At 50.2% G+C, this 126698-nt stretch overlaps 6 protein-coding genes across 38 annotated transcripts; 5 read left to right on the forward strand and 1 right to left on the reverse strand.

Moving 5' to 3' along the window:
• Positions 1-6599: 6599 nt before the first annotated feature.
• Positions 6600-7986, forward strand: LRRC61 (leucine rich repeat containing 61). Its single transcript, XM_049095053.1, has one exon. The coding sequence runs from the start codon at positions 6600-6602 to the stop codon at positions 7380-7382; it is 783 nt and encodes a 260-aa protein (XP_048951010.1). The 3' UTR covers positions 7383-7986.
• A 205-nt stretch (positions 7987-8191) lies between these two features.
• RARRES2 (retinoic acid receptor responder 2) lies at positions 8192-12153 on the reverse strand. Of its 2 annotated transcripts, none has more exons than XM_035699634.2 (7): positions 12111-12153; positions 11558-11628; positions 10531-10727; positions 10191-10295; positions 9163-9258; positions 8494-8620; positions 8192-8309 (listed from the first exon to the last, which is right to left on the reverse strand). In XM_035699634.2, exons 3-6 carry the CDS (start codon positions 10702-10704, stop codon positions 8504-8506), a joined length of 492 nt encoding a protein of 163 aa, XP_035555527.2. In that variant the 5' UTR covers positions 10705-10727; positions 11558-11628; positions 12111-12153; the 3' UTR covers positions 8192-8309; positions 8494-8503. The 2 variants fall into 2 exon arrangements, with proteins under 2 accessions (XP_035555527.2, XP_025309168.3); XM_025453383.3 differs by lacking the exon at positions 12111-12153 and adding an exon at positions 11744-11897.
• A 9629-nt stretch (positions 12154-21782) lies between these two features.
• Positions 21783-27780, forward strand: REPIN1 (replication initiator 1). Of its 11 annotated transcripts, none has more exons than XM_035699628.2 (3): positions 21783-21915; positions 23403-23588; positions 24982-27780. In XM_035699628.2, exons 2-3 carry the CDS (start codon positions 23444-23446, stop codon positions 26706-26708), a joined length of 1872 nt encoding a protein of 623 aa, XP_035555521.2. In that variant the 5' UTR covers positions 21783-21915; positions 23403-23443; the 3' UTR covers positions 26709-27780. The 11 variants fall into 11 exon arrangements, with proteins under 11 accessions (XP_035555521.2, XP_035555522.2, XP_025309132.1 ...); XM_035699629.2 differs by having other exon boundaries at positions 24985-27780; XM_025453347.3 differs by lacking the exon at positions 21783-21915 and adding an exon at positions 21964-22059.
• ZNF775 (zinc finger protein 775) lies at positions 21787-48752 on the forward strand. Of its 11 annotated transcripts, none has more exons than XM_025453088.3 (4): positions 31113-31267; positions 31614-31706; positions 44803-44837; positions 47111-48752. In XM_025453088.3, the coding sequence occupies exons 1-4, from the start codon at positions 31137-31139 to the stop codon at positions 48712-48714; spliced, it is 1863 nt and encodes a 620-aa protein (XP_025308873.3). In that variant the 5' UTR covers positions 31113-31136; the 3' UTR covers positions 48715-48752. The 11 variants fall into 11 exon arrangements, with proteins under 11 accessions (XP_035555524.2, XP_025308873.3, XP_025308884.3 ...); XM_025453109.3 differs by lacking the exon at positions 31614-31706 and adding an exon at positions 34942-35008 and having other exon boundaries at positions 31139-31267; XM_025453119.3 differs by lacking the exon at positions 31113-31267 and adding an exon at positions 34942-35008 and having other exon boundaries at positions 31618-31706.
• LOC112664020 (zinc finger and SCAN domain-containing protein 2) lies at positions 48747-77530 on the forward strand. Of its 12 annotated transcripts, XM_049095064.1 has the most exons (4): positions 51083-51778; positions 58111-59005; positions 76956-77167; positions 77276-77530. In XM_049095064.1, exon 2 carries the CDS (start codon positions 58139-58141, stop codon positions 58748-58750), a length of 612 nt encoding a protein of 203 aa, XP_048951021.1. In that variant the 5' UTR covers positions 51083-51778; positions 58111-58138; the 3' UTR covers positions 58751-59005; positions 76956-77167; positions 77276-77530. The 12 variants fall into 12 exon arrangements, with proteins under 12 accessions (XP_048951018.1, XP_048951021.1, XP_048951011.1 ...); XM_049095061.1 differs by lacking the exons at positions 51083-51778; positions 76956-77167; positions 77276-77530 and adding exons at positions 48747-50543; positions 60809-63047; XM_049095054.1 differs by lacking the exons at positions 76956-77167; positions 77276-77530 and adding an exon at positions 60809-63047.
• Positions 77531-83053: 5523 nt separating this feature from the next.
• Positions 83054-101839, forward strand: GIMAP8 (GTPase, IMAP family member 8). The gene is given in 6 exon segments (XM_025453073.3): positions 83054-83210; positions 90147-90807; positions 94873-94918; positions 97010-97636; positions 99587-99657; positions 99659-101839. Coding segments are annotated over 6 exon segments (2052 nt in total). The 5' UTR covers positions 83054-83175; the 3' UTR covers positions 100271-101839.
• Positions 101840-126698: the final 24859 nt, after the last annotated feature.

Consider the following 126698-nt stretch of genomic DNA (forward strand, 5'->3'; position numbering starts at 1 on the left):
CATCTGCAGCCATTTCCAAGGCTCCTCAGGGGCCCGGCAGCTCCTCAGCCAGCTGCAGCAGCAGTGTGGCCTCCCAGCCCACCAGCCCTTTTGGGAGCTCTCAGACCACTGGGTTTCTGCCTACCGCTTGATGGAGTGGCTGGTGGAGCATCGGCAGCCACTGCAGGAGTATGAGGAGAAATACCAGCTGGGCAAGGCCGGGACGGCCCTGTCGGCTACCTTCTGGAGCCTGATGAACAGTCTGGTCATGCTCCTGCAGCCCTTCCACATGGTGGTCCAGGAGGCGAGCACTGCATGGGCTACTCTAAGCCAGGTGCTGCCCCAGCTACGCTACCTGCATATCATCCTGGAGCAGATCCACGAGCACTTTAAGGAGCAGGGTGGTTCAGAGGTGAGCGCAGCCATCAGGCTGGCCAAGGGCTTGGCCCTGCAGGTCTCCACAGACTGCCAACTCAATGAGCTCTTCCACCGGAAGGAGTTTGTGCTGGCGACCCTGCTTGACCCCCGCTTCAAGGGCAAGATTGAGGCCATCCTGCCCATGGGGGCTGACATTGACCATTGGAAGCAAGTTCTCGTGTACAAGGTGAAGGAGATCATGGTGTCCGACTGCTCCTTGCCTCCCTCCCCTTCCCCGCACAGCCCCAAGACCATGTGTATGGGCGCCACCATGAGCAGCAGGATGGTCAAGGGCCTTGGGGCTGAGGGGAAGGATGGGACAGAGCCGGGGTGGTGCAGAGGCAGCTCCAGATCTCTGCTGCTGGGCCAGAGGGAGCGGAGCTTGCTGGAGCAGCTGGAAAGTGCGGGGCTGCTGGCGTCTGAGAGAAGTGGAGCTTCGCTTTCTACCAAGAGCCACCTGGCCAGCATCATTGTCAAGAAGTACCTACGCGATAACGAGACGATTGGTGCACAAGAGGACCCGCTGGTTTACTGGGAGAAGAGGCAGGAGGTCTGGCCAGTTCTGGCAACACTGGCTACTGTCTATTTGTCCTGTCCCCCGACAGGGGCCTTCTGTGAAAGTGTCTATACGTCTCTGGACAGCCCTGCCATCCTGGAACACAGCACCCCTCTCCCAGTGGAGACCGTGGAGCGTCTCCTCTTCCTGAAGACCAACTTGGAGAATTTCCCCAACTACACCATCCCTTCCCTCCTCTTCCTCAGTGGGGACCTGGCTGAGGGGGAGCAGACCAGCACGGCAGACCTCCAACAGACTCCCTGAACATCTGCCTGTGGACACACCACCTGGGCTCAGGGGCGAGCAGAATGTGCACCCTAGGGTGTTGGATGGGGCTGCCCAGAGTCCTAAACCTCTTTGGAAGGAATAGGGACAATTTCTCAATCCTTGACAGATTGCCTTCTCCCAGGAGATACCGTTTTCCATCCATCCATTGTTTTATTTCTTTCTAGTGGTTTATGCATAGAAAAGATCGAGTCAAAAAAAAAAAAAAAAAAGAAGATCCAAGTGACTATGAGTTGTGCTGCACAGTTCTATAAACTGCAGTGTTGGTGGCTAGTAAGGGCCCTCCATGCAACTTGTCTGTGCATGTCCAGGGATACATGCCCTTAAGAGCCCTGCTTTCTCAAAAAGCGACTGAGGACAAGGAGAGGCATGGGCACTGGCAAATGGGAAATACATTCAGCCAGCTAGAGCCTGGAAAGCTGTGGAAGCTTTTTCCCAAGTTGCTTTCACTGTAGAAAAAAGAAGCCCTGAGTTAGGGTGGCCATGTTAAGAAAGAAGTATGCATAATAGTTTTCTTGGAGGTCTGTGCTTTGTTGTGGATCCCAGAGTGGCCAGAGAACCCTAGCTGATGGGACTGCCCAGCCAGTGAGGAGGTGTGGATTGAGGACAACTGATGTACCCAGTCCTCAACCTTCTTATCCATGGTTTGTTTCAAGACTCCTGGAGATCCTGGGGTTTCTTTCTACAGTGAAAACAGTCTCTCCAAAAGAGCTTCATGGCCTACCCAGCTTTAGGAAGCTGCCTGTACCTCTCCTTCTCCCTGGTCACTTGTAAAGTGCAGGTCCCCTACCTGGAAGCAAGAAAGGCTGTCCATCAGACCCACTGGTGCCTTCCTTCTGGGCAGGGTGCAAGAGCTGAGTGTGTGAGCCCCAGGAGCCGGTGTATCAGGTGAAAAAAGAAGGCAAAGGAGAGGCCGGAGGACCGGGGCAGGTCTGTCACCCTGCACATGACTCTGCACAAGCCCAGCTCTCCTGAGGTGCTCAGGAGCTGGAAGGGTGGCTCTGAGAGGGAAGGTAGGTAGGCAGAGGTGGGGCAAGGCACTCAAGGTCTAACTTGAGACTGGGCCCTGGCTGTGGGAGTGAGCCTGAGATACCTGTCCCCCTGCCTCCCTTGGAAGGGTTAGCAGTCATGTGTCGCTATAGGATTTTTGGAAATTATTGAAAATGTAAGGAAGCAGGAAAAACTACCCATCATCTTTCACTCAGGCAGCCTTGTTAATACTTGGGACATATGTCTTTCTCTTTTTTTAACCTCGGGATCATAGCCTTTGTCCTGTTTAGTATGTAGTATTTTCATAATTGCATCTTCTTTCTTAAATAAAGGTTTGTGAAGATCACATTTAATGGTTGGAGTAGCATGATTTCAAGTCTGGCCTCCATATTGCTTAGATCACATCCCCCCCCCCCCCAACCTCCCCAGCCATTATAGGCTCCCTGGTGATGGGAGGCGAGGCTCCTAGGGAGAGGAGCCCAGGCTATGACTGTACCTCTTAGCACCTCCAACTCTAACTCAAGTGCAGTTGGGTGGTAAGGTCAGAGCATGGCCCCAAGCCTCTCCCTGCTGCTTTTCCTTGACATATATGTGTGGCTCTTAGACACTTGGGTATCCCAGACCTCCCTCCCAAATTCTGACTCAGTAGGTAGGGTGAGAGGCAGGAATTTGGGGTGCCCCCAAGTCACCCTGTGTGAGGGAGATGTTGCTCTGCACTGCTTTTCCCTAAGCTGTTCTTGCTGCTCGGTGTCACTGAACTGGCTCTCCAGCATTGGCAGGCCAGGAGGCATAGGCAGCAGCGTTGGGAGCATGTGGGAGTGGGGGGAGTAGAGGAATGTGGCAGAGAAGCCTGCTGGTCCCAAGGAGTGGCTCTGGGAGGGTGGGTGGATGCAGTTTTGTCCCTCAGGAGACATTTGTCAGTGTTTGGAGACATTTGTCACAGCTTGATGGTGGGATTGCTACTATCCTCTTGTGGGTGGCAAACAGGGATGCTGGTAAGTGTCCAACGTCCAGGATAACCTCCAGGACAAAGACTTCTCCACCCTCCAGTGGCAGAGGTGCTGAGGTAAAGAACCCTGATCTTCATTGTGGATGGGGGCGGGCGGTGGGGAATGGGCCGGCAGAAGGATCTCCAGGGTCCCTGGAGCAGCCAAGTGACTGTTCACTGAGGCTGCTCTGCGTTAACCATTTCTTCTGAAGACAGAGCTCCCGCCTGCTCTGGCTGGCTCATGGGCCTTATTTTCTGGCCCACTTACTAGGTAGGTAAACTGAGATTCAGCAAAGGTAGTCCTGAACAAGGGAAGACAGGCCTCCTGTAGGAAAGCCAGGTGTCGACTGTGCTGAGTGTCGTCATAGTCTCATCTACGTAACCAAGCCCCATTTACAGATACACGTTGGACCAGGAGCTTCTGAGCACTACTTCCCACAGCAGGACCAGGATAGGAGGACTCTGGTTCTTTATTGAGGAACATGGAAGCACTTGGGTGTGGATGAACCATTCCATCGTGTGGGGCCTGTCCTGTGCTGCTGGCTTGAGTGTGAGTCAGGTTCACACTGATGGGAGGGCACTTGGTCGAGCCCACACCCTCCTGGTTGAGGTGTGCAGATTTTGGGTAAGATAGGCCCGGGAGCAGAGCAGAGTTTCATCCCCTGGAGAATTAGAGTTCTACCTTGGTGACTATGCAGTACTGGCACTGGCGAGGGTATGGGGCCCAGGGTGGGAGGTGGAGGGCCGGAAGGCCACATCACCTGCCAGGCAGGGCTTTGGGGCATGGAATTCCCGGTTTCCGGGGAATGTGTTCTTTGCTCCTGTTTCCTCTTCTGCAAAAAGTGTTCCTCCCAGCTTTGTTGTGGGGAGTACATGCAGTTCCCTCCCTCCCCCCACCCCCTTCTGGTCCCCTCGTCCTTTCCTGCCCCGTCCCTCCAGATGTCATTGAGGTCACTGAACTGGTTCCTCAGGGCATCACTCCCTAACCCATCACGCTGGGCTGTGGCTGGTGCTCCTCCACCCAGTGGCCTCCTCTCTGAGTCCAGTGGGCCTTTTAACACAGTGTCCCTTCCGTGTCCTTGTACGCCTGCCACTGGCTGCTCATCAGTGCCCTCCATTCAGCCTCATAAATGCTGGTGTTCTCTTGACTGCAGCCCATAACTGCGCCTTTTCACTGGACGCCAGGGCCTCCTGACCACTTTCACCCCCAAAATAGTGTGTGGCTAGGGAGCTGGGGAAGCTCTGCATCATCCTGGAGGGAAGCCTGCAAATACTTAAAGAGGTCTGTGTCCGCCCAAAGGCTGGCCCATGAGCCACACCTTCCCACTGGGTACCTCTGCAAATGACGCTTGAATCCCTTCAGCCTAGAGCCTCAACTGCCTCCTAAGCCCGATGCACATGGTCACCTCAAACTGGAAGTCTTCTTGACCCCCAGCTTGTCCTGTGTGTCCCATGTTGAGAAGGGAGCCCCTGCATCCAGTAACGCCCTAGCTAGATCCTTGGTAGTCTTTCTAGGCTCTGTCCTCTGCAGCGCTTACTACCTTCGTGAAGCCCATGTCTCCCTAGTGCTTTGTGGCAGGCTTCTGGTGCCTGGTGCTCCTCTTGCACCCTTCACCCCTGTGGGCAGCACTTTTAACCAGATGCAAAGTTGACTGTGTCTCTCTCTCCCTTACAATCCCTGGTAGATCCTGCTTGAAGAGTGACCCCGACTCAGTGGGTGCCTTGAATCGCTTCTGGAAAGAAATGAAACAGAAATGAAGGGGTATTGCAGACTAGAGGGTTGCTAGGTAAAGGCATGAGGACCCACTTCTCAGAGGTGGGGAGAGAGGCAAGGGGGAGGGGGAGGAACCCTAGGCCTGGTTTCCTTGGAGAGGGAAATAGAAAGTGATGTGGATTATGTAAACGCAGACTTGGGACTCTGGGGTACTCTGGATCCCAGTTTTTATAAACAGCAGGAGTGAATAGTCCCATGGTACTTCACAGGCGTCACTCTGCCTGGTCTGGGCCTGGCTAGAGTCTGCAGGGTTGGGAGGCTGCCACTTGGAGCAGAGGTCCCTTCTTGTTTTCCTCTCTGCTGCAACCTTGACCCCTCCGTGGGCGGCATTGCCAGTATTCTTCCCTCAGGCCTCCCCCTTCCACTCGCACTGGCACCTGGCCTTATGCCGGCCCACATCCCCTGGTGCCTGGAAAGGCCCGCCTTCCCCTGCCTTTTTGGAACTGAGGTGCTAGCCAGGTCCTTCCCTCCAGCATGGCTTCTTTGCCTGGCCTTCTGCCCCACTTGCCTTCTCTGGCTAACCCTCATCCACGCTGCATGGCATACAGGGATTAATCCCCTTCTACTGGGGATCCCTGGGTGGCTCAGCAGTTTAGCACCTGCCTTCGGCCCAGGGCATGATCCTGGGGTCCCGGGATCAAGTCCTGCATCGGGCTCCCTGCATGGAGCCTGCTTCTGCCTGTGTCTCTGCCTCTCTCTGTGTCTCTCATGAATAAATAAATAAAACCTTTTTTAAAAACTTAAAAATGCCCTTCTACGGACTCCAGAGTGAAGAGCTAGTTGGGGGAGCCGTGGGTGGTGGAGCTGTGGGCAGGTGACCGTGGCCTCAGGGCTGCCAATGCCACTCCAGTGGCCTGAGCTGAGCCTCCAGGCCCCATGGTCACAAGCAGGGGTTACAGTGGACCCACACAATCTGGAAACCATTTTGAATTTGTTGCTAATGTTTAAAAAAAAAAACAAAAACACTGAGTCACGAACATTTTTGGGAGAACGAAGTAAGGCCCAGTGTGCTGTCATTTGTGGCTGCATATGGAAGGGAACAGAAGAGATGGTGGTGACCTGTTAGCTATTCAAGAATTAATTGGAATGGCTAAAAAGAAACACCTCAAAATTATGAAGGATGGATCGTGAGCAGTTTCCGACAAAGGAAAGTGAAGAGATTTTGTCTCCAGGTACAGATATGGAAAATGGGAATTCGGTCACATGGCACCTGAATTCCATCTGGTATAGCCATAACTGCTGGAGCAGTGTCGGGGCCCCTGTAGGTGCGGGCCTGAGCCTGGCCCACCTCCCTCAGGGGGCTCTGTGTCTTCGGGTCTGGCTGGGCTGGCTGGATCTCTGTCACCGTGGAAGAGACCGGGCAGTGCCTCATGCTGCCATTAGGTCAGAAAGTGCCCAGGATATCCAGAGAGGCCCACTCACTGTGTGATTCTCTCTCTGTAGGAACCTGTCAGCCCTCAAGGAGGGCTGTTGCAAACGGGCCTCTGGCACTGGCCCAGACACAATCGATGGTGCCTTTTTCGGGGTGAGCAGTCCCCCGACCCCCAGTGGTGGCCGCGTCCCTGTGCCAGGACCACCGGGGCCCAGGCCTCCCAGACTGCCTTCATCAGATGGAGCCCCAGGGTGAGAAGCCGGGAGAGGCGGACGGGGTGTGCATCACGCCCCAGCTGCTCAAGTCTCGCTCGGGTGAGTTCGCCCTGGAGTCCATCCTGCTGCTGAAGCTTCGGGGTCTGGGGCTGGTGGACCTGGGCTGCCTGGGGGAGTGCCTGGGGCTCGAGTGGCTGGACCTGTCCAGCAACGCGCTCACCCAACTAGGCCCGCTGGCGGCCCTGCGCCAGCTTGTGGTGCTCAACGTAGCCAACAATCGGCTGACGGGGCTGGAGCCGCTGGCCGCCTGCGAGAACCTGCAGAGTCTCAATGCCGCGGGCAACCTGCTAGCCACCCCTGATCAGCTGCAGTGTCTGGCTGGCCTGAGGGGCCTGGAGTACCTGCGGCTCCGTGACCCGTTGGCCCGGCTCAGCAACCCATTGTGCACCAGTCCCTCCTACTGGGCTGCGGTCCGGGAGCTGCTTCCTGGCCTGAAGGTTATCGATGGTGAGCGCGTGACTGGGCGTGGCAGTGAGTTCTACCAGCTGTGTCGGGACCTGGACAGCTCCCTGCGCCCTGGCTCCAGCCTTGGCCCCCGGGCCGCTGAGGCCCAGCCCTGGGTAGAGCCAGGGTACTGGGAGTCATGGCCCACCCGGAGCAACTCCATCCTGGAGGAGGCCTGCCGGCAGTTCCAGGACACCCTGCAGGAATGCCACGACCTGGACCGCCAGGCCAACGACAGCCTGGCCAAGGCTGAGCAAGCACTCAGCCCTGCGGGCACTGCCTCATCATCCTTTGTGTTTTGAGTGTGCCCGTGGCCAGTGACAGCTGGGCAACTGGCCCTGGGATGGGTACACAGCAGCCTGGCTGCCTGTATCTGCGCGCCCGCTTTGGTGCGTGTCATCACAGTTTCGTCACTCTGGCCACTGGGCTTGCAAATCAAGCTCTTTGCTTATCCGTGTTCCTGAGAGCAGCCCCCTCCCTCACACCCCTCCCTCATACCAAGGACACACCTGCCCAGCTGTCTCCAGGAGGTGTAAGGGCCCTCTTCAGGCCGGTGGCAGGGTGTGAGGTCCTCCTGCCTCCTACTCTGCGAACCTGGAGAGGAGGCCCTGTGTGGAGCCATGCCCACAGCAGCTGCCACCCCTGGCTGCTCAGGTCTGAGGCTTTAGTGGAAGAGCGCTGCATCTTCCCAGGGCTGAAGGTGAGAAAGGCAGGGAGGGTGTGTGTGTCGCCCCAGCCAGTCCTGGGAGAGGAGGGGCCAGAGCCTGGAAGCTGTGGTCACCCACCTTCCAGAGTTGCCTATCCACATGACCCTCTGCTAGGTGCTCCCGTCCCATGTCACACAGAGCCCTCACTGCCCGTTCTCACCCACCTGATCCCTATTAAATCTTCCTGTTCTAAGCATCACTGCCTGTCCATTTTTGTGGGTGACCTTTGTTTTCCCAAGCACGAGCGCCTGAAGGCAAGACGATGTCCCTGGGGCCCTGTTCTCTCCTGTTTTCTGAGCATTGGACAGGAAGTCTCCTGCTCCCCCTGGGGCTCTGCTCCTCTTGGAGCACCCTAATCCCACAGTTGAGCTTAGGGGAAGGAGGGCATGCAAGAGGAGAGAACATCTGGGAGAGCACTTTTATTAGCTCGGGGATGATGGGATTGTCCTCCCTGAGCTCAGGGACAGGCGGGGGTCCTTTGCTGGTTACCTCCTGCAGCTGTCCGGGAAGCGGGACCCAACTCTAGAGGAAAGGAAAAGGAAACCTGAGATTGGATGTGAGGGAGGGTGTTGGGGTCAAGTCAAGCTCTCTTCCCTTCCCCAGCCTCCCTTGGCCCCACACCAGCCGAGCTTCTAGCCCAGAACTCACAAGCTCTGTCTCAGCTCCGTGGTGACCTCCCCTGTCCGGGGCACCTACCAGCACCTACCTGTGGGGCCTCAGCTGGGAGGCGGGGCCTTGAAGAAGGCAAATTGTCCTGGGAAGTAGTAACTGTGGGGGTCCTCGCCTGCGCGCTCCACCCTGCTGCACTGAGCCTCCTGGTGCTCCTCAGGCTCCTGCCAGTGCAGGCAGCTGCTCAGGCCAAGGGACAAACAGTGCCCGGGGAGAGTGTCCCCGTGGAGGGTGCTCCCCGGAGAGGGGTGACTGCACATCCCTTAGGGAAGAGTGGGGCCAGGCCCAGAGCCCCTCCTTGCCCCTCACAGCTTCCTCACCCCTTACCTCCTCCCCTCACCTCCACTCTTTTCTCATACCCCCTTGCCCCTCCTCATCCCCTCCTTGCTCCTCACCCTCCACACACCTCAGTCCATGCCTCTGCCTTTTTTTGTCTGTTTGAAGATTTTATTTATTTATTCATGAGAGAGACAGAGAAAGAGGCAGAGACACAGGCAGAGGGAGAAGCAGGCTCCCTGCAGGGAGCCCGACTTGGGACTTGATCCCGGGTCTCCAGGATCATGCCCTGGGCTGAAGGCAGGCGCGAAACCGCTGAGCCACCCGGGCTCTCCCATGCCTCTGCCTCTTATCTCTCCCACAGGCCCAGCTTCTCCACCTTCCCAGCCTCTTCCCCAGCCTCCCCACCTCTTCCTCTGCCCACTCTTACCTGGTGAACCTGTGTGTGGATGGGGCAGTGGACCATCCGGCCTAGAACTTTATCTGCAGAGTTCAGCTTGATGCAGGCCAGGCATTTCCGCTTCCTCTGAGGGAGGGGAACGTGGGGCCGGGACAGGAAAGAGGTCAGGGCAGGCATGCAGCCCCCCCTCCAATCAGGGTAGAAGCTGGGGGTGCTGCGTGCAGTGGGGAGCAGCCCCCCTGGCAGGCCCTAGAGCAGAGGGGCAGGGGTCCTGGGGCCAGCTGGCTTCTGGTGCAGCCCACCTGGGGCCTGGGAGATTTCAGACGTCAGAGCACCCTATGGCTTTCAAACTATGGACCGTGTGTGTGTGTGTGTGTGTGTGTGTGTGTGTGTGTGTGTGTGCGTGCGCGCGCGCAGAACTCCTTCCCCAGATGGGTTCTCCCCACCTGACTTTCACTGGGGCCATTCTGATGAACTGTTCTCAAAAGGTTTGACGTGAACACAGGGGTCCTGACATAAAAGTGTGGAAAATCACTGATACAATCCAGTCCCTCCCTTAACGGATGGAGGGAACAGGCCTTCAAAGAACCTACTGAGTCACAGGCTGAGGCTCGGAACAGCTGGGACATGGGGACTCCCCTGTAGCAGTGGTTATGCCCCCAGGGGGGCTGAATGCAGTCAAGCGCTGCATGAATCAGCCCAGGCTGGGCTGTCTCTATTTGGAGACTCAGAAAGTGGAGAATTCACGCGGCCTGGGCTGGGGGCCAGCTGAACCCCATGCCCGGGGCTTCTTTCACCAGTGGCCTGACGCCTGAGAGAGGAGCCCCGGGGGGAGGAGGACAGGAGGACAACATCAGATCCCCAGTCTCAGACTGAGCCTCTAGAAGTGGGACCACTGCTCCACCCTCAGGGCTTCTTGCTGGATCTCTCCACCTAAACCAAAATTACCAACCCTTATACTGAGCAAATGCCCCATCTCTCTCTCTTTCTCTTTCTCTCTCTCTCTCTCTCTCTCACACACACACACACACACACACACACCCTCGGTCTTCACTCACCCCATTGGGTTTGATTTTGCAGTTGGCTTTTTTCCAGTCCTTCTTCCGGCAGCTCGTCTGCTGGAGTTTAAATTCCAGCCTCACGAAGGTCCCTGCAGGGAAGGGCTGCCCACAGAGAAAGCCAGCAGCTGGCTGAGCATGCAGATCAATTCCTGGATGGGCCGGGTCCCTCCTCCCCCATCCCCCGCTCCTCCCCAAACAGCACATCTGAGAGGGTGGCTGGGGTGTCGGCCTCTCCCTGGAGAACTGGGTGCTTGTCGAGCCCAAGCACGTTTGCACCTGCTTCCTGGGAGCGCACCTGTGGCCTCAACCCCTCCCCTCCCCAGGCCACGCCACTAACCGTGTCCTCGGCTCTGTCCACACTGGTCTCCTTGAAGGCCCACTGAACGGGCGGGTGCTTATGAAATTCTTCCAGGGCCACCTGCAGGCCCCGCTGCTGTGCTGCGGTGAGCTCAGCCCTGCCCAGACCCACCGCGCCCAGCCACAGGGCCAGAGGGATCAGCAGCTGCCACATGGCCTCACTTGGTCGTCGTGGCCCTGCAGAGAGTGCTTAGTCCTCAGCCCTTCATGCCAGCCGCCGAGCTGCCCGCTCCCTGGCCCTGCCGCGGGGCTAGCGCAGGGGGGGCTGCCTGACCCACTCTGGGCCCAGGTTGGAGGGGCGGGAAGTGGCCCTTTTGTCGAGAGAGCCCTGGTATTCCCCTGGTCCCCTGCTCCTCCACCCTGCCCCCCACCAGTCTGGGGCCAGCCCAGCCCTGGTTGGGCCTAGTCCTGGGAAGGTGCTGAGCTGGTTTTTGTCCTCAGGCCAGCAGCGTGGGAAGCCCCCCCGCCCCCCCCCCCCCGTCTACTCCCACCCTCCCCCTTTCCCCTTCCCACTTTCCTGGCCCATTCCTTCTCCCCCGCTGCGGGGTCTCTGGTCCCCTGTCTGCCCGCTGCCCTCAGAGCTCCTCTCGGCTCCCCCATCTCAGCCTCTGGGGTCTGCTGGCTCGCTCCCAGTCCCCGGAACCCTGGCCCCCGCACTCCCTCAGTCCCCCAAGGCTAATTCAAGGGGGAGGGGCAGGATATAGAATGGAGGCCAGCTGGAGGCCAAATATTTCTGGGAGGACGTAAACACAGGGGAGGGGCCCAGAGTAGGGTGGGAATCGGGAGGGTGCTTAACCCTCCCTGTGCTGGGGCTGCCCAGGACCACCAGCCTCCGGCCCTACCCCTGGCCCCACACCCTGGGGTCTCACCTCAGCCCCACCAGGGCTTTCTTCAGGGAGACCCCCTCCTCCTTAACTTCTTTTCTGGGTCTTCCCTGCCACTCCTCTCCCAGCCCTTCTGATCTGCCCCCTAATGCATGACTAGGGTTGCCTGAGGCATGGACTTACCGCTCGAACTCTGTGTGTTCCGGTGGCCTGAGAACAAGAAAGCTACAGATGTGGAGACGGAGGTCCTCTCGCTGAAAGATACCAGGTGTTGCCTTACAACCGGTTGACAGATCTCACCCCTGGAGCTGCTCCTTTGGCCCGTCTCCTTCCATCCAGCTGTCCCCCTGGCCCACTCTCCCCCCTCACCTCTTCTATGCCTCAGGGTCTCTGCTGCCCTTCTCCTGGATGACTCGACATCAGGCTGTTAGCCTCTTCCTGCCCCCCCTTCCTCTGGTCGGCCCCCATCTCCTCCCACTCCCACCCCCTAGGCCCCTCCAGCTTCCAGCCCGCCCAAGGCTCCTCCCCACCCCGTTAGGACCGGCCTCCTGGCAGCCTTCCGAGACCTTCCTCCCATCTACCGGCAGGCCTCTCTGCTGAGATCTTGCCACCAGACCTTGACCCCAACTCTGGCCAAACCACCCTCCCCTCCCCCTGGCCCAGGAGCCCAAGCATTTGGTGGTCTTGCCCCAGCCTCTCCTCCATAGGATATGGGGCTACCCTCCCCACTCCCTACCCACTGTCCTGCCTCTGTAGGGCTGCCCTCTTCTTTGGCCCCAACTGGGTGACCAGTTCCCAGCATCCTCAGACACACATTTCAGGAAATTCTTCCCAGAAATACAGCCATCCTCAAACCCAATGAGACCTTGAGGAGTCATTTGACCCCTCCTCCTGCCTCCCAAGCCCTAGAACCACACGGAGAAGGAAGGCATCTCTGTTAGAGATGAGTCTCGTGTTCAGCAACTTCTATAGGCAGCAAACATGTTCAGTCTTGATCCTGCACATCCCATCCTTAGTGGTGATAGATTCAGGGGTCTCGTGTGGGGCTTGGGGAGCCTGCAGGCGCAGCAGAATGGTACGATGGAATTCATAAGGCTAGTGTGGACTGGGAGGAAAATTGTCCAAACATTGCTCAACTCTCATGCATCCTAAGCAAATAGGAACAAGCTCCGCGACTCGGTGGGTCAGGAACCAGTCCTGCCATTTCTCTGGCTCAACCTATGCTAATTGCCCAAAACAGGGTCTTGTTTACCTTCCCAAATCCCTAGAACTTCTGCTTCCTTCTCTGCAAGGTGGGGATCAGAATCTCCATGCTAAGGGCTTGTTGTGAGGTTTAAATGAGGACCTTCGTGGAAAGTGACTGTTGGCACAGGATTTGGGGCAGATTTCCTCCTCTTCCCTATTCACCTCTGCCATGGATCTGCACAGGGAGCTGACAGCTTCCTCTTCAATGTGCTCTGGGGGCACCAGCAAGACCCTTGACTTGAGTTACCTCAGGCGGTTACCATGGTTCCTTCCCTGCCGTCTTGTAGAACGCGTCAAGTGTCTTGTCCACGGCTATCTCCTCTTCCATCTTCTTTCTCCTTGTGAATTTATACCTTTTTACTCATTTACCATTGTTTTGATGGAGTTTTGGGAGGGAGTAGGGATAAACATGTGTGATCCACCATGTTTAAATCAGAGTCTGTGAGTTATTAAAGAAGAAAATCACTACATATATAAATACATACACACACACACATATATATATCACTACTATAAATATATAATTGTGTTCCCCTAAAATTCATATGTTGAAGTCATAACCCCAAGTACCTCCAGAATGTGACTGTATTTGGAGATTTGGACTTTAAAGAGGTAATTAAGATAAAATGAGGTCAGAAGGTAGGGGAGAGGACCAATCCAATATGACTAGTGTCCTTATGAGAAGAGATTAGGACTTAGAAGGAGGACCATGTGAAGACACAGGGAAAAGACACCCACCTACAAGCCAAGGAGAGGAGCTTCAGAAGAACAAACCCTGCCAGCACCTTGATCTTGGACTTTTGGCCTCAAGAATTGGGAGAATAAGTTTCTATTGTTTAAACAACCCAGTGTATGGACAGTCCTAGCACACACACACACACACACACACACACACACACACACACAGGAAATCCTTGTCTAAGACTTGGTACTGTGTGCCCAACCTGATTATTAGAAAAGTCAAGTTTTTGTCTATGTGGCACAATAATCAGGTGCTTTGTGATCAAAAGAATGAAAATAAAATGGCTAATACCAAGCTGGAAAAAATCAAAATTGCCTTTTTGAGAATAAACATATGAATCTTGTATTTTATCTGGAAAAAAACATAAGAAATCAGGATGCATTTGTAATATTTTAATGTGGCAGGAAAAGAAACTTGGAATTTAATCAGTGGATGTAACTTAACATTAACATACCATTAACATTTTGAAACTTAGAATTACTCTTTCAAGAAAATTCAACAAACTAATAAAAGGATTTTGCATCCTAATGAAGTTCATTTCAGTCAGCTTCATGGATGCAAAAAATATTTTCCTAAATCAAAGTGGTTGAAAGGCAGATAACAGGCTGAATGTCCAACAGATCTCATGGGAGTCCATTAAGCCTCACTCAAGGATGCACCACGAGATGGAGATGGTGAGCGCAAGCTTGGTGCGTCACACTGCCAGTCCTCAGCCAGTTTTTTCAAATAACAGGCTGTGGGATTATTAATTCCACAGGAGGGGCAGAGGGAGATAGAGAATCCTACACGCCCAGCACAGAGCCCAATGGAGGGCTCAATTTCATGACCCTGAGATCATGACCTGAGCTGAAATGAAGAGTTAGAGGCTTTAACTAAGTCACCTAGGCACCCCAGGGATTATTTTTCTTAGATACTTGTGGTAGCCTGTAGTCGTTTTTTGATTCCTGGTTTAACCATAATAACTTTTAACTCCATCTGACCCATAAATCATGCTAATTTGTTGCCATGATTTTATCTACCACGCACACTCTATTAGAACTGTAAAACAGGGCAGGCACAGATAATAAGCAGCGTTTCCACCAGTGGAAGGCACTTAGAGTAGTTTAGATGCTGTGAAACTAAATACTTGCCAAATGTTAATCTTTTGGAATTCATTTTATTTTGTATATTATTTGTCAGATGTAGTAATTTAATGGAATGTTACTATATGGTAGTCAAACATGTCATATTACTGTGATTTCTAGATAACATCCCCAAAATAAACCTAAAATCGTGTTCAACAGGAAACTGTCTTCTCATGTGTTAAGACAGCTGAGGCAAACCACTCCTGAGAACATCTGAGGCCTCATCAGCCAACTGTGAAGGCACCAAATTTAACTGTGACCCAGATTTGGTCTTGGAGCTGCTGAGGAGGCTCTAGGTTGAAACCAAGTTTACATTCTGATTCACCACATGAAGTTATTTGAGAAGGGTCTGGGGAGGATTGAGCCAAGGTTGGAGGTAGCACTTTCGTTATATGGCGAATGTGTATGGATGGGCATTCGTGCATGGCCACATGTGCCACTAGCAAGAATGAAACACTTGAAAATACACCTGCTTCTAAAAAAAAGAAAAAGGAAAAAAAAAAGAAAGAAAGAAAGAAAATACACCTGCTTCTGCTAAATTGCAAAGACCTCACAAAGATTCTGGTTAGAATTTTCTTGTGTCTCCAAATCAAGCTTGGCCTTCAGTAGATTTTAAACCAAGAAGGTTGGGCAGCCCCGGTGGCGCGGCGGTTTAGCGCCACCTGCAGCCCGGGGTGTGATCCTGGAGACTCAGGATCGAGTCCCACATCGGGCTTCCTGTATGGAGCCTGCTTCTCCCTCTGCCTATGTCTCTGCCTCTCTCTCTCTCTGTGTCTCTCATGAATAAATAAATAAAATCTTAAAAAAAAAAAAACCAAGAAGGTTTACACACAGGCTTCTAAATCCATCTTTCGCATTATGTTGAAGAAGACACAACCTGATGCCAGTCTGGAGTAGAAAAAAAGACATAGCATCATAATAATAGACGAAATTTGACCTTGAAAGGGTAAAAATGTAGATCTCTAGGTAAAGTCAAGTATCTTTTCTCTTGGCCAAAATAAGTTTGTTAGCTTTTCCTGGCAATGTAGGGTTCTGAGAGCAAATCATCAAGCAGTGGTAAACATCACCAGAACATCTCCTGCCACTGAGCAGCGGTCCCCCACAGAGCCAGAGGTTCCTCAAAAGTTCTCAAATTCCTGTCATTCTAGAATAATGTTCCAGATAAAAGAATATGTTGAAGGCGCTACTGCCTACAATCAAGAGTTCTTCAAGCAGGAGAGTCACAGTCTCAAGTTTGCCTCTAAATGTCTTCTTTGCCTCACACATACTGACTGGATATTTCTTAAGAGGAAAAGTGGAATTCTTCTCTCCCGGGAAGCTCCGTCAGACTCCCATCATCTGCTTAACAAGCAGGGAAGAGCGTTTGAAATTTGCTGGTAGGTAAGCGATGGTCCAGACCACTCCCTTGGCACCTATGTGGTTGGTGGAATCCAATTTGCTCCCCATTTCCTTATGCATTTGGCCCCGAGGCACTGAGTTCCTGCCACCCTGGACCTGATGCCTTTCTCCAGTCTGGCTGCAGTAGAAAAGACTGGCCAGATTCCTGCTTTCTCAGGTGACATGAGCTTTGGGCAACAGAAAAGCCAGGTAGGGGAGCCAGGAGGGGATGGGGTGGGGGTGGGTGGGCTGATAAGGACCCTAATCCGGGTTGAGAGCCGAACAAAGGATATGAGTCTGTGAATGTTACCTTATATGGCAAAGGGGCCTGCAGATGTGAGTTGGCTAAGAATTTAGAGATGGGGAGATTATGTGGGGGAACTAAAATTAAATACAAAATCTCCTACCGACGCAGGAAAACTCTCTGCAAAGGCAGGAGAGAAAGAAAACAGTTTTATTATCCAATAAGCATTAAAGCAGAAAGAGATGCATGTCCCAGGCAATAGGCTCAGAGATGAGGAAAGCAGGAAGAGACCTCCCCCTGTTACACAGCCCAGCAGACCAGCCCACTACTCACGGGCTCTCCAGGTACAGCCTGACCAGGCATCAGGCAAGAGGACTTCCCTGGTGCCACCGTTGGCCACCCATCATTCATCCACCTGGTGATTGGGGTAGCACCTGTGTTTGCCCATCGCCTTCATCCTAAGGAGGTTTTAGTGTCTTTAAGAAGCCACAGTAGGGGTGCAGTAGTCTCTCCTGTTTTATGGCAGGAGGCAGTTGTGCAGCTCAGAGCCGGGCACCTGCACAAGTCAGGTCTCTGCCCTCTGGTGAGTCACCATCTCCCTTGTAAACACCTCGAGGAGTGCCTCCCCCCCGCCCCGGGGCCTTGGAGAAAGGCCTGGGCTGTGAAGCTGGCGAGAGGCTCCTTTCCCAGTGCATCTCAAAGGGGCAGAGGAAAATTGACAATGACAACTTTCCTCAAGTAATGCTCTGAGGGAAGGAGTTGGAGGAGAAGCTCTATCTTGTTTGCACCAGGGAAAATTAGAACTTATTTTTCTTAGTTTTAATTTGTATTTGCCCTCATGGTTGGCCTGGATCATCTAGGTGGCCCCTACGTGTGATCACAGGTGTCCTCACAGAAGGGAGGCAGGGTGAGCTCTGAGTGCACCTGGGACAGATGTGACAGCTGAGGGGACATGCTGGCTTTGAAGACAGAGGCAGGGGTCCTGAGCCCAGGTGCACAGAATGCAACTCTAGCAGCTGTAAAAGATGAAGGGACCAGCTTTTCCCTGAGAGCCTCCAGAGGGAACACAGCCAGGGATGCCTGGGTGGCTCAGTGGTTAAGCACCTGCCTTTGGCTCAGGTCGTGACCCTGGGGTCCTGGGATCAGGTTCCACATTGGGGCTCCCTACAGGGAGCCTGCTTCTCCCTCTGCCTGCGGTCTCTGCCTCTCTCTATGTGTCTCTCATGAGTAAATAAATAAAATCTTAAAAAAAAAAAAAAAGAAAAGAAAAAGAGGGGCAGCCCAGGTGGCTCAGCGGTTTGGCACCACCTTTGGCCCAGGGTGTGATCCTGGAGACCTGGGATTGAGTCCCATGTCAGGCTCCCTGCATGGAGCCGGCTTCTGCCTGTGTCTGTGCCTCTCTCTCTCTCTCTCTCTGTCTCTCATGAATAAATAAATAAAATCTTAAAAAATAATAAAATAAAAATTAAAAAGAGAGGGAACACAGTCTGGCCAATGCCTCCAATTCTGCACCAACTGCCTTTGGACTCCTGGCCTCCAGAACTGGAAGAGAACGAATGTGTGTTGTCTTAAGCCACCAGGTTTCTGGTAATTTGTCACAGCAGCCACAGGAGACACCTGCCAGTGGGAGGTTCAGGAGGAGACAGGCTTCCTGGGAAACACGTTTTTTGGAGGAGAGGGTACTTGAGCCTGAATCTGAAGAAAATGATGAGTGAACCCTCTAAAGTTCTGCAGGAAGGGTGGAACAGCCACTACAAAGCCCCCTGGGGGGACCGGGCTACTGTGGCTGGGTGGTGCCCAGCAGAGACAAATGTGGTCAGACCTCAGGGAACCTCAGAGGCCTCAGCTATCTGTGGGGTTCTCAAAAGGCCCTCTGCTGTGCTTCAGAGAGTAGGAGAGGCTGCGCAGGGCAGGCCTGGGGGCAGCAGGGGTACAGCTGGAAGGTGCCCAGACACAGGCCTCGCCGTCCTGGAAATCAGATCTCTACTTACCTGGTTTCCTTTGGACCAACCTTGTGCTTTTCCTTTCAGAAAGACAGACTCCTAGAACAACAGCAGGGTGTCTGGTGCAGCACTTTGTTGGGGGGGGGGGTAGCATTTGCTCTCAGTCTGGGGCTGCCCTTATGGGGGGTCTTGGCACACAGGAGGAGGAGCAGCACTGTGATCTTTTCCTGAGGAGTTTTCAGGCAACCTAGCAAGATCCGTTCATGGGAGATGCCACCCTGGGACATTGAGGGCTGCTTCCCCAACCCCCAGGTCTATGCCTGGGGGGCTCTGGATGGAGAGCTGGCAGCACCTGCAAAGGACTAGAGGGCCTGGCCTCCACCCAGCTGAGCGTGGGACCTTTCTACCTCCTCCTCACATGGCCCACAAAGTCCCAGAAGGAGGCTATGAGGGTTTCCCATCTGCCTTCAGGATGCTGTCTGAAGCCAGAGTTAACAATTGTTAGTTGCATCAGAGCGAAGTTCTCTCTTCTCTCTGGCTTCCTACTCTCCGGCTTTCCAACAGTCATCCATTCAAAACTAATCAACAAGTACTTGGTTTTATTTCATGTGAAGCACTACCCGAAGAAAGATTTCCATCGCTAAACCGGGCTTGGAAGTCCTCTCAACGTCCTTTCACGCTGTGGGAAAACAGCATGGACCACTTCTGGGTGGCTCATGATGAGGCCCAGCACATGGCCCAGGGGCAGATGGCAGGCACTGACTCACTGTGTCAGGTGCACGGTGACTCCTGTGTGGAGGACTGGGCCTGTGTATCTGTGAGAAGTGGATGCACTTTGCCCTCTTGCAGATACAGGACTGCTTCTAAGCTGTCCTCGGTCCTCTTCATAGAGGATTTCTGGAGACATTGTTCCCCTCATCCCCTGGTATGCCCACCTACTTTGCCATCTAATCCAGTAGTGGGGGACCAGGCACTGTTGGAGGGAAAGAGGGATCATCCCAGAACTTCTGTCAAGTTTTGCTGTCTGGTGGGTCCTGTACCCTAGATAGAGCAAGCATGCCAGAGCTGAGACAATCTCCATTGGGTTAGGCAGTTTGCCTGGTTGCTGTACCATACCCCCTACATCCTCCTCTAAGGCATATTGAAGGATGGAGTCCCAGGTACCTAACTTACCAAGGCCTAGAATTCCTGGCTGGCATAAAGGTATGGGAACCCCTCACAACTCCTGTGTTCATTTCCCTTCTGCAGAGTGAAAGCCCCATCATTTTCTTTGGCTATGCCAAAAGAGGAAGTTGCAACGGATGGTTAACTCCTGATTGGGTGGGAAGACACTTCTAGTGGGGACCAGAGAGGGAGGGACTTAGGTGAAGAGCCTTTTGGCAAAGAGAGACTGGTTACCAACAGATAAAGATCCTCTAGGGCTCAGGAAGGAGTTCCCCTTTGAGGGTGCTTGTGGGAATGTAGCATTGGATGTGCCACATTTATTCATGAACTGATAGATATCTCACAATTATTCTGTGCTGTGTCCAGCACTTGGTGCTTTTCCCACACATATCAACTTTAGTTAAGAGTAGAGCTGGTTTCTTATCAACCCCTATCTAGCTGTGTGGCCCTGGTCCAATTCCTTAACCTGAGTCTCAGTTGTTTCATTTGTAAAATGAAGACTAGAAGGGTCTGTTTTCTAGGGTTGTTGGGAGAATTGAGATGTGTATGTGAAGGGTTTATCACCATATCTGACACCAGATAAGAACTCCCTACATATTAACTTACTTAGTATTTAGGTAAAAATTAGGATACCTTAGAGGCACCTGGGTGGCTCAGTTGGTCAAGTGTGACTCTTTATTTTTTTATTTTTTAAGTGTGACTTTTTTTTTAAGATTTTATTTATTTATTCACGAGAGACACAGAGAGAGGCAGAGACATAGGCAGAGGGAGAAGCAGGCGCCATGCAGGGAACCTGACGTGGGAGTCGATCCTGGGTCTCCAGGAGCACACGCTGGGCTAAAGGCGGCGCTAAACCGCTGACCCCCCAGCGCTGCCCAAGTGTGACTCTTTAAGAAGAATTTTTTATATTTTTTATGGGACACCTGGGTGGCTCAGTGGTTTAGTGCCTGCCTTTGGCCTAGGGCATCATCCTGGAGTCCCAGGATCGAGTCCCATATCAGGCTACCTGCATGGAGCCTGGTTCTTCCTCTGCCTATGTCTCTGCCTCTCTCTCTCTCTCTCTCTCTCTCTCTCTCTCTGTGTCTCATGAATAAATAAATAAAATCTTTAAAAAAAGAATGTTTAAAAATTATTTTATTCATGAGAGACATAGGCAGAGGTAGAAATAGGCTCCCTGCAGGGAGCCTGATACCAAGACTTGATTCTAGGACCCTGGGATCACAACCTGAGCCAAAGGCAGTTTCTCAACCACTGAGTCACCCAGGTGTCCCCTAAGTGTGACTCTTGATCTCAGCTCACATCTTGATCCTCAGGGTTGTGAGTTCAAGCCCCCGAGCTGGGCTCCATGCTGGGCACGGAACCTACTTAAGAAAAACAAACTAGAGTATCTTCTGAATGCACTGATAGACAAATCCATTTTTCTATAACCATCAAACTTGACATACATTGTGCCATATGCTGTGAACATATCTTCTGAGCACCAAAATTCATGATCTGACAAAAGTTTTCATGTTTGTGAATTTTATATAAAAAGTATAAAACTTATACATTTAATCTACAAATAGAAACCTTGACTGTGAAAGCTAAAGACCTGAACAAATGGAGGGACATGAGTCTTAAATCTCTTCAAACAGATTTTAAAATATTGACAAGAAAACTTTTAAAATAGTTGACAAATTCTAAAGTTTATTTGGAAGACTAAGTAAGTGACTGTAGCCAAGACATTTTTTTTCCTGGGGGGAAAAAAGGAATCTGTGTGCATTGGGAGTACTTACACTAGTAGATATTAAAACTTATTTTCTGTGATAAAAGTACACACGTAAAATTTACTTTGGGGTGTGGTGGCTGCTCTATATAAGACACCAAAGGCAGGAACCATAAAAGCCTTTTACTTTATAAGATATGAACCCACCAAACACTGTGAAATAAAACCAATCTCCCAGCTTTAAAAAATGGACAAAGCGAGCAAAGAGACATAAGTAAATTTACAAAAAGAAAAAAAAAAAAGAAGATACAAACAGGTAATAAATATGTGGGGAAAAAAAAGCCAGCTAACTAGTAATCTAGGAAATGAAATTCAAAACAATGAGAAATAATGACTTTAAATTTGAAAAAAATAGCCTGTGTTGTTAAGGATATGGAAAAATGGGCATTTCTCAAGGTAAAGCTAATAAATTTTCCTGGAAGATAATTCAGAAAAACATTTAAAAACATACACTTTGCCTTTGATCCATCAGTTCCCCTCTCCTCGAATTTTAAAACCAGGCATGTGCAATAAAAGACGGAACTATAATGATACGGAGAAACAAGAAAGTTTACCGGTACATTTATGCAGCCGTTAAGAATCATGTCATAAGAGAATATCTAATAAAATGGGAGGAAATTCACAATATTGTTAGTGAAAAGGGAAGGATACGTTTTCACAACGCATTATGTCAAACATGCAGAGATAAAGCATAGGAAAAAAAACCTGGAGGGGACAGACCAAGATTTGAAATGTAATGGACTCTAGAAGCTCAAAGTACGAGAGATCTTTATTTTCTGTTTCTGATAGGACCGGCGCAACAGATTGAAGTGTTTTAAAAATGATCGCACGATCAACACTGACTTTATTGTAAAGCATAGAAGTACACGACACCGTGCCCGCCTGGAAAGCCCAGGAAGTGTGTGTGGTTTGCAAAGCCCCGGCCACCTGCTCGGCGGTGAGTCACGGGCGCAGGCTCGCACCTGCCTCCGCGCCGCCGACCGGCTGCTGCGCGGCTCCCAGCGCGATGTCCGAGGCGGGGGCGGCCCCCGCGCCAGGCCCCGCGCCGCGGGCCGCGGGCCGCCGGGAACGCCTGCTCTCGGTAATTCCTGGAATCGGGGGCATTCCCTTTCTAAAGTTTGGGCGGTCGGGCTTTTCCTTTCTCCACTTGGGAACAAACCAGAAGCCGGGCTTTCGGGTCAGCGCGCCGCCCCCGGCCGGGGGGCATCTCGGGGCCGCAACGCGGCCAGCGGTCGAGGTGGCCGGGGGGCGGCGAGCGCTCTCTCGGGAGAGGCCGGCGAGGACGGGTCTGGCCACGCGGGCGCGCAGGGACGCGCGTCCTCCGTCGGGACAAAGGGTCGGGAACTTGCGCCCGGCCTGTCCCGGAAAATCCGGGCTGCGGTCGCCATGGCTACGGAGCCGGGCTCCAGGCGGCGGCCCCCAGCCCAGCCCAGCCCGCGAGGGGGCGCTGGGAGGGGGCGGGGGCGGGGGCGGGGGCGGGGGCGGGGGCGGGGGCGGGGGGGACGAGCCCGCCCGCCCCGCCCCGCCCCGCCCCGCCCTCCGGCCGCGGCCGCCGGCCCCAGCCCGTGACTGACCCTCGGCAGCTCCTGTAGTCACGTGGCGCTGGGAACCGGCGGGGGGGCTGGGCCCGGGCCTGGCAGTTGTGAACTCGAACCTGCCGCTGTCGCCGCGCGGGGCGGGGAGCGCGGCCGCCGGCGCCGGCGTTCCGGCCTCATGGACGCGCGACGCGCCTCCGCGCACCCCGCCGGAGAGGTTCGTCCCGGGCAGGGCGCGGGGTTCCACGCGGGCCCGAGGCGGGCGGCCCTACCTGCCGGGCGCGTGACCGTGTGCGCTGTGTGGGGGGGACGGTGGCGGACCGAGTGGGGGGGCGAGCCCGCGCACCTGCGCACAGGCTCCGCGAGGTGCGCTCTGCGTGGGGACCCGAGCGGGCCCACTGGGGGCGCGCGGAGCCGGGTGTCCGCGACGTGAACGGGGGACACGCGCGAAAACAAAAGGGGGGTGTGGGGTCGCCGGGACCCTCTGCCATCCAGAGGGCACAAGGGGATTGTGACCGAGACCTGGCCACACTCGCTCGCCCTGCGCAGCCCCTTGGGAACCGGGCCTGGAATTCCTGTTGGGAGGAGGGTGGGGGAAGGGGAGCCAGCAGGGATTCCAGAGTTTCTGCCATCCGCCGGCCTTTGGCCATCAGCATGGAGAATTCGTGCTGTGACCTTACCGTGGAGGAGATGACCCCCAAGCGCTGTCGTGTACTTCCTTGGCGAAGGGGGCAATATTCATTTATTAATCCAGTATCCATTAAGGTTACTCGGCCGCTCGGGGTGTGGGGCTTGGGTGGGGGAGGGGGCTGTGGCTGGCGAGGACACAAAGATGACTGCCCTAGAGGAGCTCAGAGCCTCATGCATGTTTTCTCTCCCCTCCCCGCAGGTAAGGCTGGCCTCTCTGCACTCAGAGGTCTGAGCTCTGCCATGGGGGTAGGGGTGTCTTTACTGCTGCAGTTTTCTCTGACATCTGGGGGCCACCAGAGTGTGGGCCGAAGCAAGCGCTACAGCCGCAGAAGTATCCCCAGGAGGAGCTGGAAAAAACCTCATCTCCAGCTCCACGGTCTCCAGGGTAGAGTCTGACCTTCTTTGTTGGGTTCCCAAATCATTCCACAGCCCCAGTGCTCAGATCTCATCCTGGAGGAAGGGAGTCACCTGGGGGTGGGGAGGAGGGAAGGATCACTTTCCCAAACCAGTGGTCTTCTCTGTGCTCATTCTGGTCATGGAGAAGGAGGCATGTCTGAGCTGCTCAAGAGGAGTTCGGCTCTAGGGAATTTAGGAGGATGTGCCTGGAGCTTGCAAGCCGGCAGTGAAGGTCCATTAGGAAGCTAATGACCACCTACTCCTCAGGGCCTTCAGGAAGCTCGCCTCGAGGAATCTCGGCTCCCTGGCACTGTGGAAGAGTGGAATGTAGGACAGCCCCTCCTGGGGTTGGCAGGGGACAAGGATTACAGTCTTGTCTTTCTTCCCCTTCTTTTGCCCCAATAGTAATCCCTACCACCCCGAGGGAGGCAGACTGTGGGTGTTCCTTGGACTTGGGAGAGCTTTCCTTCCTGCAGTGTCCTAATCATGTGTGTGTGGGTAGAGGAGGGCAGGCAGGCAGTGTGGGCACAGTCTGGACAGGCAGTGGCCCGGCGTTATGCAGTGCTGCAAGTAGCATCTAGCACTCCCTTCCTGTTTCCCAGAAGCGCTGTTGTCTCTTGCTCTCCAGGCTTCTACCCTGACAGACTGAGGTTAGGGAGGCCAAAATGCTCCCTGTGGTGTGATTAGAGCCCAGGAGAGGGTAAATAGGATAAAGGCTGTAGGAGCTTCTTTCTGTGGGAACTTTACAAACCCAGGTGTTTTAAAGGAAAGAACACTGGCCTGGGACTTAGAAGACCTGTCACCTGGTCTTGGTTCTGCTGTTGGTTTACTGTGGCCCCTTGGGCGAGTCCCCTGTCCTTTTTTATGCCTCAAAATTGCTTCGTCTGTCAAACAGGGAGCTTCATGTTCACTTCTCCAGTCTCTGTGTTTTGTGAAGCTCAAATGTAGCAGCAGGAAATAGTAGAAACGAGCAGAGGGCAGCAGGGAAGCACTTGTAAAAAGCATAGAGCACCATAGGGAGAGGTGACTACATTTTCCAGTGAGTCCTAAGGCAGGAATGTTTGCTCAGCCAACGCTGGAGTGTTTACTTCATGCCAGACACGGGGTGACTGGCATGAGGGGGGATTCCAAGAAGTGTCAGAGTTCCTTCGTTCTGGTAGTTTCCAGGGCCAGTTAAATACTTAGGACAAATACACTCAAAATGGTATCTAGAAGTGCAAGATTGAAATAATGTAGAACATACAAGGAAATAGAAAAATAGTCCAGATTCAAGGGCTCTAGGAGTTCAGAGGGACGAGCTCCTCGAGGGCCTGGGGTCGGCCAGGGAGGAACTGGGGCAGGATAAATTGATCTCCAGAGTGACACTGCTCTTCCACCCTCAGCAGAGGAAGAACCCATGCTGGAACGGCGCTGCAGGGGCCCCTTGGCCATGGGCCCGGCTCAGCCCAAGGTCTCTGGGCCCTCCCAGAAGTTGCCCCAGACCATGGAGAAGGAGCCCCACGGGCTGAGGTTACAAGGCACTTCCGAGGCCCAGTTGGGCAACCAAGCCCCCAGTAAGGCCCATCGATGTGCCCACTGTAGAAGGCACTTCCCAGGCTGGGTGGCCCTGTGGCTTCACACCCGCCACTGCCAAGCCCGGTTGCCCCTGCCCTGTCCTGAATGCGGCCGTCGTTTTCGACACCCTCCCTTCTTGGCACTACACTGCCAGGTCCATGCCGCTGCCACTCCAGATCTGGGCTTTGCCTGCCACCTCTGCAGGCAGAGCTTCAGAGGCTGGGTGGCCCTGGTTCTGCATCTCCGGGCTCACTCAGCCGCAAAGCGGCCCATTGCCTGTCCTGAATGTGAAAGACGTTTCTGGCGACGAAAGCAGCTTCGGGCTCATGTGCGGAGGTGCCACCCCCCAGCCCCGGAGGCCCGGCCCTTCATATGTGGCAACTGTGGCCGGAGCTTTGCCCAGTGGGACCAGTTAGTTGCTCACAAGCGGGTTCATGTAGCTGAGGCCCTGGAGGAGGCAGCAGCCAAGGCTCTCGGGCCTCGGCCTAGGGGCCGCCCTGCGGTGACGGCGCCCCGGCCTGGCGGAGACGCTGTTGATCGCCCATTCCAGTGTGCCTGCTGTGGCAAGCGCTTTCGGCACAAGCCCAACCTGATCGCCCACCGCCGTGTGCACACGGGCGAGCGGCCCCACCAGTGCCCTGAATGCGGGAAGCGCTTCACCAATAAGCCCTACCTAACCTCACATCGGCGCATCCACACCGGGGAGAAGCCCTACCCGTGCACCGAGTGTGGGCGCCGCTTCCGCCACAAGCCCAACCTCCTGTCTCACAGCAAGATCCACAAGCGCTCAGAAGGGTCGGCACAGGGCGCCCCGGGCTCAGGGAGTCCTCAGCTTCCAGCTGGCCCCTTGGAGGCCTCGTCGGAGCTCGCTGCAGACGCCCAGCTGAGACCCAGCCAGGAGCGAGCACCGGAGCCTCCGCTGGAGGCCCCTGGGGCGCCCCTGCAGGACCCGGCGGCTGCGCCCCCATCCCTGTTCACCTGCGATGACTGTGGCCGGAGCTTCCGGCTCGAGCGCTTCCTGCGGGCCCACCAGCGGCAGCACACTGGGGAGCGGCCCTTCACCTGCGCGGAGTGCGGGAAGAACTTCGGTAAGAAGACCCACCTGGTGGCGCATTCCCGGGTGCACTCGGGCGAGCGGCCGTTTGCCTGTGAGGAGTGCGGGCGCCGCTTCTCCCAGGGCAGCCACCTGGCCGCCCACCGGCGCGACCATGCCCCTGAGCGGCCCTTCGTCTGCCCGGACTGTGGCAAGGCTTTCCGCCACAAGCCCTACCTGGCGGCCCATCGACGCATCCACACCGGCGAGAAGCCCTACGTCTGCCCAGACTGCGGCAAAGCATTCAGCCAGAAGTCCAACCTGGTGTCCCATCGGCGCATCCACACAGGCGAGCGCCCCTATGCATGCCCCGACTGCGACCGGAGCTTCAGCCAGAAGTCCAATCTCATCACCCACCGTAAGAGCCACATCCGGGACGGCGCCTTCTGCTGTGCCATCTGTGGCCAGACCTTTGACGACGAGGAGAAGCTCCTGGCCCATCAGAAGAAGCATGATGTCTGAGAGGGCAGGGGCTGCAGAGACCAAGGGAAGGGGGTGGCCTGAGCGTCATTTACAGGCGTGTTGCTGTGGGCCTGTGCTTGGGGGTACCTGTGTTGCTGCTGCTTTAGGAAAGGGGTGGGAGAGCAGCCAGTGAGCTGGGCCCTGTTAAGGAGGGAGGTCTAGTCCCCAGCGGCCAGGGAAGCCTCACTCAGTGCAGGGGGGCTCAGGCCTCCAGCCGGTGTTTGCTAAGGTTCTGCCCTGACCATCCTGTGCCCTGGAAAAGTAGCAATAGCAGCTCTACCTACCCCTTAGAGCCCTCCAGCTGGAGGGGCCACCAGGGGACAGGAAGTCCCTTCCCCTCTGGTGTTGACGCCTTAATGTCCTTGTCTTTTATCATGAGTTCCTTCAGGTCGTTTTTTGGAAGTAGGTGTGGTACAGTCTTAGTAAATGAGCACTTGGGAGGAAAAGTGGACCAGCTGGATACACCTGGGAGAACCTGCTGGCCTTGTTAGACAGTTCCTGGGCCTTTTCCAGCACAGAGGTGAGGCTGCACTGCTCGAACCTGTCCCACTCCGTCCCCTTCTGCCCCTGCCCCTGCATAGGCACCTGGACTCAGACCCATCTACTGTTAGCGCTCAGCTCCACTCCACCTCCCCAAGATCAGTGCACCACCTTCCCGGTGCTTAGAGCATCCCCTGGCTGTCAACAGCTCTGTGTCCAGGCTTTTGTCTGAACACCCCAACCTTCCACTCGTTCCAGAACTCAACGTGGTGGGAAGGACTGCCCCAGTGATAATGGAGGGTCGGCTGACAGCATGAAAGGGACAAGTTTCCTTTTCAACATTTCTAGGTTATGGATGCCCAGCCTCCCCCACCTCCGTCCACCTCCACGCTTAGTTGACAGGGAGTCCCCACCTCCTGAGGCCCTGGTTCTATTGTAGGATAATTCTAATTGTTAGAAATTCTTCCTCATAATGAATGGAATCTGCTTTCCTGTAATTTCTACCTATTGGGCCTCGTTCTGTTCTCTGGAATGAAACAGAACAACCACTTACCCTCCTTTTCAAACTAGAGAATAAAGATTTGGTTTTAGAGCTGGTGGCTGTGTGTTCCTTTCTCCCGAAAAGCCTTGTAATTTGAAAGAGGGGAAGCATGCTGCTCTGGGCTTTGGTTGGGGGGGGGGGGGGGGAGTGAGGTGGGGGATGGGTGTTGCTAACGGGATAAGTGCCTCCACTCTGAGTTCCTTTGCACCTTACCTCCAATGCTTCTCCAAAGGAGGCCAGGCACACCCTGCAGATGGGGCTGGTTCTGCAGGGACTTGGCTTTCTGTGGGGTCAAGTTAGACTTGGCAGGGGCCAGTTATCGGAAGAGTTCTGCTCTGAACCTTCTGCAGTGCCTTCCTGCCTGGCCTGCTGCAGTTCCCCACATATGTGGCTACAGATGCTTCCCTGCACTGGTTGTTTCATACAAATTTGAGTGCTTATTTTTGACAAATATCAGTAGGCCCTTTTCGTGCCAGTTTTAGTAATTTCTGCACAGATCCCGGCACCTAGCACACAGCGCATAAAAACCACAATTTCTGTGAGTGGCATTTTGCAAAGAAGTTCACCTAAATTATCCCACATAATCCTCGTATGGTAGGTACTCTTTTTAGAGATGAAAACATTTGCTCAAGGTCATGTGACTGGCAATCACCAGAGGCGATCGAAAACCCAGGTCTATCTGACTCCCGTAACCTGTGCTCCTGACCACTGCCACAAGTTTATTGGGTGAATGGCGTGTGCTGCTGCTTTGGCAAAGATAATTATTAAATGCCAACTATGCTTATGCTTGATGTGATGGTGACTAGGGGTTTGCCAAGATAAGACTTTGTCCTTACCTCTAAGAGGCCTAAGTCTGGAGAGGAACTGTGTGTGTACAGCTAATGAGCAGAGGGAGATGGATGGGGCTGAGTGGGACTCTGTGTAGGATGGAAACAGATGGCTTCCAAATTTCATATTGGTTAAAGCCACTCCATGACTTCATGGAGCCACTTAAAAACCTGTATAGTTAATGGCGAATTATCTTTCAGAGACTGGAAGCATTGCCTCAAGAATGCCACACATCAATATATCTCTTTAAGGGACCCCAGGGCTTCAAGGGAAAAGGAGCAATGCTTTTTGGGGGCTAGAGGGCAGGAAAGTAGGTCAACGTCTAGGGTTGAGGGCAGGGAGCAGGACACAGGTCCTCAGGTATCTAAGGTTCATAATTGGGGGGTTGGGGAAAAAGATGAGGGCGGGAATCTGACCAGGGCTCCTGACTTTGAAAGATCACTTTTAGAGGAACTGCTCGGGTGTGGGGAAGCCAGCATTGGGTGTCCACTAGTGCTGCACTGCACCTGTTTTGGGGTAGAAATGGTTTGGAGAAGTCCAAAGTTCTGGGAAAGCCACAGAAGTGACTTTGAGGGGGCTGGTAATGCTGGGACGGAGTGATCTTATCCATGGGTCCTTCCTGGGTCCCTTGGAGGACCTGGTGGTTCCCATGTCCTTGCTCAGCATGGCACATGCTGACAGCAGTCTTGAAGGAGGAACTCCACTAGGAGGGGATCATAGTTCTGAGGCAACCCGTTTCCCCCTCTTTTCTTCTACAATTACAAAAATACTAAATTATCTTGTCAAAATTTAATAATGCAGATATATAGTTTTTAAACGTGCAAGTCTTTCATTCCACCAATTCTGTCCTCTTTTTTTTTTTTTTTTTTTTTTGAAGATTTTATTTATTCATGAGAGAGAGAGAGAGGCCGAGACACAGGCAGAGGGAGAAGAGGCTCCATGCCAGAGGAGTGTGACATGGGACCCAATCCCGGGTCTCCAGGATCACGCCCTGGGCTGAAGGTGGCGCTAAACTGCTGAGCCACCCCGGCTGCCCTCTCTTTTTTCTCAATGTAAATAGGATCCCAATGTGCTTCATTCTTTCTATCCTTGAAATACCTTTGGTCAGGAAATGTCAATCTGGGGGAAGTCTTTCACTCTTTAGAGGAGGAAACATGCCCAGAGAGAAGTGGTTTTCTCACTCATAATCAGTGGCAGATCTGGAACTAGAATACTGGAATTCCACAAGCCTTTGGGAAAAACCTCCAGTAGGTGCTCTAAAAGATACAGATGAACAGGATTCTTTAAAAAGCTGACAGCCTAGTGGTGTCTGGCCTCTGTGTGGGGTTTTACACTGTACAAATGCTTCTATAGACCATAGAACCAGTTTGGGTCCTGCAAAAATCCAGAAAAGTAAGTATGTAACTAGGAAATTACTAACTTTTTTATAGATAAGTCAAAGTCCAGAGACAGAAAAGTATCTTTTGTAATAGCTGCAAAGAAGTTAGTGGCAAAACCAATAAATCTCAGTCCAACGGTATCTATTGTTGTGAGGCCAAACAATAGCTGGGCTCAACGCAAATGCTTAGTAGGCGCCTACTGATTAATTAGAATGAGGTCCACCAGCATGAGGGTAGGTTTGTAGGAAGTCTCAGAGAGGCCAGCTTCTGTTTTTATCCACCTTGCGTCCCAAAGGCAGTTTCGAAGCAGCTCCAGAGAGAATCCTGCCAGTGGGAGTTGACCTAGCTGGCTTGAGGTAGCAGTGTGAGGAATCTTATTGGCATAAAGGAGCATTTGCTTTCAATTAGTGTGGGTAGAAGAGAAAATTCTCTTTTCTGAAGATCTCTAGGAGCAGTCAAGACCCTCCTTGGCCGTATGGACCCTGGCCCTAAATCAGCAACCACACTCCGCCTAGGAACGCGACGTCTTCAGACTGCTGTTTCCGGTCGAGAAAGCGAGGGGGTTGGATTTAATGAGGTCTCCGTGTCTCTCTCGTGGAGAACCCCCAGGATCGTTTATCCGGTGCCCACGACCTGCCCGGCGCCGCGCGGGGTGCGGTGTGCGGTGGGCGATTTCTCTCGGGTCGTGCGAGGCAGGTACAGTTTCTCACTCTATAACACTTGGCGGCTGTAGTGCCAAGTACCGCCACTATGTCACCTGCACACGCGAGTGTGAGCATCGGAGTGGGGTTCGCGCGTCCTGTGCCCCGGGATCGCGGCACCAAAGCCGGGCGCGCGCGTCCCTGAGTCGGCCGGAGAGTTGCGGAATGACGGGATCGATCTGAGAGCGCGTCCGCGGGTCCGGAGTCAGAGGGAGAGCCCGGCGGAGGGAAGAAGAGGTGCCGTGGCGCCGTGGGGTCACCGGTCTCCGGCCTCGCCCTCGCTCCTCCTCCCTCGGAGCCCCCGACTGGCTCCCCCGCCGGCGGCCAAAGCGTTAACGCCGCGCGGGGGGCCCGGGAGGCCCCGCGGGCTGCGAGGTCAGCCCGCCCACGCGGGCTATTGGCTCAGGAGAACAAAGGGGCCGCCCCGCGGGCTTCTCCGATAGGGTGGAGCTGGTCATCTGAGCGGCGCAGCCAATCAGGAGGCGGGACGGCCCCGGGGATGGCCAGGCCCGTTAGCCAATCAGGGGGAGGCGCCCGCCCCGCCTGTCCCGGGACTGGCGGGGCCGGGGAGCCCAGTGCCCAAGTCGCCCCGGGGTGGCAGTTCGCGTTAACCTTAACCACAAAGTCAAGGTATTTATTCCCGTCCCCTCCCTCCGAGTCCCTCCGAATCCGGGCGGGAGGGGCGTGTGGAAGGACGGACCGTGCTGTGGGGCCAGCGCCCGGCCCGCTCGTCCCGCGCTGCCTCCACCCAGCCGCGGGCTGGAGGCGGCCTCGGGGGTCTCGGGGTCCCCTGAGCCCCCGGCGCTGCGGCCCCCAACTTTCCCCACCCCCACACAGCCCCTGAGGGAAGGGGCCCGGGTCGTGCGTGGGAGGGGGCTGCAGGCCGGGGCCGGGGCGGGGGGTGGTGAGAGCGGGAGGGACGGGGTGGCGGGCGAGGCGCTGACCCCCTGGTCCCCCTGGGCGCCTTCTGCCCAAGCGCTGGCTCGACGTTCGGGGCTGTGTCGCTGTGTCCGGAAGACGGAGCTTCTGGAGGGCAGGAACCCCAGTGCTCGCCGCACAGTGACACCGAGTAGGTGCTTAATAAGTGATTCAATGAGTGGGCATGAGGATCGGGAGTGCGAACAATGAGAAGGAAGCACCCCCCAGAAATTGGAAGTGTGTGTGTGTGTGTGTGTGTGTGTGTGTGTTGGGGGGGCTCCATTCCAGGAAGATGGGCACCGAGTCAAGACTTCAGTGGGGGTGGGGTAGGAACTGGGGGCTTCTTCCCCTGCAAAGGCGGAGGATGACAGACATGCAGCCTCCTGCAGTCCTTTGGGCCGGGTAGAGCCTGGAGCGCGTCCTGCTCAGCCAGCCTGGGCTTGGGTGTGGTCAGAGCCCAGGAGCCTGAGACTGGCTGATGTCCAGGCTCCACTCTTAGCTGTTCTTTTTGGGTCCCGTGTTCATTTGTAAAATGAAGAGATTAGAGGACATTAGTTTCCCTTCAACTCTAGGTGCCGTGATTCTGTGCTTCTAATCCGTTCTGGAGTAAAATTTCTGTATGGTGTTTCTTTATTAAAATTTTTGTTAATGGTTTTCAGCACACGGGACCTTGGGCTGGATGTTGGGGAGAGAGAAATACACGTTAAGATGTTTACAGTCTTGTTGTGGAGGCATTGGATTGCTATTATGCAACGTATGTGGCATCAGGCTGGGTGGGTGCACAGGCCCCTACAGAGAAGGGCCCCTACCTGAGACTGCCATATCCAAAGGGGCTTCCTGCTCAAAGCGATCCCTGATCTAGGCTGGGAGAAGAAGAGCTGGGCAAGAGTATTCCATGACTGGTCACAGGCCAGCCAAGATGCTGCAAGGTCAGGGAGTCACGTGTTGGGACAATGGGGAGCTGGGAGGCAGGATGAGTGAGCAGAGGCCAGGTTCTCAGTGGTTTTGCCAAGAAAGTTTTAGCTAAACCTGAAAGTGCTGGGGAATATTTTAAGCAAAGTAGTAACAAGTCCTCATTGTGATTTTAGGAGAAATTACTTTGAGTTCTGGGTGATGAATGGATCGGAGGGGCAAGATAAGCTATAAAACTATTAGTGTCTTTGGGCAAGAAGCAGTGAGGCCTGAACTGAGGTGGGGCAGTAGGAGATCTTGGAGGCATTAAAAACAGCACTGGTACAACTTACTGACCTATGCGTTGTGAGAGCTGCACTCTGTGTGGTAGTGAAATGTGGTGGTGGTTTTGAGAGGCCTGATGAAGACCATTGTCCCCACTGGAGAGGCAAGGGCTACCCAGGACAAAGTGCAGAGCTTGGTGGAGTGGTCCAGCCCAGACACCTGTCCCCTGGTGAGGGTTAAGCTGAGGAATCCAAGATTTCCTAGTGCAGCGGTTGCTGGGAGTGAAGAGTGTGGCCAGGGTGTGCAGAAGGAGACCTTAGGCCCAACTCTCCTTGGGGCAAGGGATGTCACCTCTGGGCTTGCTTTTCCCATCCAGCAAAGGGGTGGGGAGCTTCCCACCCTTTCCAAGCTCCTTCGAATGAACCAAGGGGTGGAAAGTATCTATAAATGAAAATGTGACACTTGTCCAAAGTTTTGTTAGCAGTCAGTTTCATCTCTTGCCTTCGGATCGGGTAATGGGGGACCCCAGGCCCTGGAGGGCTCTTGAATCTTGGAGTCAGGGCCGAGGAGTGTGGGTGGTGCTCTCTCCTCTAAAGGGAGATGGTGAACAGGGACTAGGGACATGGATGCCACAGGTGAGGGACAGGCATAGGGGCAGGGAAGTGGGATGGGGCATTCTCACAGAGGGATGACCACTGGACCCAGTGGAGGCAAGGGTCTGGGAAGCAGGTGCCTCTGAGACTGGCCTGGGCTTAAATCATGGACCTCTGGGAGGTGGGCAGCTGCCCCTGCTGTCCGTGGACGTGGTTCCCAGAGGATGCTGGTGGAAGCAACCTGATGTCACTAAATGGAACTCTTCTTACCTGGGCAGCCCTGAGGTACAGGTCTTCTAATGTGGGAGGCAGGCAGGGGGTGAAGGCAATGCGCTGACCTAAAAATAATTTGTCTTGCACTTTGTGAGTGTTTTCCAGAGTCCTTTCACACTGCTCCCCCACCCCTTGTTTGATAGAATAATTCTACACATGGAATAAGTGTTATTATGTTCCAAATAATAATAGTTTCTGTGGAATGATGGCCCACCCTTTCTCCTTGCTCCTCTGACCCCTCTCTGAGGACCGAGGGCCACAGCATCTGGGAGACTGAGGTCTGAAGGCACTGGAGTAGAAAAGGGGGAGTGGGCGGGGCTTGGAAAAAGAGCCACAGTGGGAGGTGCCTGGGACACCTGATCCAGTGCTGAGTGAGATCTGCAGAAGCCAAGAGAAATGAGCGTTCTTGAGGAGCAGGCTGGGTGAGGGGAGAGGAAGGTGGGTGGAGGGCCTGGGGGGGGTGAGGAGGCATGCCTCTGCTGGGGCGAGGGATGGAGGTGGGCCTCTAGGCGGTGGAGGCGGCACCTCCCTAGTCTGAGCTGGGACCTCTGGGCCTGCTTGTCTGTCTGGGCCCTGAGGGCCGTAAAGAATGGGAAGCAGGTCTCCTGGGGCCCTGGCAGCAGCTGCTCTGTGTTTCTGATAACATTTTAAAGCCACTGGTTTATTGTGTCATCCTTGCTCATAAACTGTGGATGAGAGGAAGTTGGGAGGTCTGATGTGTCCAGGGGCTTGATACCTGGAGAGAGCCGACTATACAGAGGCCAACCAGGACAACCCCAGGGAGCAGGCCTTGTACTGGAGTGACATTTGTAGGACTGGCCTTGGGGGAAAACCTGGTGGCTTTGGAACGGGTCCTGGGAGACAGAGGATACACTGCCTCCCTCCCCTTGAGGAAGCTGAGGCTTTGAGGCTCTGGCCAGCAGAAGGATCCAAGGCTTCTAGCCCAGCCCTGCTTTCCTTACCACTGTCTGCTCCTGCCCGGTTAGGCGCCAGCACCCAGCCCAGGGGAGCCTCTCTTCCCCACCAAGCCTTCTCCAGGGCTGTTGAGTGTCTAGTGCCCTGCATACGAGGAGTCATGTACGGCCTTGAGATAGTCCCCACAGAAAAATTTGTGCATACCTATCAAGCCCACTCACATCGGGGAGCAGAGTTTGGGGTGACCATGTAGGCGCTGGGGGTCTCTGGAGATGCTGAAGCAGCTGGAGGAGTAAAGGCTTAGGAAGAGTGAGTAGCCCTGCGAGAGGCCCTTTGGAGAGGGCTGAGGAAATGAGGAGTGGGAGAGAGAGACCCTGCTGGTTTGTAGGCTTCGGGAGGTGCAGTGTGCTGCATATTTGTCTTCTCCAGGGCTCAAGACAAACCTGTGGGGTAGGCCTTTCCAGTCTCCTTCACCTTAGGAACCCGACGCCCAAAGGTAAAGTGACTTGCCAAGGACTGACTAATGGCTTAGAACTCGGGGACCTGATTCCCAGCCTAGGCGCGACCTGGGCCTGATGTGAGGGGCAGCCTTTGGGAGCAGGCTTGGCTGAGGGGCCAGCCCTGTGGGGCTCAGGTTCCCAGGGGAAGGGATCTGCTGCTTCCTCATGGCTAGAGCAGAGCCCAGGTCTCAGTCTGCCCCTGGCTTTCTGCGCCTGGCCACCCTCTGCCCCACCAGCTCCAGCCCTGGCTGGCCTCGAGCCACCCCTCCCCCAGCACAGGGGACCTAACCGGTGACTGGCCCCTACTGGCTTCCTGAGGTCCCGTTCTTGGAGCAGTGGGCAGCTGGGAGCATCGTGAACGTGTGCAGTTACCTGGGTCATGCAGAGATCCACACTTCCACTTCCCTGAGCGCGCTGTATAGTGTTGGTATTTATGTGGTTTGTGCGACACATGCCGGTTTCTGTGGGTTTGTTTGCAGGTGTATCTGGGAGTTTCTAGAGATCTCAGTTTCTTCGTACTTTGCATATAGATTTGCAGCTGTTCTCTTATGTATGAGCATCTCTGTATTTTTGTACTTTTGCACTTAGGTGTGTCAGATGTTGGATACGATTGCTCCTGGATGTGTGCATGAGTGCATTTAGCGTTTACGTCATTTTCTTCTCTGATGCCTGTGATTGCATATTGCGTTCTTTAACTGCAATTGGATTCCCAGGCAGAAAACGGCATCACCTTGTCCCAAGATAGTTGTCATCAGTGATCGAGGACTGGGGCCATAGGAACCCTCTTTTCATGCCTCCATTGATTCATCCATCCATCCGTTCATCCATTCGCTTACTCATTCATTCACTGTACAGGCACACTTTGGAGGTAGTCAGGTTTGTTTCCAGATCCCTGCATTAAAGCAAATATTGCGATAAAGCAAATCAAGTGAAGTGTTTGGTTTCTTGGTGCGTACCAGAGTTACGTTTACACCATACAGTAGTCTACTGTGTGCGCAACAGCAATATGTCTAACACGACAATGTACATGCCTTCATTAAAAAATACTTTAATGCTGAAACATGGCAACTATCATCTGGGCTGTCAGCAAGAGTATTCCAACCTGGCCACGTGTTAGGGCAGGTTGTAATCACTGATCACAGATTACCATAACAAATATAATAATAAAGAAAATGTTTGAAATATCACAAGAATTACCCATTTGTGACATGGACACGAAGTGAGCACATGCTGTTGGAAGAAAATTGTGCAAGTAGACTTGCTCAGCACAGATTGGTCACAAACCTTCAGTTTGTAAAAAAAAAAAGAATAAAAAAAAAATATCTGCAAAGTGAAGAAAGCAAAGTGCACTGTAGGGCAGTGTGCCTGCAACTGAGGCCCTGCTGCTTTCCTCCTGGACCTTACGGTCCAATGCCGCGCCATCCACTGGAGCTTCATTTTTTTTTTTTTATAAATTTTTTTTAATCTTTATTTATTTATGATCGTCACAGAGAGAGAGAGAGAGGCAGAGACACAGGCAGAGGGAGAAGCAGGCTCCATGCACCGGGAGCCTGATGTGGGATTCGATCCCGGGTCTCCAGGATCGCGCCCTGGGCCAAAGGCAGGCGCCAAACCGCTGCGCCACCCAGGGATCCCCCACTGGAGCTTCATTGACAGAGGCATGCTTTCTGCTGTCCTGACAGTAGCTCGAGCTACTTGAGGCTGTTGAGCACTTGAAATGTAGCTAGTGTGATTGAGAAACTGAATTTAAAATTTAATTTATGTAGATTTGAATAATCACATGTGGGTATGGAAGCCAGGTGCCTGAAAATGAAGGATATGGGTAGGGTAGGGGGCTTGGTGAGTCCTGTACTTTCTTCTAGGAGGCAACATGGTCTGTGAGAAGGGCAGGCTGACCTCAGTTTGGTTCTGGCTCTAGGATTCACTAACTGAGTGACTTTGAGCAAATGACTTAACTTCTCAGATCCTAATTGGTTGTGAAGGATGAAATGGGTGATGCCTGCTAAGTGTTGGGTGCGCAGTGGTGCTCAGAGCCAGTGGCTCTCTCCTTGTCCATACTGGAGTCTTGGCCAAGCACCCCTTCTTTCTATGGCTAGATCAACATCAAGATCTCAGGGAACTATAAAAAAAAAAAAAAAGATCTCAGGGAAGTCTCCCAGGCCCCCCAGTAAAATGAGGTTAGGAGAGATATAACCTCTGCCCCTAGGTAGTGCTCTTTGAGAATCCCCCCAGGGTGGAGGCTGGCTGGAGCCTGAGCAGGGCCACCGCCTTGCGAATGCTGTTCTGGCCACCATCTTGGGTCTTCCTTGAGCATCTGACCTGTGTGAGCCAGCATGGTGGGTCAGGGCAAGGACATGAGACATGGTGCCTGCCCCCAGGAAACAGGATCTCCCAGGGAAAGAAAGCTGGGAGTGGGCCAGGCAGGTTGGAGCATGTGGGGCGAGGGAGGCTGGGCAGGTGGGCTGTGCACTGTAAACCAGATGGGGTCAGATGGGGTCAGACCGGCTGAGAGGTGGGAAAGATGTGGTTAATAGAAAGATAGGCCATTCAGGGAGCATGGTAGCCTCGAGATCCTGGCGAAGGGGGTTAGCTTGTGTGGAGGGGGCGCTTTGGGAAGAGGCCCCCCCGGCCCGCAGTTTCCTCTGGGGGCAGGGGCTTGTTGGCCTAGGGGAGCAGTGGTGAGTGGTGAGGAGCTGGGTGTGGCCCTGGTGGGAGCTTACCACTGAGGAGGGCCTGGGAGCTAGGCCTTCACCTGGGGTTTGGGGAGATGCCACCCCTCCAAGCTCCAGCTCCTGGTGTGGCTCATCCCTGCTCCAGCAGTGACAAAGGACGGGTGAGGTGCCATCCATTAGCTCCCCCTTCCCTGCCTGAGGTCTGATCTGTGAAGATGGCTTGGCTGGTGGAGAAGTCCCAGGGGCCTGAGGTTGGGAGGATGTGGAGAGATGGGGGCCATGTCCCTGTGCTGCCCCTCCCATCTATGGCCTTTCTCTTCACCCCAGCTGCTCTCTGTGCCTCTCCCTGCCCCCAGGATTCTGCTGAGAGCAAAGCCCCTTTGTTACCTTCCCCTGCCCCCAAACCTCACCACCTGCTGTAGGGCACAATCCGTGCTTTGTGTGGTCTGGCAGTTGTCATGCAGCTGCCCCCCTACCCCCACCCCCAGAGGCCTCTCATTGAGGGCCCGCCTCCAGCTGCAGCCTGACCCAGTGTGGGCAGGGCCGGGCCCAGAGCCAGGTGCCGGAAGAGGAAGTGACCAGGGCCTTGTCCCCAGACCCATCACTCCATAGAACTTCCTGGGCAGGGAGGGGGCAGGTCACGGAAACCCCTGCATGACAGGTCAGGCAGGTAGCCTTCAGAGAGTACATGTGGGCCTGGAGGTGGATTGGCCCTGTTGGCCTGCAGGCCAGGCCAGGTTGGGTGAGCCACGTGTTAGGGCAGGTGGGTGAGAGGGGGGTAAGAAGGAGCAGACAGAGCAGCAGAGCAGGGCAGAGGCAGAAGAGGAAAGGTTAGAGAAGGTGCGGCTTTCTCAGGGTTTTACCTGCAGGACACCTGCTGGCCCGGTTTTTAGCCATTGCCCCTGAGCACACTGTTGGAGGTGGGCCCTCAGGACATGGGGGTCTGCCCCTCATCCTTTCCCCTGCCCTCTTTTTTCTTACTCCTTCCCCTTGGGCCCATGAGAGCCCCCTGCTTTCCTTTTTTTTTTTTTTTTTTAATTTTTATTTATTCATGAGAGGCACACAGAGAGAGAGGAAGGCAGAGACACAGGCAGAGGGAGAAGCAGGCTCCGTGCCGGGAGCCTGACGTGGGACTCGATCCTGGGTCTCCAGGATCACACTCCGGACTGAAGGCAGTGCTAAACCACTGAGCCACCGGGGCTGCCCAGTCCCCTGCTTTCCCTTCCTACTCCTGTGCTTACCTGGACCACACCTGAACCCTGGCGTGGCTGGGACAAAAGTACCCAGGGACACAGGAGCTGCTCTGGTAGCTCACTAAATTATTCACTGAGAATTGAAGCCTTTCTGCCACCAGAGGTGACTTTTAGGCCCTAATACCCCTTGGAAGACAGAATGGATCCAGTAAGACCTATATGATGGGGCTCAGAGGCCCCTTGCTGTGTTGTGTAGGGGTTTCGTGAATAAGGCCAGGGTCCTACCCAGTGTCCTTGTCCTGAATTGTGGCCTGGGTCTCTGCTCCCTCTGAGTTTTCCCAAAGGCGGCCTCCCCTTCTCCAGTCCTCTGAGCCTCTTTAGGAGGACATTGTATCTCCCATGGGTGACAGGCTTCCCCCTGGTGTGGGACACACAGTCACCTGGAGGGAAGAGGTGGTGCTAAGGCAGGCATCCATCGGACCCTGCCCTGTCCCTACCTCCCCCCCCCCCCCCCCCCCCCCCCCGCCTTCCACCCCCCACCTTCTTCTTCCTGTTTGCTTTATCTCTGCACCACAGTAGGTTTTAGTGTCTTTAAGAAGCCACAGTAGGGGTGCATAGCAGACCCTTGTTGGGGAAAAAGAATTAAAATCTCCTGCCAACTCAGAAAAGCTCCCCACAAAAGGAGGGAGAAAAAGAGAAGTTGTTTTTTTTTTAATCGAATAAGCATTAATGCAGAAAGAGATACACGTCCCAGGCAATCGGCTCAGAAATGAGGAAAGCAGGAAGAGACCTCCCCCTGTTACACAGCCCAGCAGACCAGCCCGCTACTCACGCTACTCACGGGCTCTCCAGGTACAGCCTGACCAGGCATCAGGCAAGAGGACTTCCCTGGTGCCACTGTTGGCCACCCATCATTCATCCTAAATCCACCTGGCGATCAGGTAGCACGAAGAGTCGAGGGGCAAGCAGAGGTCTGGGGGAGAGTGCCCCATGCCCCATACAGAAGGGCAGCCAGTAAAGCCTGGGCCCCCCAGCAGCATCTCCTGTCCCTGACAATGAGCCAGTTAGGAAGTTTCCAAAACCTTGAGCATTAAAAAAAAGAAAGAAGAGACGAGCCCCAGATTGGTGAAGTCTTTTTTTTTTTTTTTTTTCAAAGATTTTATTTATTTATTCATGAGAGACACACAGAGGCAGAGACAGAGGCAGAGAGAGAAGCAGGCTTCCTATAGGGAGCCTGATGCAGGACTCAATCCCAGGACCCCGGGATCACGACCTGAGCCAAAGGCAGACGCTCAACCACTGAGCCACCCAGGTGCCCCCAGTTTGGTGAAGTCCTTAACAGGTACCCTAGCTGATTTATGTGTAGTCTGGCATGGGGCAGGGATGGGAGGGGATTTTGAAGGAGAGGGACCCATGGTGCTGGAGGGCCATTTCTGCCTTCCATGGTGGCTTCATGGCCCCTCAAGGCGGGGGGGTCTCCAGGCTTAGCTGAGTTTCCTGTGTGGCATCTGTCACTCCCCCTGCCACACACACACACTGCTAAGATTGAGCCAGTGGGCCTGAGCCTCTGGTCTGGGAGTCAGGAGACCTGGGGCCGCCCCTGGCGGCCACCATGCAGCCGCCTTGGTGACTTGGGCCACGTTAGGGGCCCTCTCTGGCCTCAGTTTCCTCCTCATAAAATGGGAATAATGCCTGTTTTGCCTGCCTAGTAGCTATGTGTGCAATTTTTAAAAAGCCCTGCACTCTCCACTGAGGTCACAGACAGAGAAGTTCTTGAAAAAGAGGGACCACATTCTGTGAAGTCACAGGAGAGTGGGGAGTCCCATTTGGTCCTTGTCCCAATGGCCAGCTCTCCTTCCTGTGCCCCCTTGCCCGCAGATGGCAGGGCAGGAACAGGTACCCAGGAGGCCTCTGTGGATGGAGCTTGGCCCCACTGGTAGGAGCACAGGTAAGGGAGTGACCGTACAGGTGGGAGCCCACCGCGGCCTCCTCCACCAGGCCGTCTTCCCGCCCTGCCCTGTCCTGCTCAAGTGTGAGCTGCTACGCTCACCCATAGTATATGGGCTGGAGGAGTATTACAGAGCAGGAAGGTCCTCCAAAGAATGCAAAGAACGACCAGGTGAGGGGATGTGCTCACACCCACCCTGTGTGTGAGCTTCCCAGGCAAGAGGGAGGGTGAGGTGTTTGCTGACCGCTGGGGTGCTGGCGGTCACACTGATCTAACATTGAAAACCAGCTCACCGGGTAAGACGATCCCTGCTAGGTTTTGATCAGGAAAGTGCCTTCAGGGCAGCCCTGGTGGCTCAGTGGTTTAGCGCCGCCTGCAGCTCTGGGTATGATCCTGGAGACTCCGGATCGAGTCCCACGTCGGGCTCCCTGCATGGAGCCTGCTTCTCCCTCTGCCTGTGTCTTTGCCCCTCTCTCTGTGTCTCTATGAATGGATAAATAAAATCTTAAAAAAAAAAAAAAAAAAAGGAAAGTGCCTTCCGTTTGGTCCATGAAGACTTCCTGAGGTCACTTAGGGTTCATGGGGCGGCTCGGCAGTCTTGGTGTCTGCTGGGCGGGCGCTGCTGTTAGCGGAAGTCCTGTGCTCTCTGCTGAAGCCCCCCACGGATCCCCGAGCACCCCCAGCCTCCTCACAAGCCCGCGATGCGGTGGGGTGGGGGCGGTTAGCCTCCCTGCTGCAGAATGAACGGCTCTGGTCCTGGGAGACGGGACAGGGCCCATCCCTGGGAACGCTGTCCCTTGGCTCAGCTACTTGGCTCAGCTCAGCTTCTTTGCCTCCCCTCCCCTCCTCGCTTCTCCAGAGGCCTTGCCCCCTGGATCCCAGGGCCCCAACCCTCCCAGGATAATCATCACGATGAACCTAAGATGGAGACAAAAATCAGGCAGTTGGGTAATAAAGGAATGAAGCACCCAGCTCAGATGGGTGGTGTGGTCCACGGACACTGCACATCCTGGGTCCATGCGGACCCCACTTCTGGCCTGGCTCCCCACCACTGCCATGTCACTTTGAAGGCGGGGAGCCCCCAGGGTGTGTGTGTATGTGAGAGAGAGAGAGAGAGAGAGATATGCTGACGTTACCATAATTACAGTAAAACCAAGGTCGAATGGCTCCGGATGTTTTAGCAGAAGGAACCTTTCCCAGGTCAACCTGTAAGGAGGAGCCTAGTTCAGGTATGAGAGGCAGTTGGCCAGGGCCCTCTCCCCACCTCGGGCAGCTTCTCAGGTACCCTGGGATCTTAGGGAAGACCTTACTCCTGGGTCTTAAGAACACTGGCTTTGACCCTGGAGGACGGAGGCACTGGGGGGCTGGGGACAGCTCCGGGCACCCCGTAGGCTCCCAGCACCGGCTGGCCAGGGGTGCAGAGGAACTCTTTCTGGGTGGCAGAACTGTTGAGATAATTAAAGCTTACCTCTTTTAAGCACCCTTTAATTTCTATTTATTTTATGTGTTTTTCTTATTGTGGTGAAATATACATAACAGGAAATATACCATTTCTTTTTTTTTTTTTTGAAAGATTTTATTTATTTATTTGACAGAGAGAGCACAAGCAGGAGGAGTGGCAGGCAGAGACGGAGAGCGGGAGGGAGAAGCAGGGAGCCTGATCCCGATCCTGGGGCTCAATCCTGGGACCCTGGGATCATGACCTGAGCCGAAGGCACTTATACCTGACTGAGCTGCCCAGGCGCCCCCACACCTGAGTAGATTTTAGATTCGCTCCTGACTGCTAGTTTGGACACCTAGTCCCATTACATACTTCAGCTGGCCAACATTTTAGCGCATCCACAGAGACCCTCTAATAGTCAAGTAAACTAGTTACTATTGGGTATTCAATTCCTGCCAATATGCAATTTAAGTCTCCAATTTCATCTTCCAATTATGACTCCTGCTAAAATGATTTCTCATAACCAAGCACCTGGGGGTGGGGTGCTTCCAGGGTTGTTTTGCCAAGAGGAAAACGGGCCCCTCACAGGTACTTTCTGAGTCCCTACCCTCCCACCCCATCCCGTGGTCACCACATCCGTTTCCGTGTCCTCTTAATGGCCATTGAGGCTGTGAGTGAGGCAGGGCTCTTTGGCCCTAGAACCAAAGGCCACCAGATTCTAAGTGAGGTTTTTGTTTAAAAAAAATTAAATGTTTTAGGGCCACCTGCGCAGCTCGGTCCTGGGATTGAGCTCTGTGTCAGGCTCCCTGCTCAGTGGAAAGCCTGCTTCTCCCTTTCCTCCTTGCTCACTATTTCTTTCTCTCAAATAAATAAATACAAATCTTTAAAAAAAATAAAGATTTTTAAGATCCTAATATTTGAATATTGTCATAAAAATTCAAAGAACGCAGATAAAGTGAGGGTCCCCTTTGACTTCTCCCCTCTAGTCCTTGGATTGTCTGCATCATCTATAGGGTGCCCACTGTCATGCTTTGCCCCAGATCCTCCCGGATTGTGCATATTTGTACATAGAGAGGTATAGTTGTAGTTTTCATAAATTGGGTCAGACGACTGACTGATCATTGTTTTTCAATTTGGTTTTTGTTTTATCTTAAAATGTTTTGACAATCTTCACATCAGCATATAGACGGCTCTTAGCTAAGCATTTTTTTAAGTTGCCGCATACTCTTCCATATTCTGAAGGGAGTGATCATTTTGTGTGACTATTACTGACAGGTAATGAGATTGTTCTCCAGCGTTTGCTAATTACCAATAGCTCTGCAGTAAATATTTGTGGACATTCCTCTGTACGCTCCTATGTATTTATTAGGATGAACACCCAGAGTGAAACTGTTGGGTAGAGAAAGTAGAGGTTCTGCTACATTTATAATTTTATTTTTTCTTTTTTTTAATAAATCAACAAATCTTTATTAAACATACATTTATAATTTTAATAAGCATTGTCAAATTGTTCTCCAAGAAGTCTGACTTCCTGCCTCAGCTTGCGCCTGCACACACACACACACACACACACACACACACACAGGTGCATTTGTTCTCCTAGGTAGTTTCCAGGTGCTGCAAACATCTGTGTGCAGGTTTCTGTACAGACAGAAGTTTTCAATCTTTTGGGAAAATACTCAGGGGAGGGAGTGATGATTGGGCCCTAAGAGTACGTTTCATTTTGTTGGAAACTGCCAAACTGTCCTCCAAAGTGGCTGTACTGCTCTGCAGCCCCCACAGCAGTGAATGAGAGTTCCTGGGGCTCCTTGTCCTCACCAGCATTCGGTGTTGGTGGCATTGTGGGTTTTGCTTGTTCTCATAGGTGTGCAGTGCTAGTATTTCAGCTTTCCATTTTGTCTAAGCCAAATTCTTCCTTGCTCATTTTTAGAATTTTCTGGATGATTTATGCACATCAGAAATTTTATAATTCAGTGAATTAGGATTACACTGAATTTAAGCATTGTTTTGGAGTGAAGAGCTTCCTTCCTTCTCATCTAGGAGTATGATGTATCTGCCCTTTTAGTTACATTTTCTTTATCCTTTCAATAACGTTTAATAGTTTCCTTTATATAAGTTTTGTATGTGTATCTGGCCTGTGTATCAAGCCCATTATTTTATTAAAGGTACAAATTTTTATTTGTTTTTGTATCTGGCAAACTTGCTGAAACTTTTTTTTTTAAGATTTATTTATTTGATGGGGAGGGGCAGGGAGGAGGGGCAGAGGGAGTGAGAAAAATCCTGAAGCAGACTCCCTGCTGAGTGCAGAGCCTGATGCAGGGCTCCATCCCTGCACCCTGAGATCATGACCTGAGGCGGAATCAAGAGTAGCAGCTTAACCAACTGAGCCACCCAGGCACCCTGTCGAAACTCTTATTTCTAATATTTTGTCAGTATATTCTCTTGTACATTCTGTGTTAATAGTTATCAGCAAATGACGCTTTTCCCTTCCAATATTTATATATATTTTTCTTTTCTCCCCCTCTGCTTTGGCTAGTTCCTCAAGGACAATGTTGAAGAGTGGCAGTGATGGTGAGCATCATCTTGTTCCTAACCTGAACGGTATTCCAATCCCATGCCTTTGGTTATAAGATAACTGCAGGTTCTAGAATAGCTTCTTTGTCTGCCTAAGAGTATTTCCTATATGCCTGGTTTACCGAGAGCTTCCTTCCCCCTCTCTCCATCCCTTCTTCCTCCTCTCCCTCCAGAAATGATGTTGGACTTTATCATATGAGACTTTTTACATGTATTGAGATTATGTAAGGTTTTTTCCTGTTTAGAAAGTCAGTATTATGAGCTATATTGAGCCATCTTTGCTGGGAAGATCCCAGCAAGGTCATGCTATGTTGTTCTTTTGATGCCGATGAACTTGCTTTGCCAATATTTTTTGCTTGTTTTTGGTGTCTGCTTTCAAACTCTAAACCTATAATTTCCTGCCTGCCCTTGTCTTGTTGACTCTGGATCATGCTAGCTTGTGGGCTGTCTCCCCTCCCAGTCACTGTCATAGTTTATGTAAGCTGCGGACAACCCTTCCCTTGAAATTTTAGTAGAACCTGTTTTTACAGTTGCCCATTTTTGAGGTAGAACGCTAGCTTTCTGTTCTGTCTCTTTTAGGACATTTTTTAAAAATCTTTTGAGTTCGTTTTGTTAATTTATTTTGTCTCACAGAATCATCCATTATATATAGATTTTTCAAAATGATACATTTATGCATTAATTAGGATTTTAGGATTTTCAGAATCCTTTTTATTTCTCTCTGTTCCCTTTACCCTGTGGTCTCTGCTTTTGTCTATTAGTTCCTTCCTCCTACTTCCCTTGGGTTTGTTTATTTATTTTTATTTATTTATTTACTCATGAGAGAGTAAGAGACACAGAGGCAGAGACACAAGCAGAGGGAGAAGCAGGCTCCCTGTGGGGAGCCTGGTGCAGGACTCTATCCCAGGACCCCAGGATCTTGACCTGAGCTAAATGTAGATGCTCAACCACTGAGCCACCCAGGTGCCCCCCTTGGGTTTATTTTGTTGTCTTTTTATTGTCAGAACTTACTTAGAATTTCTCCTTTTTGTTCATAGCTGTTTTATTTCACCTACTTTTTGCTGAATATAAACTTTTGGTTGAAGTATAACACAGAAGTGCACAGATCACAAGTTCTTACAAATTCTTAAAAAGTGAACATATGGGCAGCCCCGGTGGCGCAGCGGTTTAGCGCCGTCTGCAGCCCGGGTTGTGATCCTGGAGATCCGGGATCTAGTCCCACGTCGGGCTTCTTGCATGGAGCCTGCTTCTCCCTCTGCCTGTGTCTCTGCCTCTCTCTGAATGAATAAATAAATAAATCTTTAAAAAAAAAATAAAGTGAACATGTGCATGAAGCCAGCACCCAGATGAAGAGAAAGAACAATGGGGCGCCTGGGTGGCTCTGTCCCTTAAGCTTCCGATTCTTGATTTCACCGGGGTCATGATCTCAGGGTCATAAGATGGAGCCCTGTGTCTGGCTCCGTGGAGCCTACTTAAAATTCTGTCTCTGGCTCTCCCTCTGTCCCCATCCTCCCCCACTCAGGCCTTCTTCCCATCGCAGTGCCTCCATAGGCCAGGAGTTATCCTGCCTTCTAACTCATCCATTAGTTTTGCCAGCTTTTGACCTTCATGTAAGTGGGATCCTACAGTCTGTGTGTAGTGTCTGTAGCAGACTTCTTCCATCATGGCTTCTGTCCATGCACAAGAGGGACCAAGCACTCCTATAGCATACTTTCTTGTTCTTGGTTCTGTTGAAGAAAGGTGAAATTGCCAAACAGCCAAGGTCCAAGAAGGTGAGATGTGCAGGCACCATGGCTGTTGCCACCAAGAGCCTGGTGGTGAAGTGGACCTTGGTCACCCCACCACTGAGGGACTGGGTGTGCACTCACTTAGCAAGCTCCCAGCACATGGCTCCTCTTAGAATGAAACACTTTGAGGCTTGGCCATTTTCTGCTTGTTCCCTGGGTGGGAAGACCTTCGCTGCATCTCTGGGCCTCCAGGTGCAGAAGGCAGGGCAGGAGGGGTGGCCTCCAAACAGCCTCTCTTCCTTTCTTGCACTTCTTCTCCATATCCCAACCTGCCTTTATCTTACTGGCCTTTCTACCTTCCCTGCCCTCCTGCCTCCTGCCTCCAGTCCTCTTACACGCTTCCTTCTGCATCCTTTCCACCTGCCGCGTTTTCTATGCTCTGCCCTCCCAGCATTTCTTCCTCTCCAACTCCCCCCCCCACCCCCCACCCCCGGCCCTGCAGTGAGTGACTCTCCTTGTCCTCTCTCCCTTTGCCTCTGGCAGGAGATGGGCCGGTGATGAAGATCAAGCAAGAGAAGCCAGACTGGCTGCTGCAGACACTGGTGCCTCAGGCTGTGCTTTCCGAGAAGGATAAGGAAAACATTTTCCAGCAGCATCTGGCCCTGGCACCATGCCAGACCATGGGGAAGCCCCGAGCCTTGGGGGGACAGGAGGAGACCGGGGGCCCAAGGTGGGCTCCTCCCACTGAGCCGGCCAGGGGTCTGGCAGGCCGGGCTCTTTCTGCTGGCGAGGGTCACTTTGTATGCCTGGACTGCGGGAAGAGGTTCAGCTGGTGGTCGTCCCTGAAGATCCACCAGCGCACCCACACCGGGGAGAAGCCGTACCTGTGCGGCAAGTGCGGGAAGAGCTTTAGCCAGAAGCCCAACCTGGCGCGCCACCAGCGTCACCACACGGGCGAGCGGCCCTTCTGCTGCCCAGAGTGCGCGAGGCGCTTTAGCCAGAAGCAGCACCTGCTCAAGCATCAGAAGACCCACTCGCGGCCCGCCACCCACTCGTGCCCCGAGTGCGCGCGCTGCTTCCGCCACCAGGTGGGCCTCCGCATCCACCAGCGTGCGCACGCCCGGGACCGCCAGGGCGCCCGCGCTGGGCTGCAGGAGTTGCTGCGGGACGCCGCCACCCGCCGGAGCTGTCGCCTGCGGCCTGGGCCGCCGCGGGGTCGCCCCGAGTGGGCTTGGTTGGGGCTCTGCCAGGGCTGGTGGCGCCAGGCGGGGCCCCGGGCCGCAACCGCTGCCGCCGCGGCCGCCACCACCCCCGCGGGTCCTGGCGAGCAGCGCCAGTTCATCTGCAACGAGTGCGGCAAGAGCTTCACGTGGTGGTCGTCCCTGAACATCCACCAGCGCATCCACACGGGCGAGCGCCCCTACCCGTGCCCCGAGTGCGGCCGCCGCTTCAGCCAGAAGCCGAACCTGACGCGACACCTGCGCAATCACACGGGCGAGCGGCCGCACCCCTGCCTGCACTGCGGCCGCAGCTTCCGCCAGAAGCAGCACCTGCTCAAGCACCAGCGCACGCACTTGCCGGGCGCCCAGGCGGCGCGCTGCCCCAGCTGCGGCCAGAGCTGCTCGAGCCGCGCAGCGCTGCGGGCCCACCAGCGCGCGCACGCCGCCCCCGCCGCCCCCGCCGCCGAGCCCCAGCGCCCCGGGCAGGCCGCGCGAGATGCGGCGCCACGCTCCGAGCCACAGGCCGAGGCACCCCCGGGCCTGTCGGCGCAGCCTCAGGACCCCCAGCCGGCCCGGGGCCTGGGGGGTGTGCCGTGGGGGCGGGCGCGGGCGGGCCTGGGGGGGCCCGGCGAGCCCCGCCAGTTCATCTGCAACGAGTGCGGCAAGAGCTTCTCTTGGTGGTCGGTGCTCACCATCCACCAGCGCATCCACACGGGCGAGCGGCCCTATCCGTGCCCCGAGTGCGGCCGCCGCTTCAGCCAGAAGCCCAACCTGACGCGGCATCGGCGCAACCACACGGGCGAGCGGCCCTACCTGTGCACCGTGTGCGGCCGCGGCTTTAGCCAGAAGCAGCACCTGCTCAAGCACCAGCGTGTGCACCGGGGGGCCCTGGCGCCCACCCCCAGCGCCAAGGACCAGGCGCTTTAGCGTGCCCGACTCCGGGCAGACTCGTGGGGGGGGGGTGGGGCGGGAGGGGATGGTGGGGGTGTGTGTGGCCTGAATGGGGGTTTCTGCAACCCCTGGGGGTCAAACCCTGGGAACAGGTGATATCCCCAAGGCCCCCAAGGCTAGAGAACAGAATTCTAGAAGCCTCCCAAAGGGGACAGGTAAAGGCCCCAGGGTGGGCCAAGGGAGGAGGTAAGATGAAAGAGCCCTCACTCTGGAGCTTGCCTGTGCCCAAGGGGCCTTGGGACCCGGGAGCGCAGTCTTCAGGCCCCGAGTGAGGGGGCTGCCAGGCTCCGGGAGGGGCTTCCCTGTGTGAAGTGGCCCAGGGGCTGGACTGAGCATCTGTGGCAGCAGCCTGTCAGGGGGCAGGCTGCGGGATGGCCAGATAACATACTCAGCCATAGAAGGACAGAAGCCAGCCAGTGGCTGAGGAGGGGCAGGCCTAGTCCCAGAGCCCACACTTATTGGCCCTTCAGTGTGTATCTTTGGAGGGAGTGAACAGTTCCCTGGTCCTTCCCGACGTGACTGCCCCCAAAGCCAGGGGTGCAGTCATGGTGGATGGGGCCTTAGGATTGGTGTGTGTGTGTGGTGGTCTGACTGGGGTACAAGAGGGGTGGTGGCAGCTGAGGTGTGGTAGCTTGGGGAGGGGCCTGCAGCAGGACACAACCACGTGTGCTGCTCCTACTTAGCGGTCCTGGGCATCCCCATGGCCGGCACCAACTTGGGCCTTTATCAATGCCAGTGTCACAGAAGAGAAAAATGAAGGATTGACTGTCTCACGTGGTCTCATTGTCCTTTGTCAGCCGCCCTTTTGGAACTCCAGGTCTGTGTGTGCTCTGGAACATCCAGCTGCTCCTCCACCCCGGGACCAGGATGGAGAGCTTTGGCCACGAGCATAGCAACTCCCCGTGCCTAGTCCTTGCTGGGGCTGGACAGCAGTATTCCCTTGCCCTCTCCAAATCAATATATCTCCCCACTTATCCTCCTCAAACTCTACCCCGTCCCCCAGAGGTCCCTTCCAAAGCAAGGTGCTGGGGCCTTGGCACTGACAGAAGGACCCAGGGCTCCAGCCTGGGCCTGTGGCCTTGGTTGGTGTCCTCCTATAGGAGGGCAGGGAATTGCAGAGAGGTGGGTGTTGGGGTACTAGAGTTGGACAGCTGGAGGTGGGAGCAAAATGAGGGGGGCCTCCTTCTGGGCCTGCTAACTTCTCCAGGAGCTGCCGGATTTCACCTGGCTTCTGGTCACCACTTTCTCAGATTCTGTTGCCTTCCTTTCATCTGGCAGGGGCCCTAATTATTGTAGCATCACAGAAAAACCTATGGAGGTGATCCAGTTTACCTGGGTAACACAGCGCCAGGAATAGTGCTCAGCCATGCTGCCCACCCCTTGTCCAGGTCTTCCATCAGGACCCCTGCTGTGAACTCTCCCACTGGGCAATCTGTGCCCCATTGTTGCCACCTATGGGAGGGTCCAGCGGGGTTTTTCTAGGCCCTAGGTGCTCTCCTACCTTCCTGGAATGCCTGCCCCCTCCCATAACTCCTCTCCCAGGCTGCCCTGCTCACAGAGGCCAAGTGCCCTGGATCTCAGCAAAACCCACTTTGAGCATGGGCCCTTTGCTCATGCCCTTTCCATGTTACCACTTAGCAAAGCCTGAGACCAACTCAAGCAAGCCCGCCTCCTCCAGGAAGACATCCCAGAGTACCACTCCTGCGTTGGAAAGCTGCTGTCTACAAGGGCGGACCTGCCAGACCCTGGGGCCCTGTGGGATCAGATGCCCGAGAGGTGGTACAGGCAAACACAAGATCTGTCAGGTGGGACTTTGTGTTCAATAGAGGGTGTTGTCCACAAATGGCCTCTGTTTAATGATCAAGCCAAATCCAACAGCTGTGTTGGTAGGACTTGGGGTTAATGAGACCTAATCTCTGCTTGCTTCCCCGTGCACATTCATGAGGTTTGTTGGCTAACCCAAGATGACTGATCCTCACGGATGGGTGCTTCGGGTCATGGGGGGACAGGGCCACATCCATTAGAGCGAAGAATTACCGAGAGGTATGCCCCACTGACCAGGTCGGGGGATGGCACACTGGTTCACTAAGCAAGCCTACTGTGTGCCAGGCACTGTACCCAACTTCCAGGATGCTGCAATGAATAAGCCATTGTCTTAGTCAGCTTGGCCATAATAACAAAGTCAACACAGCTTGGGGGCTGGAACAACAGACATTTATTTCTCACAGTCTGGCAGATTCAGTGCCTGGTGAGGGCCTGCTTACTGTCTTGTAGATGACCATCTTCTTTCTGTGCCCCCACATGGCGAGGCAAGGGCGGGGGGGAGGGGTGCCCTCTGGTGTCTTCCTTTTCTTTTAAGGACCCTAATCTCATTGGGAAGATCCCAGTCTCATAACCTCATCTAAACCCTAATTCCCTCCCAAAGGACCCACCTCTGAATGCCAACACGTTGGGGGTCAGGGGCTTCAAAATATGAATTAGGAGGGGGACAAATTCGGCCAATAGCAGTCGCAGTCCCTCTCCTTGAGATCACGAACCTTCCTGGAAAATCACTAATACACATGGAGCTCAGAACAACCTGTCCAGTCGGCTCTCGAGTAAAGTGTCCCAGCCCCAGCTCCCTTACTAAAGCTTTCTTGTTCATTATGTCATTTAGCCTTACTGTGACATCAGCAACCACAGCAGGACAGTGATACAGGGCAGGGGGATGTTGCAGTGGGACTGGCCACTGCATGTTACAAACCAAGGCCCTAGGCCTCCTGTTAGCCAAGCCCTTCACTGCCACAATCAGGCTTCTCCAAGGGTGGCCTTGCATTGTCAACCTCAATTTTTCATCTCCCTTCATTTTAAAATAATAAAAGTAGGCCAGGGAGTACTTAGGAGGAGGTATGCCATACAATCAGACAAGATCGGATCTGTCTTAGTGGTGTGCAATCCCCAATACTCTAGAGCTGCCAAGATAAAAGGGTTTCGCGGGAGAACAGGAGACAGCCATGTGAAAATCAGGATCTTAAAGGACTTCTGTCCTGTCCGCCTCCAGGTAAGTGTAGGTCTGTGGTGGGGACCCATGGCCAAGCTTCTAACAGGCCAGACGAGCTTGGTGGGGCTGAGGTTCCCGGAATGCCCAGGTCATCCTTGTGTTCTTTGTTAGAAGCTGGCTGGGAGTTAAGAAAAATGATCAAGGAACTCAGAAAATGCTGGTTCTTGGGCAAGCAACCTAAGCTTTGAGTGGACCAGCAAGCCGGCAGCCTCCTCGGGAGGGTTGGGCTTCCTGCTTGCCCAGCCCAAGCCCTGAGGAGCCGCCCAATGGAGAACAGGCTGGGAGGCCAGTGGGTAACAACAGAGAGAGCGGGACCAGCAGGGACTTGGCAGGACTGGGGGGGATGCTGCTGAGACCTTTTCCTTTTATTCTCTAAGTAGTTTGGTAGGAAAAAAAAATACATATACATACATATATATGTGTGTGTGTGTATATATATGCCAAATCCATATATAGGCTATATATATATATATATATATATATATATATATATATATATATATACACCTTTTGGCAAGAGGAGTGTTGGAGCCAAAAATAGTACATTCTCACATGTCACTGCTTTTACTGGATCATGGCAGAGAAGAGAATGGTATCCTGTAGGTTGTCCCTGGGGTTAAAAAGAGAGTGGTATCTCCTAGGTTACTCAGATCTGGAGGGGGTGGGTGCCCTAGACAGGCACTGTCCACTAGAACTTTTTGTGATGATGAAAATGTTCTATAACTGAGCCGTCTGATACCATAGCCACCAGCCACATGAGGCTACTGAGTACCTAAAATGTGGCTTGGGAGGCTGAGGAATTGAATTTACAATTTTCTTTTAATAAATTTAAATAGCCATATGTGGCTATTGGACAGAGTAGCTCTAGGAATATGGTCCCATTGAGAAGTAGAAATGTTGTCTCTCTCCCAGCCACCACCCAAATCTAGAAAGAGCTTTCTTTTGTTGGGAGCAGTGAATAGAGTCAGATAGTTCTGGGGCTGAATGTTGGCTTTACCATTAGGCTATGGGACCTTGTGCAAGTAACCTCTGTAAGGCATGTAGTATAGTGGTTGGCACACAGCAAGCACCTGATAAATAGCAGTTACAATCATTATTTTAATAAACTCCATGTTTGTTAAATGCTATGCAAGCAGCATTTTTACCAGTGGAAGTTTACTATGGGAAGAGAAGAACCGGGTTTTCCCCAAACAGAGCTCCATCCCATAAAGAGGAAGTCTCCACCTGTGTTAAATAGGCCAGCTGCAAGTTTAAGGGCGTGGCCAAATAGGTCACATCGTGGGTTTCAATGACAAGGAAAGAGAACTTTGGAGCAGATGAGACCTGGTACCCACAGCCCATCTCCAGCTGGGTGTCAGCAGAGTGTCCCAGCCCTCGGTGCTGGAGCTGGAGCTGTGCCTGCAACCCCTCATTCCTTACATTACATCATATGCTGGCTGTGCGTGGGTCCCTCTCTTCCCTCCATGGCTACCAGGTGTGGCTTAGAGACCTGCATTCATTCATTCATTCATTCATTCAACAGAGGTTGGCTGAGGGGTCATTAGACGCTGTGCACTTGGAATGCAGAGATGCTGAAAACACAGTGCCTCCCTTCAAAGCTCACAACGTGGTGGGAAAAGAAAGGGGCTTCCCAACTTGAAGTCAGCACAAGATGCTTTGGGAGGGGATGTGTAGTGATCGCTGTCCAATTCCAGGAGATGGGGTGACTGTGCATCTAGCATGCACCCGGTATGTGGGAGGGATATGGTGCAAGGCTCCTCTCAGCTGTCCACACCTCTACCCACAGGGGGCCACGAGCCTGCCGTTCTTTGGGACACTTCGGCTGTGAGCAACCTAGGCCTCTGTTAGGGTCCAATGTCCAGCTGTCACATTAGCCTTGTGGAGTGATGGTGGCTGCCATGCCAGCCACTGGCCCCGCCTGTGGGAAGAAGCATGGCTTCATTTGCAGAAAGCCTCCACATCTCCACTCTGTGTGTTCATCACAGCATATGGAACCGTGGGGGGAGATGTGTGAGTGTCGGGGGTGGGGTGGGGGTGCATGTGTACGAAACTAGAGAAATGAAGTGACTCAGCATTGGCAGAGCAGAGAATGGAGGCCTCTGGAAGTCCCTGGCCCTTGGCATTGCCTACTGAGACGGGGTGGGTTTTGGATGGTATTGCTTCCCTCCCACCCCTGTCCCCCAGCTGTGTGCCTTGCCACTTTGGCACAGCTTACTTAGAAAATGCTGCTAAAAATATGGGTGACATCCTCAGGTACATTGTTGGTTTTGCTTCTGAAAAACCTGGTCATTGACTAAGTGTCCCCATTTCTCCTGTAGCCCACAAAAGGGATGAACACTGGTGGCTCTGGCAGGTGGCAACTTCTGCAACAGGAGCTGGAGAGGTGGGAGGTGTGGCTGTTCTGTGAGCAATGCTCCAGCACCTAGGCAGGGTGTGGGTGTAGGTCATCAGGAGTTAGGGGATCCTTCTGTCAATGCCATGGGAACCTCTGTCCTGGTGGATCCATTTCTTTTGGCTTCCCAGAATTCCCTCCCTGGCACCTCAATTTTAAATACCAATCTCCTTGGGATGTCTAACTCAGGAAGTCCCACTTAGCTCAGTGAGTTGACACAGGAGCAGCAAGGATGGGGTGGGGTGGGGTGGGTGGGGGTGGGGTGGGGGTGGGGTGGGGCAGGCCCCGGAGAGGCCAGACGCAGATCTGCTGGGATAGACTGGTCTGTAGAGTGAGATGTGAAAGCAGGCAGGCCTGATCTTCAGGTCTGGTGTTGAGAATAGGGACTGAATTTATTTTCAGGGGGACCCCACCTGGAATTCTACAGTTCCCAGGCCAGGCACACAGAACACCTGTGGAGGGGTGGGAGGGGAGGCGCCTCATGGGGCTGGGAGGCCTGTGTCTCCCAGAGCCCCCTCCTCAGGGGCATGCCACCCCAGCAGCCACATCCACCATCTGTTGTAAGGAGCTCCTCCTGGTCTGCCACCTGGCAGCTAGCAGGCGCCACAGAGGAAAAGGCTACTTCATATTCCTCTAGCACTTTCCCTTCTGGCCTCAGTTTCTGTATCTATGAAGTGTAAAATCAGAGGCATTTTTTTACTCTGGACAAGATTATTTCCTGTCATGATCATCACACCCTTTTTCTGTGTGTGTGTGGGGGGGTCGGCGGTGTCTAGGTACCAGAGGGGTGCCAGGGAGAGTGAGCCAGGTGGTGGGCCTGCCCTTCCCATCTGGGCTGGGCCACTTAGAGCTGCCAGTTTCTGGGGAAGCCGCTCTGTTTCGATTTTATTTTATTTTCCCATCTATAAAATAGGATAATGACACCTATACAACTTAGACGGCACACGGTTATTGGGAGGCTCTCACGAGATAATATGTGGGAAAAAGCTTTGTAAAAAGCCAAGTAATGTGTAGGTAAAGGGTATTATTATTATTATTGAAGGACGTTTGAAAGCTGGAATTCAGTGCAGCCGTGTCCGCAGGGGTGTTAGAGGTGTTATCTTTTATGGCGTATCTTGGGCTTGATCGGCATGGGTCCGGTTTTGAGGAGGCGGGGATGGTAGAAGTGTCCTTTCTTCGTGTCCCCAGCAGTCCTGGTGGCATAAAGCCGGCCAGAGGGTGGGGGGGAGGCCCGGTTAGTTGGGGCAACCCGGATTCTGCCCCTCGGACGGTGGTCTCCCACGCATGACAGCGGCTCAGAGAGGCTTCGCGGCAGGAGCCCCTGCCCGCACCCCCTGCCCTCTGTCGCAGGGAAAGGCTTCTGCGGCCAGCGCCCCCGCACCCTGCTTCCCGGGCTCTGGGGGCAGCCCGTGGGCCTGGCCAGGGTGGCGTGGCTTTAGGGTGAGGAGGTGAGGGAGAGGCTCGAACCGCTGGCTTGGGCCCTCGGAGGATCCCGAAATGGGAATGGCTGGGGCCGGGGGTCTTGGGGGTCCCGCCCGGCGGGGCGTTCGGCGCGCGACCCGGTTCCGTCTCCTGCCTGCGCTCGCAGCCCTCCTTTTTCCGCCAGCCAGGTCGTCGGCGAGTTAGACCTCCCAGCCTCACGGGGCTGCTGTGCGGCTGCGGCGACGCCGGCGACTGCAGCGCTGCGGAGGAGACGGCGGGCTCGGGAGGCGGCGCCACGTGGGTCCCGGGCGGCCGGGGCCGGGGCCCGGCGGGAGATTACCGTATTTACCGAGGCCGGTGCCGGACCCTTGGGGGCGGGTCACTGCGGGCGCTACCGTATTTGCCGGGAGCCGCGCAAGCCCTTTCCGGAGGCGGGGAGCGCCGCGACTTAATTACGTATTTATCCTGGGTTGCGTGGTGCGCCCGGGGGTGCTGCGGGCGCTGGGGGTGGGTTGCATCCACGCCCCGAGGGGGCCGGGGCTCGCCGCGGGGTGAGGTGGGTTGCGGCAGCCGGGTGGGAGGCCTACGTATTTTCGTGGGGGTTGAGGTGGCGACGCAGAGTTTACCATATTTCTCCGGGGTCGCTCCGGCAGCGGGAGTTGACACGGTTGTGCGCGGAGGTCGGGTGGGTGGGGTCAGCTGTTTTGATGAATGCAGCTATTTGGTGAGAACAGCGGTGCGGGAGGCGGGCCGTCTTGATGGGGGCGAGGGGGAAGGGGCGCGGGAGTCGCTGCAGGAGAGTTACCGTATTTGCGCTGGGCAGCGCAGACTCTAGAGGAGAGAGCCACTGCTGGAGACCGGAGGAGCAAGGGCGCAGCCTGGGCTGTGAGTGCGCGAGGGGGTGCAGAAACTTGGGGGAGGCAAAGGGGCCGTCGCTTTAGACCTTCCCCGTAGTCGGAGGCCTTAGTCAGGGAGGTAGCTGGGGAGAGCCAGGAGGCCGCCCGGAGACAAGGCCAGGCTGAGATTGGCCAAGGGGACGGTGATGGTCTGCCTCTGCAAATGTCAATGCCGCCGGCTGGGGAAAGCTTTGTGGGTGGGGTCTATTGCCTGGAGGACGGTCCCCTGCTGGGGGGTGGGAGGCGGTGTGGGTTCCACCCTGGCCCGAGGGTAGGGGGAGACAAAGGGGATGTCTCTGAGATCCCACTCTGCAGATTGATCGACTGAGGTTGTGGTAAGCAGTGATTTCTGAAAGTGTGGAGAAGGCCTGCTTGGAGGTCTAGGTCCCTGATGGGGGTGGAGGACTGCAGGGGAGTGCCAGCTCAGCCAGCTCCGGAGCAGGCCCCCGTGCTCTGCAGGAGCAGGGGCCCTAGGTCTTCTGGGGGGCATGGAGGTAACGGCAGCAGACTCTGCCCTGCAGGAGCCATGGTGCTTTGGGTGTCTATGCCTCTGCGGTGGTCTTGTGTCTGTGTGCATGTGCATTTTGAGGGGCATTTAGTTGGTGAGCAGCTGCTACATTGAGAACAGCTTTTGACAGTGAGTCAGGAAACTTAGGGCCCAGTCCTGGCTCACCTTGTGTGACCTTGGGCAAGTAAGCTGACCTCAGTTACCCCATCTATACTGGAGGGCTCAGTAAGAACTGCTGCTGCTTCCCCAGGGTTGCTGTGAGGACAATGGGAAACAATTTATATGAGGAACACCGTGCCCTGGGGAAGAGGATACTCAGCAGAACCAGCATGAATGGGATGGAGCTGAACTTGGGTGTTTGTTGAGGATCTGGCCAGGCTTTGGTATGTTGGGGATGCCAAGAGGAATCTAGCTGAGACCAGCCCCTGGGAGCTCACACTCCGTTTCAGTGATTTGCAACCATTTACTGGCAAGCCTCATTCTGATAAACAAAGAGCTGCTGCTTTTAATGTTTAATTGAGATTACTTTCAAGTTTACAGGGTTTTTGTTTTGTTTCTTTTCAGCTTTTCAAAAATGTCTTTGAACCACCGGTGACCCCATCCTTCCCTCTAAATTGAGGATACGCCCTCCCCCCCCCTTGAGATTCTGGTGGGAGAGTTAAGACCTATCCAGGCACAGGCTGACTCCCAATACTAGAAACCTCTTTTAGTTGCCCAACAGGATATAGTGATTGCTTTGGCAGGTGCGGTGCTTGGTGTTGGGGCTAAAGGAAGGAGACCACTCTGTCCTTAAGGCATGCCTGGAGGCCCTGGGCACGACCCAGGTGGCATGCATTCAGTGTGATGACTGAGGGCGTGGGGTTGGGCCCCAAGGCTCAGGACGGCTGGAGGAGTCAGGGAAGGCTTTTGGGAGGAGGTGGCACTTGAGAAGGCTGTGATCAAGTGGTAGAAGAGAAGGGCACTCCGGCAGGGAAGCACTGGCTTGTACAAGACTGAGGGGCAGATGAGGAAGTTGCGGGAAGTCCATGCAATGTCCTCCCTGAGGTTGGGGGCCGGTTGATCCTCGGACCCCCCGACCCTCCCCTGACTCCTCTCTCTGCTTCTGCTTCCCCAGGGGCTGGTGACTGCGGCTGGAAGCGCCCATGACAGAGCTGGCGTCCTCGGGGGGCGGGTCCCCTGCGGGGGACGGGGAGGAGGGCCTGGGGGACGAGCGAGGCCTGGTCATCCACCACCCCGCGGAGGAGCAGCCTCACCGCTGCCCACTGTGCGGCCAGACCTTCTCGCAGCAGCCCAGCCTGGTGCGGCACCAGAAGGCGCACGCCGGGGTGGGCCGCGCGGCCTCCTTCGTGTGCCCCGAGTGCGGCAAGGCCTTCAGCGTCAAGCACAACCTCGAGGTGCACCAGCGCACGCACACCGGCGAGCGGCCCTTCCCCTGCCCGGAGTGCGGCCGCTGCTTCAGCCTCAAGCAGAACCTGCTCACGCACCAGCGCATCCACAGCGGCGAGAAGCCGCACCAGTGCGCACAGTGCGGCCGCTGCTTCCGCGAGCCGCGCTTCCTGCTCAACCACCAGCGCACCCACGCGCGCATGCCCGCGCCGCACCCGCGCCGCCCCGGAGTGTTCGGGGAGCGGCGGCCCTACTTCTGTGCGCGCTGCGGCAAGAGCTTCGCGCGCGAGGGCTCGCTCAAGACCCACCAGCGCAGCCATGGCCACGGCCCCGACGGCCAGGCGGCCCATTTAGGCCGCGTGCTATGATGCGCGCCAGGCCTGCCGCCGCAGCCTGTGTCCTGCCCCAGGGCCGCGCCCGGGACTCCTGGAGCCGGCGTGGGGCTGCGGCCCGTGTTCTGGATGCGATCCCCGGAGACCAGGAGGGTGGGCTTGGGGTCTTGAAAGAGTGGGCCGTGGCCCGCCTTGGGCCACCTCCTCCCGAGTCTTCTCCACCCTCCGGCTGGCCACCCACAGCTGCCCTCGCGCTGGTTTTCGTCCTCAGGCTCACCCGGCCTAGAGTAGGTGAGACCCAAGGGCCATCCAGAGCCCCTCTTGGGCCTGGGCAGGGGCTAGGGGGGACAGGCGTGGGAGGTGGGGAGCACTGGGCTCTGGGTCTGTGACTAGCTTCTTCCTAGATCTTCATTCCCAGAATGTCAGAGCGGAGAGCCCCGTGGAGAGGGCCACTCTCCACAATGCCTGGGCCACCTCAGCCCCCAAGGTCTCCTAGCTCCAACGTGTACTATCTGGTGTACTTGAGAAGACACTTCACTTCATGGCTCAGTTTGCTCCTCTGTGAGCTGGGTTTAACAAGGAACTTCTCCTTGGGATATTGTAAGGATTGTAGTTAAACATTACCAGGTAAAAGAGGGTGATGTCACTGGTCCAGAAATATTTATTGAGCACCCTGGTGTGCCAGGCACGGTGCCATGCTCTTGGCAGGAGGCACAGACACAAAGCCTGGTGGGGTGACACTTGGTGCTCACACAAGTAATGCAGACCATCCTAGGGGACATACTATAGAGTGCCCTGGGAGGTATCACCCAAGGCAGTCTGATGGCTTGAACTGGGTTCTGGGGATGAATAGGGGTGCTCTGGGGAGAGCAAAGGTGGAGGGTTTCTGAGGCAGGGGTCAGATAGAGGAGGCTCACATTTGCCATACAGAGGACTTTGTGGCCAGGGGGAAAGGACACCAAGATGTTTAGTGAGAAGAGCACAGTGATCTCAGACATACGGTTCAAAGGGAAATTGAAGCCCTGTGAGGACAGATCAAAATGGGATGAGCAAGGAGCCTGGAGGGTTGTGGGGTCATCTTGGCAAGAGAAAATGAGGCGCCGAACTATGGGGCTTGACCAAGGGGAGAGCCAGGACTGGCCCCCAGACCCCTGATTCCAAGTTGGTGCTCCAGAGCACAGGCTTCTTCAGCCATTTAGCAGATGAAGAAACTGAGGCTCACCTAAGCTTACTCCAAATGTCACTTAATACTTAGTGTTGTTGTTGTTGTTTTTTAAGATGTATTTATTTATTCATGAGAGACACACACAGAGAAGAGAGGCAGAGACATAGGCAGAGTGAAGCAAGCTCCATGCAGGGAGCTTACTGTGGGACTCAACTCCAGGATTCCAGGATCACATCCTGGGTTGAAGGAAGACGTTCAACCGCTGAGCCACCCAGGTGTCCCAGTACTTAGTGTTATAACAGTGCAGGCCTGGCCCCCAAGACCTTTCATCTGTGTGGCACAGCCTGCAAGAATCTCTTACTGGTGGGAATGTGACTAGAGACCAGGTGGTAGGATCCTGGGCAGTGAGGCCTCTGGGTGGCATGGGTGCCTGAGCGGGCCACGGCATCCACAGTAGTGGGTTGGAGGGAGGGAGTTGGGGGCTTGGAGGGGACCTGCACTCACAGAGCCCTGGCACTGCACCCAACCTGTGCCACCACCTTGCTAGGTGCTGGAGACCCGTCTCCACCCGCTGCCCTTCCTTAGAGCTTCGTGGCTCCTTGGGAATCACTGGCCCTCGGCCTGCCACCAGGTGGCTGCTGCTATGTAGACCTACTTCTTAGTGGCAGAGATAAAGAGGTTCAACCAGGACCTGGGACATCTGGAGCTCGAATGTCCTGAACTCAAGTTGTCTTGGTGGTAAATGGGATTGATAATCCTGGTGTGCTGGGTAGGGGGCTGAGAGGACTGGCTCCAGACGCTGGACAAGTGCAGGGTGGCCCAGCTGACCTCTTCCGCCTAGCCCCAGAGTTGGGGGAGCTGAAGGATGGCTGGGCAGGGTCGTGTCACAGCCCCAGACCTGACCCTGGTCTCTTTGTCTCCATGAACAGATGTGGAGTGGGCAGGACCTCTGGGCAGTGTGTAAGGCACATCTGGGCACAGAGACTAGGAATGGGGCCCTACGGGGGCCTGCCCGCTGGCATGAGGACACATCCCCTAAGAAGACCTACCTCGGGAGGTGCCCTGCAGAGGGGACCCGTGCAGCCTGGAATTGGAGGCAGGTTCTGTGCCCTGGTGGAAAATCCCCCCCTTCCCCGACCTGCTGGGAGTCACGGCCGAGAGAAGAGCTCGTCCTGGCTGCCTGGCCATAGACTTCCACTATCATGTGGCAGCGGGGACAATGCCTGTGTGGAGAGCCGGCTTCTCTGCGCCTGCCTGGCCCACCAGAGACAGGAAGTAACTGGCCTAAGAGAACACAGCAAGTTGGTAGCAGACCTGGCTCTAGAGGCAAAGCCTTCTCCCAGGTGTAAACCATACCTACAGGGTTCACTTGCCTTTCAGAGCAATGGTTAATACTTTGGGGGCACGAAGCCCTTTGAAAATCTCACAAACGTTATGAACCTTCTCCCCAGGAAAACATGCATACCCACGTAGACACAAGAATCTACAAGCAATTTCAGAGCTCCTGGACTCCAGGCTGAGGTTCTTGGCCCCAGGACCTAACACGCCACTCTTTCCTTACCTGACCGAGAGCCCAGAGTCTGGGCCACCATACAAGTAGCATTACTCCCTCCCCCCGGCTGAACTTCCTTCCCTCGTTCAGGAATAAAGAATTCTGAGTAGGGGACCCTTCTAGTCACTTTCTTCTCCAGGGCCTAACAGTGCATCAGGCTTCTGGAACCTTTCCTCCCTCCCACAGGCCTTGCCAGAGGCTTTCTGGGTTGGGTTTGCTCTTCTCTGGCTTGGGGTGCTTGCTCTGGTTTTCACCACACAAGCTGTGCTCTGATTTCACTGTGGGGGTGGCAGGGGAAGGCTGGAATTTCCATGGATGTGGGGTGAGCAGGAGCTTGAGCCAAAGGCTACCTGGGGGAGGGATCCTGTGTGGCTGTCTCCTGCCGGACAGGGTGTTCAGCCTGGCAGGATATGATGTCGGCTGGGGAGGAAGACGGAGCCTCGTGCCTGGTGCCTGCCAGCTCTGGGGCTGGCGGAGGAGCTTCTCTGTCCCCAGAGGGTGGATAGTGGGACACCCGGAGGGACGGATGCCAGGCCTGCGACGGGGCAAGGACTTTGGTTTTTACCCTGAGCAGGTCGGCCTGGAGCTTCCTGGCCTCCTCAGAATGAACCACTTGTCTGAAAAGGTGTGGCCGATGAGGGCTGGGCTGGGTTTTTGATGACAACCAGACATTGTGGTGCAGGTTCTATTTAGTGAAACTCTTGGGGGTGGGGAGAGGCCTGTAGCCATGGGATTTAGATCAAATCTAAAGTGGAGCTGGTCTGGAGGGAGGTCCCAGGGCCAAGCTGGGTTTGGTCAGGGTCGTCGAGAGGCCTCCCCAGCTCCTGGCCTGGGACCTTACTTGTCCTGTCTCCCATGCAGTTTGGCACATAGGTTCTTAGGGACCATCTTCCCTATGCCTTGTCCTGGAGTAACAAACCACTCGGGGGGGGGGGGTGTCAGAGGAAGAGGAGGTACTCTGTGCTTCAGAAGCTTCCACTTGCTCTTATCCTTGGCCCTCTTGGATGGGGCCCCCCTTCTCCGCTGCTTGTCAGCTCACCTCCCTTCCTTGTAACTGTGCAGCCCACACCTGCTGTTACCTTCTCTGTCTTCCCTGGGATTTTGCTGAAATGTGTGCCTCCTCTGCCCTGCTGAGCCCTCTTCTCCGCTGGGCCCTCCATCCTCATCCTCTGAACAATCCGGTTTTCTATGCTTGAGTGTCTGCGTGTGCATTGAGTCTCCAGCTAGACTGTGAGCTCCCTGGGGGCAAGGGGCATGCTGTGTCTTCTTGAACCCCAGCAGGGCCCAGTGCAGGCCTGGGCTCAGAACACTCAGGAAATACTTGTCGACTGGCTGATGGGTCAAGTGCTGGAGGCTGTGGGGTGGCTGGTGGTGAGGATGAGGAGAGGGCCCACGAGTTCACACATGGGTGCATTTCACTGGGCCATGAGCTCGCTCCCCTGGGGCAGTCATGGTTCTAGGAGTCCTTAGATCCTTCCCTCCTTGGGGCAGTGGGACAAGAGGGGACCCCTCCCCCCATGCGGCTACACAGGAGCGTGTGTGAAGGTGTCCAGGCTCGATATTTCCGTTGGTCACTGCGGAGCTGACCACGTGGAATAAATGTTCTCTCGACATCAGCGGGTGTGAGCAGTGGTCATTTGGGGCTCAGCCGGGAGCAGGGCAGTGGCCTCTAGCTCTGCCTTCATCATATACCAAGGAGTTATGTTTCATGGTGGCCAAAGGCTATAGAAAGAATAACTCAAACACCACAGCAGCACAGCTATGAATAACTTAGTGGCCCACCCACACCCCCAATCTGGATTATGTCTGCTGTTTGGATTTGGGTAATGGGTATTGGGGCCCCTTCAAGTAGCCTCAACTGCTTGCTCAGGTGAGAGTGAGGCCAGGCCTGCTGAGAACCTGCGTGGTGATCCCCCATCACTACCTGAGAGGTCGGCTGCTGAGAGTACTCCATCCGACAGCCATCGGTGCTCCAGCATCGGCCCCTGCCTGCTGGGGGGCCTTGGCCAGCCCTGTGTCTTCCCCAAGCTTATTCTTATCTGTGACTGTAGTCCTCCTACTGCAGAGTTGTGAGAATCAAGTCAGTATGTGCATAAACCCTGCAAAGCACGACATGGATGCATCCTGTCCTAGCTTGTCACTGTCCTCCCACTGAAGGTAGATTTGGCAGCTGACCACTTGGTTTCAGAGCCCAGGAATCTTCTGGAGCAGAAAGTGCTGGAGGGCAAAGTTATATCAGGTCTGCCACTGGGTAGCTGAGACGTGGGTGAGTGATTTCCCTCCAGTTGTTGGTGAGGCACGGGCCCTGATCTTGGCCAAGGCTCACCCCAGAATCTTCCTTCTGTGTCCTACTCTTTTCTTCTCTCTTTTTAAGATTATTTGAGAGACAAAGACAGAGAGGGAGCATGAGCCGAGGGGAGGGCTAGAGGGAGAGGGAGGGAGACAATCTCAAGCAGACTCCTGCTGAGGATGGAGCTGGTCTCATGATCCCGAGATCATGGCCTGAACTGAAATTGAGAGTTGGAGGCTCAACCGACTGAGCCACCCGGGTGTTCCTGTGTCCTACAACTTGAGTCAGATTTGGGGCTGTACCAATTGTCTCTAACAGCCAAGGAAGGTCCCGAGTGGTAGTAACTCAAAGAAGGAGACTTTGGAATGTGGGTCTGTTGGGGGTTAATCAGGCAGGACCCTTGTTCAACTCAAATTGACTCACGCCAGAATGGGGCATCGTGGGCTCATGGGACGGAAGTGTAGTGACCCGATGCTGACAGCTGAGTCTCAGCCCATCTTTGGTGCTGCCCTCCCTCCCTCTTGGGAGCCTCCTCCCCAGCTCACACACAGGGCAGGAAGGAGCCTTTTGCCTGCTGAGGCTCGGTTCGTCCCCTGGTCTGAACCAGTTGCAGCATTGACTCCATGGTGGAGGGCAGCGATCTGACTGCCAGGCCCGGGCCTGCACTGCCACTGAGGGTCTGCAGCTCGGGGTCTGTGGGCGGGGAAGGGGCAGTTCGCCGGGGGATGGCCAGAAGGAGAAGGCAGTGAGTGGGTTCCAGGTGGGTAGACCAGCACGCCTGCTACCAACCAGCAATACTGAGTCACTGGGGACCTTGTCCTGAATGCCCCACTCCAGAATCGGAGGCAGAAATGGCCTGTTGCTACGATCTTCAGGCAATCGGGTGTGTAGACACTCTGCACCTCCCCAAGGCAGCCCTTTTTACTCAGACATTCGTCCACCCTTCTGTCTGAGAGAGAAGAAGGACACATGGCATTCCTCTGAGGCCTGCTTGTGGGCATAGAGACAAGATGCCTTCTCCACTGGGCACTGGGGCCCCAGCCACGCAGCCCCCACCACATCCTGGGGACTAGAATGTGTGCCAGCAGTGCCTGCCCTGGCCTGGCTTTATAGGAATGTATTTCCAGGAGAGAAAGGCCCAGAAAGTGGCCAGTCCTGGGTGAGGAAGCAGGTGGTTCACAGAGCAGTTCCTCCACGGTGTCTATGCTACCTCTGGATCCCTCGCTCCCCTCCAGCTGAGCGCCTCCCAAACACGGTGAAGCCTCAAGGTCTTCACTGTAATGATGCCCCAGTGACAGGATGTCTGCCACAGATGCTGCTGGTGCCATGCCAGATCCCCTTTCCTGGCTGTTGTCAGTGTTGGCTGCTAATGGGTCATAGCTGGTTACCTGTGGGGCTGCCCCAGCCAACCCCCACTGAGGCCGACGTGGGCAGGGGGGCAGCTCTGAAGTGCAGTGTGTGCTCAGAACTTCCTGAGGGACCAAATGACATTAGTTTCCAGCTGAGATCCCATCACTGGCTCTTTTTGCCACCTGATCTGACTTCCCACTCCCCTTTTCCAGAGAGCACTTGGCAATAGTACTTATTCCCCTTGGACAGAATCCTTGTCTCAGGCTCTGAGTCTAGGGCCCCAAGCCTAGAAATGTCTCTAAGGGATACAGGCTCAAAGCGCTTTGCACAGGCTAGAGATCATGACTAGTATCTTTATTGAGTTCTGTGTGGTGTCGGTTACCTGTAGGTTTTCAGCGAAGCCCGTAGACTCACAGATTGGGGTGGCCATCTCCTTTGTGTGGGGCCAGGCCAGAGGCCCTAAGTGCTGGTATGGCAGCTCCTCTCCAGGAGCTCCAAGGCTCCTCCCAACTGGAGACAAGGTATAAGAATCTAGATCAAGGGTCAGACGTTGGAGTCTAGCATAGCTGTGTGGCTTTGGCCAAGATCCTTACTATTTTTTTTATTAGTTTTTTTTCCATAAAAATATTTATTTATTTTAAAGAGCAAGTGAGACAGAGAGGAGCAGAGGGAGAAGAAAGGAGAAACAGAATCTGGAGCAGACTCCCTACTGAGTACAGAGCCCGACATGGAGCTCAATCCCAAGACCCTGAGATCATGACCTGAGCCAAAACCAGAAGTAGGATGCTCAACCCTCGGAGCCACCCCAGGTGCCCCAAGATCCTTAGCATTCTGAACCAGTTAGTTCTGACCCATGAAATGAGCATTGTAGGCAAGCCACTCCCTGAGGTTTCTTTTAGGGTTGAAATTCCATTGTTGCTCCCTGATTGCTTGTGTGGGTTCTTTTGGGTTGTAAGGAGCAGAGACCACTCTGTGTTGCAAGACCTCCTGAGATGTGAGGGCGCCCGTACAGCTGGGCTCCTCAGGAGGGCATCCCTTCTCTTTGGTCCCAACACTCTTCCTATGAGTCAGTCTTGCTCCTTCCTACAGTTGCCATCACCTCTACTCTGTAACAGATGCTTGTAGAACTAAATTTGTTTTTTCTTGAGGCAAGATGACTGAAGTTTCTAGCAGCAGAGACAGAGAGACACCTTGGAGCAGACCTTCGTTTCTGGAAGGTCATTGACTGGTTAAACTCATGTAAAACAAATTCTCACTGCTGGTCTCAAACTAGCCCTGGACTTGGGCAGCATTTCAAATGCAGATGCTTCAGGACAGCGTGTTAGCGGTTATGTTTAGTAATGATAATCTAAATATCATTTTTAAAAATGATTTATTTATTTGAGAGAAAAAGAACATGTGCACAGAGGGGAGGGACAGAGAGACAATCTTAAACAGAACCCTTGCTAAGTGTGGAGCCTGTCTTGGGGCTCAATATCATGACCCTGAGATCATGACCTGAGCCCAGATCATGAGTCAGATGCTCAACAGCTGAGCCACCCAGGCGCCCCTAAAAATAATCATTTTGAAAAGGCTAGGGGATCCCTGGGTGGCTCAGCAGTTTGGCGCCTGCCTTCAGCCCAGGGCATGATCCTGGAGTCCCAGGATCAAGTCCCACACTGGGCTCCCCGCAGGGAGCCTGCTTCTCCCTCTGCCTGTGTCTCTTCCTCTGTGTGTGTGTGTCTCTCATGAATAAATAAATAAATAAATAAATAAATAAATAAATAAATAAATAAATAATCTTTAAAAAGAAAAGAAAAGTCTGTTTTTAAGCAAAGCCCCTGGGAATGGGGGCCTCTGAAATGTGGCAAGGACCTGAAATTTTTTCATTCGTGAGGGGCTGAGCTGGTCCTTCTCCTGGCACTTGAAAACCTGCTTGAGACGAGCAGTGCCCCAGACATTAGGCTTAAAGCCTGTGAGCTCAGGAGAACCTTTGTTTACAGGAGCAGTGTGAGCTGTGTCCGTGTGCGAGGCTAGAGGGGCTCTGGGGGAAGGGTGGCATGGGGGTGCACATGGGGTCCTGCGAGGTGAGAGAAACAGGCTGGGGGACACAGGGGACAGGATGAGCACACCCAGAAATCACCGGGTGTGTGTGTGGCCTGGGGCTCCCACAGGAAGCGCAGATCACACAGAGTTCTTGGGATCTGGGAGGGCTCGGTCTTGATTTGGACCTAACAAGTGTATTTCAGCTGGTGAAGGGGGACTCGCTGGCCACCTTTCCCACCTCCTGTCTTGTGTCTGCTGTGGCACCTGCTGCCTTGTCGTTGATGCTGCTCTGTGCCACGGCCCTTGGCTTCCTCATGCCCTGCTCTGTGTGTCCTTCTCTTGGTCTCATACACAGAGTCCCCGAGGTGGATTTTGGTGTTACTGGCCACTGTCCCTTTAGGGAGTCCTCGGACATTCCATTCTCCTTGGCACTGTGGACGATGCCAGCGACCTTTGGGATGGTGCCTGTGGCCGCAGACACCCGCCTGGTCCAACAGCCATGGCCAGGGGGGCGGAGGGCCAAAGGATAAATCCTGGGGGCTGATGAGGACATGCCCGAGCACGAGTCCCCAGATGGGGACAAACTGACAGGCAGTGGAATGTCTAGCTTGTGCAGCCAGAACTCTGCTTTCTCACTAAACTTTTACTGTGCAAATCCCTCATTTGGCAGATTATCCCAAATGCCTTGTGCCATTTTTCTCTTAAGACTTAATTTCTCATATTTTTGGCTGATCTCCAATGCTAGCATTTGGACATCACCTGGTGGGCCATTTCCTTGTGTGAGAAGTCCCCAAAGACTTGGGTGAAATTTTTCAGGTCGGGGACTGTGGTGTCGGACACTGGGAGCCCAGAGAACAGGTCTCTGGCCTGGTTGTCTGAATGTTGGCTGCCATCAGATGTGTGCTCTGGGTCTAGTCCTGTCTCTCAAATGAATAAAAGTTGGAGTTGGAACAAAAACATCACTTTGGGAGCTTCTATCAGTTCCTATTGCCTCCTCCCTGGTTGGTATGTATTTATAGTCACTTCTCCTCATTTCCTGAAAAGTGTTATAAAATGGGACTGTTTTCTTGGCCATCATTGGGGCATATTCAGGAAACATTAACAATATGAGAAAATTGAGAAATAGGACCAGTAAATACAACAGTCCCATTTATTAGGCAACTCTCAAAAACCCCCCAAAGATCACTGAAAGGTCATATCCTGTGAACTCAATGCAATAAAATTAGAAATAATAAAAATTTCTGTACGTTCAGGGACTTAAAAACACACGAATAATTTACAGATCACAGAAGAACATGTAATTTCAATATTTGTGAAAGGATGGCTGTGAAAACATTACATTTCAAAACTTGTGCCACACTGGGGTGCCTGGGTGTCTTAGTCCAATGAGCACCTGACTCTTGATTTTGGTTCGGGTCTCAGGGTTGTGGGATCAAGCCCTGCATTGGGTTCTGTGCTCAGCGGGGAGTCTGCTGGAGATTCTTTCTCTGCCTCTCCCTCTGCTCTTCCCTCCACTCATGCACTCTCTCTCTCTCAAATAAATAAATAAATCTTAAAAAAGGCGGGGGGGACTCCTGGGTGGCTCAGTTGGTGAAGCGCCTGCCTTCATCTCAGGTCATGGTCTCAGGTCATGATCTTGAGGTCCTGGGATCCAGTCCCACACTGGGCTCCCGGCTCATCGGGGAGTCTGCTTCTCCTTCTCTCTCTGTCTCTCAAATGAATAAAATCTTAAAAAAACCCCACAGCTTGTGCTGCACAATGCAAGTAGCAATTAGAGGGAAACTAGCCTTAAATGCACTCATTTGAAGAGAAGAAAATTTGAAAATCAAAAAGTGAAGAGCACAACTTAAAATGTTAGAAAACATACAACAGAAAGTACCTGAAGAAGAATATAGATAAAAGTTGATAGGATAGTAAACAAAATACTATTAGAGACTCAATAAAACCCCAACTGATTCTTTGAAAAGACAAATAAAATAGACCCCCAGCTAAAAAGAGAGAAGGCACACATAAATGATGTCAGAAGCAGGAAGGAGGTTGTAGCTATGGGCACAGCAGAGATTTTGAAAAATCACAAAAGAAAAAAAAAAAGATTAAAAGAAAATCACAAAAGAATACCATAGTTTATAACAACTTATGGTCACAAGAAATGCTTACTTTTCTTGAAGAATGTAAATTACCCGAAGAGACTTAAACAATCTGAATATACCTATTGAGTCCAGAGTAACTGAATTAGTTGTCAACTCTAACTGCCCCCCTGAACCCTTCAAATCAAGATGGGAGGCCAAGGTAGCTTTAACTGGGAAGATTGGTCAGCCTTTCATGAAGATATGATCCCTCATCTATAGTCAGTTCCAGAGAATGGGGAGAAACATTTCCAAACTCTTAATGAGGTCAAGCAAAACCTTGGAACTGAAACCAAGCAAGTGCAACACAACGAAGGAAGGTTTTTAGGTCAATGTCACTTAGGAATATAACCACAAAAATCCAAAATAAATATTAGCAAATCAAATCCTGAAATATATTGAAAAATATGGCATGGCCAAGAAGATTTTTATTGAACAAATATGTGGATTGTTCAGCATCAGAAAAATCTGTTAGAAAATATCCTCCTTCGACAGATTAATGGAGATAAAAACAGGATCATCTCCACAGATGAGGAAAAAGCTTTAGTTAAGATTAGATGTATTTGTAATAAAAAACTCAAACCGAGGGATGCCTGGGTGGCTCAGCAGTTGAGTGCCTGCCTTCGGCCCAAGGCGTGATCCTGGAGTCCCAGGAACAAGTCCCACGTCTGGCTCCCTGAGTGGAACCTGCTTCTCCCTCTGCCTGTGTCTCTGCCTCAATCTCTCTGTGTCTCTCATGAATGAATAAATGAAATCTTAAAAAAAAGAAAACAAAAAACCTCAAACCAAAAACAAAACCCAAACACACCTCCCTTTCATAGTTACCTCTGTTGTCTGTTCCTATGACTTGTTTCAAAAGTAATGAGATCTTTTTGAGACTATATTTCAAAGTTAGCGAAGTTGATACATTACTGGTTGTAGACATTTCATTGAAGATTTATTGATTTCGATTTTGCAGATTTCTTTTGGTATTTTGAAATATAAATAGTCTTCAACATCCTTATAATTTTGCACATGTAAGCACTCGGCTTTGTGCCTATGGCTAATGGATAAATGGACCTGTTTGGGGGAATTATATATTCCTATCTTTCCCTCTTTGCCTATGCATCCAATAAATGGAGTTACTTCCTTATTATGGTGCAAGATTCTCCATTTGGCTGACTCTGTAGTTAGGTATCCAGAACCTAAATAAGACAAAGGGGATAAGATTGATGTTGTTTAAGGGTACAAACTTGCAAGGCATAGTAAGTAAGCCACAGCGATCTAACCCACAGGATAGCGAGTTTATTTTATTTTATTTTTTTTTTAATTTTTATTTATTTATTTATGATAGTCACACAGTGAGAGAGAGAGAGGCAGAGACATAGGCAGAGGGAGAGGGAGAAGCAGGCTCCATGCACCGGGAGCCCGATGTGGGATTCGATCCCGGGTCTCCAGGATCGCGCCCTGGGCCAAAGGCAGGCGCCAAACCGCTGCGCCACCCAGGGATCCCTTTTTTTATTTTTTATTTTTTTTTTTAAATTTTATTTATTTATTTATGATAGTCACACAGTGAGAGAGAGAGAGGCAGAGACATAGGCAGAGGGAGAGGGAGAAGCAGGCTCCATGCACCGGGAGCCCGATGTGGGATTCGATCCCGGGTCTCCAGGATCGGGATAGCGAGTTTAGACAGCAATATTGTACTATAATTATGTACTGTGATGGTATAAATAGAACTGCGTCGTATTACAATATAGAAATTTATTGAAGCAACACATTTTACATCGTGGACTTCCACATGTTATACATAAAATGTAAAAGTAAAAAAATAACCCCAAATAGGCTGCATATTCACACCAGACTTTTGTGGCTGGGGCCGATGGGAGAGTGGTGTCCTCTAGTGCCCATTTGGAGAACTGACGTTGAGTACCTTGGACTTTGCTAAGAGGGCTTTTCTTCTTTTCTTTTCTTTTTTTTTTTTCTTTTCTTTTCTTCTCTTCTCTTCTCTTCTTTTCTTTCTTTTCTTTTCTTTTCTTTTCTTTTCTTTTCTTTTCTTTTCTTTTCTCTTCTTTTCTCTCTTCTCTCTTCTTCTCTCCTCTCCTCTCCTCTTTTTTCTCTCCTCTCCTCTTCTCTTCTTTCTCTTCTCTTCTCTTCTCTTCTCTTCTCTTCTCTTCTCTTCTCTTCTCTTCTCTTCTCTTCTCTTCTCTTCTCTTCTCTTTCTCCTCTCCTCTCCTCTCCTCTCCTCTCCTCTCCTCTCCTCTCCTCTCCTCTCCTCTCCTCTCCTCTCCTTTCTCTTTTTTCTTCTTCTCTTCTCTCTCTCTTTAAGATTTTATTTATTTATCCATGAGAGATGCAGAGAGAGGCAGAGACACAGGCAGAGGGAGAAGCAGGCTCCCTGCAGGAAGCTCGATGTGGGACTCGATCCCAGGACCCTGGGATCACTGCCGGAGTGGAAGGCAGACGCTCAACCACTGAGTCACCCAGGTGTCCCAATAAATATTTCTTGAATGAATAGAGCCATGAGGCTTTTCGGAAATCTCCTTGAAAGTGAGTCAGAAAAACCGACTTGTCGAAGTAAGTTGTCCCGTAAGCGATGGCACTGAAGGTGGATGGCTGATAGGGAAAGGAAAATTCGAAGCACAGAAACTTGGTGCGTGTTTCTTTCCAGGGTTTCAAGAGGAAATAAGATGGAAACTAGAGTAACTTTCTGAAGATTGCCAAAAAAAAAGCTAACAATGAAAGCTTGCTCTGAATAGGCTAATATAGGGACGCCTGGGGGGCTCAGTGGTTCAGGTCGTGGTCCCAGGGTCCTGGGATCGAGTCCTGCATCGGGCTCCCCGCAGGGAGCCTGCTTCTCCCTTTTCCTGTGTCTGTCCCTCTTTCTCTGTGTCTCTCATGAATAAATAAAATCTTAGCACACAAAACCAAATAGCCTAATACATCCTAAGAGGGAAGAGCTGTGATGTGGTTGGTGCACCGAGTCCCTGGCTGAGCCCCCCTCAGCACCGGGGGAGGGAAGCTTGCGATAAAAGCAGGGAAAGCAGCGACAAGCTGTGGAGGAGCTGTGGGCTGTTTTCATCTGTAACTAAATCTTCACAATGTGGAGGCTCTGAGGGAAGTTTGAGCACTTGCTGGATGTTCAATAATACAGTTTATTAGTTTCCCCTTAGTTATAACTAGGTTACTGCATTTACGTTAATAAAAGATCTGTAATTTCAGAGATTCATATGGAATGAAATGCTGTCTGGGATTTGCTTCGACCAGCCCTGGGGGATGGGGAGGAGAGGCGGGAGTCGGGGTAGGGCACAGGGACTACGTGTTGAGAATTTAAAGTCGGGTGGCAAGTAACTCATTCTATCACTGTCCTGTGTTAGAAAGTTTCCTAATAACAACTTAAGGTGTGCTTGTACCCAATCTTTCTCGCCTTTTGAAATTTCCCTTCTTAATACTGCTAGCAAAGCTAGTGCTGGTGGGGGAGACGAAATGGTTGCGATCAGTCCCTGCCCACCCCTTGGAAGGAAGGCTCTGGAAGGCTCCCCGGGGCATCCTTATAAAGAGCAACTGTAAAGAAACCAGCATGCACAGCTTGCAGTCTGTTTAAAATGGTAATTTCCTGGGGAAGGTCCAAGTAGCAGGGTGCACATTCCAGTGCTGCGCCTTCATCAGGCTCTGCGAAGCCTTCCCTAAAGGCTGGCGGTTCAGGGGAGCATCTGATCCCTGCCCGGCTTGGCCTGGAGGCTGTCCCCTGGCGCTCCAGGTGACCTGCCCCTTGGAGCCTGGAGCTGATGTTTCCACTGGCGGGAGGCGTTAAGAGATCTTCAGTCAAACGAGAGACATGCTCAGAGAGGACTACGATGGGATGGGAGGGCGGCTCCCTCTCTCTGCTCCTCCCTTTGCCTTCACTTGCTTTTGTGGGGTACCAGAGACCCACTCCTAAAATTCGAGGCTCGCATACTTTGCCAGCTCCTCTGTGCCTGCTGGGCACTCCCAGGGCTTAGGTTACAATCTGAGTTACTATTTATTAGGGACCCCTCACCCCACGGGATGGGCCCTTTCTCATTTACAAGCATGGTCTCATTCAGTGGTCCCACTGCGAGTCTCTGAAGTGTGTTCCACTTTCTCCATTTTATTTTATTAAAGATTTTATTTATTTGAGAGAGAAAGAGAGAGAGCACAAGATGGGGGGAGGGTCAGAGGGAGAAGTAGACTCTCTGATGAGCAGGGTAACAGATGAGGGGCTCAATCTGGGGACACCGGGATCATGCCCGGAGCCGAAGGCAGACCCTCAACCACTGAGCCACCCAAGTGCCCCTCATTAATTGATTTTATGATGTCAAACCAACCTTGCACTCCTGGAATAAATCCCACTTTTTCATGGTCTATAATTCTTTTCATATATTTATGGATTTAGAATGCTAGTATTTTGCTGAGGATTTGTGTAGCTGTGTTCATAAGAAAAGTTGATCTATGTTACATTGGTATAATTGGTATATGTTGATATGTATACACATGGATAGATAGATATCGTGTGTGAGTGTGTGTGTGTGTGTGTGTGTGTGTGTGATATCTGTCTGTTTTGGGAAGAAGTATTTTCTAAATGTAATTGACCTAGGGTTGCTACCTGAGGATGACAGGCTGGCGTCACCAGCGAGCACCAGCAGGAGACCACAGAGAGTCCTCCCCAGTGGTCAGAGAGCCAGGGCAGAAAGCAGGAGTTGGGAAAGCATACCCATGGAGGCGGAGCTGGAAGCTGCCAGAGCCAGGATCCAGGGGGACTCAGAGTCAGGACTTTGGAGGCAGGAGCAGGAGAGAAAAAGGGCAGGCTGGTCCTGGGAGCACCTGCTCAGGAGTCAGGAGGTGAGAGGGAGTTGGGGTCCTCTTGATCTACATGATCAAGTAGAGGTCCACTTGATTGCTCCTGGCTCCCACCCAAGACTTGGCGCAGCTTTACCTGCCCGAAAGTTTGTGCCCTTTCCAGCTGTGTTGCACTGTCACTTAGGGAGACTTCTGTGGTCCTGATGCTTATAATTCATTAAGCTTCTGGTACTCATGTGATCAAATCCTGGTGAAGTGTGGCCAAAAACATCATGGGCCAGGAGTCAGGATACGTGGATGCCATACCTTTAGAGTTAACTGTATTTATTTATTTTTAAAAGAAAGATGATGGGACGCTTGGGTGTCTCAGTCGGTTAAGCATCTACTTTTGGCTCAGGTCATGATCTCGGGGTCCTGGGATTGAGTCCCACATTGGGCTCCCTGCTCAGCGGGGAGCCTGTTTCTCCCTCTCCTTCTCCCGCTCCCCCTGCTCATGCTCTCTCGCTTTCTGCATCAAATAAATAAACAAAATCTTTAAAAATAAATTAAAAAATAAAAAAAAAGATGACTTTAAAAACTTTAAAGTGTTCTTCTAGCTTTATTGAAATATTATTGGCATGTAACATATGTAAGTCAGGTATACAATGTGATGATTTGATAACCCGTATGTGTTGCAAAATGATTACCACACTAAGGTTAGTTAGCACCACCTCTCATCTCTGCACCTCTCACATAATTACTTTTTTTTGGCGTATGTAATGATGACATTTCTGAGAAGCAGAAAGGGTCGACTCAATCCTTAGCTCAAGTGACACGCTTGGGGGGATCCCAAAGCCACCATCTGCAAAGTAGACTTTTTTTTGAAGATTTTTAAAAAAATTATTATTCATGAGACACACAGAGAGAGGCAGAGACACAGGCAGAGGGAGAAGCAGGCTCCCTGCGGGGAGCCCGATGCGGGACTCAATCCCAGGACCCCAGGATCATGATCTGAGCCCAAGGCAGACGCTCAACCACTGAGCCACCCAGGAGCCCTTGTAAAGGAGACGTTTGGGGAAGTTTCTGTTTAGCTCAAAAGTACTCACGAGTGTTGAATGATTCTTTATTATCTCTATCCATATGGTCCATCAGAGCCTCAGCACTAGCCCATAGCCCATGGAGCAGGAGCACCCACATTTGAGAAGCAGGAGGCAGATGACTCTGAGGTGCTTTCTGGTTCCGGGCATGAGCAGTTGTGGCTTCTGCCCAGGCCCAAGAAGGTCGGGGGCAGGGGAGGGGGTGCTGAACACACCTGCTCCCATTCACATATGGAGCTCGCCTCCAACCTGGCTTCTTTTCTGTGCTTTTCTTCAGCAGGGAAGCAACAGCCTGGGAATTAGAGCTTCAGCTCTTGGCACCGGAGATGGTCATGTCCTCCCAGTGTTTCCTCCTGTGTGGTGGGGGGTGGCCTCAGGGGGCAGGGAAGCTGTTAATTAGTCCCAAACATCATCTTGTCTGGCATTAATGTTGGCCAAGGTCAGCGGTCGGAGGGGTCCAGAGCTGATGGTGGAAGGAAGAGGGTGCTGGAGCCATAGAGGGGAGCAGGCCCCTCCGAGAACCATGGCTACCGAGGCCCCCCTGGCCGAACAAAATCCCCTCAGAGCTCGGGGCCTGCTGGGGTGACGGGGCTCAGGGCAGGTAGATCAGGCCAGGTGTGCTGATGGGGCCTCTGAGACTTCTATTTGTGAGGCATGAACCCGCCATCAACAGGTAAATGCCCTGTCCCCAGAAGATTCTGTAATAGAGAGAGAAACAACACGTCTAGTGGCTGCCTGGGCTGTTTGGAGCAATCACATTATTCTGAACGGAGGTGAAGCCGGTCCAGGTGTGTGCAGGCTGGAGCCTACTGCTCGGGAGACACTCCTGTTTTTAACACACTCAGTGCCAAGACCCTGGCAGGACCTCGGTGCTGGGTACAGCGGGCCGGGGGGCCTCATGGCACGGCTGTGAGCGAAACCCAGAGCATGGCTCTGCTGTTTTATTCCCAAACTGTGGGGTGCTGGGGTTGAGTGTCAGGGCTGCTGTGCCCTGCAGGGCCCGCAGAGCTTGGATGTGCAGAGAGAGAAGATACAAGAGAAAGAGGTGCACATCCTGGAAGGTGGGGAATTAATCCCTGATGAAGCCAGGTGGGATCACCTTCGTCCCCTGGGAGAAGGAGTAAGCCCCTTTCCTGTCCGCAACCCATTGTCCTTTCCCTGGCACTGTCACAGTCTGCTCCTCTAGACATGTTTATCTTGGGGGAGCCTCCATCCAGTGACAGCAGACTCTCGTCACCCTACTGGCTGACCAAACTGAGCTCCCCACTTCCTTCCTGTGGGGGAAGAGCTCAGGACAGACTGAGGGGTGTCATATCTAGGGACTCTGAGGGAATTCTCAGGTTCGATTAGGGAAGAGGCACACATATTTTCTTTATTTTTTTTTCAAGTTGTTTTGTTTTGTTTCGTTTTGTTTTAGTGATCTCCACACCTGACACAGGGCTTGAACTCATGATCCTGAGATCAAGAGTCACAGGCTCATATGACAGAGCCAGCCAGGTGCCCCTACATGTACTCTTTAAACAAAGGCAGTTCCCCAGGGGACATCTGCAGCTGCCCTTGACCGGGAGGGTGGGCGGTGGCAGGTACTCTGGCCCAGAGAGGCGGAGATCATCTCCCCCAAATCCTGGGGCCCCAGGCTGCTGAGCACAGGCCTCCCCTTTACGGCCTCCTGAGGGGGTGGTGGTGGTCCCGGCTAGCACCCGAAGGCAGCCCGAATTTCTGTTCCTCCAGCCACACAACCTAAGGAGGAATGTGTAACTCCTGGGATATATGTCAAGAAACTTGGAATGAAGGAGCGTGTGGTTTTTCTCATTCATTCATTCATTTATTCATTCACCTGCTCCCTCCTTTGTTCGTCCACAGCTGTGGGCACCATCCCATATGTGCTGGCACTGTTTCGGGAGCTGGGGATGTAGTCGGAAGCAGGAGCGATGCCGTCCTTGCTGCAGGAAGCTCTTCTCGTGGGCAGCAGTGTTCTGAAGATGTGGAAACGAACCAGGCTCCCAGAGGAGCAGCATGCTGCGGAGGTCACGTCGCGGCCCAGACCTTCCCTTCCGTTCAGCAGAATTTGCACGGTACGGTCATGTCGTGCAACCATCTCACCGCCATCCATCCTTGGAAAGCTGAAACTCTATGCCTATTAAACCCTAATTCCTCTCTCCCGAAATCTTTGCTTTTTATAGGTGAACAAATCTGGAGAATTTGGAGAAACTTCTGGAAGAAGAACCAGTGTGAAACCATCTCTCCTCACTGGGAGCTCTGGGAAGCTGTAAAGCTGCTGCAGAATTTCCCAGGATTTCCCCTTCCCCTTATGTTGACATGTTCCCTCCTTTTGGGTGGTTTTCTTTACATCAAAATCGGGTCTCTCGCTAGCTTTTTTTTTTTTTTTTTAATTCTCGCTAGATTTTAACTACCCTTGACCTTTCAAAAGTCTGATATAAACACATTATTAACCTTCTAAAAGCTGTTCTGCTACCATTATCGATCACTCGGGGTTTAAGAACTTTCTATTTTCACTGTCGATTCTGGTCTCTGGGACCCTTCTGCCTGGCCTGTGTCTCTCTAGAAACTTCCAGAAGCAATTCAACTCTTTAATCCCTTTGCTGCCAGCTGAGTTGGTGCTCACCCCCCTCTGCTGAGTCTCCTTTGGAGAAGAGGGGACAGCAAAACAAAGATTTCAGGAATCAAAACCCAAAATAGCAGCAGCATCAGGAAAAACAAAACAAAACAAAACATTCAGACAACCCCTAAACCAAAAACATACAAGAAAAGAAAAAAAGTTAAGAGCACCCTTGGGGAATCCCAGAGCGGAGAGAGGATGATGGCTGCAGCTTGGGCACGGCCGGGCCCAGAGGCTCCAAGGAGACGTAAACCAGAAGGAAATTCATTGCAAATCCCGCTTACTTCTTCTCCAGCCAGCAGCTTGGTGGCAGGAGCAAATGTCCTGGGGTACTGCACAGGGGTAGAAAAAGTCCTGCTAGGTGGCCCCAGAATCATGCGTAGGTGGAGCAACTGGCTGCCCCTCTACATCTCGGCCTCCCTCCCCAACACCCCTTGCCTGGGGATTAAAGCCTGGGGGCGCACTGCTTCTCCTGTCAGTATAGCTTGGGCCCCTTGAGCTCCGGGTTGTGACTTCGAGCACCACGTTGGATGTAGAAATGGCTTAAAAACAAAATCTTTAAACAAAAATGAAAGAAAGAAGAAAAAAAAAAAAGCCTGGAAAGATTGCCTCTTCCCAAGGACATCTTGAGTCTAGATTCTGATATTGGGAAAATTTGCAGCAAAGGAGAGAGAAATTGGGTGGTAGCCTGAGGGGAGAGTGGGGTAAGGGACATTTCTTTTCTTTTTAAAAAATTGTATTTATTTATTTGACAGAGAGTGAGAGAGAGACAAAGAGAGACAGAGATTCTAAGCAGGGGGTGGGGGGTAGGGAGGGTTGGGGAGAGGGAGAAGGAGAAGCAGACTCCCCGTTGAGCAGGGAGCCTGATGGGGGACTCATCCCAGGGCCCTGAGATCATGACCTGAGCCGAAGCAGACGCTTCACCGACTGGGCCACCCAGGCACCTCGGGGATTTTCTTCTTTACAGTTGGGAGAACTGCACGGTCGCCTGCTGACCACAGTGGTCCAGTAAGAGAGGGCACAGATGGCCCGGGGCAGGGGCACTCACCACAGCCAGGTCCTTGAGAAGGGTGAAGAATAGAGGCTGATATACACTCGGAGGAGCTGGGCTCAGGCCGGGGTCTGGACAGGGGGGTCGCGGTTAGGGAAGGCAAGCTGCGCCTGTGGCACAGCCCAAGGCCAGGGCAGTGGGTAGGGGCTGTAGTAGTGGGGCTTTGGGACCGTTTCTGTTTTCCAAAAGAAAGAAGAAGAGAGGTCATCCACGGAGTGGGGATGGGGAGGTGGGGGGAGCGTTAGAAGAGAGAAGCTAGGAAGTAGCTGGCTAGGTGGCTAGGGCAGCCGGGGCATGACTGGCAGGGACACGAGTGGGGCGGGGCGGTGTGGGGGGACTGGCCAGTGTTCAGAGCCCCTCTGGGACAGGGATCAGGAATGGAAGAGAACCGGCCAGCAGGTCTGCATGCCCCCCACCAATCCTCCCAGCCCCTGCCAGCGCTTCAGGGGCTGGCCTCTCCTGCCCACTATCAGAGTCTTCCCTGGTGGGGTAAGTTAGTCCAAGGCAGTTTTGCTCTAACACTTCCCATTGGGCTTCCCACTGATCCCCTCTCCCAGGGAGGCTGCAAAGCAGAGGTTCTCATCCTCCCAGAGGGTCACACACCCGCCCTAGGGAAGACCTTCCTGCTTGCATTTCGGTTCTTGCTCTGGCCTGGTGTTTCCTTACTGCTTTGTTGCTTTCTGGATGCTTTCGAGAAGAAGGAATCATTTTTATCCTATTTGATTTCAGTTGTTTCCAGTATGGGTATGAATAACACAGGGAGGACGGGTTAGTCATGACCTTTTGGACTTCTCTGCCTACTCTGTCTCTATGGTCTTAGACTGAGTGTCCCCAAACTAAAGTGTTCATCTCACACACCCCCCAACAGGGGCCTTCCACAGCTCTGTCTCATGAAGGCCTCTAGAAGTGCTGTGACCCCAGACATTCCACAGCCAATTAGCCTGGGGTGACCCCTGGCCTTTCCATGAATGAGAAAATGGTGTCTCTTCTTCAAGTTAAACATTTATAAATAAGCATATCATTTCTTAATAATTACCGTAGTAAACAAGGACTCTGTTTGAATAAGACATTTAATTCCGTCAGAAAACTGTCAAAATATACAAATTTAGTCACAAGAGACTTCCCTACCATCTGCCAAAGTTGTAGTAAACACACAATTCTTGTCTATGAAGTTAAACAGCTTATTTCAAAACACAATGTTTTGAAATAAGGAAATGTCTATATCGCCGATAGCACTCCCTTGGATATGGCACCCTGAACACTTGTAAGAGCAACCCTGAATTAGCCTCTTTAGCGATTATTTCGTTGTTTCCATCTTTTAAATACATCATCAATCTGTTTCTCTTTCCCTATGTATCTAGCTTGGACTATTGCAGTACCTTCTGGCTGGTCTTCCTACCCCCAGCCTGACCCCACCCCCACCCCCACGCACCTGCGCCCTCGGGGTCTGCCATTCTCTCTCTGCCTGAGTGTGCTTTGCCGGGGAAAAAAAGCACATATCCACGACGTAGGGACTTAGGGTAGGCGGAAGCTCCGGTGTGCAGATTCTTCCTCCGGTGTCTTATTATATCTTCCATGACAGTATCTGCCAGAGAAAATGAACGGTTTATTTTGTTTATAAGTTTGTTTCCCCACCTGGTTGTTTCTCCGCCTTGTAGGGTTTACAGCGTTTCCCCTTTGCTCCCATGGCACCCTGAACACATCTCTATGACAGCACATGTTATATTGGCCTATAACCACAGGTGCCGTCCCTCTTCCCATCATTTGAGCTCCTTGAATGGAGATTTGTCCTGCAGGTCTCTGAGCCCCTGTGTCTAATACGGTGCGTGGCCCGGTAGACGACTCCTTATTTGCACAGTTTGTGCCTTCCAGGCTTATATGATTCTTAGAAGGCCAGCCCTCTCCCTCATTGCCCCCTCTGAGAAGGGAGAAGGGAGAGTAGGGCTGGGGAGGCGCTTTTGCTGCCCTTGTCATTAGCCACACAGCCACTAGGGGGCAGGGAACCCCCATCCTTCCCCCAGATCCCCGCCCAACCAGCCTTCCCCACAAAATTCGATTTTCCACAGGCCCTTGTGCTGAGAGATCATTTTGCAAAAAATGGTCGACTCAGCGAATGATCAACTTGCTAAATCAATGAGGAGTTACATGAAGCTGGGGTTTTACTCAGAAAGCTCCCCAAACGCTTCATACTTTAGAACAAGAGAGCTTTTTCTGAACTCAATGGACTATTTTCTCTATTTTGGGGAAATGACATTCCACTGGGGCTGTGACTCTCTGGCCCTGAACTGACCTCCACTCTTGGGAGCCACATGGTTGGGATGATCACAGGATGGGATTGAAGGCTTTTCATCTAATTATTTTAGTGAACTGATTTTAGTGAATTGATCTAGCACCCAAAAGAGGGTGGAGATTGTTTCTAGAACAGATCCTCCTTACTGGGGGCATCCACAGGCTGGGGAACGCGGGAGGCTTTTCTTTTTTTTTTTCTTTTTTTTTTTTTTAATTTTTATTTATTTATGATAGTCACAGAGAGAGAGAGAGAGAGAGGCAGAGACACAGGCAGAGGGAGAAGCAGGCTCCATGCACCGGGAGCCTGATGTGGGATTCGATCCTGGGTCTCCAGGATCGCGCCCTGGGCCAAAGGCAGGCGCCAAACCGCTGCGCCACCCAGGGATCCCCGCGGGAGGCTTTTCTCAGCAAGATGTAGCCTGTGTAGATCCGAGCCCTGGGTGGCAGTGCCAGTATCCCCAGGCTTTCTTTGGCTTCCTAATTAGGTAGCATGTGAAGACCAGCCCAAGGGGAGGTGGATCCCTTGGGACAGAGCAGCCCCTCAAGACCTGTCACCGCCCCCCGCCCCCCCTTCCTTCCTCTGGGTCTCTGGAAGTACCAGAGCCTGGTGTGTGGATGAACCACCAGGACACGACCTACTCTCAGAGAATAAGGCTTGTCACGAAATGGCCAACACTGTCTGATTCCATCCATAGGAAGTATCCGAAGCCCTCAAAATCACAGAAATAGAAAGTAGAGGTGGTTCCTATCGGCTGGGGGTGGAGGACCAGAATTAGGGGGCTGATGAGCACAGAGTTTCATTGTTGCAGGACTGGAAAGTTCTGGAGCTCTTTGCACAACAAAGGTATTTGAGGCTCCTGAACTGTGCACTTAAATATGGCCAAGACGGGGATCCCTGGGTGGCGCAGCGGTTTAGCGCCTGCCTTTGGCCCAGGGCGCCATCCTGGAGTCCCGGGTCCCGCATCGGGCCCCTGGCATGGAGCCTGCTTCTCCCTCTGCCTGTGTCTCTGCCTCTCTCTCTCTCTCTCTATCTCTCTTTCTCTCTCTGTGACTATCATGAATAAATAAATAAAATCTTTAAAAAAAATAAAGAACCCATGGATATTAAAAAAAAATATGGCCAAGACGGTAAATTTATGTAATGCGTGTTGCCTTTTAAAAACCATAACAAGGGCAGCCCCGGTGGCGCAGCGGTTTAGCGCCGCCTGCAGCTTGAGGTGTGGATCCTGGAGACTCGGGATCGAGTCCCGCGTCGGGCTTCCTGCGTGGAGCCTGCTTCTCCCTCTGCCTGTGTCTCTGCCTCTCTCTCTCTGAATGAATGAATGAATAAATCTTAAACAAACAAACAAACCCATAACAAAGTAAGTCTTTCCCAGTGTTGGGCTGCCTTCTGCCGTAGAAAGCTTTCGGAAGGGCTTCGTTTATAAGCTACCGGAAAGCTCTAGCGTTTCAAAGGTCTTAACTTGCCCTAGAAAGGACCTGTTGGCCGGGGAGGCAGCGCGTTCTGCGGCGAGGTTGGAGGGTCCCCCTGGAAGGGCGTGAGGCGTTGCTGGGGGCTGCGGGTGGGAGAAGGGACACAGGCCTTCCCGGCTTCGGCGGACTTGGGGAGGGGTGGCGGAGGTCACCCTGAAGGACCACCTGCCTTTGCCGGGCGCCGTCCCCGCACAGGCCACTGGCCGGCTCGGCCTCTGCAGGCTCCGCGGCGTCCTTCCCGGGGGCGGCCCCCCCTCCCCCGCACAATAACCCTGTCGAGGACCCTCCCGAAGCTGGTCCTGGGCCCCAGCCCCCGCGGCGCCGCAGCCCCAGCCCCAGCCTCCTCCTCGGCGGTCGGCGATCGCGTCCCCACCCCTGCCCTTCGGGCTGCGGCCGCGCGGGGGCCGAGCCGGGCCCCCACCCCCGCCCCGGCTGACCCCGACCGCCCGGCGTCTTCACCCGGTGACCCGGCCCCGAGCGAACTGCACGCCCCCCACCCCCCGCCGACGGCCTAGGTGCGCTTCCCGTTTCTAGAAACCTCTTCCTGCTAGAAAGCAGTTTGTCAGAAAGATCCCGGTCCGGCGGCGCCCCGCCCGCCCCTGCTTGCTCCTCCCGCCGCCCGCGGGGACCTCAGCGGCTTCCCCAGAGCCATGGAGCCTGCGACGCGCCCGGGGACCGAACCCAGGTGCGTGCGCGCCGGCGCGGGTCCTGGTCGCAGCAGTGGCTGCCCTGGGAGGGGGGGGAGGTAGAGGGGCGGGGGGGCTTGGGTCAGGGCGTGAGGGAGAGGGCGGGAGGCTGCCCAGCCGCCTGCAAAGCTGGCAGCTCGGACGCCGCTCTTCCACGTTCACTTTTCTAGTGTTTTCCACCCCGTGCACTCTTGGGTCCCGTCAGCTGAGCACTGAAGGCGCCAGTGGTTGTCCAAAGCAAGACTCTGATTTTACCTACACTTAAACCTCCCGGGCTTCTCACCTTTGAACTCTTTCTCCTCCTCCTGTTGACTGACCTGCTGCGCTGGGGCTGAGTCCTCCCCAGGCTGGGTTCTGGAAGCTTCCCTGGCCATATTTTTTGTGGGGTGAACTGCCTCTTGATGTGGGACAGACCTCCACACCATCGGAGCTTCGCTTGGATAACAGAAGCCACGTACCCTTGGGCTAGATCCTGAGAAGTGCAGGCTGCTGGAGAGTTTCAGGAGAGTTCTGGAGAGAACTTTTCCCTCTTTGTTAACCTGCTGGGGTCTCCAGAGCCGACTGGGGGGTGCCGAGAGGGGATGTGGATAAAGGAGAGAGGGAGGGAGGGGGGTTTGGGGCTCCTTTTTATCCTTAAAAGTGTTTTTTTTTTTTCTTTTAAACTTAAATGAAAAAGAGAAAGAGCACAAGCAGGGAGGTCCAGAGAGAGAGGGAGAAGCAGACTCCCTGCTGAGCAGGCGCCCCATGGGGGACTCGATCTCAGGACTCCGGGGCTCCGAGACAACAACGAGCCCAGCCCAGTCAAAGGCACATGCGTGACCTAACCAACTGAGCCATCCAAGTGCCCCCTTAAAAGAGTTCTTATATGCGGGGGAGAAAATCCCACAGGTTGGCAATTGTCCACAGGGAGAAGGGGAAGAGCCTGACGGCGGGGGTGGGGGTGTCCTGATTGAATATGCCCCCTCCCAGGTAGGAGTTCAGCAGACTAATTTAGTCACTGTGGTGAGCAATCGTGTAAAACAGTGGAGCTTAGGTGGGAAATAAATTCCTTTCTTCTTCAGATCTGCTGGAGGTGTCTGCTTCTTTCAGCTGCTCACCCACTAGTATCTTTTTTTTTTCTATTTAAAAGAAATTAATGCACAAAAAACATACCACTTCACTGAATGGGATACAATATAAAGTTAGTTCACTTTTATTATTTTCAATTTCTGCCTGATTAGATGTAAATTCTGCAGTCATGAAGTCTCTTGAATCCTTTATGATTTTTTCTAGAGCCACCAGTAGCTTTATAATAGTGCTTCGAATTGGCTTTCTGACATTGAATTGTAATACAAATTTTGTAACTCTGTGGGAGAGAGGACTGTTTCTGATTCTTTCTTTTGAGGTGAATTTTTCCTTCTAGTCATTTTGCTCAGTGCAGAGTGGCCAAAAACAAGTTGTACTGGAAAAAGGAGAAAAAAAGAGAAGAGAAAAAAGAAAAAAAAAAAAAAGATGAAAAAAAGAAAAAAGGGGGGGGAAGCAAACAAAAAACAAGGGGGAGTATCCTCTGATTGCGTATACCGTAAATCCCTCGACTTCCCCTGGAACTTTCCAGTGCTGCTTGGTCAATAACTTGCTTTTCCCCTGTCCCTCTAGGTGGTCTTCTGGGGGAGGGGCCTGCTGTGCTGATTCTCAGGTGTGAGCACCTGGGGGAGCTGCTCAGCCCCCTGCCTGGTGCAGGGCTCAGTGGGAGTTGTTTATCCTGTTTATCCCGTGCAGCCACTGTGAGGCTCAGTGGGGGTTGTTTATCCTGTGAGGCCCCAGAAGGAACAACCACAGTGGCGGTGGCCAGCTCTCCAGCCCTGGAGTCAGCTCCCAGTCTGCAGGGGCCTGGATGCTCCGGGGGCGGGGGAGGGGGGCGCTGATCTGCCCAGCTCGGGGCGTCCTTGCTGCCCTGTGTCCTCCCAGCCTCTGCCTGTCCCGGGGGGAGCGCCAGATCCTGGGCCGTGTCCCCCAGCACCCTGGGCTCCGGGCCTGCGCTACTGGGATCGTGCTCTGGCCGCGCAGCCCCCTCCACGCGGAGCCTCCGCCTGAGCCCCTCCGAGCTGCTCCTGGGTCCAGCCGTGTGCGCTCGCTGCGGCCCTTTAGGGAGCTCGGCCGCGGGGTGTGGGGTGATTTCCCTGGGGCGCAGGTCCTCTGTTGGTGCCCCTGGCAGCCTGAGGACATCCCAGCTTCTTTATTTTTTTCCCATCTTCCTACCTTGATAGAGGTGCAAACTCATCTCACTGTAGCATTCCAACTGTTCTCTCTTTAAATCTCAAGCCGAATTCGTAGGTTTTCAGGATGATTTGAAAGTTATCTAGGTAAGTTGGTGGGGACAGGTGACTTGGGGACCCTACTCTTCTGCCATCTTGCCCCCTCCACTTTTATTATTTTCAAAGTGACATTACTTCAATCTCTCCCTTCCTTCCTTCTTTCTTTTTTTGTACAGATTTTATGTATTTGACAGAGGGAGAGATAGTGGACAAGCAAGGAGGAGAGGCAGAGGGAGAGGGAAAAGCAGGCTCCCCACTGAGCAGGGAGCTGAATGCTGGGCTACTCTAAGATCATGACCTGAGCCAAAGGCAGACGCTTCACCAACTGAGTCACCCCGGGGGCCGTCCCTCTTCATTTCTAAAAACCTTTTTCTTCCTTTCCTCACCTCCCTTCCCCATGATCATTTCACACCACTTAGGAGCGTATGCTACACGCCAGGCACGATATCAGGGCTTAGGGACACAGGCATGGTCTCTGCTCTTAAGGAGTTTCATACTAAGAGCAGAAGAGAGAAAATAAAAGTAAATCGTACCAGACAGTAACAGCGTCCTGGGGAAAAGAGAGGAGACTGAGGGGATGGAGAGTTAGGGAGAGGGTCTCTTCATTCATGGGTATGTTGGGGGACAAAGGTCCTCTTAGAAGTGTCCCAACAGTGACTGGACATCAGCTTCCAAGAAGTCTCTTTTTCTCTGGTGTGACAGCTCTGGGGTGTATGTTCCAGGCGATGTGGCTTCACCTCCTGCACCTGCGAAGAGCCAGAGACACAGATGGAAAGAACAGCCCAGGCCTCCACCTGTGCCCCATAAGCTTCTCCCTACCTCACTCCTGACTACCCTGCATTTTTTTTTTCATGGTGAGGCTTTTGGGAGGAGGAGTCTGTGCACTGCCTCTCCTGTCCTCTGACATTCCTTGCAGCGGGGCTTCTCACAGCCCCCAGGGCTCCCAGGGCTCCACTCTTCACTTCCTTTGACTGCTGTCCTCATCCAATGCCTTCCTAAGCTGTAGATGTGGTGCTGTGCGAAACAGGGCAAGTCCTCCTTCTCCCAACACTTCGCTTTCAGGGGTGGGAAGACAAAAAAGAAAGTGAGAAGCAAGTCAATAAGTCAGTGCACAATGTGAAAGGTGGTGGTGGTAGTGGTTGCTGGGGATAAAAATAGAACAGGGTGGGGGGGACCCGGAGTATTGGTGGGGTGCAGGTGAGCCTGTTGCTCTTAATTATAGGATGACTGCAGAAGGCCTTCTGTACCACAGGGACAATTCGGTAAAGACCTAAAGGAAGCGAATCTGCCTCACACGAGTCTGGGGGAAGAATGTTCTAGTTTGAGAACAACCAGCACCAAGCCCCAAGGTTGAATGGGGAACAACAGGGAGCCTGGTGTGGCTACAGCAGACAAAGCAAGGGGGATGAGATAGGAGAGGCAGCTAGAGCCCAGATTGGGTAGGGTCTTGTCGGGCATGGCAAAAGGCTTTACCTGTTACTTTCAATCAGTGGGAAGCCCTTGGGGGATTTTGAACTGATGAGGGACAGTATCCCTCTCTTGGTTAGGATCACACTGGCTGTTGATGGGCAATACACTCTAGAAGGGACGAAGCAGGGGGACCAGTGACAGTGTTATTACAGAAGTCCAGGAAAGAGCTCATGATTGCTTCAACCTGGAAAAACCACAAAAGGCTTGATGTGGAGACGACACTTCAGCTAAATGGGTGAAGAATGGGGAGGAATTTCCAGTTAGACAGGAGGGTGGTGCAGGCCAGGACATGCTGGAGCTTCTGGATAACTGGAGCTTAGGTGGCAGAGCTGAAGTGGGGGGTCCCTGACTGGGAAAGGCACCCCCAATTGCAGGCTACACATTCCTTTTTAAGATTTTATTTTATTTATTTGACAGGGAGAGAGAGAGCAAGTGAGCACAAGCAGGGGGAGCAGCAGTCAGAGGGAGAGGGAGAAGCAGGGTCCCCACTGAGCAGGGAGCCTGATATGGGACTCGATCCCAGGACCCCAGGGTCATGACCTGAGTCAAAGCAGACATTTAACCAACTGGGCTACCTAGGCGCCCTACACATTCTTTTTAAGCCCATGTTAACCATTGACAAAAATTTTATTGGGCTAAAAAGTAAATTTCAACCAGCAACAAATATTTTATACAGACACTCTCCAGCCAGACAGTAATAATATTAGGAACCAATGAAAAGACAGCAAGTGTCTCCCAATACAGTTTTAAATTTGATAGTCACTTCTCCTAGTTTATGGGTCAGAAAGAAATAATTGCCCATCCTGTTTAAACATGTTTAAAGCTGACCCACAAAAAGAGTGAAGGGAGCATCAACACTATTGAAGACGCCAGTTCTTCTAAAACTGAGCTACATATTCAGTGCAGTGGCATTCTAGATTTCAATGGGAGGTCCCAAACACGAAGACAACTGATTTTCAAAGTCCTACAGAGGATTAAGAAGCCAAGAGTAGTGTGACGATTTTGAACCAAAGCAAGGTGTTGAGACCTACCTGCTCGATCACATAATGAGGACTTACAGTTATATATATATATATATATTCATATATATTTTTAATGAAGATTTTTTTAAAGATTATTTATTTATTCATGACAGAGAGAGAGAGAGAGGCAGAGACACAGGTAGAGGGAGAAGCAGGCGCCATTCAGGGGGCCCAACATAGGACTCGATCCGGGGTCTCCAGGATCACACCCCGGGCTGAAGGTGGCATTAAACTGCTGAGCCACGGGGGCTGCCCCTTACAGTTATATTTTAAGGAGAGTCAAACTAAGTCACTTGGGTTTCAGGAAATAAGGTTTTCTGGTTCGGGAAAAGATTGCGTGAGCATCTCATGGACAAAACAGGCAACCCAGGAATGAGACTCGTGGGAATTCGGGCACCTGGGACCTGAAAGAATCATTTGGAAAGATGTGGCGCTGGGAAACTTGGCCCTTCAAGTGGGTCCGGGTTCAGTTGGGAAGGCCAACCCTGAACTGAGGGTGGCTTACTCTGGTGCTCCTCAAGCTTGAATGGTCATGAGAATCACCCGGAACTTGTCCAATTACACATTCTTGTTCGGGAAGTCTGGGCGGAGCTCGAGAGTCTGCATTTCTAACGCGACCTCAATTATTGGCAATATCACTAATCTGCGAACCACACTTGGAGCAGCAGCAGCTGACTCGTTAGAATACCAGCTGCTTTCTTAACAAGAAAGTGATCGCAGGGATGTTTCGGCAGCTCGGTGATTTCACCAGAGATTCTTCTCTCTGCTCTGTGGTCCTTTAGCATGATGGTGGACGATGGCCTTTGGTTCTCTTATTGGTTACCTCATTGCCTTGGTGATATCTGCTGCTGTTCCAGATACCATACTTACATTTATTTTTTAAAAAGATTTTATTGGGGATCCCTGGGTGGCTCAGGGGTTTGGCGCCTGCCTTTGGCTCAGGGTGTGATCCTGGAGTCCCTGGATCAAGTCCCATATCGGACTCCCTGCGTGGAGCCTGCTTCTCCCTCTGCCTGTGTCTCTGCCTCTCTCTCTGTGTCTCTCATGAAAAAATAAATAAAATCTTTAAGAAAAGGATTTTATTTATTTATTTATTTATTTATTTGAGAGAGATCGGGAGAGAGAGAGAGAGTGCACAGAGGGAGAGAGAGAGGGAGGGAGAAACAGATTCCTTGCTGAGCAGGTAGCCTGATGTGGGGCTCTATCCCAGGACCCCAAGATCATGACCTGAGCCAAAGTCAGATGCTTTACCAACTGAGTCACCCAGACACCCCCCCCACACACACATACCAGTTACCACATTTAAATTCCAAATAAAGAAGAAGGGCCAAGCAAATGTTCCCTCAATTGTCATTAGGCAGAGCTGGGTCACATGGCCACCTCTGGTTGAAAGGAAGCCGGGAGAGAGAGTGTACTAGTTTAGGTCGCTGCTGTAACACATTGCCACACACTTAGTTGCTAAAACCCCACCTAATTACTATTTTATAGTTCTGGAGGTCAGAAGTCCTAAAATCAGGGTGCTGGGCAGGATCCTTCTGGAGGCTATGTGGGAGAATCTGTTTCCTTGCCTTTTCTAGCTTCCAGAAGCTGCCTGAATTCCCCTTGGGTCGTGGCTCCTTATTGCATTTTCAAAGCCAACAGTGTAGTGTTTTCAAATCTGTCTCACTCTCTGACCTCTGCTTGTGTCCTCACATCTCCTTTTTCTTACCCTGACTTTCCTGCCTTCGTCTTAGAAGGACCTCTTATGATTATGTTGGGTCCACCTGGACCCGTTTACTGTGTAAGGTAACGTAGTCCCAGATTACAGGGATTAGCACATGGACATCTCGGTAAGGGTCATTCATTGTTCGGTCTCTCGTAGTGTCTACATTTCCCCTAGCGTGTATAGTGGATGATGAATGTAGAGAAGGGGATTGGTGTTTAGCCAACCAATAGTGTGTGACATCTTACTAATATAGATTTATTCCAGGGACAAGAGCACAGAAAGGATCCTGGGACACAGGGTCTCTTATCCCCATCTACACTGAGTTGACGCCAGTAGCCCAAATCCTTGGGGGAAAATCTATAAAAGAGAATGCATTTTCCTGCCGAGCCTCTGTTGATTCTTGCATGAGTTGAACATTGATGTGTTGCTTTTCTGTCCCAGCAGAACCGACGAGAGCCTGGGTCAGGAGAGGGAGCCAGAACCAGGCTGCTCCAGGCCAGAACTGAGGCTTCTCCTCTTAGGGAGAAGTGGTGTAGGAAAAAGTGCCACTGGAAACACTATTCTGGGCAGATCCATGTTTGTGTCCAAATTTAGTAACCAGATGGTGACGAAAGTGTGCCAGAGAGAGAGTAGGGCCACAGGAGAGGGGACACTTGTGGTCATCGACACCCCCTACCTTTTCTCCTCAATGTCTCCGGCCGAAGACAAGCAACGCAACATTGAGCGCTGCCTGGAGCTCTGTGCGCCCAGCCTGCACGTCCTGCTGCTGGTCATTGCCATCGGCTGTTATGAGCTTGAGGACAAAGAGGTGGTCTGTGGCGTCCAGGAGGTGTTTGGAGCCGAAGCCAGGAGGTACATGATTGTTGTCTTCACTCGGAAGGATGATTTGGAGGGAGACTCAGTGCAAGATTACATCGAAGGGTTAGATTCCCTCAGGGAGTTGGTTGAAAACTGTGGAGGCCGATACTGTGCTTTGAACAACAAGGGGAGCGAGGAGGAGCGGGTCGGCCAGGTGAGGGAGCTCCTCGGCATGGTGCAGCGTCTGGTGGGTGAAAATGGAGGACCCTATATCATGAAGTTCAGAAACCAAGGTGGTGGATTCCTGGTAAGAAATTCTTAAGGTTGGGTTCCTAAATTCCTGGGGTCCCTCCCCACAGGGAGCCTGTGTCTCCCTCTATGTCTCTGTCTCTCATGTATAAATACATAAAATCTTTTTTTAAAAAAGAAATTCTTAAGGTCTGCAAGGATCTCTGTGGCTAGAGCTCACGGACGGATGTTGGGCACAGGTAAGTGAGGTGTCACCTTGTGTGATGGGCCATTGACTTTGTTTAAGGAGCTATTCATCCATCATCTAGAAAGATGAGGCACCAGACCATAGGGTGCCTTGAGTATTACCCTTTGCATTTTGGACTTTGGACATTATTAGCAAATTAAATGGATACATTTAAGTCCTTACCTAACTTTATCCCTCACAATATTGGATACACAGATGGACCCTCTCTTCCCTTGACTTCAATCCAACTATGCTCTTTTTGTTTTTCTTCCTCCTGCCCTTTCTGGCTACTCCAGAGATTCCTGAGCTCTCCTCACATGGCCTCTAAAAGTTGGCATCTTCAGGGCATACTTCTAGACTGTCCTCATTTCTCCACCTCCAGCTTTATACCCTGTCAATCGCTAACTGTTTCCAGATTAATCAGTCCAGGCCTTTCCTCTGAATCCTGCTCCCTTATCCATTTGACATCTCCACTCAGCTCTCATATAGGATCTCAGGCTTCACACTTCCAAACTTTTGGTTTTCCCTCTGAAATCTGTTAAGACTTCTGTATTCCTCTCAAGTGGGTAAATGGTCGTGCTGCTCATCATGCTCTTCAAACCTAAGCCCAGAGGTTAGCTCTGCTACGGCTACTGGCTGGCCACTGATGGCCAAGTCATCAAGTCTTGTGTGGTCACTGTGCCTGGCTCCCACCCACTTCTCTCCATCTGCATGCCTCCCTGCACCGTCCAGTCCAAGCCAACCTCTGTTCTTGCCTGTCCTGTTTTATACACACCCTTCCCCTCATTCATTCTTGTGGCTTACCCCTCAATCCATTTCCTGCACAATTGCCAGAGTGATATTTTATTTAACTTCTAAACTTGAATGGGAAGTGTATTTGTAGCTAAGGGAGATACAAAAATTCAGGCTTTTGCCTTTGAGGAGCTTACACTTCGGGTCGAGTGACTCATGCAAAAGACACAAATCAGTTCCTGACTCAGGGTAGGTAAGTCAGTGTTGGTAGAGAGGATTCTTAATGCAAGTGCCAGCGGATATAAAGCAAGCAAATATCCAGCATGGGGGTGGTTTTTGTCAGAGTGCAATTCTTGAGAACTGATGAGCTTTAAGCCCAAACAGGATGGAAATGAGAAGGAAGCAACACTTTATTGAGCATCTGCTAAGGCCCAGAACATGAACGGATGGAGTCATTGCAAGTGCTCTGCGTACTGATGTTCTGTGGATGAGGACTGTGAGGCTCAAGAGAACTTGTTGCTCTCTGGTCTCCTGAGTCTGACCTCCCTCTCTCTCCTTTATAACCACCTGTCTCTCTCTTTCTCTTGAAGGCTGTTTGCAACAGGGATGTCAGCAGAGAGGATCTGGGGCACAGAGTGAGCTCTCTGCAGTATACCCTGAACACAACACCCTCTTGTTTAAAATGCTGCAGTACTGTCCGCTGATCTTTAGATTAAGTTCAGAATCACTGTCCTGAGCTGGTTCCTCAGCCTCTAACTTGCTCTTTATGCATTGGTCTCACTGGCCTTTCCTTTGATCCTTGACTTACGTTCATGTCCACTCTAGAGCTTCCACCCTGTGATTTTGTCCACCTAGACACCTTCCCTCTCCATCTTAGCCCATACCGGGGGTAGCCATCTGCCTCAGCGTGAGCTTACTTCCTCAGGGCCTTCCCCCCACACCCTCCTTCTATCAATGGCACTCCTCACATGGCCACCAGCGGGTCAAGTGATTGCTGTGAATATACTTGCAGTGGTTGCCTCCCTGAGGGATGGACATCATATCCATTTTGTTGACACAGGATCTTCTTTTTGTCTTCTGTAAAACAGAGATAATAATACGTATCTCAGAGAATTCTGTGAGGACTAAATGAAATAAATGCCTATAAGTTACCTGCAAATAGGGATCCCTGGGTGGCGCAGCGGTTTAGCGCCTGCCTTTGGCCCAGGGCGCAATCCTGGAGACCCGGGATCGAATCCCACGTCAGGCTCCCGGTGCATGGAGCCTGCTTCTCCCTCTGCCTATGTCTCTGCCTCTCTCTCTCTCTCTCTCTCTCTCTCTCTCTCTCTCTCTGTGTAACTATCATAAATAAATTAAAAAAAAATTTAAAAAAAGTTACCTGCAAATACTGGCGATGTAAGCATTCAGTGATCATTAGCTGCCATTATTATTGTTATTAGTGTATTATTATGGATGGAGATAAGGTTCACTTAAGTCATGGAGACATTGAGGACTCTAACAACCCAGAGACTGAGCAAGGTTCCCACTTTTAGGGGCAGCCCCGGTGGTGGCGTGGCGGTTTAGCGCCGCCTGCAGCCCAGGGTTTGATCCTGGGGACCCTGGATCAAGTCCCTGGGGACCCTGGATCAAGTCCCACATCGGGCTCCCTGCGTGGAGCCTGCTTCTCCCTCTGCCTGTGCCTCTGCCCGCCCCTCCCCCCGTGTCTCTATGAATAAATAAATAAAATCTTTAAAAAAAAAAAGGTTCCCACTTTTAGGACTATTACAGAGAAATAAAACATTCACATGTACAAAGATGTAGGTATAGAGATATTTATCATGGCATCTTTTGAAATAGGAAAGCCAGAAATAAATTGATGGTCTATCAGTAAAGGAATTGTTACATTAGTACGGAATATTCCTTGTCCATGCTGTGTAACAAACAGCATCTCCTAAAAAAAAAACAAAAAACAAAAAAAAAACCCCAACAACAACGGGGTTGATCTATATGTACTGACTTGCAGAGCTATACAGGACATATTATGAAGCAGATTGCAGAACAAAATGCCTAGCAAGTCTCCCTGTGTGTTCATATATGCTTGTGTATATTTGCATAAACTTAGAAAAACATAGAAGGAAGTATGTTAATTAGCAGCTGCTCCTTTTACAGTGGGTTGGAAAATTTAAAATTATTAATTTTTAGATCGTAAGCATTTGCATTGGGACAATCTTTTGCATTTGAAACACATGAAAGAATTTGAGTTGTGCCAGGTAGGATGAAAGAAGTCTGATAGAGCTGAATGGAGAGGACCCAGGGAGAGATGGTTGGAGGTAGCCACGGTTTGGAATAAGGCCAGGTAAGAAAGCAGAGGGAACATTTCCTTGGCTGGCATGGAGATTTAACAAAAATAGGATTAAAATAAAGTATTGGAATCTTCTAAGAGTAGCAGGTGCATCAGGATTGTGTATCATTTTTACCTTCTCTTTTGAGTCCATGACAGTTTTAAATTTTGGGAGCGAGAATGCTTCCCCAGGCAGGCAAAGGGAATACCAATTGTGTGTTTGGTTTTCCATCCTCCATTGTCTCTGTTTGCCCACCTGGGTGGGAGAAAGTTCCTAATTTTCCTGGTTTTTATGTCAGAAGAATCATCGTCTCTATACTCGGGGTGCAGTGTGGGGAGATGTGTGGGAGCTTCATTTCCAATCTCCTCCCTTTCCCTGGTCCTTCAGATGAATATCCCAGACATCAATGGGTTAGTTTCTTCCTCCAGGAAGTCCAGTAGCGCTTCTTAAGCCTCTGGATTTCTATGTCAACAGCAGAAACCCTGCAAGACTTTAGAAGGAACTGCTGGGGGATCGGGGAGAAGGAAAGTTAGAGCTTCAGTCTCAATGCCTTAATTAGATGGCATTTGTGGGGCTCCTCTGAGTGAGAATAAGACCCATCTTCATACTTCAGGGAAGCCTGTTGTGGTGGCAGCAGTGAGGTCTCAAGATCAATCATCATTATGGACAGTTCTACAAAAGCCAACAAGGAACATGACCGTGGCCTTGATTTGACCACATTCTAATCAGCCGATTCCTCTGGATTACATACTTGTGTCTCCATTTCTTTATTTTGTGAAAAGATGAGATTTTGTGCAATATTTCCCCTTTCTTTTCTTTTCTTTTTTCCCCCTTTATTTTCTAGGATAGTGTGAAGGGAGCCGCGTCTCAGAAGGAGGATAAGCCACATGGTAAGATGATCCTTAAAAACGTTAAGTTCACATTCACATTCTTTTGAATGCATCATGCATCAAAATGTAGTGGGGAAATTAGATAAGGAGAATCAAGATGCACTCTGAAGGCCTGGCTCAGGTTCTTGTCCACAGCCTGTCCCCCAGGGTACTCCTAATACCTGGGAGTAGGTTCTGGACAAGGTGTGGGTGTCCCTGGCCTTCTCTGAAATGTTATGGAGGTGGGCTTCCCTTTCATGGCTTCTTTCTAGATCAGTCTTGTCTTCCTGGCTCTGGATCCAGGACTATATAACGTTGACTCCTACTGGGAAAGCAGAAATCACCTTTGTGGATAAAACTCATCCTTAGAATTCAGTGATGGAGCTCAGTGTCAGTGTAATGATTGCTGTGAATGCTACGTCCTGCACGCTGCTCATGTCAATACCTATAGACCACCTCGTTCTGTTTTGCATGTGTGATTTTGTCCACAGTAAGAGCATATATGACTAATTCAACCATCCCTTTACCAAGGACTTTCAGGTTATTTCTGGGCCAGCTCTGTGCAAGAACCAAATATTCAGCAGTGAGTAAGATAGATGAGATCTCTGTTCTCATAGAACTCCCCCAAATAATAATAATAGTGATAATAATAATAATAATCTCAATTTTAATGATAATTGCAATTGATATTATGTAGTGGAAAAATATATAAATAATTCAATCCTCATAGCATATAACATAATTCTCATAATAACCACATACATTTATTCCTCTTAACAGCCCTCTGAAGAGGGTGGTATTATCATTATTCTCATTTATAGATGAGTAAACTTAGCAACTTAGCAGAAATATGTGAACTCAGGCAGAAGTAGGGGTTTAAAATTCTATTGATGCCTTTCAGCCAAGACCTCCAGGAACTTCCCTATCCTGTCCCCAAATGATTCTTCGTGGTCATGAGGAAATAGCATGCCATGGGGAGTCATGGAGTGTCTCAGAATGAGGGCATTGGAAGGGAGTTTTTATAGGATACAGACTTGTGTGAGGTGATTTTGGGGAAATTAGGAACTTTCCCAAGACAACATAACAAGGACATGCTGTCACTAGCATTTCAGTGGCTTCTTTCTTTAAAGGCCATATTCATTCCACCTCCCAGACCTTTGGCTCAGACGCCCAGGGACAATCCACACCTTAGCACCCAGGGTGCCTCAGACTCTGAATATTTCCTGTAGTGGCTGACTCTGCCATTTGCTCGGTGTGTAGGTTTGGTGCTGAACTTGGATCAAGGAGAAGTGGTGGGGACAGGGCATGTGTGCAGAGACAGTTTTGTGCACAGGTTTCTACAGTAATTTATTGAGGTACAATTATCATAAAGTAAAATACACAAATCTTAAGTGTATAGCTCAGTGACCTTTTACCTATCTACACATACATGACCACCACGTAGATAAAGATCTGGAGCATTTCCACCACTTCACAAGTTTCTGCTGCCTCTCCGCAAAGGGAACTGAATCCAGACTCCCAGCAACATAGATTAATTCAGCCCTTTCTTGAACTTCACAGAGTGGAACTGGATAGCATTTGGTTTTGTGTCTGGTTTCTTTCATTTAACATGTTTTGAAGATCCATGCATGTTGTGTATCAATGGTTCATTCATTCTTTTTTTTTTTTTAATTTCTGCGTAGTATAGAATTTCATAAATATGCTACCAAGGGGCATTTAAAAAAAATTTATTCATTGATTTTTTTCCCAAGGGGCATTTTAAGCTCAGATTCTCCCTTGTCCTGCTTTAGCCCATGGACTTCATACCCCAGGCAGTCACCTTTGGTAGCAAAATGAAAGGAAATCTAAGGAGCAAGACCACTAAAGGCCAAATTTAACATTTTCATGTTCCTGGGAAATCTTGAGCTTTTAACATATCTCTTCATTTATTCATGGCCCCTTTTGTGGGTTTTATAACGATGGGCAGCTTCTGACCGGGACTAGAGTCCTACTGCTCAGAGCAACACTGGCATTGCCTAGAAAAACTGGCAAGGATGAGAAAGCATAAAACCTGTCCACATCTCTGCGTTCAGCTGCAAGAAGAGACTCTGAATCTGCCCTTTTGTCCCACAGGGGGAGGGGAGTTGCAGCGTCAGGCCACAGGATATGAGCCCAACCCTGGGATTCACGAACTGAAGGTCCTGCTTGTGGGGAAGCGTGGAGCCGGGAAAAGCGCAGCTGGGAATAGCCTTCTGGGGAAGCGAGTCTTCGAGACCAAATTCAGTGAAGAGTCAGTCACCCGGAGGTTTGTGTTGGAGAGCAGAATCTGGAGAGAGAGAAGAGTTGTGATCATTGATACTCCAGACATCTCATCTTCAAAGGATATTAAGGCTGAGCTCCGGAGACACGTCTTTGGGGGCCCCCACGCCTTCCTGCTGGTGACCCCACTGGGCTCTTTTTCCAAGAAAGATGAGGTGGTGCTGGACACCCTCCAAGCCAGTTTTGGAGACAAATTCGTGGAGTACCTGATCATTCTCTTCACCAGGAAAGAAGACCTGGGGGATCAGGATCTAGAGATGTTCTTGAAAAGCAGAAGTACAGCTCTCTGCAAGCTCATCAAGAAGTGCAAAGACCGGTACTGCGTCTTCAGTTACAGGGTGACAAGAGAAGAGGAGCAGCACCAGGCAGAGGAGCTCCTGCAAACAGTCGTGAGCCTGGTGCAGCAGCACGGGGACAGGCCCTGCACTTTCAGAGAGCAAGGTACACAGCATCTAAAAACCTTTTCTAGATGCTTTTAGAAACCAGTTATGAAACATATAAGAAGGGCGTAGGGATGATAGAAAGGAGAGACCCAATCTGCTAACTTTTCTCTTTCTCTAGTGTTACTAAAGTTCTGTGCCTTTCCACACACACTGTCCAGACCCAGTCTTTAATTCTTTCCTGATCTTTATCCCACTTTCCCAACCGGATGGTGCAGGTCTTGAGGGAAGGAGTTTAGCTCTTTCTAATCTCTCACTTTCTCCGCAGTGTATCTGTTGCCTGGGGCTAAGGTCTCAGCACCGGTGATGAGATGGTTCTGGACCTCTGGTTTGCTTTTCTCTTTCTCTCAAGCCCACTCTAACTCTCTCTCTCTCTCTCTCTCTCTCTCTCGATTTCTTGATTCTTTTCTCTCTTTGGAGAGGGGAGGCTATTTTGGAGAAAAGAGGATGAGGACTGGGAGCCCAAATGCTCATGATAGGTAGGCCTCACGTGGCACTAGGTGGGTTTCTTATCCCAGCCACACCACCTGCTGCTTTAGCAGAGGGCCCCACGCACTCGGTGCTACATGCACTATTGCCCTGAGCTGAGATTCATCCAGGACAGCATGACTCACCCATTTGTCTTCACTTCAAATGCCCTCATCTGAGAAGAACACAGACTCAAAGGAGTGTATCTTTTTATGATCCCTTTCACATCCGTCATGGAGGGCCAAGTGCTGGGGAGCTTCCTACAGAAGTATGGACAGGCAGGGAGGTTAGGAGAGGCCGTGTGGAGAAGGCCCAATTTGAAATGGGATTTGGAGAATGGGCAGGGTTTGGGTGGCTGGCAGAAAGCTGGAAGACATTGCAGAGTCCTCCAGCAATCGGAAGCAAGGAAGGAGGACTAAGCATGCCACTCATGAGGGAGGCTGAGGGAGTGGCCATGATGGAAATGGAAGGTTCACGCCTCTACACAATGTGGGATGGGGCTTATAGAGCAGATCACAGAGGTCCTTGAGAACCATCCCCTCTGAGGGTGTGGAAGCAGGGCCTGAAATCTGTGACAGATATGAGAGAGTTGGAAGATTAATCTATTTTTCATCCTTTAAGCATAACTATAGGATTGTGAGTTCAGGATAAGCAATTCAATAATTTTCCCTGGAAGAAAGGGCACAGGAAAGCACAGAACTTTCCTCCATCTTCATTTTAAGATGGATATTGGTAACAGGTGAAAAAAGCCAGAGTGGAAGAGAGAGACTACAGTACAAGTGCAAAGTCCTAAGGAGCCCCCACTAACACGCATTGTGAGGTGTCTGTCTTTGCCATTCCATTTATAGGGACATCTATTCTCCATCATCGCCACACAAAACAGTGTGAGTGTGGGTCCTTTACTATAACCATGAAATAGTAACTCATCAGTTGAAAGGCACAGTTCAGATTAATGGGTTTTAATGAGAAATGAATTTTTGGTGATCCAAATGAAGGAACTAGTAGTCTGTCAGTGATTTATGCAGTTGCTTTTTCATAAAAAGTCAATTCTATGGAATAATTTTTTGAAACCATCAAGGAGACTTTGCTGCAGTTAGCACTAGTTGGCAACAGGAAGTCATCATTGCAGCAGGAACAGGAGACCAAGAGATGAGATGTGGAGGCTAGACGCAGCTGAGTAGCAACAGGTAATAAAGGCGGTGGCACTCACAGGGTGCCAGGGAGTCAGAGAAGTTACCAGAGGGCGGGAAGCAAATTCAGGGATAGGGACGTGGATGAGCACTGGGCAGAGATGGCTATCCACGTCATACTTCCGGTCACAGAGCGCACACCTGGAACCGTGCTTGGGGCGAGAGCTGCCAGGTGAGGGGGTGGCCGTGATGCTCCCTGAGCATCCTTTGCTGTGACATCTGGCGTCACTTTGAAAGCAGCACCCACGTCATCAGCCCATGGCCACAGATCTTTCCTGCTTTCTTTTCGACAGAGCCCCTGAGTCTTGTCCTGGTGGGGAAGAGCGGCCCTGGGAAGAGCGCCACGGGCAACACCATCCTCGGCAGGCCCTGACTTCCTTTCCCAGTTCCGAGCGCAGCCAGTCACCAGGACGTGCCAGAGCAGCAGGAGGCTGTGGGGCCAGCAGGAGGTCGTGGTGGTGGACATGCCCTCACTGTGCCTGATGGCCAGTGCGGAGGGGGGTCCGTCCCAGCTAGAGGAGGAAGTCAGACGCTGCTGGTCCTGCTGTAAAGGGAACAAGATCCTGGTCCTGGTGTTCCAGCTGGGCTGGTTCACTCAGGAGGACAAGAGGGCCGTGAAGGAATTAGAGACCATCTTTGGAGAGGAAGTTTTGAAGTACACGATTGTGCTGTTCACTCGGAAGGAAGACCTGGAGGTGGACATTGCAGATTACATCAAGAACGCAGAAAACAGAACCCTTCAGAACATAATCAAAAGGTGTGGGGGGCGAATTTGTGCTTTTAATAACAAAGAAACTGGCCAAGCCAGGGAAGACCAGGCAGCAGTTCTTCTGACAATGGCCAATCAGCTGATAGAGAGCCATGGGGGGCATGGGTACCCCCAGAAGTGGGAGAACATTAGCAAAAGCATAAAAAATGGCCAGGACAAGCACAAGCCCAAACATTTACTAAAGAATTTAAAAGAAATTTTACTGTAGATACCCGACTTGCTTGGGAGGCTCTGTAAGTTAGACACCCTCAGTTGGGGACGGGGCGGGGCGGGACTGGTGGGATGGGAGGAAGGTCCTTGACTTTGGGGGCTGGGAAGGCACTACAGATCTCCCAGCACTGTGTAAGTAAATGAATCCTCAGGCTGGGCCGGGCTCATTTTTTTTTTAATTTTTATTTATTTATGATAGTCACACAGAGAGAAAGAGAGAGAGGCAGAGACACAGGCAGAGGGAGAAGCAGGCTCCATGCACCGGGAGCCCGACGTGGGATTCGATCCCGGGTCTCCAGGATCACGCCCTGGGCCAAAGGCAGGCGCCAAACCGCTGCGCCACCCAGGGATCCCTGGGCCAGGCTCATTAAGGAGAAAGAAGAAATGAGGCGAGGCGGGGAAATCTAGAAAGAGGCTTCAGAGATTGCATGGCTTTGAGGATCAGAATTAAGTCACATGAATCACGTCACCCGTGTACATAGATTGGAGTCAGGACACACACTGTGACCGAGGCCAAGGCCAGCCTAGGGTGAAATAGGGAGAAATACACAAGGAAGGACCGGGGGATCCAGATACAGGAGAGGGGAGCAGCGAGCAATGTCCAGCCAACGCCTGGCATGGGAAAGTGGAGAAGCAGGACTCGTGTGGGCCTCTAGGGGGCTAGGCCTGCTGGTGCCCTGAGGTACCTTGTTACCCCCTGGGGCAGGACTCAGACCTAGAACGGTCCTTTCCTCATGGGGGTGGGGTGGGGTGGGGTGGGTGGTGGATATTCGTCAGTGTTGTCTTCATTCCAACCTGAATGGAAAGTGGGACCCAGTCTACTCCGCTTCCTCGTCCCTTAGGAAAGGAACACGAGTCTGGGCGGTTTCAAAATATTTTATTGCTAACCATTGCGCTGAAATAGAGAACAAAATTCCTAGACACGGTCAAGTTGTCGAGATTAGACAATCTCGCCAAGTTCCAGCATTCTAGGTAGAATTCTAGGTTGCCTCTAGAAAAGTTCATTCAAGACTCCTTTGCACATTCCTCTTTTTTTCATCCCCGAGGGTTAGGAATTAGGGTAAAGCTCAGAGAACTCAAGTGATAATGTCTTGAACCCCGTAGGAGCACACTGTATCTCACATCAGGAAGTCTAGGGGGAGGCACTCTGAGGCCGGTGTGACATCCACGCTCCAGCCTCGGAGGTGTGTGGCCTCTGCACTTCCGGTCACTTTTTGGTTCCAGGCTGGTGGTGCTCTGCATTGGCTGAGCAGATTATGTTGAGGGCTGCCTGGTGCAGGCCATAGATGAGATGAGAACTATGGGGTCTTCTCCCAGGTAGGTGTGGTTGGATGCTCTCAACATTAACCATTTCATGTATGTGTTGAGGACAGGATCTATTTCATCCGCTTTTGTTTTTTGAAAGTATCAGTTGCCTTCAAGTTTAACCCATTTATCAGAGCACAGACTGTCCCCATTAATTGTGTTGTACTCTATGTAACTCTAAATATGACAGATTCTGGAACATGTGTGTATACATATATTCAAGTTGAGTGAAATAATAAAGGTGAATTATTTTATAAATTCACATCCTCCTGATTTCTGTTTTTCTGGCGTGGGGGAGGAGCACGCCTCCATGGAGAGGCAATGCAGGTGTTTAGACACTTTGACTCTGGTGAGGTTTTTGCAGCTTTGGTCCATGAAGACCTTCAGAGTGGGTGACAGCCATTTTCTTACTAGGGCCTCTGCCAGCCCAGGAATCTCCCACTCTGGGCATTTCACTACAGCAAGGACAAATAAATTAGAACTGGGAGCAGGGGAGGAATGAAGTCTAGAAGGCATTTTGTGCCTCTTCCGAGAGCTTCCCTTCTGTTTGAAGGCAGGCACAAAGCCCAGTGCGCTACCCGTGGTGGAGCAGGTGGCATTGGGAGCTGCACAAGATGGGGGATGTGTGGGCTAAGCAACATGGCATCTTTTCCCAGGTAGGACCTAACGTCCATCTCCACTTTCCTGTAGGACCATGCTTGAGGGGTGTGATAATACTACCACGTCTGTTCCTCGGAGAGGCATGCGCTGGGAGTTAGGGGTGCAAGAGATTTCCTGGGGGCAGGGGATAAAGTAGTGGCTGTTTTTTATTTTATTTTATTTTATTTTATTTTATTTTATTTTATTTTATTTTATTTATTTTATTTTTAGCAGTGGCTGTTTAAAGACTAAAGAAATAGCAGAATTGGGCTGAGAGAACTTTCACACTGCAATGCAGATCTGACACTTGCCAAAGGAAAGTGGGGAGACGCTGCTTGTGTACGGGGAGCTGCACACTTGACAAGCCAGCGCCATCTGAACAGAGAGTTCAAGGGCAAGGACTGATGCGTAGTGATGATGTCCTGCATTGGGCAGACACTGGCGCCTCCACTGTGCTCAGCCCTTGGCTGGGGGCTGCCAGGAAAGGGCATGGTTTGGGCCCAAAAGCTGAGGTGGGTCCTGAAAGCGTTGCAGCTGGTGGCTGCCAGCTTACTGCCCTCCTTGGAGCAGAGTGGAATTTTCCTTCCTTTTCTTTTTTAAGTGATATACATCAGATCCCCAGAAGTTACTCATCTTATAGCTGGGTGTTTTCATCCATGGGCTAATATCTACCATCTCCCCACCCCCCAGCCAGCCCCCAACCACCATCATCTTATTCTCTGTTTCTACGAGTTAGACTTTTTTAGTAAGCGAGATCATGGAGTATTTGTCTTACTCTGCCTGACTTATTTCACTGAGCATAGTGCCCTCAAGATATGCCTCATGCTGTGACAGCATGATTTCCTTGTTTTTTTTTTGTTTTGTTTTGTTTTGTTTTTATGGCTGAAGAATACTCCACTGCCTATATATACTATTCTTTATCCCTTCATCTGTTGACAGACCCTGAGGTTGTTTTCATGTCTTGGATATTGTGAATAATGTTGCAGTGAACATGGGGGTGCAGACAGCCTTCAAGATCTTGATTTCATTTTCTTTGGATATATACCTAGAAGTGGAATTGGTGGATCATATGATCTCTTTCTAATTTCTTTTCTTTTTATTTTAAAGATTTTATTCTTAAGTAATCTCTATACCCAATACAGGGCTTGAACTCACGACCTCGAGATTAAGAGTTGAACGCCCTTCAGCCCCGGTGGCGCAGCGGTTTAGCGCCACCTGCAGCCCAGGGCGCGATCCTGGAGACCCTGGATCGAGTCCTATGTCAGACTCTCTGCATAATGCCTGCTTCTCTCTCTATCTTCTGCCTCTGTGTGTGTGTGTGTGTGTGTGTGTGTGTCTATGAATAAATAAATAGTCTTTAAAAAAAAAAGTTGAACGCCCCACCAACTCAGCCAACCAGGTGTCCTTATTTTTATTTTATTTTATTTTATTCCTAGAGACACACACACAGATTGAGAGAGAGAGGCAGCGACACAGGCAGAGGGAGAAGCAGGCTCCATACAGGAAGCCTGATGCGGTACTCGATCCTGGGTCTCCAGGATCACACCCCAGGCTGCAGGCAGCGCTAAACCGCTGCGCCACCGTGGCTGCCTCCTATTTTTAATTTCTTGAGGAACTTGCACACTGTTTTCTTCAGTGGTTGCACCAATTTACATTCCCGCCAACAGTGTACATGGTCCCCTTTTCTCTACATTCTCATGGACATCCGTTATTTCTTGTCATTTTGATAATAACCATTCTGACAGGTTTGTGAGGTTATATTTCCTTGTGATTTTGATTTGCATTTCCCAGATGATCAGTGATGGTGAGTATCTTTTCATGCACCTGCTGGCCATTTGTATTTCTTCTGTGGAAGTATATTTATTCCAGTCCTTTGCCTGCTTTTTGTTTGTTTTTTAAAGATTTTATTTGTTTATCCATGAGAGACACACAGAGAAGGCAGAGACATAGGCAGAAGGAGAAGCAGACTCCCTATGAGGAGCCCTACGAGGTCTTGATCCCAGGACCCCGGGATCACGACCTGAGCTGAAGGCAGATGCTCAACCACTGAGCCACCCAGGTGCCCCTGCCCATGTTTTAATCAGATTGTTTTCTTGTTGCTATTGAGAAGTATGAACGCCTTATAAATTTTGGATATTAACTCCTTCTCAGGGATATCATTTGCAAATATTTCCTCCCATCCTGTATGCTGCTTTCTCATTTTGTTAATTATCTCTTTTGCCATGCCGAAGCTTACTTGAACATTATTCCACCTATGTCTGTCTTTGTTGTCTGTGCAAAAGAAATTATTGCCCAAACCAATCTCAAGGAGTGCTTCCCTGACTTCTCTTCTGGTAGTTTTACCATCTCAGGTCTTACGCTTAAATCTTTATTTCATTTCGAGTTAATTTTTGAATAACATGAGAGTCCAATTTCATTCTTTTGCATGTGGATATCCAGTTTCCCAACACCACTTATTGAAGAGACTATCCTTTCCCCATGTATTCTTGGCTTCCTTGTCAAAGATTTGACTTGACTAAATTTTCTTGAAGGGAACACCTTCACGAGTGGTGTGCCTTCATAGCTGTCGCAGTCGACTGGCATTCTCCCTGCAGAGTCATTTCTCCATGTGTTTGGAGACCAGTTCCTACAGGGTTTCACTGGGCATCTCTTCCTGCAAGGCAACTTAAAGAGGAAAATTTCTAGGATGCATTAAGGCCCTTGTCGTGGCATTCAATCTTGGGCTGCGTGCAACTGGTACTCATGGTCTTCCTCCATGGTCTCTTCACTTTCCCCTAACCTTCAGCTTTCATTTCTGAGGGATAGTCTGGGGACACTGGATGACTCCATTCTTATTCCTAAAGGATCTGAGACCGTGGTAAGACTCCAGGACTCTCTCCAGCGTATGTGTCTTAGCAAGGCTCTAAATGCTGGCTATGGGGACACCTGGGTGGCTCAGATATGGATCATCTGCCTTTGGCTTAGGGCGTGATCCTGGGGTCCTAGGATCAAATCACACATCGGGCTCCCTGCAATGAGTCTACTACTCCTTCTGCCTATGTCTCTGCCTCTCTCTGTGTGTCTCTCATGAATAAATAAATAAAATCTTTTAAAAATGCTGGCCATGAATCGCTCATCCTGCCTGTTCAGTGAGGTATCATGGAGGTAATGGGGTGGCTCTCGACTGGGAGTGACTTTGCCCCAAAAGATAGGCTTGGAAATCTCTAGAGACACTTTTGGTTGTCACAACATGGAGGTGCTACTGGCATATAGCACGTAGAGGCCAGGGGTGCTGCTAAACGTCCTACAACACTCAGGACAGCCCTCATAACAAAGAATTATCTGGCCCAATATGTCAGTAGTACTGAGGTTGAAAGACCCTGGTACAATGGATCAATGTGATGTATTGAAGGATGTCCAGATGTTCCAGCTGTCTTTGAACTAGAGAGTAGGAGAAGTAACTTCCAAAGAAGTGGTTTTTCCTTGTTCACAGTGCTTCTGTTTTGCTAATGCACTGTGCATGTACCTCTTTGTCACATGGAGTCATCCAGTGTCCTCAGACTTCTCTCAAGCCTTCCTTTCCTCATGCCGACCCCTTTCATTTTCTCTCCTCTCACTACCTGCCCTGAGAAAGGCGTTGTGTGGGATGTGGCATTTGTGGTGAGTTTAACTTCCAGGGTAAAAGAAAAAAAAGTGCTAATTCTGAAAAGACAGAAAATCTGAATCTCGTCTTCCTATCCCATCATTACAATGGTTGATCCGTGGCTCCATTGGTCCAGCCTTCCCTGCGGGCATATTATGCCCCTTTCCAGCAGACAGAGACATCAGCATATGTCACCTTCCAATTTCCCAGGAGAGGCAATGCGATGCTAACCAGAAGCCTTTGTGGTCATAGTTTTTGCTTTTTTTTTTTTTTTCTGAGAACAAACACAGGATATGCTTAATAGATTGGTGTGAAATCTACTTGTGAACGAGACAGCATTTTGCTCTTCAGCTGCAAATATTTCCTGTTTATGGCTTCTCACCTAACTGTGTCTTCATAAATGTTAGTGGGTGGGATGGCGTGCCTGTTTCCTGACAGGTTAGAAGGACAGCAAGTAGACTAGATGAAAAGGGGTCAAGCCAGGGGCAGGTGTTATGCCCTAATCATAGCCTTTGGAAATATATTTCTTTCTTTTTTTTTAAAGATTTTATTGATTTATTCATGACAGACAAAGAGAGAGAGAGAGAGAGAGAGAGACAGAGAGAGAGAGGGGCAGAGACACAGGCAGAGGGAGGAGCAGGCTCCATGCAGGGAGCCAGATGTGGGACTCGATCCCGGGTCTCCAGGATCACGCACTAGGCTGAAGGCGGCACTAAACCGCTGGGCCACCGGGGCTGCCCAGGAAATATATTTCTAATGTGTCTGTAATAAGACTACCATAAGTTTAAAATGAAGCCATTTACATTATGAATATTCTTCTAGTTGTCATTCTTCCTGCTTTTGGAGCCCTCCAGAGAGTCCTTGCAAGTTCTGGTTTGTCTCCCTTGAGTGTATTTCTGAGGTTCCCCAAAAGATGAACTCTATAAGTTCCTGAAAACTTCTGTGATCTACCATGTGATACTTACCATGCTTTTCTTTTTTTCCTGAGAGGAGCCCAACATGGAGCTTGAACTCATGACCCTGAGATCAAGACCTGAGCTGAGATCAAGAGTCACACACTTAACGAACTGAGCCTCCCAGGTGATGTCTCATATCCTCAAGGAAAGGCTTCTGGCCCACCCAAGGCTGGCTTAAGCACCTCTCCTATTCTATCACATTCTGTGCATACTTAGATCCAGGGCTTACTATTTCTTGTCTATATACCCATGTACATTGTAAAATCCTTGGTGAAAGAGGCTCCCTGTTTATTTCTTATTTATTTATTTTTTAAAAAAGATTTTATTTATTTGAGACAGAAAGAGAGCATAACATGAATGAGGGGAGGAACAGAGGGAGAGGGAGAAGCAGACTCCTATGTGGGCCTCCATCCCAGGACTCTGGGATCTGACCTGAATTGAAGTTGAATCCTTAACCGACTGAGCCACCCAGGCACTCTAGAAACTCCTTCTTGTTAAGTTATATCCCAATATTTGATATGTCCAAGGCCCTCAGTTTTTGTCTCTCAGATGTCAGTCAAGTACTCTTACTCTTGATGAATTGGTTAAATTTGGTCCAAGCCATCATTACAAAATACTTGAGACCTCCAAGTCCTCCCCACAATTTCTAAGAGTTCCCTTTACTTCTTCCTCAGCCTTTTCTGTTTCCTCATTTCTAAGAAATTATGCACTGTTTCTGTTTCAGCCTATGCCTCTGAAAGCCTAAAATGCAGTGTTTTTGCTGTTTCTTTTTAAGATAGTGTATTCAAAAGCTATTATTCATATTCAGCTTTTTCTTCCTTTTTTTTTTAAATTTTAGAAACTTTCTTGGAGATTGTGCAGAGTACAGGAATCAGCCCATAGCCTTCCTCTTTCATTTTGACCATTCTCTTCTCTTGGCTCTCCTCTCTTTTAAAACTTTTAAGATGCTTTTACTCATGTCCTTGTGGACAACAATGACATTTCTCTTTTAGTCTGCCAACCTTTGGTGAAAAAAGCCCCTTACTTCCCGAGTGTCCTGCCCCACATTATGTTAAAAGGTAGGAAAAGTCCATTTAATAAACTTAATTTAAAACTTTCCCACATATTCAGAATATTGGATAAAGTGCAGATAAACATCGAGTGTGGATCCCAAAATATTCAGGGAACTCCATCAGGTTCAGCAAGAAGATATATTTGTACTTATTTTTGGTATCCTGCTTGTTTTCTGTGAGTAGTTAAAAGACTCCATTATAAATCTTCCAGCTCCTGGAGAAGGGCTGTCTCCTTTGGAATGTTCTCCACTTCTTTTTTTCTGGCTATGTGCTGGTTGCTGCTTGTTATTTCAGTGGTTTGTGGCTGTCAGTTCCTTCTCTACCTATTGATCTTCCCTCTTTCTCGGAATCTTGTGATGTGGGATGACAGATGTTTTGTGCTATGCTTCTTGTTTTGTAGCTTTGAGCTTCATTCTTTATCTTTTAGGAGCTATTTTTAATTTTTGATAATGAGTTATTACTTTGGTCTTTGTGGTTTCATGTTGTTGGGTGTCTTCTCACGCAGGTTGAGAGCAGTGACTTGTTTGTTTCTTATAGCTGGAGTACTAAAGGTCATTCTAATATTGGATCCTCATTTGGGGACTTCACTTGATAAGTTACCAATTTCACTGGAAATGCAACATCCAAAACTTTCCTCTAAGAAAGTGGCCAAATTTCTGCATTCGATGGCACACATAACTCTTGTGTAGAAAGTGCTAGGATAACACTATAGCAAAATCTGCTGCCCATTCTTCACACAAGTAGCAGTTACACTGTGCTTCTCCTTCATCTGAGCCTGAGGCAAACTGTAAAATTAGAGGCCACTGGTTTGGAAATAAGCTTATTCATTGTTTTTTTAAATTAATTAATTTATTTGAGAGAGAGAGAGCATGAACAAGGGGAGAGAGGAAGAAAGAATCCGTAAGCAGACTCTTGGGCTGAGCGTGGGACCCCATGCAGGGCTCAATCTCCATCATGACCTGAGCCAAAACCAAGAGTCAGCCACACAGGCACATGCCAATAAGTCTGTGTTTTTAAATACCCCACAGTTCCATTTGTCTCCTCGTCTTCCAAACCAGGCAGTACTAGAATGGCTGCATAGAAGCTTTAGTGGGCTGCAATCAGAGAACCGGCTCCAACAACCACACAGCACAGAGCAACAGGCAAATTATTGCTTTGACAAGGGTTTGGCTAGAAGGCCAGCCTCATCATAAATAGGGCCATCTTCTAATAGTTGCACTGTGGCTCTTTGTTCACTTGTGCAGCGTAGAAGGTTGTTTCTTATCTACAGGGGGAAATTGCTTTGTTGACATCTGTACGGCTGTTGTCAACTCCCCTGAAGCTCAGAATCTTTGCTGGTCTTAGGTACTTTGGTGGCTAAAGTCTCAGAATATAGACCAAAGAAAGGCACAGGTATACTTCAGTTAAAGAAGGTGCACCCTTCTTTTCAGGAACATATACAAACCAATTGTATGATTGAGGTCCTTAGGGTAATATAAAAGCACTGATAATTTTTTGCCAGTTAATTAATAGGTCATATATATAATCTAATATAATTGTATTTATAACATTTCCTTTATTTCATTACCTCTCAAGAATCTGTGGGTTGCTCTCACACGGTTGGTGGGAATGCAAGCTGGTGCAGCCACTCTGGAAAACAGTGTGGAGGTTCCTCAAGAAGTTAAAAATAGAACTACCCTATGGCCCAGCAAGTGCACTACTGGGTATTTACCCCAAAGATACAGACGTAGTGAAACTATGGGACCCCTGCTCCCCAATATTCATAGCAGCAATATCCACAATAGCCAAACTGTGGAAGAAGCCTTAATGTCCTTTGACAGATAGATGGATAAAGAAGATGTGGTCTATATATACAGTGGAATATTACTTGGCCATCAGGAAGGACAAATACACACCATTTACTTCAATGTGGATGGAACTGGAGGGGATTATGCTGAGTGAAATAAGTCAATTGGAGAAAGACAATTATCATATGGCTTCGCTCATATGTGGAATATAAGAAATAGTGAAAGGGACCATAAGAGAAGGAGGGAAACTGAGTGGGGAAAAATTAGAGAGGGAGACAAACCATGAGACTCCAAACTCTGGGAAACAAACAAAGGTTGCAGAAGGGGAGGGGGGTGGGGATGGGGTAACTGGGTGATGGGCACTGAGGAGAGCACTTGATGGGATGAACACTGGGTGTTATACTATATGTTGGCAAATTGAATTTAAATTTAAAAAAAATCTGTGGGTTGACTGGCTTGTCGGATGGTCCTACTTCAGGTGGTGTTGGCGGGACTTGTAGTCACCTGGGGTCCCAGCTAAGCTGCAATGTTCAAGACGCTTCACACAGAGGCTGCGAGTGGCTGTTGGCTGTGGGCTGGCAGCGCAGCAGGGACTGTGGACTCCAATGCCCACGTGTGGTCCACTCTTCAGTCTGAGCCCTCACAGGGTGGTAGCTGGCTTCTGGGAGAAACTACCCAAAAGCAGCATTCCCAAGAGTCCCCTACTCTTTTCAGAGAGAATCTCTCTTGCTCTTTAATTTCCAAAGGAGAGAATATTTAAATTCCACTTCCCAGGAAGAGAATAACATTCACCCCTTTTCACAGAAACAGAAGTAATTAGGAAAAAAGAGGTTGGAGGAAAGCCTGACATCCACTGTTTCCAGATATTGGACTAGAGTTTTTTTCTTTCTTTCTTTCTTTCTTTCTTTCTTTCTTTCTTTCTTTCTTTCTTTCTTTCTTTCTTTCTTCTTTCTTCTTTCTTTCTTCTTTCTTTCTTTCTTTCTTTTTCTTTCTTTCTTTCTTCTTTCTTTCTTTCTTTCTTTCTTTCTTTCTTTCTTTCTTTCTTTCTTCATTTTTATTTATTTTTTATTTTTTGGACTAGAGTTTCTTTGCCTCAAATCAGGAAATAGGTTCCATGTCCCATCTCTTCCGTTTCTGGATCTCCCTGGACACATGTGTTGCCTGCCTGGGGCTTCCTGTTTTCACACTCTAAGCTGACCAGAGAAGGCCTGTTTCTGGCCAACTTGGGTGAGTTTTCCTCTTCAGGGCTCACCTGTCTTGGTCTCATGTGGTGCCCATGAGCAAAGGTTCACTCTGGGCCAGACAGTCCTCCACTCAGGGAGAAGGTTTGGGGGGCTCCATTTTGACCTTGGTTCCTGCTGCATTCTTTACCCTGACTTACTAGTGGGCTCTCTGCTTCGGAGGAAGAGGTGATGGTTTGCCCAGATGACTCCTTCTCTGTGTGTATGTGCTCTTATTCAGAGCTATGGAGGAAAGAAGGGGGTCCTTGGCATTCTGAGTGGAAACAGTGGCATCTGGAGTAGCAGTTCAAAAAATGTTAACACTCTTACTCTTCTGTCTTTCTAAGCATATGAGCATGGCTAAAATCTGTCAGAGGCATACTTTTGGGTTTAAAAAACCGGATAGAAGAGGAATCATACCTGAATGCAATTTGATGTGCATTTCTTTCCATATGCGTGAAATTAAACATCGTTTCATATGTTTAGTATCAGTTTGTTTTTCTGCTCTTTTTTTTTTTTTTTTGGTCTATTATTACAATGCGTTGTTGGTCTCTTACCTTTCAATTTCCTAGAAACTTTACAGATTAGATAGATTAGTCATTTGCCTATTATACGGGTTACAAATATTTTCTAGTTTGTTATTCAAATTTTATTATTTTTTTAAAAGATTTTATTTTTTTATTTGACACAAAGAGAGCACAAGCAGGGGGAGTGGGAGAGGGAGAAGCAGGCTCTCACCTGAGCAGGGAGCCCAATGCGGGGCTCCATCCCAGGACCCTGGGATCGTGACCCAAGCAGAAGGTAGATGCTTAACTGACTGAGCCACTCAGGCACCCCTTTTTGTTTGTTTTTAGTGATTTTATTTTTTTTTTTATTTTTTTTATTTTTTTAAATTTTTATTTATTTATGATAGTCACAGAGAGAGAAAGAGAGAGAGGCAGAGACATAGGCGGAGGGAGAAGCAGGCTCCATGCACCCGGAGCCCGATGTGGGATTCGATCCCGGGTCTCCAGGATCGCGCCCTGGGCCAAAGGCAGGCGCCAAACCGCTGCGCCACCCAGGGATCCCTGTTTTTAGTGATTTTATTTTTAACTAATCTCTGAACCCAGTGTGGGGCTCAGATTCACAACTCCCTGAGATCAAAAGTCCCATGCTCCACCAATTGAGCCAGCCTGGAGTCCCTTATCCTTCTTTCTTTTTCTTTCTTTCTTTCTTTCTTCCTTTCTTTCTTTCTTTCTTTCTTTCTTTCTTTCTTTCTTTCTTTCTTTCTTCCTTCCTTCCTTCCTTCCTTCCTTCCTTCCTTCCTTCCTTCCTTCCTTCCTTCCTTTCTTTCTTTCTTTCTTTCTTTCTTTCTTCTTTCTCTTTCTTTTTCTTTCTTTCTTTCTTACTTGTAGGTGTGTATCACTATTATGTAGGCACATGAATCAATAAGTTTGTGTGTTTTTGCCAAGGCTTTTGAATCATAGTTAGAAAGAAATTCCACATGACGAGTTAAGCTCAGTCGGGTGGCTCAGTCGGTTAAGCATCTGTCTTTGGCTCAGGTTATGATCCCTGGTCCTGGGATCCTGGGAAGCATCAGGCTTCCTGCTTAGTGGGGAGTCTCCTCCCTATCTTCCTTCTCCCTGCTTGTGATCTCTCTCTCTCAAATAAATAAATAAAATCCTTAAAAAAAAAAAAAAGAACTTCCACATGCATAGATTTTGGTGGAATACTTTTCTGTTTCCTTCTAGAACTTTTTTGGTTTCCTTTTTGCTAACATTTAAATCTTTTATTCATTTGTAATTTATCTTGGTGTTTATCAAGCATTTATCCTGCCTTTCTAGCATAGATTGTACTTCAGGGTACTAAGTAAAACGGGAAAGAATATCCTAACACAAATATTCTGGCTAGGGACGCCTGGGTGGCTCAGCCGTTCAGCGTCTGCCTGCGGCCCAGGGAGTGATCCTGAAGTCTCGGGATCGAGTCCACATGGAGCCTGCTTCTCTCTCTGCCTATGTCTCTGCCTCTCTCTCAATGTCTCTTATGAGTAAAATATTTAAAATATTTTATTCATGAGAGAGAGAGAGAGAGAGAGAGACACGCAGAGACATAGGCAGAGGGAGAAGCAGGCTCCATGCAGGGAGCGTGCCGTGGGACTAGATCGGGGTTCTCCAGGATCAGGCCCTGGGCTGAAGGCGGTGCTAAACGCTGAGCCACCGGGGCTGCCCAAGCAAAATCTTCAAAACAAAACAAAAAAACAAATATTCTGGCTACGTAATGGAAAAGAAATATTAGAATAGAGAATCACTATTTTGCAATACTTATTTTTTTAAGATTATTATTTATTTATTCATGAGAGATACAGAGAGAGGGGGCAGAGACACAGGCAGAGGGAGAAAATCAGGCTCCAAGCAGGAAGCCTGATGTGGAACTCGATCCCGGGTCTCCAGGACCACGCCACAGGCTGAAGGCCGCGCTAAACCGCTGAGCCACCAGGGCTGCCCTGCAATACTTATATAAATAATAGATTTACACAGTGATCTTCAATGACTACTAATAAAAAGTGGTAAAACAAGACCCCAAGTCCCCGATGGAAATATAGGGCACCAGTTTTGAGTAACGTTGTACAAAACATTGACCTTGATTCTGATCTGTCTAATCAAACCTACAGCTAAGTTCTAGCTTACAAAAATGTATGAGACAGAGGAACATATTAAATGACATGAGGATGCAAAATTCAGAATGGGAAAATCAATAGTAGAGATGTCTAGTGTCTTCAATAACTACTTTCCAAAAGAAGACATGGCAGCGAGGTCTTCTGTTTCAGGCTGTGATGACATAAACAAGGTTATTATTTACTATTCATCCTGTGATATTGTGATTTAGAATACATATGTATTTAATCAAATGACCAAAGTATATTTTTCATATGTATTTGGTCTTCGTCCGGGGTTCCTGGCTCACAGCTCCTAAACCCCTTGAAATTTCTGGTGATAATGGTGATAAAGGTGTCTCTATAATGTTAATGAAGGTGATTTTCCTACCTACCCAAGGTGGGGCACTGGTTGTCCAGAGGACCAACAATGTGATTTATTTATTTATTTATTTATTTATTTATTTATTTATTTATTTTTAACAATGTGATTTAGAGGATTGAGACTTTGCATCCCATTCCTGAGAGGTGGAGGTTGAATCAGCCAAGGGTCAATGACTTAGTCAATCATGATTTTGCATTGAAGCCTCCACAGAAGCCCAAAAGTCTGGGTATAAATATGAAGACACAGATAGGTTTAAGTCGTAGAATTGAAAAAGACATAGTGAACATATATTGCTATCAGACAAAGCAGGCAGAATACCATCTCTATGCTGGGGATAAGGAAGGCCCTCTCACAGTGATGAATAAGTTAATTCATCAACAAGGCACAATAATGCTGAATGTGCCAAAACTGAATGTGCCAATACTGAATGTTTCCTTCGGTGCCCGAGGTTCTTGGTCATGCCACTTTGAAGAACGAAGGGGTACACCAGGCAGAGTGGTGGGCAGCAAAGCAAGGTTTATTGAGTGATAGTGCAAAGCTCCTAAAGAGGGAGAGGACCCAAGAGGGTTGACACGGGAGTTTCTAAATCTAGGGTTTTTTATGGGCTTTTTGGTGGGCTGTTTTAATCTGATTAACCCTCTATGGGCCTGTCATCCAATCAGGTTTTTGTCATCTATCCATCATGTGGGAAAGGCTGGACCGGCTCCTTCAAGGGTGTTGTAAAGTCCTTCTAAGGGTGGTTTCTCTTAGGGTGATGGGGCGTCTTCCCTGCTTGCCTTTCTTCCAACTTTCATCAGGTGGACTTTATAAGTCACCCAGCTTCAAAAAAACAAGAGAACTTCAAAATTGAAGAAGTAAAACTGACAGAAATGAATAGAGAAACAGACAAATCCTTAGTAATAGTTGGAGATTTCAACACTCCTTTCTCAAAAGTGTGTATTATTTCCTTTCCTTCTGAAGACTGAGCATAGATAAGGGAAGAGAAATCATGTTTCATAATTCGGATTTCTTCCCATCAAGCCCTGACTTGAGATTTTACTTCCACATTTCCCACAATCTCATCACTGAGTGGATGGGGTGGGATCTGGTGAGGTGCGTGGAGATGGAAGATGAACTGTAGAACTCAAAAAATGGCTCCAGATCTTACACCAGGATGGCTTGGTATATGCTATATGCTTTCCAGGACTCAGGCTCCTCTCTGGTCAAGAAAGAGTTGAGGGGTGTCTGGGTGACTCAGTTGGTTAAGCATCTTCCTTGGGCTTAGGTCATGATCCCAGAATCCTAGAATTGAGTCCTGTGTCGGGCTCCCTGCTCATCAGGGAATCTGCTTCTCCCTCTCCCTCTGCATGCCCCCTCATGCTTGCTCTCTCTCTTGCTGTCTCTCAAATAAATAACATTTAAAAAAAAGAGAGAGAGAAAGAGTTGTTTCTGTCCCCATGAGTGGATGGAAGAGGCTGTCACCAGTGTCCCAGGTTTGTGAGTCGTGGTGTTCCCAGCATCCTGTAAGGTCTCTTCTCACATAGCCTGGAAGGTATCTGCCCTGACCAGGCAGCTGTTCTCAGAATTTTCACCAAGGGGCTCAATTACACAGTTGAGCTGCTCATGCCCAGAGGGTAGGCTAAGCCGTAACGTGGGCAGGGGTTGGCTAAGGATGGGTAGACACTGGGTTTGTCCATTCTTAAGCAAAGTCATCTGCACCCAAAGCAGAAAAGGAGTGAGTGTTAGGGCCGGGGAAAGATGTGCAGTAGGGAAGGTATTCTCCCCTCTTCTCTCCAATGTCAAAGGAGGTTGGCTTTAGCAATGGGTGGGAAAAAAGAGGAAATGGGTCTTTACCACTTACTTTTCCATCCTTTAGTGACAGAGTCCTGAGTGTTTTCCACACCCAGAAAAGCCCACTTTTAGCCTTACAATTCGACACTGGAGGGGCATCAATAAGGCCTTTGCTCAGATTTGATGATGGTTTAGAGGATCATGAAGCTGCTGATAGGGCAGAGAAGAAGACATTTCTGCTCTGTTACTGATTTTTTTTTTTAAAGATTTTATTTATTTGAGAGAGACAGAGAGAGCGAGAGAGAGCATGAGCAAGAGAAGTAGAGGGAGAGGGAGAGGCAGACTTCCCCACTGAGACCCAGGACCCTGGGATCCTGGCCTGAGCCAAAGGCAGACGCTTAACCGACTGAGCCACCAGGCACCCCTGTTACTGATTTCTAGCTGGATTTCATTGTGGTTGGAGAACACACTCCATATGGCTTCAATTCTTAGGTTGTTGAGATTTGTCTTATAGCCCAGGATGTGGTCTATCTAGATATGTGTTTCATGTGCACTTAAGGGGTATGTCTGCTGTGCTTGTTTCTATCAATACTAGTAAAATCACATTTAGGGTCGCTTTATCTTCTTGATGGATTGACCTTTTCATTGCTGTATAATGTCGCTCTCTGGTTTTGGTAATTTTCTCTGCCCTGATGTGGACCTTATTTGATATTAATATAGCCATTGACATGTTTAATATTCACACTATTTATCTTCTTTCCATCCTTTTATTTCCAACCGGTTTCTACCATAATATCTGAAGTTATTTTCCTGGCAGCAGCAGAGAGCTGGGTCATATGGTTTAATCTGCTCTCCAGTTTCTATCTTTTAATTGACATATTTAGATCCCTGCATTTAATAGAATTAGTTATTGAGGTGTTAGGGCATAAGTCTGCCACTTTTATTTTGTTTTTACTTTCGTTCTCTCTGGTTTTCATTTCTCTATTTTCCCCTCTACATTTCTGTGGGTTACTTGAACAATTTCATAATTCTATTTTGTTTTTAATATAGTGTATTTATTTATTTATTTATTTTAGTTTGTATTTAAATTCCAATTAGTTAACATGCAGTGTAATATATGTTTCAGGTGTACAGGGCAGCCCCGGTGGTGCAGCGGTTTGGCCCCGCCTGCAGCCCAGGGTGTGATCCTGGAGACCCTGGATGGAGTCCCACGTCGGGCTCTCTGCATGGAGCCTGCTTCTCCTTCTGCCTGTGTCTCTGCCTCTCTCTCTGTGTGTGTCTCTATGAATAAATAAATAAAATCTTAAAAAAAAGTTTCAGGTGTACATTTAGTGATGCAACATTTACATTCAACATCTGGTGCTCATTACAACAAATGCCTTCCTTTATCGCCTTCACCTATTTCATCCATCTCCCTAGCCCCCACCTCCTCTCTGGTAACCATCAGTTTGTTCTCTATAGTTAAGAATCGTTTTTTGGTTTTCTTTGCTCTTTTCCCCCTCTATGATCATTGGTTTGTTTCTTAAATTCCATATACGAGTGAAATCATATAGTATTTGTCTTTCTCTGACTGACTTATTTCGATTAGTATAATATCCTCTAGTTCTATCCATGTTCTGGCAAACGGCAAGATTTCATTCTTTTCGATGGCTAAGTAATATTCCATTATATATATAAATATGTATGTATACACATACCACTTCTTTATCCATTCATCAGTCAATGGCCACTTGGGTGCTTTCCATAATTTGGCTATTGTTAATAATGCTGCTATAAACATCTAGGTGCATATATCCCTTTGAATTAGTATTCTTGTATTCTTTGGGTAAATAGTAGGTCATAGGGTAGTTCTAGTTTTACCTTTTTAAGGAATCTGCATACTGTTTTCTAGAGTGGATGCACCAATTTGCATTCCCACCAACAGTGCAAGACGTTTCCTCTTTCTCCACATTCTCATCAACACCTGTTGTTTCTAGTATTGTTGATTTTAGCTATTTTGACAGGTGTGAGGTAATATCTCATTGTCATTTTGATTTGCATTTCCCTGATGATTTTTGAGTGGTGTTGAGCATCCATTCATGTGTTTATTGGCTATCTGTCTGTCTTCTTTGGAAAACTGTCTATTCATGTCTTCTGCCTGCTTTTTAACTGCATTATTTGTTTTGGGGGTGTTGAGTTTTATAAGTTCTTTTTTTAGAATTAATAATTTTTATTAGCAGATTGGAACATAAGATCAAAATATACAAGTCAATATTAACTTAATATTCTCAGAATTAAAATACTGTTTTCTTTTTTTCTTCCTTTTTTTGGTATATTTTTTTATTGGAGTTCGATTTGCCAACATATAGTATAATACCCATTGCTCATCCCGTCAAGTGCCCCTCTCAGTGCCCATCACCCAGTCACCCCATCCTCTTGCCCACCTCTCTTTCCACTACCCCTTGTTCGTTTCCCAGGGTTAGGAGTCTCTCATGTGCTGTCGCCCTCTCTGATATTTCCCACTCATTTCCTCTCCTTTCCTCTCTATTCCCTTTCACTATTTTTTATATTCCCCAAATGAGTGAGACCATATAATGTTTGTCCTTCTCCGATTGACTTATTTCACTCAGCATAATACCCTCCAGTTCTATTCACCTTGAAGCAAATGGTGGGTATTTGTCATTTCTAATGGCTGAGTAATATTCCATTGTATACATAGACCATATCTTCCTATCCATCATCTTTTGATGGACACTGAGGCTCCTTCCACAGTTTGGCTATTGTGGACATTGCTGCTATAAACATTGGGGTGCAGGTGTCCTGCCATTTCACTGCATCTGTGTCTTTGGGGTAAATCCTCAGCAGTGCAATCACTGGGTCGTAGGGCAGTTCTATTTTTAACTCTTTGAGGAACCTCCACACTGTTTTCCAGAGTGGCTGCACCAGTTCACATTCCCACCAACAGTGCAAGAGGGTTCCCCTTTGTCCATATCCTCTCCAACATTGGTTGTTTCCTGTCTTGTTAATGTTCATCATTCTCATTGGTGTGAGGTGGTATCTCATTGTGGTTTTGATTTGTATTTCCTTGATGGCCAGTGATGCGGAGCATTTTCTCATGTGCTTGTTGGCCATGTCTATGTCTTCCTCTGTGAAATTTCTGTTCATGGCTCTTGCCCATTTAATGATTGGATTGTTTGTTTCTTTGCTGTTGAGTTTAATAAGTTCTTTATAGATCTTGGATACTAGCCCTTTATCTGATAGGTCATTTGCAAGTATCTTCTCCCATTCTCTAGGCTGTTTTTTAGTTTTGTTGACTGTTTCTTTTTCTGTGCAGAAGCTTTTTATCTTGATTAAGTTCCAATAATTCATTTTTGCTTTTGTTTCCCTTGCCTTCATGGATATATCTTGCAAGAAGTTGCTGTGACCAAGTTCAAAAAGGGTGTTGCTTATGTTCTCTAGGATTTTGATGGATTCCTGTCTCACATTTAGATCCTTCGTACATTTTGAGTTTATCTTTGTGTATGGTGTAAGAGAATGGTCCAGTTTCATTCTTCTGCACGTGGCTCTCCAATGTTCCCAGCACCATTTATTGAAGAGACTGTCCTTTTTCCAGTGGATAGTCTTTCCTGCTTTGCCGAATATTAGTTGACCATAGAGTTGTGGGCCCATTTCTGGGTTCTCTATTCTGTTCCATTGATCTATGTGTCTGTTTTTGTGCCAGTACCACACTGTCTTGATCACCACAGCTTTGTAGTACAACCTGAAATCTGGCATTGTGATGCCCCCAGCTATGGTTTTCTTTTTCAATATTCCCCTGTCTATTCGGGGTCTTTTCTGATCCCACACAAATCTTAGGATGATTTGTTCCAACTCTCTGAAGAAAGTCCATGGTATTTTGACAGGGATTGCATTAGATGTGTAAATTGCCCTGGGTAGTATTGACATTTCACAATATTAATTCTTCTAATCCATGAGCATGGAATATTTTTCCATCTCTTTGTGTCTTCCTCAATTTCTTTCAGAAGTGTTTTGTAGTTTTTAGGGTAAGATCCTTTACCTCTTTGGTTAGGTCTATTCCTAGGTATCTTTTTTTTTTTAAGCTTTTTTTAAAAATTTTTATTTATCTATGATAGTCACAGAGAGAGAGAGAGAGAGAGGGGCAGAGACACAGGCAGAGGGAGAAGCAGGCTCCATGCACCGGGAGCCCGACGTGGGATTCGATCCCAGGTCTCCGGGATCGCGCCCTGGGCCAAAGGCAGGCGCTAAACCGCTGCACCACCCAGGGATCCCTATTCCTAGGTATCTTATGCTTTTGGGTGCAATGGGATTGACTCCTTAATTTCTCTTTCTTCAGTTTCATTGTTAGTGTATAGAAATACCACTGATTTCTGGGCATTGATTTTGTATCCTGTCACACTGCCGAATTGCTGTATGAGTTCTAGCAATCTTGGGATGGAGTCTTTGGGTTTTCTATGTACACTATCATGTCATCTGCAAAGAGGGAGAGTTTGACTTCTTCTTTGCCAATTTGAATGCCTTTTATTTCTTTTTGTTGCCTGATTGCTGAGGCTAGGACTTCTAGTACTATGTTGAATAGCAGTGGTGAGAGTGGACATCCCTGTCGTGTTCCTGATCTTAGGGGAAAGGCTCCCAGTGCTTCCCCATTGAGAATGATATTTGCTGTGGGCCTTTCGTAGATGGCTTTTAAGATGCTGAGGAATGTTCCCTCTATCCCTACACTCTGAAGAGTTTTGATCAGGAATGGATGCTGTATTTTGTCAAATGCTTTCTCTGCATCTATTGAGAGGATCCTATGATTCTTGTTTTTTCTCTTGTTGATATGATCTATCATGTTGATTGCTTTACGAGCGTTGAACCAGCCTTGCATCCTGTGGATAAATCCCACTTGGTCATGGTGAATACTCTTTTTAATGTACTGTTGGATCCTATTGATTAGTATCTTGTTGAGAATTTTTGCATCTGTGTCATCAGGGATATTGGTCTATAATTCTCCTTTCTAGTGGGGTCTTTGTCTGGTTTTAGAATTAAGGTGATGCTGGCCTCATAAAACGAGTTTGAAAGTATTCCATTCCTTTCTATCTTTTGGAACAGCTTTAGTAGAATAGGTATTGTTTCTTCTTTAAACATTTGATAGAATTCCCCTGGGAAGCCATCTGGCCCTGGACTTTTGTGTCGTGGGAGATTTTTGATGACTGCTTCAATTTTCTCCCTAGTTATTGGCCTGTTCAGGTTTTCTGTTTCTTCCTGTTCCAGTTTTAGTAGTTTGTGGTTTTCCAGAAATGCGTCCATTTCTTCTAGATTGCCTAATTTATTGGCGTATAGCTGTTCACAATATGTTTTAAAAATCTTTATATTTCCTTGGTATTGGTTGTGATCTCTCCTTTTTCATTTGTGATTTTATGAATTTGAGTCTTTTCTCTTTTGTTTTTAATAAGGTTGGCTAATGGTTTATCTATCTTATTAATTCTTTCAAAGAACCAACTCCTGGTTTTGTTGGTCTGTTCTACAATTCTGGTCTCTATTTCATTGAGTTCTGCTCGAATCTTTTTTTTTTTTTTTAAGATTTTATTTATTTATTCATGAGAGATGCAGAGAGAGAGAGAGAGAGAGAGAGAGAGAGGCAGAGACACAGGCGCAGAGGGAGAAGCAGGCCCCAAGCAGGAGCCCAATATGGGACTCGATCCCGGGAATCCAGGATCATGCCCCAGGCCAAAGGCAGGCGCTAAACCGCTGAGCCCCCCAGGGATCCCCTCGAATATTTTTTAACTCTCTTCTTCTGCTTGGTGTAGGTTTTACTTGCTGTTCTTTCTCCAGTTCCTTTAAGTGCAAGGTTAGCTTGTGTATTTGAGTTTTCTCCAATTTTTTGAGGGATGCTTGTATTGTGATGTATTTCCCTCTTAGGACTGCTTTTGCTGTATCCCAAAAGATTCAAAGAGTTTGAAAGGTTGTATCTTCATTCTCATCAGTTTCCATGAATCTTTTTAATTCTTCTCCTATTTCCTGGTTGACCCTTTCATCTTTTAGCAGGATGCACTTTAACCTTCACGTGTTTGAGTTTCTTCCAAATTTCTTCTTGTGATTGAGTTCAAGTTTCAAAGCATTATGGTCTGAAAATACGCAGGGGACAGTCTCAATCTTTTGGTATTGGTTGAGACCTGATTTGTGACCCAGGATGTGGTCTATTCTGGAGAAAGTTCCATGTGCACTTGAAAAGAATGTGTATTCACTTGCATCTGGATGTAAAGTTCTGTAAATATCTGTGAATATACACCTGGTCCAGTGAATCATTTAAAGCTCTTGTTTCTTTGGAGATATTGTGCTTAGAATATCTATAAATTGCAGAAAGTGCTGTGTTGAAGTCTCCAGTATTAGTGTATTATTATCTAAGTATGTTTTTACTTTGGTTATTAATTGATTGATATTCTTGGTAGCTCCCACATTATCATGATTGTTAGGTTCTCTTGTTGGATAGATACTTTAAGTATGATATAGTGTCCCTCTTCATCTCTTACTACAGTCTTTGGGATAAACTTTAATTTATCTGATATAAGGATGGCTACCCCTGCTTTCTTTTAAGGACCATTTGAATGGGTAAATGGTCCTCCAATCTTTCATTTTCAGGCTGTAGGTGTCGGGAGGTCTAAAATGAGTCTCTTGTAGACAGCAAACAGATGGGTCTTGCTTTTTTATCCAGTCTGAAATCCTGAGTCTTTTGATGGGATCATTAAGCCCATTCACATTCAGAGTTACTATTGAAAGATATGAATTTAGTGTCATCATAATACCTATTCAGTCCCTGTTTTTGTGGATTATTTCTTTGGGTTTCCTCTTTCTTTTACAGAGTCCCCCTTAATATTTCTTGCAGAGGTGGTTTGGTGGTCACATATTCTTTCAGTTTCTGCTTATCTTGGAAGCTCTTTATCTCTCCTTCTATTCTGAATGAGAGCCTTGCTGGATAAGTATTCTTGGCTGCATGTTCTTCTCATTTAGGACCTGAACATATCCTGCCAGCCCTTTCTGGTCTGTCAGGTCTCTGTGGAGAGGTCTGCTGTTAGTCTAATATTTCTCCCCATATAAGTTAGGGATCTCCTGTCTCTTGCTGCTTTAAGGATTTTCTCTTTATCTTTGAAATTTGCAAGTTTCACTACTAAATGTTGAGGTGTTGAACGGTTTTTATTGATTTGGGGGGGGGGACTTCTCTATCTCCTGGATCTGAATGCCTATTTCCCTCCCCAAATTAGGGAAGTTCTCAGCTATGATTTGTTCAAATACACTTTCTGGTCCACTGTTCCTCTCAGCGCTCTCGGGAACCCCAATTAAACATAGATTTTTCCTTCTGAGGCTGTCATTTATTTCCCTTAACCTTTCCTCATGATCTTTTGTTTTTCTCTTTTTTCCTCAGCTTCCTTCCTTGCCATCAACTTGTCATCTATGTCACTCACTCTTTCTTCTACTTCATTAACCCTCCTTGCTAGGACCCCCAGTTTGGATTGTATCTCATTTAATCGATTTTTAATTTCAGCCTGATTAGATCTAAATTCTGCAGTCATGAAGTCTCTTGAATCCTTTGTGCTTTTTTCCAGAGCCACCAGTAGCTTTATTTTATTTTTTAAAAATATTTATTTGTTCTATATATATATATATATATATATATATATATATATATATAGAGAGAGAGAGAGAGAGAGAGAGAGAGAGAGAGAGGCAGAGACACAGGAGGAGGGAGAAGCAGGCTCCATGTCGGGAGCCCGACGTGGGACTCGATCCCGGGACTCCAGGATCGCCCCCTGGGCCAAAGACAGGCGCCAAACAGCTGAGCCACCCAGGGATCCCCACCAGTAGCTTTATAATTGTGCTTCTGAATTGGCTTTCTGACATCGAATTGTAATTCAAATTCTGTAACTCTGGGCAGAGAGGACTGTTTTTGATTCTTTCTTTTGTGTGAGTTCTTCTTTCTAGTCATTTTGCTCAGTGCAGAGTGGCTAAAAATGAGTTGTACTTGTTAGAAGTACAAAGTCTTCGCTCTGTAGCGTTCCAGCTGTTCTCTCTTTAAATCTCAGGTTGAAATCATAGGTTTTTGGGATGATTTGAAAGTTATCTAGGTAATTTGGGGCACAGGTGACTCCTCCACTATCTTGCCCCGCCCCCCACAAGGTCTTTATATTTTGGATACTAACCTTTTATCAGATATATCATTTGTAAATATCTTCTCCCATTCTGTAGATTAACTTTTAGTTTTGTTGATTGTTTCCTTTGCTGTGCAGAAGCTTTTTATTTTGATGAAGTCTCCAATACTTTATTTTTGCTTTTGTTTCCCTTGTCTTAGGAGACAGATCTAGTAAGAAGTTGCTATGGCCAATGTCAAAGAGGTTTCTACCTGTGTTCTCCTCTAGGATTTTAATGGTTTTCTGTTTCACGTTTAGGTCTTTAATGTATTTTGAATTTTTTCTTGTGTATGGTGTCAGTGGTCCAATTTCATTGTTTTGCATGTGTCTGTCCAGGTGTCCCAACACCATTTGTGGAAGAGACTTTTTTTTTTTCTGTTGGATATTCTTTTCCGCTTTATCAAAGATTAATTGACTATAGAGTTGTGGGTTCATTTCCAGATTTTCTGTTCTGTTTTGTTGATCTATGTGTCTACTTTTGTACTATACTACCTAGGACAACCACTAATATAGTTATTCAGAAAGGGAGCCAAAATAGTGTTTTTAAAGTATCCCTTTCTAAATAACTATTTAGTGGTTCAGTAGTTGTTCTAGGTATTATAATGAAGTATATAGTGAAGTATATGAACTTAACCTTCTTTTACAACACTTAACTTCCTCTGTCTACAATGTAATTGTATTAAATTTATTCCTTCTACATCAGTTTGGAAACACACCAGACAGTATTATAATATATTCTTCAATCATCAAAAGTAATTTGAACTCAAGGAGAAGGAGAGTCTGTTAACCCACATTTTTTGCTACTTTCTTTCTTCCTGGTGTTCCAAGGTTCCTTCTTTTATTGTTTCCTTTCTGTTTCAAATCTTCCTTAGTCTTTTAGAGAAGGTCTCCTGGTGAAAAATTCCTTTAATTAGTTTTCCTTCACCTGAGAATGTCACGATTCCCCTTTTATTCTTTTTTTTAAGTTTTATTTGTTTGTTTGTTTATTTATTTAAGACAGAGAGAGAGAGAGAGAGAGGGAGAGAGAGAGGCAGAGACACAGGAGGAGGGAGAAGCAGGCTCCATGCCGGGAGCCCGACATGGGACTTGATCCCAGGACTCCAGGATCACACCCTGGGCCAAAGGCAGGCACCAAACCACTGAGCCACCCAGGGATCCCCTCCCCTTTTATTCTTGAAGAATATTTTCTCTGGTAACGGAGTTCTGGGTTGACAGTCCTTTCCTTTCAACACTTCAAAAATGTTTAGCCACTTCCTTCCAACGTCCATAGTTCCTGAAGAAAACTCTGGGGATGACTCTGTACTGCCAAGGAGGTTGAGCAAATGTACCCCTCCAAGGTCTGCCATTTCTATATCCCCTGTCTACAGAACAGCAGGATCCAGGCACCCATCCCACTACATATTTAGGGTCAGGACGTGTATCTGTTTTCAGGCGCTTTCAATTTGTCCTTATGTATCAGCTACTGCATGAATGTCACCCAGCTTCACAGTGGGCCTCAGCTTGCTTTGGTTTTTATCAACAGCTGCTCCTTTGGGACTGATGTCTTCCTGAGGTCATTACTGGGCCATCCTCAGAGGAGGGTGATGTGGGGGCAGTCTGTACTCCCTTACTGCCCTGTCTACTCACATCTATGTGTGACTTGCCATTTCATCTCCTCGAATGGCACAGACATGTAATTATTGTATGTTGACTAGGGTTAACTAGAGGGAATCACAACATGGTGGATGTTCAGTAGGCCTTTGAACAGCATAGGTGTGAATAGTGTGGGTCAACTTCTACATGAATATTTTTTCAGTACATCCTGCGCAGTACTATGTGGGACAGTTGGTGGCTCAGTCAGTGGAACATGTGGCTTTCGATCTCAGGGTCGTGGGTTCAAGTCCCTGTTGGGTGTAGAGATTACTTAAAAATAAAATCCTTCAAAAAAAATACTGTATAGCACTGTAAATATTTTTTCTTCCTTATGATTTTATTTTTTTAAAAAAGATTTTTTATTTATTCATGAGAGACACACAGAGAGAGAGAGAGAGAAGCAGAGACACAAGCAGAGGGAGAAGCAGACTCCATGTAGGGAATCTGACCTGGGACTTGATCCCGGGTCTCCAGGATCACGCCCTGGATTGAAGGTGGTGCTAAACCACTGAGCCACCCAGGTTGCCCTGATTTTCTTTCTTTTTTTAAAAATATTTTATTTATTTATTCATGAGAGACAAAGAAAGAGAGGCAGAGACACAGGCACAGGGAGGAGAAGCAGGCTCCAGGCAAGGAGATCCATGTGGGACTCGATCCTGGGACTCTGGGATCAGGCCCCAAGCTGAAGGCAGACGCTCAACTGCTGAGCCATCCAGGCGTCCTGTGCCCTGATTTTCTTAATAACATTTTCCTTTCTCTATTGTAAGATATACAATATACAATAACATATAAAATATGTGTTAGTTGACCATTTAAGTTATTAGTAAAGTTTTGGGGGAGTCAAAAGTTATACTCAGATATTGAATTTAAATAAAAAATTTAAAATCATTATATCTTGAAAAAAGTTATGCTCAGATATTCAATTGGTAGGGGTGGGGTGTCAGTGCCTAAAAAATACCCCACCCCAGATTGTTCAAAGGTTAACTATATTATTTCCTAGGGCTTCTAATACAAAGTACCACAAACTGGGTGGCTTATAAGGACAGAAATTGATTTTCTCACAGTTCTAGAGGCCAGAAATCCAAAATAAAAGTATTGGCAGGGCCATACTCCCAGTGAAGCCTGAAGGGGAGGATCCTTCCAGGTCCCGATGGCCCCAGGGATTTCTTGGCAGCATAGTCTCATCTCTGCCTCCATCTTTACATGCCTGTCTTCCCTCTATATGTATCTGTGTCCACATTTCTACCCTGTGATGAGGATA

This window comes from Canis lupus, chromosome 16, assembly GCF_003254725.2.
Source record: "Canis lupus dingo isolate Sandy chromosome 16, ASM325472v2, whole genome shotgun sequence".
Lineage (NCBI taxonomy): Eukaryota > Metazoa > Chordata > Mammalia > Carnivora > Canidae > Canis > Canis lupus.

Excerpts from the sequence above, each read along its gene's own strand:
- LOC112664020 (XM_049095061.1), top strand. The coding sequence starts at position 58,139 with ATGACAGAGCTGGCGTCCTCGGGGGGCGGGTCCCCTGCGGGGGACGGG.
- REPIN1 (XM_049095050.1), top strand. The coding sequence starts at position 21,985 with ATGTCCGAGGCGGGGGCGGCCCCCGCGCCAGGCCCCGCGCCGCGGGCC. Across the intron at positions 22,060-23,473 it reads GCCGGGAACGCCTGCTCTCG|TTTTCTCTGACATCTGGGGG; the intron begins GTAATTCCTGGA and ends TTACTGCTGCAG. Across the intron at positions 23,589-24,981 it reads CCAGCTCCACGGTCTCCAGG|CAGAGGAAGAACCCATGCTG; the intron begins GTAGAGTCTGAC and ends TTCCACCCTCAG.
- RARRES2 (XM_035699634.2), bottom strand. The coding sequence starts at position 10,704 with ATGTGGCAGCTGCTGATCCCTCTGGCCCTGTGGCTGGGCGCGGTGGGT. Across the intron at positions 9,259-10,190 it reads GCAAAATCAAACCCAATGGG|AGGAAGCGGAAATGCCTGGC; the intron begins GTGAGTGAAGAC and ends CCCCTCCCTCAG. Across the intron at positions 8,621-9,162 it reads TCCACACACAGGTTCACCAG|GAGCCTGAGGAGCACCAGGA; the intron begins GTAAGAGTGGGC and ends CTGCACTGGCAG.
- ZNF775 (XM_025453088.3), top strand. The coding sequence starts at position 31,137 with ATGGCCAGGCCCGTTAGCCAATCAGGGGGAGGCGCCCGCCCCGCCTGT. Across the intron at positions 31,268-31,613 it reads ACCTTAACCACAAAGTCAAG|CGCTGGCTCGACGTTCGGGG; the intron begins GTATTTATTCCC and ends CTTCTGCCCAAG. Across the intron at positions 44,838-47,110 it reads GTTGAAGAGTGGCAGTGATG|GAGATGGGCCGGTGATGAAG; the intron begins GTGAGCATCATC and ends TGCCTCTGGCAG.
- LRRC61 (XM_049095053.1), top strand. The coding sequence starts at position 6,600 with ATGGAGCCCCAGGGTGAGAAGCCGGGAGAGGCGGACGGGGTGTGCATC.